The following is a 131,382-nucleotide window of genomic DNA, read 5'->3' as shown; positions in this document are numbered from 1 at the left end:
AAGGTCTTCTCCGTTCCTCCGAAACCCCCACTGGGAGGAGCAGTCCTAGGAGGGTAGAATTTCATCTCCCGAGGACCATACTGATAATTTTGAAGCGCAGGAGGAGCCTGAGGCAATTGAGGCGCCAGAGGTGGAAGAAACTGTTGATACTAGCCACTCAGACTATGATGATGCTCCGGAGAATGACCACGAGAGCTCTGAGGAGGATGAGGATGAACCGGAGGATGAACCTCAAGCCCCCCCCCATCTTACACCCAGAAGTCTCAGACTGTCGGAAAGAGACCTCATACAGTTCAGCCGACTACTGCCAGAGCACTGGGCAATGCTCGGAGGAAACCAACTGGGGCGGTAGCGGAGGTCATTGCTTCTTCCAACGTGTTGGTGGACGTGGTACAGGTTCGACTCCATCTCGCTCATTGATGCTTTTTAACATGTAAGTATTAGTGGCTAACGATTCAGAGGGGAACTCGACCGGGCGCGAAAGTAATACGTAAACAAGGTCAAGGGAGAGCAGCACCCACTTCAGCACCCAGCCAGAATGCATCCCAGAGAGCACTCCCGGCATCCCAGAGAGCACCCCCAACACCCTCACAGTCTAGGCCCTCTGCACCTGTTTATGCTCATGAGTATACCTTTTCTACGCGCCATATCGATTTTTCCTCGATGCGCTCTCGATACGGGGAGTCGTCCCCCACTTACCGGACATATCGTTCTTCACCGCCTAGCGAGGTAATTGGCGAGAACTCTGTGAGCAGTCGTCAGATTCCTTCAAGCCAACTTCACGGTCAAGGTAGATCGCGAAGAGTCTACGAAATCGAGTACCTTCCCTCATCTAGGGAGGAGGACGAGAGTACTCCGATGCCGGAAAGCGAGGGTATTTTGATTCCGGGAAGCGAGGTTAGTATTCCGGAGGACACTCACGACGTCTTTGAGAACACTGGCGACATTCCCTTCGAGCCAATTGACTCAGAGGTCTGTGGTCCCTAACTCTAGGAGTGCAAATGTGCTGTCAGTGCAGGCTCAGAGGATTGAGAAGGAGTGTAGCGTGTTAATCGGGGAGCATACTCTTCTACATGAGCCCTTTCCACCTGCAGCAAGACTTTCGGTACTGGTAGTGAGCATGTGGGCAACTGCTAGTCGCCGAGTGGGGTGTAGAGTAGACTTTGATGAGTTCGTTATTAAACAGGTGAGTGCCCCCAAAAGGATTACGAGTGCTCTGGAAGCATAATTGAGAATGATAGGTCAGAAGTCTGCACTCCCGTGTCCGTTCCACTTGATGCACGAGGTGAAAGGGCGCCTGGCGGACTCTACGATATACGGGCTTGGAAATTTTGTGGGGCCTGAGGCGAGGGCGGCTCAAGTGGAATACCTTTTGAAGAATGATCGTTTCTTGAGCCCCCAACAGCATTACGAGGTATGATGCCAGTGGATGCCCAGAGAGCACTCGGGATAGCCGGTAACAGATTCTAGACCTACCGACTGCGCTTCCTGGCTCCGGAAATTATCGATATATTGTATTTTAAATACTTCGATGGGGTAAGAATGCGAGGGGTTAGGGATCCCGAATTTCTAGAGCGGATAACCCCTACCCTTATTTGCCTGATATCGACGGCGATCTGGCACGGCATTCGGGCGTGGTCAACAGGGAGTTACGTGAAGCCTGATAATTTTCAGTCGCAGAATGAGAGTGTTGTGAGTAAGTATGGCCCGATGCCCTCATTGATATGGCGAGTGCCTTGGGAGCAATGACGGATGCTCCTAGGGCTATACGGGATTGCCAAGCTGACATCCAAACACGAGTAGAAACGTTCAACAGGATGAGCAACACTTGGAAGGGGAGAAGTAAACAGAACCAGGAGGCAACCTTGGAGGTAATCAAAGATAACCTTCGAGAAAAGGTATGATACTTCTAGATGCCGGTAATGCGAGTGGTATTCTAAATGCTAACCCTAATAGATACGAGATAAAAAAGGGGTAACGATTGAGATTATACCGGAGGAGGGTTTTAGCGAGGACGATGAAGCTCTGGCTGCGGATCTTGCCGCATTCCGAGATGCTCGGAGAACACCCACGAGTGCTCCAGGAGGTCGGGTTGATTCCGACAGCGCCCAGGACGAAGTGATTAATGCCCGACTTCGCGGCATTGACACCGAAGAGGAGGGGGAGGAGGAAGAAGAAGAGCCGGAATTACCTGTAGCGGGGGATTACGAAGGGGGGGGGGAGGAGGATGTGTAGAACAATCACGAGTGCTAAGGGAGATAGTGGGGGATTTCTTCTGATTCGTATATTGTATTAGGGTTAGTTAGGGTGTTAAATGGCGTATTGTATTTAGTATTAGGCGGAGGATCACGGTGTTGAATACACCAATTCTCAAAGTGCAGTCGCGAGTGCTCTGGAGACAGTAGAGATCGTCGTGCGAGTGATGTTTTTGTAATCTCATGGGGGAATTGTGAATACCAGAGGCCGGAACGGCGGAGAGGTGTATGCCTAGAGAGAACGGGGCGCCGACATGTAGGAATCGGTACGTCGGGCATGAGCCAGATTTCAAAGCACCCCATCCGGCAACGTCAGGGGGAGTCAGGGCAATCATTCTATCCCCAGAGCCCGCTGGAGCAGTGAAGAGTGCTCCAGGAGCAGTCAGGATATCCAACCGTGCAACTGGCGTTCTCTAGCGGGTAGAGTGACGTCCTAGTTACACCGGGCGCTATTATTTAGTGTCGGGGCCCGTTGTGCGGACTAGTGTGCGCTGGGGCGGAATAATGTGCGCCAGACCTCGCCAGGAGCACTGGCGGTATTTCTGGAGAGGTAGTTTACCTACCGAGCGCCCTGAGCGCCCTGAGCGCCCCGGGCGTCTGGCGAAGGCTACAGGTTTGCTGATGTGTCTACCTCAAAAACAGGCTACCTCACAGTACGCTAAAGGGAAAGACCCCCTTCGAAGCCCTGAAAGGTTCAAAGCCGAGTATCCAACACCTTCAACCATTCGGAAAGAAATGCTATGTCCACATCCCAGAAAACTCTAGGCCAGCAGGAAGCAAACTAGCACCCCGAGCACATGAAGGAATAATCATAGGATACTCAGACAGTACCAAACACTACCGCACCTGGCTAGGATCACAAAATAGGCTAGTTGTAAGTCGAGATGTCACATTTCCCCCTCCTGAATCAGGGGAAGTCTCCGTGGAACTCGACTACACCCCTATCCTGAAACCAGAATCGGCACCTGCACCGACGGACGACGGATATGAATCAGAAGACAGGCCTGATCAAGAACCCGAATCGTCAGCAATCGAAGAAGACTTTGAAACAGACGCAAGTAGACTGGGAGCCAGGCTTACGAGGCCCACTCCTGGACGTCACCTCGAACAAAGTAATAAACAGGAAGCTAATCAGGAAAACACAGAAACACCTCCCCCGGAACCACCAAGGAAATCGAAACCTTGGAAACCAACAACCAAAAAGGAGAAAGAATCTGAAGTTCCGCATCCTGTTACAACAAGAAGATCGAATCGCATCCGTGAAAGAACGGAGAAACAAGCAGCACTTGATATCGAGGGGGAGAGGAAAGAAATCCGACAGAAAATATCGGAATTAGGAACCACTTATGACAAAGAGGTATCAGAGATACTAGCTGATGAAGATATGGAGGAACAAACCAAGCAACTAGCAATGGAAGAAGCCAGTCTAGACCACAAAAAGGACAAAGCAAAACTCCAAAGCCAGTACGACAACCTTGATCCCACCATACATCGGGTACACCTAGTAACTGAACCTACCACCTTCAATCAAGCAATGAAAAGCGATGATCAACACCTATGGAAAAAGGCAATACAGACTGAAAAAGACGCCCTTGACAAGGCCCACACCTGGGACATTGTCGACAGACCAACCAACCGAGCAGTAGTCAAAGGAAAATGGGTATTCAAGGTAAAGCACAACGCGGACGGAACAATCGAAAGATACAAAGCAAGATATGTCGCCAAAGGCTTCACCCAAGTACAGTATCAAGATTATGATGAGACCTTCGCCCCCGTTGCCCGATACGATTCCCTACGACTCCTACTTGCACTAGCTGCACACAACGGTTGGACACCACAACAAATGGACATCAAGTCAGCCTTCCTATACGGTATACTAAAAGAGGAAATCTACATGGAACTACCTGAAGGCTACAGGCAGGACCATAAGGTTTGTAAACTTCGCAAATGCATATATGGACTAAAACAATCACCCCGTGAATGGTATGCTTGCCTAGCAGACTCCCTTCAACGGAAAGGATTTGTCCCAGCCAAATTCGACCCATGTGTCTTCATACATAAGAAACACCAACTATACATATCGGTGTATGTTGACGACATCATGATATTCGGACCTGACTCCCCATTCAGAAACGAAATCAGACAACTACTTAAGGCAGATTTCGAATGTACGGATCTCGGTAATGCGAAATTCCTACTGGGAATAGAAATAACGGTAACAAAGAACGGTATCACGTTGTCACAACTAGCATACATCAACAAAATCCTAGACAAATTTAGAATGAATAACTGCAAACCAGTTGGCACACCACTCGAACCAAATCTGAGTCTTCGTAAAGGAGAACCAGAAGATCAAATCGAGAAACCAACTGAGTATCAATCCATAATTGGATCACTCATGTACGCCAGCATAGCAACCAGACCTGATATCACCCATACCGTTACCGCCCTTTCTCAGTACTCCTCATGCCCAACTGAGGACCACCTACGAGCAGCCAAACGAACTCTCCGATACCTCAACGGAACCAAGGACTGGAACCTGTTCTACCCGAAAGGAAACACTAGAACACTCGATGGTTTCTCAGACAGTTCCTACGCTTCAGACCTAGATGACAGAAAATCGTTCTCAGGTTACGTGTTCAGACTAGGAAAATCAGCCATAAGCTGGAGAAGCCGGAAGCAGAAATCAGTCGCAGTCTCAACAACAGAAGCCGAATATATGGCTCTGTCCCTAACAGCTCGACAACTGGTATGGATTCGCAACGCCTTATGCGAACTCCAACAACAATACCAATACAACATCCTCGCCGACAACACAGGGTCTATCGAACTCTGTCGGAACCCACGTATCCACCACCGGTCCAAACACATCGACGTTCACTATCACTACACACGTGAACAACTCGAAGCCGAAACCTTCAAACTCTTCTATGTCCCAACCGAAGACAATGTTGCAGACATAATGACCAAAGGACTACCAAAACCAGCTCACCAAAAATTGTCAGAATTGATACGATATGGCAAGTGAGGGGAAGTGTAGAAATAGGGCATTGCGACATCGGTTATGTATGGAATTACTCATGTATAAGGGATGACTCATAGAAGGAACGAGGATTCAGACAAGGCTTAGTGTCAGGGATTATGTAATCAGGGGATCACGTGGTATTAGAATATCTGTATATATAGAGCGCTCAAACGCCCACATTGTTGCTGGAACTTCAGCGGCGCAATAGTATCTTCTTCGCACTACAAACCTCATCCTCCCTCAAGGTCACGTGTTCAAACCACACTCAAGTCATTTTCTCACACACTCCGAACTTCAGGAAGCCATCCCGTGGATATTTTTGAAGGTTTGTAGACGTTCAGATGTGGTCTGTAGATCCCCCCAGGTGGTGTCTACAGAGTTGTTGTGGGTCGTTTCGATGCAAGATCTGTAATTTATCTTCAAGGCTTCAAGTTTGAACACCTTCAGAATATCCGGGATGGCTTCCACCGCGAATATTAAAAGATTAAGAGTCTAACTAGATGGATAATGCTAAAGATCTGTATAGGATCAGAGAGGTATATAGATAGCGCATATACAGAGTATAGTACCTTTAAATCGCCGGAAGTATACGTATATCCAGAGAGAAACCAAGTAAATTCGAGCTTAAAGGAGAGAAAGCAATTATGTCGTAGGAATGAATTATAAGTATAGTAGCAATATCACAATTAACCTTGCTAGGTATGATACTGGATCTATCCACTTTTTTGGTATCCAGAAATATAATAGTCGGCTTATTAAAACACCTAGGCACGCTATGTCTAATGATAATCCGATAGGCGGACAAAAAGGCGTTCCATGCAGACATTTCATCGAGGATAATGAGGGCTAATCGCTACAAGATGTAGTTAATATACTATGACTAATTATGTTACCTGTCCTAATTAAGAAAGAGCTAGAGCCGGAATTTACATGTAGTTCCCACGGTTTTAATTTCCTCTACATGTATTTGGGTTTCTTTACCCCACTTTGCATCATATACATGTAGTTATCACAGAACCGTGTTGAAATATGACTTCCGCGCCTAGGACCTTTTCACAATGAATCATCAAATGCAGTCACAATGGTGTCAAGTAGATGATGTCAACGGCTATATAGTCCGGTATATCAAGGTTTTTATGTGTATATAAGGACACCTATTTGCACTGTAGTCGAGTATACAAGCAATACAAATATCTTTCTCTATAATACAAGCATTCAAGAAAGCAGTCAATATCCGCTTATATTTCTAACAGTTTATGAGCCACCATTCAATAAGCATATTTTATTCTTTCCCATATCCTTTCCTTTATTATCTATGGAGTAAAAGACTGATACAATGAATCAACAGTTCGATCATAAACTTCATCATAGCCTCGGATTATCCCAAGCGTATAAAGAAGATGGAGGAACAATCATGATCCAACAGAAAAATAAACCAAAAATTAATCGACCTGAGAACTCCGAAGAGCTTCGGCAGAGACTCAACTTCCCGTTGTGCAATGGGAGTCTTGCGTTCTGGAACTCTGGTAAACCTGAGTAACCAGAGTTCGTCAGTTTAGTGATGCACGCATCAACCACTAAACGGATCAAAAAATTAGCGACCTCAAAGTTCCGAAGAACTTTGGCAGAGGCCACAACTTCCCGCTCGTGCAATGGGAAGTCATAACCACCGGAAATTGGTATGCTTGAGCACCAAAGTTCGTCTGCTCCGCTTGGAGCGGCAGACCTGATCTGATCCTGAAGATTTAGAGGGAGGGAGAGTAGGAGGCATTATATAGTACTTGGTCAAGTGGACAGCTGTCGAGAGGTATTGAGCCACGGCGTCTATATCTAGCTACTTAGTAAACTTGGCCCGCGCCCGATTGTCGCATATGTTGCATTATCAAGTTGTTCTCTTTAGGCGTTGAATGTTGTTGTCCTGAGAGGGGATTACACATATGTGTGCTTAAGTACACATACATGTTTAAATTTTTGTTTATTAGCATGTACGAATACGTCTTCTCTACTTTTAATTGACGTTTCAGAAGACAGTTGAGTTCATATAAAAGCCAAATCTTGCATTGCAATTGTATTGTACACCCACATGTAAACTTTGAGACTTACATGTAATTACATCTGTCTTCAGACAGAAAAATGACCCCTGTTAGTGAGATCGAGATTGAAAGCAGGCTTTCGAATCACCCATAGCTGCACACGGTGTACCAAAACAAAATGACACTCAAACATTAATTCAGCTGAAAGTTACATGTATGTGATTGTTGGATCGAACGGCTGAGCTCTAGTATAATCCAACGAGGTTAATTGCAAACCGTGATATGTTACATGTATAATACAACGAGTGACCTATCATGATCTCAAGCATCCCGGTTGATCGAAATACAACCATCCGTTGATCCTAAGGCCTTGAACGTAGTAACTCGTCTCTGATATGGTTTGATATGTTTGTTATCCGGGACGTTGAGGTTCGCTCCATGACACATAAGAAGTGGAATAACAACGACGCATGTACCAGTAAAACATATATGCGTACATATAAGTTAATCAGGTTCATACGTGTTTACGGTTCCGGGCATTGCAGGTCTTACCTACATGTACTAACGTATGTATGCACAAAGGGCAGTCCTTAAATGCATATTTGTCATAAACATAAACACCGCCGCAGCTCAGGGAGCTCAAGCAAATGTAGATACATGTACATGTACTACTGAGTTTGTGTTCCTTCAGTTTGACCGTTCACACTCATGTTAAGGACCACTCAGTGCTCATGCTAGTGCCCAGTCCCTACGGCTTGACCCGAGATGCCCAGCTTTCAAGATTTTCATAAAAGATAAGCTACGGAAAGCAGCATTAGATGGCTCTCTCCACGCTATTGATCTCCCGTTAAAAACGTAAATGTTGTTAAATACTTTCTAAAACTCTGTAAGATGCAGATATTTACGTAACACGACTGAGGGGTTAAACAACCCAATGTTATATATGTAGATGCCCTTGAGGTTGAAGAGAACTCGGCTCACCAAAGAAACGATGGGTTATCCTTATCACCCAGACATCACTACACCCACATCTAGCTAATGGACAGGTTTCGGAGGTGCAATCATCTGGAACGAGGCAGGTACAGGCTGTTGTTAATTTATGTATATTTGTAAGTACTGTCTGCCAAGAAAGGCTATGCTACATGTAATAACAAACATAACCCATGGGAGGCCGCAGCGCCGGGAAACTGTCGTTGGGCCAAGAATTCTGCGGTATACCGAAACGTCCACGGGACTAGCGGCATTGGAGGCCAAGAGGTATACGCGCGTCCTCGAGATTGTTTTGTCCTCGGCGGGTGAATTTGAATATGTCGAGGATCGAAGATGGAATGTGAATGTGGGGGTGTAAGCGTCCCGAGTAGTTAATGTGTTAATACTCAGAGTTAGTAAATACTATCTGGAGGCTGAAGAAAAAGAGTTGGACCTCTGCTTCTATTCGTCACTGAAACGGACATCTTCGTAATAACGCCACTTCCGAAGGTCAGGCAGGAATCCACAGGAGGCATCAACATCTTCATCGGTTTCATATCCATCCAGTACGTCCCCGAGCTTGCGCTGGACACTCTAGAAGGAAGTGCTCGGCACGATCCTTCCGATGCCTGCCCACAGACCCTTCCTTGTCCCTAACCGTCCAATTGACCCGCAGGAGCCACTCTACTCTATAAAATTCGATTATGTAGGTACGGTTGTGTGCGGATTCTGGTTAACAAAAAAGTCCCGGTCCACCCCTTTTGATTGGGTTCGGAGGCTGTGCATGAGCGCAGTGACTTTTGCATTTGATTCGAGGGTCTTGGCAGAACTTCATCAAGCATCATTTCTGGATTTCTTGACACAGCTTGAAGCTCTGTGGCAAGCATATTCACTGAGTTTGAATCAACTGATGTTATGCTGTAAACCGTGGGCCGACATAGAGTAAATACAGGTAATAATAGAACCCCCCGAGTTGAGCTTTAAAGCAAAACTGATAAATTAAGAACCTGCTATGGGACTAGCTCGGTCTCAGAGTCAAGGATTAACCACGACGCCATGTACTAGAGGAGAATATTACTGAATACTAGTGGTCTTTGGTACCTCGAGGCTCTTGAGCCAAGCGATTTAGCTCTTCCCCAAGTTTCGGGTCGGGGCAGCGCAAGACAGCAAAAAGTTACCCCCCGAAAATGTCTTGATAAACGGCAAGGTGGGTCATTTGGTAATGAGTTTAAGTTCAGGGACAAGTCAGAAGAAGGTACATGTAGGTCAAGTGCTATCCTAACAGTCCCCCTCTTCCCCGTGTCGTGTTCCACATTACTGTGGCCCTTTGTTCTCTACTCTCTTCCAAAGCTGTCTGTGACGAGCGCTCCTATCTTCCTACTTCTGTTACATCCTCCGCCCATAATGAAGCCTCGACATACCAGTGCGACTAATCTGCTATCTCTACTTGCAGCCTTTCTCCCCGCCGTAGTTGGACAGGACGAGAGCAATCCAGGAACGCACAGCACCGCTTTTGACCCGAAATACAATGTACCTGATAGCCTCACAATAAACCCACGAACACACCCAGGTCTCTTCAGCGTAAGTCCGATCCGGCTCCGTGTGAAGATCCGGAGATCCCCAATGTTTCAAGCGCCTGACAAAAGTAAAAAAATCGTGTAGTTCACCGGCCGATGGCTCCTCTCTCCCTCACGCCCTACCCGGCCGCAGAATCCGGTTTACCAGTCCACACTTTGGCCCGGAAACTCCGTGACCGTTCTAGCTCATGGCACTGAAATCTCTGTGAAAATTGTGCCGAAACCGCAGGGCTGGATTGAGGACTACCATTTCTATGTGTCGGTCGATGGTGGGGAAGACGTACGCTACAGCATTCCAGCTTTCAATTCAACCAAGTTGAACAAAGCTGAAATGGCGACTTCTTTCAGTGTTCCGATCAAGGAATTGGTTGGAGGCGCGCAAGACAACCCGGACGACATGCTTGAACCACACTTGATCCGACTTACAAGTGTTCCGGAAACACCATTATCTTTGAGGGCCTGGAGGTACAGAAGACGTTGATAAACGAAGGGAAAGGGTGGATGGAAGAGCAGGACGACAGGCTTTCGATCGAGTTTGTTGGTGAAGGAAGTGATGCGGAAAGGGAAAGCGGATTTTTTGGCGAACACGATATTCAAAATGATGATGAGCCGAAACCCTCGTTCGATATCTGGCGACACAGTGTGCAGTATAGAGTAGGGGAAACATTGGGTGTGAGACACAGCCATATCTCCGCAGGTTCGTATTTTGTTTATTCTCTCCCAGGAAAAAATAAACTAACAAAATTTTCGATTATAGGAACCTGCCTTCTCACATCCTGTCCAGATCAGGCCGGGCTATTTGATCAGTACTTCCAAACCTCTCCCTTCTCCCTCAATTGGGTGGAATCTGACTCAGATCTCGATCCGCACCACAATTCCCACCTCGGGGCACCTTACCGCTTTCCCGAACTATCTACCAAGCCACAAGTACCCATCCCGCCTGTCAATATCGTTGTCGTCGATCTTGGTGTTCTGGATATCCTGACCCACCGCCAAAACCCAGACGACTACTCTCACGCACTTGTCCTCTTTCTCGCGCGTCTCCGATCCCAAGCACACCCTGCGGCGCAAATTCTTGTAGTTGCAAGGAACAGTAACTATGTTGCATCTTCTTCCCCCCCCTATGCTCTCGAATCTACTCCAGAAATCAAACAGCTTCGCGAGAAGTTGTATACCGCTACCGAAAAAGCGGTTGATGTGCTGCGAAAAGAAGCAGCTGATGAGAATATACATCTGGTCTTGCTGCCGTCCACCGCCACATCAGAAGCGAGTGCATATCTTCAAGCCATCTGTCCATTTATAGTGCCATCTACCTCAGTCCTTTCCAAGCTCTCCCTGAACAGATTTGGCAGAGCGGCCACGCCGTCGAAGGCGCAGAAAGTATGCCTGGAGCTCGGTGGCCAAGAATATGGTAGCGGGTTCCGTTATTTAGGATGGAACTTGACTCTGATATCGATTGTGATCTTCGGTCTGTGGATGTCAAAGAGTATCCTCGTTGGGGCTTCCGCGGCATTATTTGGTAGAAAGACGCTGGGGATGGAAGAGGTTGAGGTTGAGAGGGGGCTGCTCAATACTGGCAGCGCAAAAAAGAATGAGAATTATGATAAGTCGGGTTAGTTCCTGGGTTTGGGTATATAGGCGTTTTTGATACGACTGGAACGCTTGTTACGGCGTAATAGTATAGCAGCTAGGGTCGGGTATAGAATATGTAGTTGTAATAGCAGCCGATGTTGGATAGGCATGTCCGCATCTTGGGCTGAGCGTTCATTCTGGGTTTTCCTTTGTTAGCAAATTAGCTCTCTCTCTCTCTCTTCATTTCGTATGTCGTTTCTTTCTCGTAGTTTTATCGAGGTTTGTTCTTAGATAATATATCCGTCAATTGCAATTAAAGAAGTTCGAAAGCTGGCCATCGTGGGTGTCCGCACATCTCTCTTTTGGTATGTAACTGCAGACAGAAAGAAAGGAAAGGAGAGCTTCTGTTGGGTATATAAACATTCCCTAGAAGCACTACGTACCCACCGGGGGTGGTGGACGGCGGGGGAAGCTCCGTCGCAGCGCGCATCACGACGGAGCTGACGCCGCAACGCCGACGGGGATGTTTGGTGACGAAGCTGGTCGACAGAGAAGCTTTTATAGTTTCGTTTTGGAGGGTATATGTAATAATTGCTTTTTCATAAGTATGTGCTATACATAGATCTACATTGAATCAGTGGTAGCGAACGCGCGTGCAGTGTTTAATTGGGGTTTGAGACCTCTGTCTCCTATTGCAATACGTATCTAGTACCGATCTTTCTCGTCTTCCAATGAATAAGGCAGTTATACCAGGCTAGAAGTATTCTTTGCATATATAGCCATGTTTTCTCATAGCTCCGGGAGCTCGCATGTAGCTTTTCTAGCGACGAGGGATAGTTTGGAGTTGTATCTGTGCGTATGCAGGTACACCTAACCCTAGGGCTCTATCTGAATTTTTCTACACCATCAGGTACTTTCGCGTAGGGGTGCATACATGTACATGGTTTCAAGACCAAACACAGGTACATGTATTTACTGAACTTTTCAGAAGCTTTGCTCTAGCTTGAAAATTGCAACCATCCGAATTGAAGTCATCCTTGGCGCCAAGGTATGTTATAATTGGGAAATATCCATGGAGCAAAATTGAATTGAATAGATATAATTGTTTATTGGTTATGTGCGTGTTCTGGCGCATTCGTAGATACCACCAGATTTGTCGTCAATGGGTCAACCCACGAAATTTACAAAAGAATGCTACTCTGTCTCCATAACAATTTACATGTATGTACTACATATAGTATACATGTATCTAAACTTCACACATACTTCCCGTGCATGTATCCCTTCGAAAGCTACATGTACGTCCGGCCGGTGTTGTCGTGAAGGATACATGACTATTACTTATGTATCCTATAACTATAGACTTATGACAAGGGATAGGTGGCGTGGTAACTTGTCCCCAATTATGTTGTATAAGCTAGAAACTCCGGAAGTCCTATTGATATCATTGTCGTCTTCCTCCTCATCCACTATTTCGGTCTCGGTACATCCATTAGAACACGCACTGCCTTGTAGTACACTGGCCACTCCGCATTTCACCCCCACTCTTCTCTAGATTGGAACTGAAACCACACGAATCCGAACCGGCCAATAATCCCATCTCTCCCGAGAACATTTCTACACTTTAGTCCTGGAATATTGAATGAATCAGGATAGTACGTTTACAAATACCGAGTCATATACCCTGCCAATGATGCATGTTAACGGAAAAAAAAGGAAAGGATAGAGCTGATGCGAATGGGTGACTTAGATATCCGGGCGCTGGCAGAGATAGTAGATGCCCGGAGCTTGGTGAAATGATTATGGTGGTATGTACGTAGATTGAATTCTACTGATAGCATAGTTGAAGCATTTGTGGCCATCAATCCACTTGGGACCATCCTTTGACATGTTGATTAACTAGAACGAGCCTATAGTCCATAATATCGGACATGGAGTAAAGTATCACGAAGAGATTTATTGAGAATGGTCTTTGGCATCTTAGGAAAGCGGATAATTTACGCACCAGTAACCTTTCAATCCATAATGCCAAGTTAGGGTCAATGATAGCTTGGCCTTTTCTCTCCATCCATCTATCTCATCGGTCGGGTGAAAGGCTTGCTGATCCCGTTTCACACGGCTAATTGAGAGAGTCCACTACAGACATACTCTCCAATGATATAAATGGTAAAAACTTCTCGTGAGGCCAATCCCCTCCATACTTTTATCTGCCAAGTTATGCAATTAATGACTCGGAATTAAACAAAAAAAAAAATCTGCCAAGTTATCGCTCACGTGATTGAAGACTTGGCATGTTCCAACCCTACCCACACCCGCCCCCGCGTCACTCTAATTCACCCCACCAAGGTGTGACATGAACACTTATCTACCACCCCCCCGACTTCAATTCCCGCTTCATGCTCACCCGCCAATGCCGAAGCCAACTCCTCATCGTTCACCCGCAGCAGCGCCTACTCCTTCGCAGCTTTTCCACCGGTAACGATGAGGACCACACGAGGAGGCTGCTCAGACGACGCATGAGCATTGGGCTCCCTGCCGACACAACAGGTATTGGTGGTAGTAGCGGTAATGGGGGTCTGGGGAGGTGGGATGATGCGCCGCCGACATTCTCGTGGAGTCGGATTCAAGATGGTGGGTTTGGCCTCATCTTTGCTTCTTTTTTTTCACTTTCCTTTTCTCGTGGGGGAGGCGTTTGGTTGACCATATATGCATTGCAGTGTTACCCTCGACACGGCCGAAGGGCGTACATTACCAGCTCACCGACGTTGGAACCACTACCTCCGCATTTCTTTCCGCAATCTTCAAGCCAATTCAGGCTTTCTTCCCAACGCGCACCAACGAGTACTCGCCACCCCCCCCGAAACCGCTCTCCATTGCTACACCAACATCAACACGCGCCCTGCGTGACCTCGAGGAGGGAATTCTATCTACTGAGAAGTCACTGAAATGGATCAGTAATAAGCACAGGGCTCTAAAGTCGCACTCGCCATATCTACAGCTTAGCAGCCGGGCCGTGGTATCGCTATTCCAGAGACTCTTGGAGGCAGGGATGTACAAACGTTTTCTGGAGGTTCTGGAGAGCGAGGATGTGCTAGCTGAGGAAGGTGTGGATCTGGTATGGATGAGCCTGGAGAAGTACGATGCGGTGACGAGGCGGAGGATACTCGAGGGGTTGTGCGAGACATGCAAAACCCAGCATCGGCGGCGGTTTAGAGGGATGTTAATGGGGCTGGATTATAAGGTGGAGAAGGATTTGCACATGGATGTCCTAAACGAGACGGCGCAGATGTTGTCGCAAATCCTTGTTGTGAAGGCGCCGACGGAGGAGGGGTATGCAGCTGAAGTGGCCAAGGCAACAGATGTAGAAGAGCTGTCTGGGGTGTGTGATAGGATCGCTGCTGGGACTGTCAAGATAGGTGTTGAGACGAGTCAAGCGGTGTTCCGTCGGTTCTTGGAATTGGGCGGGATCAATGACGCGGTCAGGTATGCGCTGAAGCCGGCGGTCAATGTCCCCGGAACACATAATATCGCAAGGTTGTGCGATGCACTCTGTGATAAGTTCAGGTATCAGGATGCGTACAGGCTGATCATTGACGCTTTGAAGGTCCAGTCATTCGGATTCATCTCAGATTTAGATGTGCTGGCTGGTGTACGCACTGTTGATAGACTGAGTGGGAGAACTGAGGATGAGCTTGTAGACTTATGGGAGGCCCTCAACACATCGTACGCAATATCAATAAGAGATATTACCAAGGACACTTTTGGCGCGTTTATTGGACGAGCCTGCCGGCTCAAATTTGGGCGACGGTCACAATGGTGGGAGGGAAACGGAGCTACTCCGCTGCTCAAAATGTGTATGGAGATTATCATTCTGCGTCTGCGCGGAGAGGTGAACACCATGCATCTTGCAACCCTCATGGAGGCCTGGATATGGAACTGGCAAGGGGACGAGGACAAGAGGGTTGATACTACGTCACTAGACGAAAGCATCCCATTTCTGCCAAACTTCTTGGATATTCTTTCGCATGAGCAGCTTGACCAGGTCCTCATCATGGTAATAAACAGGATAACTATAAACTGCCAACGAAGAGGTAACGAGATATTCCCAGTGCGAGTATTGTGGCCGTTTGTTTCCTCCGTGGCCAAAAGTCAACTTTGGAGGAACGAGGAGAGCGTGGCACTCTGGGCTATTGAGGGTGCTGTATTAAGGAAAGGCCTAGCATCCAAATACCTCGCCTTCCGCAGCGACCCTGAAATCGCTCGCTTTGTCGTGCGCCAGTACCTCCCCTTCCGCATGGCCGTTGAGGGTGCAGACGGCACCGAGAAAGAGAACGCCAAAGCCGTCTTCATGCAGCTGCGGGGGATGGACAACCCCGGCGGCACCATAATTACCAACCCCGAAGGCAACTCACAGGCCATTGGCCCCTTCGCACATGCCATCCTCGCCTTCAAAGACACCGGCATCCCATGTCGCACCCTTCTCCTTGACATGGTGTACACCCTCTACCGCCTCATGCGGCCCCAAGAAATCGTCGAGCTCCTCCGCGACCTCAACGCCCACGGCATCCGCCCCAGCTCCTCCCAATACTCCCTCCTGATACGCACCCTGACCCCCACGCACCCCTCCAGCGCCCTCTCGCTCCTCAAAATCTACGCAAAATCCCAATACAGCGTCTTCGCCGCCTTCATCGCCTCCACAGCGTCAAAACACCCCCACCTCGCACTCGCCGCATACCGCTTCCTCACCCGCCCCAACGTCTTCCCCTTCACGCCCGACCAGCCGTGCCTCGCGCCCCGCCGCCTCCCAAAACGCCGCCTCCTCCTCGCGATGGCCTGGAAATTCGCAAATTCCCCCGCATTGACGGCAAGGCAGTGTCAGCGCTGGGTGCACATCTGCTACGGGACAATGCTGAAGCTTGGCTACGCCCCCGGACCAACGATGGGGCTGGCAATTGCTGTTGCAGCAGTCCAGAGAACGATTAGGGAGGGTATTCCTGTCAGCATCAACAGCGCGCGGCAGCGATGGGTGATCCAGGCTGTCAAGAGACAGGCGGGGACGAAGAAGGCGGAGGAGGTGGCGATGATCTTGAAGAGGTGTGAGGATCTGCGCAAGGAGCGGAGGCGGCATAGGGATCGGGACAGGTCGGTGGGGTATCGGGATGTGGAGCTGTGGTTGGAGAAGATTAGGGGGCCGGATGCGCAGTGGTAATCTGTTTTCTTTTTTGTGGCTTCTTGTGTATAATGGACCCCGTGTGTATGTATATTGTTTTTCTCCCTCTCTTTTTCTCCCCTTGTAATTTTTTTATTCCTGATTGATCATGAGCGGGGAAAGGTCGGGGGGGGGGGGGTCTAGTTGTTGCTGTTTCTTTTTTGGCTGGTTGGCTTTTTTGTATAAAACTTCTTGGGTTGTTGCTTGCCTATAGGTCTGACGATGTAGACGGGACTTTTGTTGCATTTTGAGCGTACGGGATATCATTTCATTATTTAGGTGTGGTACGGTGGGCGTGGTTGTTGTAAACTTGTATATAGAGCCAAAAAAAAAAATGGGGTGTTGGTGGCGGTTCATCATATAAAATCACTCGGTGGGTATTATTTTCTCTCTCTCCTCTTGTATGCTACTCCTAAGGAATGTTGGGGTTTGGGGCTTTATACGTAGGAAAAAGGGTAGTAGACAGTAGCAGTACTATTGTGAATGGAATCAGAATTCGAATCAGGCACTGCTCCTATTACTTTTCACCCCCCCGGCCCACCGAAAACCATGCTTCTAAGCAATGATCAAACAAAGCACACACAAAGCAAGCTCGATCCAGCAGCACAACCGCCAAAACCAAAATCCAAAGCCAAAGCCAAAGACGAAAAAAAAAAAAAAAAACAGAAAAAACACCAAACAATAAAATTACCTACATACTAAAAAACTACACCCACCACACCACACCGCACCACACCATACACCCCTCACTTACACCTCTTCTCCACAATCCCCGCGCCATGCTCATCATACTCCTTCCTACTAATCCACAACTGATGAAACGCGCCCAAGCTGGCCAAAATACTGCCCCCCAACCAGCCCGCATAGCGCCTCTCCACGCTATTCCCCGCCGCCATAACCCTGACCCTCGGGCCCGGAAACGCAGCCGCAATCTCCGCATTAACGCGGTCCGTGAATCCATATACGAGGGAGCCCGCGCCCGTGATGACCACATTGTTAAGGATGAGCTGCTTCAGCTCGATATCCACGTCCTTCATCGACGCGTGGATGAGCGCGTTGAGGCCCAGGGTGCTGCTTGGGTCCGGGTGGCCAGCGTAGTTCGTCAGCATCGACGGCGGATGAAAGATCCCCTCCGCGACGCGGTGGCGCTCCGAGTTGAAGACGAGGTTGTAGCCGTCTGGGAACTCAAACGGGCGGCCTGTCGTCGAGAGGAGGGACGTCGCAGCGTCGTGTGCGCCCGTAGAGGGCGGGAGGGGCCCCGGGCCGGTCCACACTTGCGCGGTGTACTCCTTGAACTCGGTGAGGACGCGCTCCTCCTGGAAGCGCTTGTAGGAGTCCGTTGGCTCCTGGCCAGGTGCAAAGGTCTTGTAGACTGCGTCGGCGGGCTTCCACGCCTCGACTGCATTCTTCGACAGCACCTGGTAGTGCGCGGTGAGCGGGATGGCGGCGGAGGCAAAGTAGGCGCGGATCTGGTCAGAGAGGAAGGAACCGCCGAGCGGGGAGCGAGTGCAGCCCTTGCGCAGGACGAGGCCGTCGTGGATGGGCGTGATGGAGATGTTGGATGCGCCGACGTCGATGACGAGGCCCGTGGCTTTTCCGGAGGCGAAGCCGGCGCAGACGCCGGATTTGGCGAGGTAGAAGGCGGGAACGTCGAAGTCCTCGAAGGCGATCTCGATGGTCTTTTCGCGGTTCTTGGGCGGGTTCCAGGAGGGCTCGGTCATGAGGAGGGGGTGCTCGGCGAGGGTTGTGGTCAGGCGGGAGGTGATGGCTGCGCGCCAGAGAAGCGGCGCTGTGTCCCAGTCCGAAACTGCGCGCGGGGGGGGGGGGGGGAATTGTCAGTGGGTACGTACTCAATGTCACGGGTAGGGGCCGCACCTATGCCGTCGCTCATGGGATTCCGGATCTCCATGCCAGGCCGTATCGCGTGGACGTCGTTGTCGCCGATGAACAGCTTGCGGGGCTCGTCGCCGACGGCATCGATGACTCCGTAGTCGCTGGGAATGACGCTCTTGGGTGTGTCTTCACCGGCAAAGCCAGCGCGGGTCCACGCTGTGCCTGGGTCTAGCACAATGGCAGAGATCTCATCTGTGGAGTGCGTTTGTTAGTTTCTGAGATGAATCTCTAGTAGTAGCTGTGAGTTTTGCGGGAATGTAATGCAATGTACCTCCTCCATACTCGACCGTTGAGGGCGCCTGGTTCGAGGAGAGTGTCTGGTGAAGATGGGACATGATTTCGTGAATGTTGTGGAGAGATTGGGGGGGTTCAGCGTTGTGGAGAGATTGGGGGGGTTCGGCGCTGTGGATCGTTTCTTCAAGCTCTTGAGGGAACGCGTTGTGTTGTGGGGCCTGGCTGCTGTGGCAGTCAGTGGCTGTGGCACCAGATTGTGGAGCTCACACGCGCGGAGGGCGGAGGAGGGTAACACGGCATCTGATTAGATAAGATAACGCCGATAAGCAGTGGGATACCAAACGACATATATAGAGTCTATCGAATGACAGGAGAGACGGTAATGAAATTAATAGGATCACTAGAAGTTCCATCTTTATACGACGCAATCGAGGTCAGTTTTCACAGCTGAGTAGACGCCGCTGACAGTCATGGCAAATTTTGGTAATACTGAAAGATCTATGGATCGAAGCTAATTACACACTGGCCAGTTTAAATTTCGTAGCCTAGAGGACATTAATATTAAAGACGCAAATTCACAGCGGATCTTAGCCCAGATCAGATAATTGATCTGTAAAATCAAGCAATTTGTCAACACTTCCCAGCGGGTCACAGACGCAGAACCGGGCAATAATTAAACCCTTGCCCTATCTGACCCACACCGAGCAGCTTTCCTGAATGCACTACCGCCAACACGCAACATCTTTTCTCGGGGAGCTGGCCATGCACGCCGGAGACGAAACATCAACCGAATCATGGATGCTTGACCTTTCAAAGGTATAAATAATCGAATTGGCGGGAACCCTTATGGCTCTAAATATATAGTTACTAATTCATAAAGAAATCCCTTTAGCAGTTCACCACCACCCTACCACCCTCCTCTTCGTCGTCATAACTCTCTCTCTTAAAAAATACATAACCAACAATTCTACTACCTACAAACAAAACACATCCCTAACCCACCTCCTCGCCCTCCTCCTCCTCCTCCCCTTAACGGGCCCCGCTGCCGCATCATCACCTATAACCCACCACACCTGCCTCTCCGGCGTCTGTGCCCCGCTCTCGTCACGTACATTTGACGTCCGCGCTTCTGTATACATTATTGGCGCTGGGTATGCACATACCTGCGCCGGTGTGAGGGTTGCCGGTGGTAGGGAGATGTACAGGCGGTGCGTCTCCATTTTTTGGTCTAACGGGAGGGGGTTGGTGGGCGGTGGGGATGCCAGGGAAGGTAGGTGAGTTATGAATTGTAAGTTGGCATATATATGGCTGCTTTCTACGATGTGCTGATTGGGTATCGAAGTATTGAATAGGATAATGCATCATGGTGTATCACTCGGCATAGAATTGCGTGCTGCTGTGTATGGGGTGTGGGGTTTTGACATTTTCTCATAGGGGGATTTGCATTTAGTCTCCTGGTCTTCAATTCTGGGGTCAGATGCTTCGACAGGGTGAGTAGACCCTTCGATGAGTGTCCACCTGCCCGTACCAATATAATGAGAAGTATCCTGCGCTTCTAGATAGGATGGACATCTCCTGGATTACATCTCCAGGATTACATCTCCATTGATTGGCTGTCGCCGCTAACCTGGTCTGTCAGCAGGTACTGATCATTCCCCAATGACCTCGCTCGTTTTACACCCCACCACCCACTGGCTGCAAGTCACCGGCCACCACTCTGTCATGTGCCCAACGCCCCCGTCAAAACATAGCAAACATCTGAATCCCACGGCCCCTAGATATATCCCAGTAACTCACTCTAAAAGGCTTGAAAATAAACACAAGATTCCACCCCCCATGTACCTTTCTGGCTACATGTACGGCGATGTTTCAAATACCCCCCACCCCATGAAGTACGTTTGTACAAAGAGCGACTTAATGTATCGGTACATATCAAATCTGGCACAAGCTCCTATAACGATTAGTAGACAGCAGATAGATGATGCTGTTTGAGTGCCCTGTACAGCAGGCAAGGCTCAATGGTAGGTGAGTATGGAAGAGGGGAGCACAAGAGAGATAACTGGGGAGAAGAATGAGTGGGCTCAGAACTCGGGACAGTTCACCGCTGGGTATATTTGTGTCTAGATTATGTGAAGAGAGGCTTCGAGTGAAGGTGGGGATTTAGCTCAGGCCCGGCTCTTTTGTTCCGCTCTCCATTGAACGGGCTAGAAAATCTCTCCACAGTGGCCATTACTCTCCAACTGGAGGTCTTGAATGAGGATATAGGTTGGTGCGTGTGGGGGGTTCGCAGAACTGGCGCCTATTCTCGAGCAGGATAGAGGGAAGGGAGGGGGGTAAGATGAAGAGAGAGTGAACGAAATCTTGTAGAGAGTGTGTATCGATTCCTACACCTTGGGGCCATCCTTGGCACGAGTGATACTACATGATTCAGCCTAAGCCTGGTGTTTGAGGGCTGGGTAACCAGACCACGACTCTCACACGCAAACCTACGTACAGACACCCAAGAAGCACGTTTAATAGGCTGCCTCTTCTTTCTTTCCCCTTCCAACAATCATCAACAGCTTCACCATTGGCCATCAACCATCCGATCTCACCAGCATTAACAAACATTTCTCCATCAGATTTAGCACTTATAGAATCGGTATCATACTTGTTTCTTGTCCTCGACTTATGCTTAGTTTTGGCTATGGGATCCTGGGGTACGGGGTGGGGGGGGGGGGGGGGGCGGGGTAGCAAGGCTCAGTGTTGAATTATCCATTATTGGTTCTCGCTACATTACGATTCCAGGTCCTAGTTAGGGTCTCTGTTTGCCGCACGGTATGGCGGATCCAGGTTCCCAGAAGGTATTTTCGGACTCATTTACGACACAATACTATATGCTGTTCAGAACCAGTTTCCGCTTGCATGTGGCTCGATATGCGCAAGAAGGTTTAGCGAGCCAGTACTCATTCACACGAATCAGCACTACGGATACCATTCGACGGTAAAACACATCGCAAAACATCAAAGCCGACGGTTTTGTATGGCTTATTGTCAACAAAATCAAGCCATTAATAATGGCTCCAGCTCCTTAGGCTCGAATGATTGAGCATAGCCTTATCTAGTCTCGGAAATCTGCCAGCTACATATTGTCTTTGTCAATATACGAGGCCTCGATAAAGTCTCGGGTCTTTAAGTTCGAAGTATAAAACGATACTCTTAATACAAACTGCACCTCCTACCAGTCACGCCGGCATCTCTCGCAGTCAGCGATCATTCTACAACATGAAACTAAGACCATTACCTTGGGGTGCTTCTTAGCTTGTCTTGGCCTATTTTTCGAGACAAATTCTCGGCATATTTGTTCCGAAGAACTGCGGTCTTAACAACTGCATGTCCTACCAACACAAGGCTCTCATAGATAAGAGAAACATGTTTTTCTGCTATTTACCCATAAGTCCACTGGTTGGGTTGGGCAGCCTGATTTGAGCGCCCATGGTGCCGAGTGATATCCAGTGACTCCGCACCGAAATTGATTCATGCACACGATAAGGAATGCGGGTTCGATCAGGGAGCAGGTGTTTGGATAGATATAATTGACAAAGCCTCTCGGTCCTCTTGCCACCAGAGAATATTCCATTAGCCATGCTGAGACAAAGAACTGCCCCCGAGACCGGAACACAACTGGAGTTAAAAAGGTGTCGCCATAGCCATACATGGCTCTGACAATAGACACTGCCAGAACTACATACAGCTACAGTTTTATATATCAATTTTGGATTACCCAAATATGTAGATCTTCAGGAAAGGATAACTACTTAGCCCTTCAGAAAGCAGAATATAACTAAACCGAATCACAACCCCTCATGTATACCAAGTAACAATAGGTAACAGCAATACTAATATAATACTAATACTAATACCCCCGCTGCCGCCACTGCCGGCCTCTATATAAGTTAAGCATACATATAACACAATCATGATGAATCCACGTTTACGTCTAAAGAAAAAACCCACGGCCACCCCACCCCACCCCACCCCACCCCACCCCGCATCACACAACCCCACACCATACTACACCAGGACATAACCTACATTTCCGGAGAGAATAGAAGAGCGAAAGACAGAGAGAAGAGAAAGAGGAAGTGAAAGAGGAATAGTTAGGACATACATAGTCAATTATAAAAAAAAGGTATTCACAAACGCCAGCCAACCTCAACAAACAGACCCGTCCTTTCCCATACAAAACCCAGAGCCATGTAATACTATAATAATAACAAAAAAAAGACACGATAAAACACCAACACAGAGAAAAGGCAGCATAGAGAAGAAGCGTAAAGAAAAAAAAAGGTTAAAAAAAGTACACCCTAGCTCTCCTACGACATCTGTCTAATCCTCGAAGCCCCGTCGCCGCCGCCGCCACCAAAGGCGCCTCCACCTCCACCCCAACCCCCACTTCCACCCCTACTACTCCCCCCACCACTCCCCCCGCTCCTCCCACCCCTACTCCCACCCCTACTCGCACCCCTACTCCCACCCGCCTGGGACGCTCCACCAGAGCTCTTCTTCGCCGCACCCGCCTGCTTCCTCTGCGGGCCACCACTCCTCCTCCTCCCGCCCCTCCCCCCAAACCCCTTCTTCCTCGGCCTCGCCCCGCCCCCGCACTACTCGCACTCCCGCTCCCGCCCCCACCACCACCAGTACGCGCCGCATTCGCAACCTGCTCCATCATCGCCTGCTGCGCCTGCGACATCTTCGGCGGATTAAAGTACTCGCTCTGCGCCGCAAAGTATCCCGACCTATCGCCCGTCTCCGCGCCGATCTCATCTCCGCCGCCGCCGCCGCCATCGCCGTCGCCGTCGTCTTCGTCTTCGTCGTACTCGCTGCCGTTGTCGTCGTCGGTGGTGACATGCGCGGGCGCGGGCACTTGCGATAGGTCTGCGCCCTGCATATTTGTTTCGCGTTCCTCGCGCAGCGGCGCGGTGATCTTGAGGAAGGAGGCGCCGAAGCGGTCGGCTTTGTCGGTTGCGATGTTTGGGATTGCGCGGAGCTCGTCGAGTGCTGTGGGGGGAAGGCTTTGTTAGTTATCGATTTTTTGGGATCATGATATGCACAGGAAAAGGGGGGGGGGGGGGTAGTTACTTCGTGGGAGGCGCAGGCCAATGGTTCGTAGGACCTTGTCCGTAAAGACGCTCTCAATCCTCTCGAGCTGTTTCCGCTCCATGATCTTCTGCCGCAGCTTCTTTGCGTCCGCCACAAAGCGCTCCATGATGTCCAGCGCATACGAATCATACCCCTCGAGCTCCGGATCCCCCGTGATCGGCTTTCCCATCTTCTTCTTCTTCTGCCCCGAGAAGCGCTTCTTGCTCCCCCCCTGGCGCACAGGCATGAATCCGAGGCTGTCAGGCTGCTCATCGTCCTCCTCTTCTTCGTCGTCGTCATTGATCACAAACCCGTCAAGCTCATATTCGCTACCGCCGGCGCCAAATTCCTCCTCTTCCTCTTCGGCTTCGGCTTCGTAGTGGCGGGTGCGCTGCACTTTCGTCACGTTCTCCTTGAACTGGTAGCGGCTGCGGATGCTCTGGACCTCGAGCGCCGAGGCCGTCGTGTGGCTTGATGCTGTCCGCTTTGCTGCCGCGGCGGCGGCCTTCTTGGGGAAGGCCATCGAGATTGCACGGCGGCCCTGGAGGATCGGGTTTGCTTTTGCGTTGTTCAACTATCGAGGGAGCGAGCGACCCGTCAGTATGGTGATCTCCCTTTAGCACAGAAAAAAAGTTGAGACGAAAAATAGATACTCACGTAGACATGGCTGACATAGAACCCGGCCTTATTCTGCACATGCTCCTCCGTGACGGCTCCAATCTGGACCAGATAATGAAACAGCCTCTCACAATCACTTCTATCCCACTTCTTCCCCGCGCCATATCCCGCTAGCTCATGGCTCCCACTATCCTTATGCGCCCTACTCGCGCTGCCGCGGAACACATCAATACAGTACAGCAGCGTCTTCTCGTTCAGCTGCGACACCACACTCAGCGCAGCGACCGCCATGTCCGTGACATCCACATCCTCATACTCGATGCCCGAGCAGCAATTGTCGCAGCCGCGGTCACACTGGTCCTCCGGGAAGTTCTCGCCAAAGTAGCGCAGCACCTGCACGCGGCGGCACTCGGCCTTATTCTCGCAGTACTGCACCACCATCTGCAGCATCTCAATCTGGCGCCGCTTCTGGTCCGCATTGCCGTCGCCGTCCTTGATCATGCGGTACAGCGTCCCCGTGTCGCCGTAGTTGTAGAAGAGGAAGCAGCCGCTGGGGAGGCCGTCTCTGCCTGCGCGGCCCGTCTCCTGGTAGTACCCCTCGAGGCTCTTGGGGACAGTGTAGTGGATCACGAAGCGCACGTCGGGCTTATCAATACCCATACCAAAGGCGATAGTCGCCACAATGACATTAAACTGCCTTGCCTGCCACCCCTTCTGCAGCCTCACCTTCTCCTCCGCCGCCAGGCCCGCATGGAAATGCTGCGCCTTTATGCCACGGGCGCGCAGCTTCTCCGCGGTCTGCTCGCAGTTGGCGCGCGAGAGGCAATACACGATTCCCGTCTTATTCGCATACTTGGGCTGCCTACAGATGTCGACAATCCTGTCCAGTATGTCCTTCCCCTTCTGCAGCACCTGGTAGTGGAGGTTGGGGCGGTTGAAGCTCTGCTGAAACGCCTCGCAGCGCGGCATGCGCAGGTTCGCCGTGACGTCCATCTGCACCTTCTTCGTCGCCGTCGCCGTCAGCGCGATCCACGGCACATCCGGAAACTTGTCCCTCAGCTGTCCGAGCGACTTGTAGTCGGGCCTAAAGTCGTGCCCCCACTGCGAGACACAGTGCGCCTCATCAATGACCACGCGCGCCAGCTTCCCGCGGCGGTGCAGGTGCACCAGCGTATTCACCATCTTGTCGCTCTTCGCGATCATCTCCGGGGTGATATAGAGCAGCTGTATCATCTCCTCCACATCCTGGTGGTAGAGCGAATCATACAGCACGCCCCTCTGCATCTCACTGATCTCGCCATTGATGTAGAACGCCATGACATTGAGCCTCTGCAGATGGTCGACCTGGTCCTGCATGAGCGACAGCAGCGGCGACACCACGACCGTGACGCCGCGCGTCTTGCCGGAGCTGATGACGGCGGGCAGCTGGTATATGAGCGACTTTCCGCCGCCCGTGGGCATGAGCACGAACACGTCCTTGCCCGAGAGCGTGGCGTTGATGGCCTCCAGCTGGTTGTTGCGGAAGCCCTTGAGGTTGAATCTGCGGCGGAGCTGGTCCGCGACGTCGCGCGACCACGGGTGCCGCATGGCCGGGCTGCTCATGTCGATTGTGGCGGCGCGCTGGACATGCAGGCGGGCGTGGGGGCCTGCGGGGGCGATCTGGGACTTTTGCGGTGTCTGGTTGCTGCTGCAGGGCTGCTGCTGCTGCTGCTGCTGCTGGGTGGTGGTGGAGCGGCCGAGGACGTTGTTGATTGTGCGGGGCTCGGGCGGGGAGTTGCCGGATGTTCTTGTGAGCGGTGCTCGTGGCTTTGCGGCGGTTTTTGATGATGTGCTCTTCTGGGCCTGGACGAGCTGGATTTCATCATCATCATCGTCGTCGCTGATGACAATCTCGCTGAGCCTGTGTGAGGGCGTCTTTTTGGCCGGCTTCATATAACTACTGACCGTGTTCCCAAAACTCTGCTGCTGCTGGTGATGGTGATGTTCCTGTCTGCTACTCGTCGAGGTACTGAATCCCGCCGCCATCTTCCCCTTAAAACCCGTCACCGTCCTTTCCTGGCGACTAAACGTTGCCAACACCTGCTGCTGCTCCTCCTCCACCATCTCCTCCACATCAAAGTCCTCGCCATAATCGCTCCCATCGCTCTGCAGCGCCGGCTCCGGCGGCACATCAGAGTCCTCATACCCGCCCCTCTTCACCGGCGACCTCCTACTCCTCTTCGGCGACTCCCACGCCGACGGGCTCGGCGGCGGCGGCGGCGACCCCATCCCAATAATAAACGCATCCCTCTTCGCCGCCCTCTGCAGCCTCCTCGGCGACGCCCACGCCTCCATCAGCGACATATCGCGGTCGTCGTCGTCCTCGACCCCTTCTTCCTCCTCCTGCCGTCTGATAGTAGGGCTACTGGGCACATACTGCGTCTGCCTGACAACCTGCGACGCCGCGCGCCTCCTCGTCGGCGTCTCTGGCACCACCGGCTGCGTCGCCTCAACACACACACTCGTCCCCCTTTCTCCCCCTGCCGCCTCCAGCGCCTTAATGCGCGCCTCAAGCGCCTTCACCCTCCTCCTGAGCGCCGCCGACTCCTGCACGAGCGCCATCGGCGGCATCGCGCCGTCGGCGTTATAGTCCGACACCTCCTCCATCTTGGCATAACTCAGCCGCGTAGCCTCCGGGAGCATCTTCTTTAGCTTGTCCAGGTCGTAGCCGGCGAGGCCGTCGTCGTTGTCGGTACTGTCGGTGCCGGTTGCGGTGCCCGTGCGGGCCTTCTTCTTGGTTCGGTCTGAGCGCGGGGTTGGCGGGATTGCTGTGCGTTTTGGGACGCCGGAGAGCTTTGTGGGGCTGTCGCGCTGGAGCGGTGATGCTTCGTCGCGCGGAGGATGGGGCCGGCGGCGGTCTTGTGTGTGCGGGGGGATTGGGGGGGGGATTGAGGATGCGGGGCCGCGGCTGGATGAGTCGGCTTGTGCGATGGCTTCCGTGAGGTCCAGGTCTGAGGCGCCATAGTCTTCATCGTCATCTGCTTCCGGCTCAAACGGCGGCGAGGGCTGTTCGTCCCCGCCTCCCTCGACCTCGAGAAGCGCAATCTCGTCGAGTCTAGTATCCATATTCCGTCCCATTCCATGATCATCCTCGTCGGGCTCCTCGATCGACAGTGCTCCGTCCGAGTCCTCTTGATCCGAGCTGGGGACCACCCGTCTCATTCTCCTCTTTGACGGGGACTTTGTGTTATCAGCGCGAGTCTTTTTCAGCCGCTCGCTCTCGGAGATGGTCGGTTTTGGCGGCCATGTCTCGCCCTGTGTCAGGTCCCTTGTGATCTTGACGGTTCTTCTCTTCTTACGGACCACCTCCTCCTCCTGCTCCTCTGTGATCTCGATAGTCCCATTGCGCGCACCACAAGATTTTGACTTCCGCAGCTTCCCCACCCTCGTCGTTACCTGCTGCTCCTCCACGCCTGCCCCCCTCCTCCTACTCGAGGTGGTAGCAGCGGGCACAGACGCAGTCACGGGCTTCAACACCGGCTGCATCACCTGCGACAAGTCCGGATAGTCCAGCTCGCCACCACCCATCTCCACACTCCTCTCATACGGCGGCGGCGGGTCCGACGGCACCTCCATCACCTCCACCGCACCCTGCCTCCTCTCCGGCGTCGAGCGCCTCTGCGTGCGCGGCGATTTCGACGGGACCCCGTGCTGGGGGTTTCCGTCCTCAAACTCCAGTGAGCTGCGTTTATTCGTTGTGCGGCGGACGGGGGAGGGCTGTCTGCTGGAGCTGCTGCCGCCGTCCATGGCTTCGTCGTATCTGAACAGCGGCGTCGATGTCGACGTCAGTGGTGGTACTGTCCGCTGCGTGCCTGGTAGTGGTGTGGGGGCAGGTATTTTCTGTGGTGCGGCGGCGCTGGCGGTGGTGGTGGGCTTGACGGTGGTGGGGGTGCGGCCGATGTAGACGGGCTCGTTGTCGTCGAGTGTGAGGTCGATGGTGTCGATGTCCATTAGTACGTGTTTTGGCTGTGGCGGCGGGCGTGCTGTCGACGGTGGGCGGGAGGAGGAGGAGGAGGATGGTGCGTTATCTGTAGTACACACAGCCTCTCAGTAACAGTTCACTCCATATCCATCACAGGAGAAGAGTTAGTGGGGGGTAATTACTCGCACTCAACCCCGGAGTTCTCGCCGCCGTTGCTGCCGCCGTCCTAGGCACCTGCGTCCCCGTCGGCGTCGACGTCCCAGCCTTCCTCCCCGCCGTGAGCCTCTTCCTCCTCACCTGCTCCATCTGCAGCCTCGCCATCTCCTCCTGCTCTTCCAGTTGCTCCTGCTCTTCCAGTTGCTCCTGCTCTTCCAGTTGCTCCTGTGCGTCTCTGTCCAGCTCCTCCTCCTGCTGCTTCTTCCTTCTCTGCAGGCCCTTCTTCTCCTCAGCGGTCAGCACCGGGGGCAGTAGCGCTATGGGTGCGGCGGCAGCGGTGGTGGTGCGCGGCGGCGGAATCTGCGGACGTTCCCGTCGGAGCCAGGTTAGGTGCGGTCCGAGGTTGTGTTTTGTGTTCATAGAGGCGGCGGAGGGTGGTGGTGCATTAGGCGGTGGTGGTTGTTGTTTGTGGGAAGAAGGAGGAGGAGGGGCGATATGATATGTAGACGCGGTGAAGAGTTTCGTGTTTGGGTGGGGGCACGTGATCTGAGGCTTGGCGGTTGTGGTGTAAAGTGGAATTGGGATGACAGAATTATATACGCGTTTATTGAAGGATCTTCATTCCACAGAATTATATACACGTTTATTGAAGGAAAGGAAGAATCTTCATTCCACAGAATTATATACGCGTTTATTGCTGAAGGAAATCACTGTTATCAGCTGTAAACTCCCCGCCCTTTTCAAACTAAACCTACAGCACAACCTTGAATACTTATACACATATCTGGTCAACAGACCTATCTCTTGAAGTATATGTTCATTCATAGTGTACCTCCCTGAAATGTTCGTGGTCTTGAATAAAGAATTGAAGGGTGGGGAGGCCCCTACATGTATGTACCTAGAATCAGAAATGAAATGACTTTACACACACACACACATACCCTGTCTCGGATTCCAGCACTGTGTGTCTGACCAACCAACACAACAAACCTCCAAACCCTCCCATAAAAGTCCTCTCACCCACCTCCCACCGTCCAATCCCCCGCACCCTCCCAGAGCCGCACCTCCCCCGAGTCCCCCACCACCGCACACCGCACGCCGCAATGCCACCAAAACGCCCCCGCCCCGCCCCCGCCAACTTCGCCGCCCTGCGCCACTACTCCCTCGCCCCGCTCCCCTCCAGCACCACCACCACCACCACCACCACCCCCTCCACCGCCCTCACCACCGAGATCCAATCCCTCCGCCGCCTCATCATGGACCAAGAACTCTCCATCTCCACCCTACGCCAGCAGCTCCCCTCCCCCACCACCACCCCCTCCCCCAACACCCCCCCATCCCCCAAAACCCACCTCCGCACCCTCCGCGCGCGCAAAACCGCCCACGACACCACCTTCGCCACAATCGACCACCTCCCGCCCGCCGCCTCCCCACTCAACCTCCTCCTCGCCTACCGGTCCGTGCTGCTCGTCACCTCGCGCACCGCCGAGTCGCTCGTCACCGTAAAAGCCGCAATCAGCGCCGCCGCCGCAACACTGGACCGTGAAGCCGCCGAGCTGGGACAGCAGCGGGCTATTACCGAGGCGCTGGTGCGGAGGTTGGAGCGTGAGGAGGGGGAGGGGGAGGGGGAGGGGGGTGGGAGGGGGGTGGCGGAGATGGTGAAGCGGCGGAAGGAGGTGGGGAGGAGGACGGCGGGGGTGTTGAGGGAGGTGAGGGGGTTTGTGGGCGGGGTTCTGGCGGGGATGTTGCTTGCTGAGGAGGTGGGGGGAGGGGTGGTGGGGGATGTAGTTGTGGAGGAGGGCGGTGCGGAGGGGGGGGGGAGAAGGGCAAGGGGAACGAGAAAGGGGAGAGGAGGATTGACGAGATGTGGGGGCAGGAGGGGGAGGCGGGGGAGGAGCCAGAGAAGAGGATGGCGAGGGACTTTATGGAGGTGCTTGAGGTAAGCTTTTATTCTCCCCCTACCACCATGAGTGAGTGTGCTAATGTGTGCCGTGTGGGCAGTCACTAATGAACGCCTCCCTCGAGAACGACCCCTACATCCCCATGAAGCAAGACACAGCAATCGTGCGCTTCCTCGTCAGGGCCAAGGTTGCGGCGTTCCATCCCAAGGACGCCCGCAGGCTGCGGCTGGTGGACTTTGGGAGCAGCGTGGAGGATGGGTAGTCTGCATGCAGGAGAAAGGGTATTGGCTGGCGCTATGGGTGTTTCTTTTTGTTGTTACTGTTTTTTTTAGATATGGGGTGGTGTAATCAATCAATTGGCTTTGTTTTGTTGGGCGGTGGTTAGCTGTAGGTAGTCCTTAGCTAGCATGTGGGTGGATGTAGACCCGCGAGAGGTCTTAGTTATGAACTTTGCCATCATTTGGATGCAGAAACCAGCCAACCAATGCGCTAGGCTGCAGGCCCCCAACGCTGTTTCTGTGAGACTACAATTTAATCGCATCCCCGGCCCAAGTATTCACAGGCTCCACTTACAGCCCACTGGGTAGTGAGCTCATTATTATTATAATGGGATACCTACGCCAAATGGTATTTATATACGCCCAGTACACACACACCCCTCGCGCTCGCAATCCCCAGACGCACGAATAGACGCAGCCGACAGTGACTGTACTAATGTAGCCATATACAGGCGAGTGATACACAATGAATGACCCAACCAACCAGCCAACGCCAAGACACAACCTAATCCATCCCGTGACTAGATGTATGTAGAGCTCCCATACGTTGAATGCTGCTCTCCAGAAGCAGACAGGGAGACTGTGGGGTCCGGTGTGGGTACATACCTACACCCCTACACAGAGGGCGGCTCCTAGTGGCACAAATGAGATTTTATGGAGGTTGTGGTACTGCTCTGTGGTAACACTGTCGCGTATAGATGGTTTATACTGGGACGAACCGTCTTCACCTGGCCGCTGGCTCTACTTGGGCGCTCGGTGCTGGACAAAAATGCGTGTCGAACGTTGTGCCAAGACACAGACGAGTGATATGCCATGAGTGCAACTACCTCCCTCCTCTAGTCCACCTCGACTCCCAACCCCCCAACTCTAGGTCCCCAACACCACAACTACCAGCTACCAATATAGTTCACCCCCATCACAACAGATCCATATACGGCTATACCCTCCACACATCCACACAGACCAGACAGACCAGACAGACCAAAGCAGACGAGAAAGCAATATATTCTCATTACTCCCCCCCCCCTCCATTATTCCATAACCTATACCCCCCCCCCCCAATCCCCACACACCACAGATCCCCGCGCCAAACCCTACGTGACACAGAGACCAAAGGATACCGCACGCTATAAACGCACCAGACAAGGCCGCTATCTAACATCCAGCGTTCGTATGCTAGTATAATATAACCGCATTCAAAACCACGAAGAAAGAAGAATAAAAGAATACTAAAAAAAATATAAACAACTAAAAAGCACCAAGCTAAAAGAACGCCCTTTCTACCTACCTACCAACCAATTTCAACTACTAACCACCAACCACTAACTACATAATTACCTACCTTTCGTCCCCGCCACACTAACACTTCAAATTAACCCCCATCCTCGCCTCCTCCTCCCTCACCTCCAGCATGACCTGCACCCCCACAAACAAGCACCCTCCCACAACCATCATAAACACGCCGCCCTCCCACGCCCCCAACACACCCCTCATCAAATCCCTCAACCCATCCACGCCAATCGCAAACCCCACCAAGTTCGCCGCCATCATCATGAGACAATTCGCGACGCCCCCCAGCGCACACAAATTGCGATACAACCTCTCCCTCCCCGCAAACCTCCTCTTCGTCACAATGCGCCGCGCCACCAGCTCCGGCAGTATAAACAGCACCACCATCCACCCCCACATCAGAAGCTTAAAGCTCAAATCATGCCACAGCGCCACAAACGTAAACACCACGACCATCCCCAGCACGGGCCGCGTCGCGCCGCCGAGGGGGATATAGATATACCTGACGGTCCAGCGATTATACGATCTATGCCATGCGCGCCAGAAGGTGACTGCCGAATAGTTGTTGCTCATGCAGCGCAGCATATTCTCCGGCGGGTCTACGGCGTCGAGGAGACTCCACAGCCGGAAGAAGCGCCATGGGATGAGGAGCTTGAGCCAGATGATGTGCAGGTTGAAGTAGCCGATCATTGACAGCTGCGCGGGGGTGTCGCCGGCCCAGGAGCCACGACTGGCGGTCTTGGAGATGGCGACGACGTAGGTGTAGTGCAGGATGACCTCCATGGTGAGAATTGTGAAAAGGAGACGGAGGCCGTATTTTAGGACGTGGCGGGTGAAGCCAATGGTGGAGGAGGGGTAGCGTTGCTGTACGATAGTTAGTAGGGGTTCGCCGGGGAAGAGAAGAAAAAAAGGGGGGGGTTACCTGGTAGACAAAGTCGTTGAACGTCAATATAGGGCCGGCAAGGTACAGCGGCGAGTACAGCGCATACGCAAGGTAGCTCAAAAAGCCATAGTCCTCATACCTCGCCGGATGGTCGATGCGCTCCCGCTCCGTGAGCTTCCCGGGCTCTAGCGTCTTCTTCTGCACGTCCGCCATCAGCCGCTGGTTATCGCCGTCATCGTCACCACCGGCGCTGGCGCGGTCCGTCGACACACGGCGCGACTCTTCGTCGCTCCGCCGGCGGTGATGTTGGTGCCCCGGTGGTGGGGGGGTGGTGCTGGTGGTGGCGGCTGTGAATGTACGTACCTCGATAGCGGCGCCACCGGCGGCGCCCTCCTCGCGGCGCTTGGCGGCCCAGTAGTGGTCGAGGTTGTAGGAGATGAGGCGCATCACCGTGATGTTGAAGCTGAGACTCCAGCGCGGAAGCAGGCCACCACCAAAGGCCTTGTCCATTGCTTCGCCGACGCCCGCGCCCTCGCCGGCAATGAGCCAGGGGAGAATCGTGGCGAAGCGGTAGCCGTCACAGTACTCGTTGGCGAAGAGGACGGCCATGTTGAAGATCCATGTAAGAATTGGGTTGGCAATGGAGGTGGGGTGGAAGAATGAGATAAGGTAGTTCCCTGTCAGGATCACCAGGATCTTGATGATACTGAAGGCGTGCAGGGCCGTCAGGAAGATGAGCGCAAAAAGGACGTCGAAAATATTGCGGCGCGTGATGTTGTGCGAGGCGCGGTGGGAGCTGGTGACGGGCGGGGGCGGGAAGGCCGTGTTGAAGGCGTAGTCAAAGATTCGGCGGAGAACAGAGTGCAGGGCGAGCACACAGAATAGAATCGGCATGTTGGAGCGGAAGGACCGGAACTGGTGATCCGAGTTGTCGACCTGGCGGCCAGGGATCCATCCCGGCGACAGCAGGTGTTTGTATTTGGGGTAGTTTGGGTGCGATTCTGCGGGGGGGGGCGGTCAATGCAGTCCTCCTCTCGATGATGGGGGGGGTATACGCACCTTGGGAGAGGTCAATTGCAACCTTGAACATACTAGGCACGGCAATGGCAAAGACAACATAGTAGAGAAAGAACTCGGGGGTCTTCCACCGCGCGGGGCCAGCCTCCTCGCGCACCTTTTTGCTCTCACGGCTCTCGTGAGCGGTCTTTAAAGTGCCATCGGTGAAGCGGGAGTCAAGTGTCTCCAGCGAGAAGATGTCGCGGAGAGTAGATATCAGCCGCATTGTGAATGCAGTGACAGGGCGGAGAATATGGGGAAGAGACGTGCCAAAAGAAGTTGTTAATTACTAGAAGCCCAAAAACCAAAGGAGTGAGTGTTGTTGGATGGTTGGTTGTGATGTGGTGGTTGTTGTTGAGTAGTTGTGGTTGAGTGGTTGTGAGAAATGCACCTAGTACTGACAACTATTAATTACTAAACGGACCTCTCTGGCTGGGCTGGACTGGTCAGGGGGACGGAGTGACAGCGATGAGAGTGACTCTGGGCCACGAGCACAAGGGTCTGTCTGTCTGTCTGAGTGCAGGTGTTGTCTGAGTGCAAGAATGAGTGCAAGAATGAGTGCAAGAATGAGTGCAAGAGTGCAAGCTGAGTGAGTGCAAGCAGGATCGAGTAAAATGCAAGTGTCTAAGTGTCTAAAGCAGCAACTGCACAGATCGGACTGCGGCTCTTCCGCCGCCAAGAATTCAGGGGTCTTTTCCTATCCGTTCAATCCCAATGCGTCGAGAGATGTCTAGAACTCTGCTCTCCAGCTGCCAGTAGAAATCGTAGAATAAAAACTACATACATACAATACATACATGTAGAGCAAAAACTGAGAGGAGCCCCCCCTCATCCATCTGAAATCCCCTCGGAACACACCCGATTGTCGCTTCGGAGCCCGGAGCACCCTACTCTACACGCGACCGTGCTGTCCAATCCCGGGGGATACAATATGCTTAAACCGCGCAACGATAAGCATTCCAGCCCTAGGTAACAGTACCCCTGGCCCTGCCAACCGGTAGTGCGGCATCATTCAACATGCACAACAATGCAGAGAGAGTATCACCGAGCCGAGGTACCCGAAATAGGCACATACCCCCTCGGGGCCGAGAGTCGTAGTTCGGACCCGACACATCCGGGGGTGCGAGTGATGGAGTGTGATGGAAACCCTAGCCCTTAGGTGTTTGTCTGTAGGAATCGATGTCCCCAAGCTGGGTCAACCTCCAGGCACCTTTTGTTCTGGCCCTTCAAAGATCTATCCCTGAGCAGTTTTCAGTGTGTTTCTCTCTTGTTTTCTGCTTTAATTGGAACGTGCTCACTCCCTAAAAGAAAGGAACGGAATTGGGACTATTTTTTTTAGTAGAATGCACCCAAAGCTTTTTTTATACAAGTCAATGCAGTCCGCAAAAACCAACCGAAAGAGCAGCCACCAGACTCAAACAGGTACTCTCAATACTCAACACCGGCCAGGTGTTTTGTATAGAGGGTATCTATCAAAGCCTCGTCCTGCTCGTTTTGTTTGGATTAAGAGGGTTGAGATTGCAGCTTAGTGTAAATTAGGGAGGCCGAGGGGAGGGACAGTAAACAAGGAGGGAAAGGTTTATAAAGGGTGAGACGAGGAGGTCTTGGTGCTAAGCTTGGTGATTCATGTGACATCGGCGACATCAGTGATTTTCAGTGGTCATGGTGACATGATGATGTATAATGGTAGAGGAGAGGAGGAGGGCATACGGGCGGCATTAAATAGCTGATTCTTGGCCCTGGTTGCAGAGAAAGTGCAAGAGACCTCATGGGCGGTGGACATCCAAATCACCGCAAAATGCCAAGAGCCTACTCCCCCAAGAAAAAGGGATGCCAAATTTTTTTGTTTGGATTTATGTTTCCTACATTTTTCACTTACGGAACACTCGACCCTGAAAATTGCCATACAGTTTGAATCCTCGACTCATTGATTATGTGGACATGTATTTCCGGACCCATAGAACCAGCACGTGCAAAGCAGAACCTCACGCCCACTCCGGCTCCTCAAACGCTCACCATGCACCTCTGAAGGCCTTCGCCCGCCAGTGGTTAATAAACACACCCCCAATGGACGTAAGAAGCATTACTATGTACCTCCAGACCCCCCAAAGCCACATTTTGCCGACAGGTCCATACTTGCTAATGTGGGAGCGGGAGCTGGGTCAACATGTTTACACAATTCCCCCAACTAAATTTACACTTAGGGCCCGCGCGGCCGTTCGGCATTAATAGGCAAAGACGGCGTCCACAGGGGTGCACTGAAAACCCAGCCCCAGCCTTGGGGGCTCCATTTTGTCTTGTTGCCGAATGGGCGTTAGTCACGAACGATCACTCGTGCCAAGACCCAGCACGGAATACGCCCACACGCCTTAGCACGAGATTAGAGATCCTTAAATAAGACACCAGGTCTTATACGCCGATAGCTGTAATGGAGTATGCAAAGGATTGTCAGTGGAATAGCTGTTATATCTGTTCTATTTCATCTTAACCTGGCTCGACTCCTTGTATGCTGTTGTCTGGTCTGAATGAGCAGCAAGCTCGAGCGCGGTGCAATATTCTCCAAACTGTTCTAGTTTATAAACAGATACGTATAAGAGTAATTATAATAGCAAGAGAGTGAAGGAAGAGCCAAAGTTCCCAAGCTTTGATCTTGGCCATGGTTTATAATTACAGAGGATGTACTGGAACACTATCAATAGCTATGACTGCTAGACCAGATAACAGAAACTGGATCCCAAAAGGATTCTCGGAAAATCCGTCGATAAAAATTCCTACACATCTCCCTTACTCATGATAAGAGGATATTCCTATTAAAGTATCTTCGAAACAAAGACTAAGTTGTCGGGACATACAACTCCTCGCTATAACCCTGGTGTATTTTATTTTCTCCTATGCCTACGAGCAAGTGTTCGGAGAGCTGGCAGGCCCGTTTCATTATGCTCATTCGGCCTTTTATACCCAGGCGGTCTCGGAACTCCGAACACAGAATACACGACAGGCGGTATTCCATTTCTGGCCCATTCTACAAATAAATGATCTGAAGTTTTTATAGCCGCCGTGACGAATTTAATGATAGTTCTTATCCAATTAAGAATATAGGACTCATCATCTGTTCCTATAGCTTCCCGAAACTCGATTGTTCCGTATGTATTGAGGGTGGTAAAGTTGTATTTGAAGTATCTCGAAGGAATATTTTCACAGGGTTTTTCGCCATCGGCCATAGCTAAAGCTGCAACGATTCCGTTGACGTTGTAAATAATCTCCTCAAGATTCGTTCCCTTGTCAATTAAAGAAAGCGCCTCTTCGTCTGATAAACCTACTAGTGGTCGAGAGTCGTGACATAACTTCATCCTGAAAGGCCCTAGTTCAGTACACCTTCGACTTTTGGGATGAAAATGGGACATATGTCTCTCAAAAATAAATAATGCTTTTGATATACGCCTTAGCTCTGCAAGTGTGAACGACCTATCCGCAACTGCTATATGAACGTGGAGCCCCGTTGTCGCGTTGAAAGAAAGTTGGGTTCCAGCAAATTGAGCGGCACACCTCATACTATCGCACACCCGGGGAACCACCCAGTCCCAAGCCTTATTTCTAAGTATTGGTGTTGCGATCTCTATTCGCCCATCTGAACTGTGTTCAGATTCGATACTATCGTCGGTTTTTACTTGAAATAGGTTAAAGGCTTCGCGGCGCGTGACCAGTTCATTGATGTCAATTCCTGTTTTCATATCATCGGCCAGTGTCCTTAAAGCCTGAGAAACAAACTCAAAGCGATCCCCACGAAAGTGCCTCTGCCTTACTAAATAAGGTATAATCATTTCTATCTCGATACCGATCGTGAACTGATTCGAATTTATACTAGGAAAATCTATAGGAGCCATGGTTTTGGGCAGTTGTACGAGGGAGCGGTGGTGTTGTATAAGAGATGCGTGGTCCCTCGTATGGTATGTAAGCTCTTAGCTTCCGCTATCAATGCATATTATGTTTAGCCTTCATACCCCCTTCACAACTTCATAGATGTAAAGTACTCAAGTAGTTACATGTAGTTATATCTATACCCCACCAGTGGAATTAGGGGTGCAACTATCGAAAAATGGCGGGACCCCTCAATTGATCAAAGGTGCTATTCCTGATATTGGTGAGAAACAGCATCGTAACCCGATATGTCCGAGAAAAATTCAGCTCCATGACGCTTCACGTGTCCTAACACGTTTTGAGGAAAGTTCACCGTAGATCTTTCAGGCGTGGCTGTATGTACTTGCTTAATAATAGTCAGTCAATGTGGCCTCCTAATTCCGAGTGATCGATTATGATCAAATCATGTGTCGTCTGAAACATTATTTTGCGAATTGAGGTTTTAAAGAGCACATCAAATTGTCCCAGTACGAAGCGAAAGGTCCACAATATTTGATCGTTCCGTATAAATTGAAAGGCGAGAGCCGGGCAAGGCCGACCAAGATCGAAAAGAGTCACCTGAATTCATGAACGACGTCATGCATAGTATGCACCTGCTGAGATCTTAGATTGCCTATGTACGTATATTGACAATTTCAGTATGGCAATGTATGTACAGCGCGATGCCATAAATCATCGGAAGGTGTGAGGTCGCAACGCTGCAACGCCTGACTGCAATGCCTGACCACAAATTTTTTCCACAACCACCGATGGCGCCCAGAGACAGTGTACCCCATGCTCCTACAACTATTAAGTTTGTAAAGGTATACACCACAACCCTTACAACTCAGCGGTTGGAGGAGTGTGGGGTAGATGTTCTGGAGGACTAGCTTACCTATTCCCCTGACTTAAATCCCATTGAACATGTTTGAGTACATCTCAAGAAGCTTTACCATCAACACTACCCCAATTTGGGATATGATACTAGATCACCTTAAGTATTGAAGCCCCTCGTGGAGGAAGGTCTAATTCATTGCTGGGAACTGTTACCTGATGATTTATTCTCTAGAGATTTGGTAGCTAGTTGAGAGCATGCCTAGGAGAATAGAGCTGTTATAAAGGCAAGGGGTTGGTATACAAGATATTAAATGTCCAATTATCTTTATTTAGCTACTATTGAACAACTATACAAAAAAACAGCTCTCCAAAGGGTCAATTGTGGTTGCTGGGTGAGTAGTCATGATGGGGCGGGAGGTGCCGAAACCCGTTGCTACGCCGCTCCATACGATGATTTTTTTTTTTTTTAAATCATGTAGTTTTATTGATTCTAGGTACAAAACTCTGCATGCAGTCATAGACTATGGCATCCCATACGATGATTTATGTCCTAGAACTATACATGCACTTAGATTTAGTATCAATATCCCAGGCTTATTATCGTCCTTTGACTACATGTATGTAAGTACATACCTGATTTGTAGTAATGATTTACATACCACACCAACATTGATGTACGGCTACAAGTAGCTGTTCAGGAATTCACTCTCGATAGAAAGACAGGCCGAACAAATTTAACGAAATGAACTGAATTTTAGCAAAGACAATCAATGTGCTCCCTATTCGCCGGTCCAGATGCCCCCACCATACCCTCCATACTACATCTTCTCATGGTCATTCATTATTGCGTAACAAAAAAAGAGAAAGAATGCGCAATCGGTTCATTTGTCCAAGACCGCAACAAAAAACTGGTGCGCAAAATATTAGGAGAAAACGAAGAAAAACAGAAAGAAAAATACTTAAAACGCGACGACACGAATTCGTATAAAAAGCTCCTATCTCCTCTCGTTAAAATTTCAAAGTAGCACGATAAAAACACACTTGAACCTGTACCCCAGCATCGAACAGTCCTCAGTTCACCCCCCAAACTTTACAGCTTCCCACTTCTAGCCCTAAACACCGCTACCTTATCGTCGTAAAACAGTATTTCCCTCAGCCTCACCCTTACTCCCCTTTCCGACTTCTCTTTGACCCATTCCTCATCCTCGCTAGAGTCTTTCTCACCCGCACCTCCATCGGCGTCTGTATCTGTTTCATCCCCATCATCCGCATCGTCATAGTCATCCTCATCCTCATCAACATCGTCCTCATCGTCAACACCATCAGAATCATCTTCTTCACTGTTGGCTCCAGGTGGTACACCCGTAGTGCCAGGTGCCGTGCTACTGTGTGTTACCCCAGGAGAAATTGCCGTGTCAACATCAGAAAGATCATCGATTCCATCTGAGGATCCGCCATCTTCAAGAAGCTCAAAACATTTGCTCATTACACCCACGTAACAAAGCTCGATCTCAGGCCGAAGAATGACGGTATTGACGATTTGTTGGGCCATCTCTTTTGCCTCAAACTCAGTTATGTGAGGGCCGCCACGGACGTAGTGAATATATAGAGAACGTAATTGCTGCATCAAGGGGAGGCGTGTGAGGAAGTAGTGCTTCGAAATGTTAGCTAACTTTTATCGGCTCTGATATTACGAGAGAAAATACCCAGTTCTTCCAATCAATGGCCATTCCTAACTCCCTTAATTGTGGCATTTTTCCACTGCCTACAAATGCCAAAACCTCCTTCTCGAAAATCCATTTTGCAGCATGATCTCCGCCATTTCCCACATTGCTGTCTATCAACAGCTTCTTCAAACTTCCTTTATGCCTTCGTATCGCTGCTCTATATATAAATTCAGCTGGGACAGCGCTTAAGAAATTTGGCGTTTCTTGTAGAAACAAGACTTCGAGGCTGTTTGGGGGTAAGGTGTCCCTGATAAAATATAGGAGTTGAGGTGTCACAGTATCTGTATGGAGTTTCTTTAGGCGAATTCTGTAGTCACTGGGTCCTTGATACGATAGACCCCGTGATCGATGGCCAGGAGATGTATGATGGAGCTGGTATGTCGATTTGTTAGGGTTTTGGTGTGGAGAGAACTTCTGGCGCAAAGCTTTCCAGAGTCGATCATGATCGTAACAGTTCAGAATCGTGAGATTGGATAAACATGTCCAGTCTATGCCTTTTATTAGAACACGAACTGAAATTGGAACTCGTTCAAGCTCTAGAGTCTCGAGCTTGAGTTGCCGGGTTGGCTTCTCTTCTGGCTCGGGCGTCTTTAATTTAGCTGTTCGTGGGGCCACCGTGGGAGGTACTGGCGCTGCCTCCATGGCAAACAATGGCGTTGGTGCCGGAGTAATCGTAGCTGCCGATGAACCAACGCTGGGTACGGTTTCTTGTAATGCAGCCGGGCTAGCAACATTGTGAGGTGGGCCAGGATTGTTCGGATTCGGATCAGCGATGTTGAAAGGCAGCGCAGGGACCTCAGTACTTGTCAATCCATCAGGGCTTACAATAACCATATTTGTGTCTGTTGATAGAGTTACTAGAGGCTCACTCGACAACGACAATAGGTCTGTCGATGGCGTAGACCCCTGGGCTGATATGACTGGAGCTAATGGTGCCGCAGGTTCAACATTAGTATCTGCGTTCAGGTACACAGACGCCAGAGCCGCTGGAGGCATTACTACCGTCTCCGAAACATCAATCAAATTTGCTGCAACACTCGGAGTACTTATATTCGCTCCCTCTACAGTTCGGGTAGATTTCCTCCTGCGTCTCCCTTCTTCCAGATCAATGATCCTACTCACAATGACCCCTAATACACCACCGACAGCGGGCAAAGCAGCTGGTAAAGGCCCGCCAATACCTGTATTAATACTGCTCGGAATCTCGTCTAGATCCCTAATCCATCCGCCAGATGGAGGAACATGTCCCGCTAATCCCAGTCTCAGCTCCCTGAGAGAGTCAACGGAGTTTTCAATCGCATAGCTAATCTCCTCCAGGTACTGCCTCTCATCAATATCCAATACACTCAAGCTCCGTAGTCCCTTGAATCCCTTGAAAGTCGGCGTTTCCACTCTTCTCCGGGGATCTTGAGATGTCGGTGTAGTGGTGTCGGTATTATCGTGGAACCTGACATGGACATTCTTTAATCTCCCATTAAGATCATGGAGGGCTTTGAATACATCCCGCAGTACCCCAGTCGGCATGTCCCAAGAAAAGGTTTCCAGAGAAATCATTCTCGTGATCGCAAGGCAAACTAGTGTCCCAAGCATCTTGCCCCCTTCTTTGTTGATGTTATAGTCGCTCACCCATTCTGCTGGCCCATTACCAAGGGAGAATTTCTTCACCCATCGTGCGTAGTCATTACCCCGTACTCCTGATGCAACAAGGGTTGCGAGACCATAGGTCAACGCATCAACCCCGGTACGGTCACCTGGAGTGAGAGCATCTGGCCAAACAATATCGAATCGGGAGTAGATGTGTGGGATAGCAAGAGCATGCAGACAGTGACATGTAAGGGATAGATTCGTTAGGTCATTCGTGTGGTTCACCTACAACCTGTCAGCCCCCAATAAAAGATCAAACTGAATACGAATGGGATGAACGCAATGGTAAAAATAAGTTGAGCTATTGTTGATTGCGCATAAATCAGACATACCTCCTTAACGATTTCCTTCAACACATCCACTGGTAGCTCGATGAGTGTTAATGGCTTCTTCTTCTTCTTTTTTGGTTTACTTTGCGTGAAGGGTGGTTTGAGGTCTGTGGCTAATATTGCCTTCTTGGTACACGGAGGTATTATCGGTGCACCCTCCCCTTCCTTCTTGATTATCTCTTTCCCCTTAGCCCTCGATGAAGCTGGTACCCCTCCAGCGGGGGCGAGTTCTACCAACAACTGCTCCTCCTCCTCCTCACCCTCTACTTGGTCCTCTCCCTCTGATTCCGCATCCGTATCCTGTCGGAATAGCTCGTTATCATCATCGAAGCTCATGCTCTCAAAATCCTGTGATTTATTTCCCGACACGCCGGCCATTTTTACCCCGACTTATAGCTCTGTTTCCGTCCGTGCGAGGTTATTTGCGATATAGGCGAGGTTGGAGATGGGAGAATCGGAAGGTTTGTTGCAGAGAGGTAAGCGAACAAGAGCGGGAACGATTTTGAGGCTCAGCGAGGGATGCTGCCGGAATTGTACGGGCGGGATGCCTAGATGGGCAAATGGTTGTGCGAATTGTGCACCTGTAAAAGGCTCAATACCTTCTACAATAAAGATAAAGAAACTAACGATAAATAAAGCACTGGTAATTAGATGCCGGGAAGGAGAAAGAGTTCGATAAATAGTGCGTGGTTTGAACTGCTTTGCTTTGGCTTCTGCAAAAGAGGGGTCACGCAATGAGCTTCGCAGAGGTAATGTATCTTGATAGCTGATTTGATTACTGCAGGCGAAAGGCAAAGCAAGAGGAGATGATGCCAGATGTGATGCGATGTATGTTCTATTTATGTATGTAATGTCGTGAATGAGAGGAGCTGGAGGAGGCGTTCGGTTCGAGTGAGAGCAAGCAAAACAAGCAACGGGCTACCTATCCCCAGAGGCTGGGTCAAGATTGGTGGGTTAGGGTTTCTGGATGTAGCCAATGGGGAGAGTAAAGCTTCGGTTCGACTGGGATGCTGATTTCCTCGGCGCGGGTTATCTTTAACGAGGTCGTTACAGGCCTATATCATGGAGCTTGGTAGCCCACTTGTAACAGTCTACAAAGCGTGCCTTGCGAAGCCATCTTCCTTGTCTACGTGTAGTCATGTTTCATTTACCATGCACCGAGCTGTACCGTATGGGTAGAAGAACATAATTAATGCATTGATATATCTAAATCTTGAATAAGCGTATCCCGTAGAAAATAGAACCCAACTCCAGAGGTATACTTTTAAAAACCCTTCCCAAATACGCAATAGTAAAACTCCTTTATACTAGGCATAAAACTTATTACACCTCGTGTCTGTATGCACAGCACCACATTCCAACCCGCAATACCTTGCCGCACACCTTTGGCATCGATATTTCCCCCAATACCCACAAATCTCACAGAATACCCTCTTGGGTTTCGTAGGGGGCGCCGAAGCCGCGGCCATGTATCCCAAAGGCTGACCTGCGTCCTCCTCATCCTGTAACACTTGTGCATCTAATAATCCGGATGTTGGGTGAGAAGGGGTCGCTGCCGCGGAACCGGTAACGCTAGGGTGCAAAGCTTCTTCATCTGCTAAATGGTTTGCGAACGTCTTTTGGGAAGCAAGAATACGGCGGACATTTTGTGTGCTGCTTGCTTTCGTCCTATTAGAAGCTATCCGTCTTGGTTAGTTGTAATCAGCTTTTTACAATCGCTGCAACTATGAGCACTCACATCGTCCCCCCTTCCCTTTGACTGGAATCGGTATATTCACATCCCTATAGTTGTCATTTTCCAGCTCTAATATCCTGGTATTAATTTGCCGTTGCCTTGCTGCGCTATTTTCAAAATTATTGTTTCGAGTTGCCCGAACACGGGTCGCCACCGGTAGCGTATTCCTATGAGCGAGGGCTGGAGGAAGATTTGAGTAGGTCCAGTTTGGGCCACTGGTAGTTGAAGACGAAGGGAGGACTTCAATTGTCGGCATTGTGGTTATGTGAGGTTTGGAAATAATGGGAAAGCCCAAGTCAACAGCTTGCTGTGGCTCCATAAAAACGTCGCCTTAGGGCTGAGGGTTGTCTGATAACCCTGCTGACTCCTCCGCCAAGCCTCGATAGCAACGTCACTTAGGTGGAGCTCTAACACCACGATACCCCACTATACGATCACGACCTTGAACTATCATTCTTCCCTTGCCCGTCCGCGCTTAGTACAGCTATGTCGGGCAATACTTACCTTCTAGTTGCCCTTCCTTCCTCTATTTCTCGCTCGAACGACCCGGAAGATGCGTTCACTGCAATCCAGTCCACAGTTCCCTCTGATGCAGGGACAATCTTGCGTTTCCCAATTCCAGAATTCAAAATTGGGACGCTAGACGCGCTCGTGCTTCAAGCAGATGAGCTTACAAAGCTAGACGCAAATGTGGAAGGTGCGGTAGGGAAGGTTGTGGAGGTTCTAAGAAGTATAGTTAGCAGCCCACAAGAGACAGAAAGACACAAGACAGTTAGTGATAGTATGTTGATCCCTTCGCGGGATATAGTGAGAGAGGTTGGAGTTATCTAATATTGAAGCTAATCTGAGTTTGTGCGCATTTGTAGAGCCAGTGGAACATTATCTGAGGAGCTTCTCCTGGAATAAGGTCAAATACCGTAGCGACAAGTCAATCGCGGAGCTTCTAGATGCTCTACAGAGGGTAGCTTAGCTTTCCACTGCATAAAAGACCTCCAAAAGCTTATATGTATATTGTTACAGGAAGTATCTTCGCTCGATAACGATATCAAGACCAAATACACCGCCTACCAACAAGTCAAAAGCAATCTGGTCTCGGTCCAGCGAAAACAAACGTAGCTGCCTATGTTCTCCTAATAAGCTTATCTTGCTAATAACATGCTCACAGTGGTAACCTTTCTACTCGCTCCTTAGCCTCTATTGTTAAGAAGTCAGACTTCGTACAATCTTCCGAGTATCTCGAAACACTGCTCATCGCCGTCCCTAAATCCTTATCCAAAGATTGGCTCCGCACCTACGAAACATTAACCCCTATGGTCGTTCCACGCTCCTCCAAAAAGATTGCAGAAGACAACGACTACGCTCTCTTTTCGGTAACGCTGTTCAAGAAGCATTCTGCCGAATTCATCATCAAAGCCCGCGCTGCCCGATATACCCCTCGTGAATTCCAGTGGAGGGAAGGAGCAGAGGAGGAAGACAAAAGAGAGGCGATGGATGTCCAGGCCAATGAGCGAAGATTATATGGTGATACCCTAAGGCTTGCGAGAACGGGATATAGTGATCTATTCATGGCCTGGACCCATGTTAAGGCGCTCAGAGTCTTTGTGGAGAGCGTATTGAGATATGGGCTACCTTTGGATTTCGTTAGTGTTATTATTCAGGTTGATTTCTCTCCCTCCTTGTTCGCACACGGGTTTCTCAATTAACCAAATTAGACCAACCCAAAAAACGCAAAAAATGTCAAGAAGCCCCTCGACAAAGCCTACAACTACCTTGGCGGCAACGCCTTCGGCCGAGACAAAAAGGGGAACATCAAAGACGATGTTGGTGATCTTGCCACCGGTATCATGGGAGATGCGGAGTATCCTGCTTATTGTTATTTTGAATTCGAGGTAGCGTAAGTTGAAGTTGCGAGAACAAGAAGCTGGCTATGATATGATAGATACCTACATGTAATTGAATGGTGTGAGACTAAACGAGATGGGAAGAAAAATATTTTATGAGCATGTTGTATATAGCATTTTTATCGCTATTGATAAGGTTTACATTTTGCTTCAACTACTGAACCTATGTGTAAACATCTACTGGGCTCGCTTCAAAGCGTCATTTTCCATGGGCGACAAAGATCCACCGCATGTGATCCTACAGGGATGGGTTCGAAGTCGGGCCCAAGGACAAAGTGGGAATTCATTTGATTTTATCCCAATATGAAAATCCTATTCCCCGTATTGCCTTCACGATCCACAAAAAAAAAACCCACAATAAAAGAAAAGAAATCCCCACCATTCCGTTGCCACTATATAAGGATCAAAACGATCGCCCTTTTCCATCCCTCTACACCGAAAAAAGGAAAGAAAAAAATAGTTGAAGTAAAACATGGTAAAATAAGACTTGAATTTTGAATATCGACTGTACCCTAAGCTTGTTGTCTTCGCCTCTTTCCAACGGTGGCCTGGAAACCAGTCTTGATGGCACTGTGATTTAGAAATATTAGTACTGCACGCAAGATAACAATGGAGCAGGATAAAAACATACGCAACGGAACGTCTGGAACCACAGCTGTTGCAAGTAACGAAGAACAACCTGTTTTCTCCCTTCTTGAGGTCGGTGTCAGGGGACTTGCAAGTCCTGCAGGTAACGTATTCCACTGTTCTTCTGTTAGTTCCTGATAGCGTGGTAGACGGATAACTAGAGGGAAACTCACGGATATAGCGTCTGAGAACGTTCTCCAGCTGTTTTTGCTGGAATTTACCCCTAATGACCAGACGCTTGCTTCCGTCGACGCTACCACTGGTTCCCAATTCTGCAAATAAGAACTGCGTAACGTGTTCATCCTGTCTCTTCATACGCTTGCAAATATCCGAGATATTTGCAAAGATGGTCTTCTTGTTTCCTTCTCTGAGAACCTGAGGCGGCGGGATTTTGTAGCTTCTTCGTCCATCGCCAGTAAGGTCTGGGTGCTGTGTCCTCAGAAGAGTAAAGAATCGGGTGAGTAAGAGAGGATATGTCAAGTCCACAGTGCTCTTGGAATTCCAGACACCTGTTCCAAGCAGAAGGTCGCCAGCATCTTCAGGAGCAATCTCTTCGGCGGGCTCGGCGGCCTCATCCTCCCCTTCAGCGCGGGGAACAACACCAGCCTCAGCAAGTTGAGCCTCGAATTCGCCGGCTTCGGCGGACTTCTCCTTGGTTGACTTCTTCTTTTTCTTCTTCTTGAGAAGAGCTGTAGGGTCAAACTCCCCCTCCGCTGCAGGTGCTTCTTCGCCTTCTTCCTCTACCTTTTTGCTACTCTTCTTTTTCTTTTTGAGGCCCTTGAAGAGCTCCGTTACCTCGGCAACAGGGTCTTCTTCGTCAGCTCCGGCAGTGGAAACTGGACCTATGGTATTGATAGTATTAGTTTGGTGCTTAACTTTTGTTGAGGGCTAGAAGAAACGGAGAGGAATAAACTAGCATAAATACAGAAAGAGATAGTACAGGATTGAATTTAAAAAAACGTTCAAAACATACTCAAGCTGTGGCTCTGAGCGGTAGTCTTCTCACCATTAGTATCGTCTTCGCCGTTCTGACCATCCTCAAAAGTAACACTCCTTCTTGGTTTCTTCCTCTTCAACGACGGGTCGAATGCAGGAGCTTCCTGAATCAATTATTAATATCTACTCCCCATGAATTGATATGGCGAAATCATGAAGATACAGTCGATGGCGATAAACGCCGTCCTTCAAGTCCCCAAAACGAGTGGGGCGGAACCTACTTCATTATCAGACATGATTGCAATCTGTGTCTTGTTTTTTCCGAGATGAGACTAGTTCGTATCGCGGAAATTATTGATGTGTTTGTGTGAATAGATGGAAAGATATGTGAAGTTGAGTTGCAGTGGCGGGGTTGTTGAAATGACTCCCACAAAAAAGTTAAGACCAACTGGATTGGGTTTGACAACGAAGATGAGGTGATGTGGGGAGAGAGGGCTTAGGGCTTGCTGTCGCTTATGTAATCTATCGAAGTCTCACTCGAACAAAATATTGCTTGCAGGACTAGCACTATTTACGTTCCCTTTAAACATGCTAATTTGTAAAAGCAATCTCGTTAAATAGAAGACAATAGTGACCCTTTCTTTCAAGTCAAGATTTTAAGCACCTTGTAGAAACCGGTAAGGGCCTGTTCGGTCAACAGCAAATACTATGGTATTAGGCCACAATGTACATCATATAGCTGTGGTATTCCCGATACAATTGTATCTGGGTGTTCAATCGGCCATAAGCTTTTGCATGATTCCCAACACCCAAATGTGGTGCGCAATCCCAACCTCAACCCCAACTCTCCGTCTAACTTCAATCATAACTACATGTATGTATTTATCATCTAAAACACTTTTTATCAATTGTAACTAGATGTACCGACGGTGGATATATATAGAAATTGAATAAATGAGCTGGTAACGGAGTTTACGGGGCAGGTGTGTACTCGCAATCAACGGATACATGTAGTTATAGTCGTTGGTGGGGTAAATGCAAGTATATTTATCCATGCGTTAGCAATGGCTACTCACATGAATTGTTGACTCAACCAAGCACTTCAATACTGGGGCAATACACAGTTTTGCTATGGGGACGAAATATCACGAAACCGTTCACACCATAGTGTTGAATACCACGCGCGCGCGACTGAACAGGTCCAAAGGCTTGTTTATGAGAGAATAGAAAGGGGAGATAAATACGGGTATCTCTTGATCCTGGCACTCATGATATAATACCAGTAACCGCTATATATTTTCCAATTAAGTTTAATACAAGCACTACATATAGCACTTCCGGACTTGAGTAGGTTACAGATATTATTACAACAGTTGAAATATACAAGCAATGATCGATTTACTAGTTAGTAGCAAACTCATCTACTAAGCCTGTTTTATGTATAGGAATATATATGTAGCTATGAACATATTAGGGGTTTATTTACTAAGTCTGCATGTGGTCGAGACAACGAAATGTGGTTTGACACTTCACTGAGGATCAAAGTCTCGTTTTGTTGAACCTCCGTTGGTGGATTATAGGTAGGGAAATGCTACAAAGTTTGCAGATGGGGTGAGAAGAACTGAATTGGGTTGCTTATACAAAAGCACCATCTCCAATAGATTAATGTTGTTTTATGAATATGAAATAACATGCTGAACACAATTCATTTCCTTAGGCGGAGTTTTAGCCACCCCCACAGATCCTGAATTATCTCCTAGAAAGGTTCCCGAAAAAACAATATCGTTAGACCATCTCTCCATGAACTACCCTTAGGTTAGTTTATAAGTATGTATATGGAGCTGATATTTGGCCCCATACACGCGAATCGGTAACCCAGGGCCCGGGTAAGTGTTGATTTGTTTTCGTAAAATGGCAGGTGAGCCGAGAACCATTGAAGAAATATTTGGCGTGTAAATACCCCGCGGGAGAAAATTAAAACATCTAGGTAGATGATATTAGTTACTTATATGAACAATGCATTAGTGTTGTGAGAATAAGGGAATATACCGCCCCCCCAATGACAAATAATCTCTCCTCCTCCCTTTTAACCCAGTTAACAATTGACGTCGCTCCTTTGGCAAGCGCATTTCTATTTGCTCCGGCACCGGCCACGCAATAAAGTTCAAAGGTAGGCGTAATCCAAGATAAAGACACAGAAGAGCTGCGGATGCAGTGATGGACCTTCAAATGAGCGTTCTTTGCATGGACGGCAGAGTGAAGTCGTTGGTACAGGTTCATCAACCTTCTTCGGGTGATAACGGTATAGAAATGTGGCTCGAATGAAGGCATAGTGAACTGGACGTTGGCACGAGATTTGTACAAGAAGTGTCTTATAACGGTACCGGGAAGCACGTCGGTTGTTGTATAACGCCCGCGTGAGACAGCCTCTTCCACAATTTCTACGCACCCAGTTTTCTCCAGTTGCTACACCATGGGATCAGGTTAAAATTTCCTCAATGATCAAAGATTGGAATAGGATAAGCCCGCAGGAAAAGGAAATGAAATTTGTACCTCAACCACAACCTCCTTGACCTCCCTCATTTCGAAGAATGCATCCTTATCTGCGGATATCAATACCAGGGCAAGTTCTTTCCTAAAGAAGCAAATATACGCATGCAAAAATCCTTTACTGTTAAACTTCGGCAGACAAATAGGAGTCCAGTGTTCCCCTCCATCTCTAAAAGTGCTCGCGTTGAAAAGCATCGAGAAAAGTAGTTGAAGATCCGGGGGGTGAAGGCTATGCCGCTTTGGTCTTATCACACTTACAAGGCGCTCGTCCGCAATCACCAACCCATAAAGTAGTGAAGATGATCGAGACTTGAGGAGGATATTATTGATTTTCTCGCGATGATGTTTGCGCATCTTAACGCATTCCAGGGCAGAGAGAAGGATTTGAGGAGATCCCCTTGTCATAGCATCAGAGAGGCCGTCAAGGAAAACCTCAGTACCCCCAAGGAGGCGTCTAAGGTCAAAGTTTTCACGGGTGGCAAATATTTTCGACAGCTGACTGAGAGTGAGGGTAGAAAGGACTTGGGTATACAGAGCGTCGAGTTGGGCTCGCAGCTAGTCAGAGAAGTTAGTAACGACCCTCTGTTTGAAACTTGAAATATATTCCCCTCAAAAGATATCTAGTTACAGTGCAAGAGCTTGGGTAATGTTGAAGACCGATCCCTTTGTGTTTGTGTTGGTGCTCTGGGGGTAATATTTTGAAATTCTTCTAGACTCTTGATGTGAAACGGAGGCCTCAAACTAGGGAGTGTATATTTTCCTGGGAAGGTATGATCTAGACTGATAGAAGAACGAAATTTGTATACCTGTGAATCTGACTCCCCCATTGAAGAGATTGCAACCAGGTATAGCGGTCCTTCAGCAACTACCGCAAATCTATGTTTCCCAGCACTAAAACATTTCAGAGTGTCGTCTCCATCTTGGAAGAAAGATATGATAGCCTGTATGACGCCCATATATCCGGAAACGACGGTTTCATCTCCATATCTGCTGTAAATCGGTTTCCCGGCTGAGGAGAGGATGAAAAAGTGTTTCTTACGCGCTCTCCACCTCGCAATTAATGCTTCTATTTCTTATTAGCATCATTCGTATATACAAGTTGGCTCTGGGTGGATTTACCTTCTTCCAACCCCTCCTCGTCACTACTCTCATCCCACCCTTCATCCTCAATATTTCCATCTGAAAACCCAATTCCTCCCAGACCTTTACTTCTCATTCCTAAGAACCTTCCTTCACTCTCACTGAGTATCTCACCCAACATGCTCTCAACGTCATTGTCCCCTGTATTTAATGTCGGCACAAGGCTAACAATACTATTTGTGTCACTAAATGACGGAGCACCTGTAACAATTCCACTACCAGTACCGGAGCCAGCTCCATCGGTTTGATGAGCATGAACACCCTCGGGGAGGGAGATAGCAGTTGTAGCTTTGGCCTGGAGGCCGGGAGTAGAGGAACCGCTTGAAGTAGCAGAATGTATATTCTGTAATGAGAGAATATTAGAGGTTGCAGAGTCCAGTATTGGACGTGGAGGTAGTGGCGGTGGAAAGTAATCTTCTTCCAGAGCTATACGATTGAGTGCATCTGCATCCAAAGCCGTAACAGGCTGGTAAGTTGACGCACGAGGGGTTGCGATATCATCCTGATCGTCGGAGCTTGAAGAGGATAGAGGAGGTTCGACATTTGATTCTTCTATTAATTTCGGGTTTTGTGCCGAGTCTGGCTCGTGTGAAGGTGCTGGCGAATCCATGTTGTGTATGACGCAGGGTGCACTGAGGTCTACTTATGAAGCTTACAGCATATTCTTAGTAATCATTGAGTCATCACGATAATCAACTGCATGTAACTATTGAGATATAGGTACATGTTGTAAATACCTACTCCATGCGCATATGTACTGTACTAATGTTATTACATACGTCGAACGGCAGGATATCTGGCTCGGTGGCTTCGGGAATAATAAGGAATCAGGCATAAGCACATATCATGATCATTGTGGTAGTTAATCGATGCTGGCTGAGGCATCCGAATTAAACTAAATTTTAGCGAATGAATGCTACAATCCAGATACATATATACTGTCCTTCATTTTAGCAGTTCTCTATGTGCTTGTATGTCAACAAAGTCCCATTTCAAATTCCCTTTAAACTTCATAAAATCACTATGTTCGAGTGATAGAGTATGATTGTGATTAATATTTAGTGATGGTATTAGAGCGTAGTTATAATTTGCCAACCGTCAATTTCAAAATTGTGGGGCTCCGAAATGGCAACCGGCGTTGTTAATTTTGGATTTCGGCGGGGCGGCGTGCTGTGAGATATACCAGGAGGATCACAAGTACCCAGTTTTGTTACTACCGAAGCTAGTATCGGGTATGAATTTTCAGTTCCAAGTACAGCGTACTTCACAGGTAGCGTGGTGAGTTGTCTGATTTTCGGGGTTATTCTGTCATACCGTTAACTAGATTGATTTTTGTTACTGAGGGGAACTGTTAATTTTGCTTTTTGAAGTTGTTAAGTTTGAAGTGTTAATAGTTGAAATTGACGGTTGGCAAATACGCTCTATTGTTTACTCATTAATCATTTAATATTCAGTGAGAAGACGGTTATCTGATAGTAATAGTTCATGATTTTAGATAGTATATATATTTTTACTTAAAAAATTTCTCGAAATTGTCTTAGGTTCATTTAATTTCATACTTCTTTCTTCCCTCTTTGTATCCTGGTGTCAGGCCTTCGCTCTCAACAGGTCCGTAGCCACTCTTAAAAATATCCAGCGGCCCAAGGTAAAGCTCCTGGAACTTGACCGGAACATCATGTTGTCCCCATAATGCAATACTTAGACACCATATACGTTAGTTTATTTTCATCTATAAGCCTGATATACCGGGATCCACGGAAAGACTTACGCGATTGTGTTCTTCCCTTGAGGATGAATTATACCTGGGAAGACAGGGAACATTGTTTGTGGCCCAATATCGCTGACGTATTTCCCAAATTGCCATCCATTAACGAAAAGCTCAGCTCTGGCAGATGTTCCATTTTCAATCTTCATAAAGAACCCCAAGGGCACGTCCCAGCCGTCTGGAAGATCAAGCTTAACAGTGGTTCTATAAAACTTCACTCCAGGCCCTTCAAATCCGTCCATAGGCGATCCTTCTTCCCATTTAGAGTCGTCAAAGCCCGAGAAATGGGCACCAATACGCTCAGCATAAAGCCCGTCCTCGTTGTATGGCGCGCGGACCGCATCATCGAATTCCTCTTGGCCAACATTCCCTTGGAGAGTCCAAGATGTAAAACTGCTGCCACCGGTAAGAATTGCGGACCGGATACCACGAGGTTTCTTTGTGGAGTGTGGGTCTCCGAAGGCACCATCGTCGCGCTCGTAACCCATACGATCTGCAAGAACAACAAGTACATTCTCTTCCTCGTTGACGGTAACGTTGGTGAAAGGGTGAGATTTTTCAATATAACCAGCTGGGTCAGGGGTGCCTGCGTGATAACCAAGAAATTCACCATTGAGCCAGGCGCTGTACCCGAATGCAGCTCCACCCCAAACTTCCAATGCGACGCCTGTAGCAGTAGTCCCATTGGCGGTTTTACCAATAAAACGACCGCGGTAAATTGTATTCCCTGTGTGATAGCCGTATTCACCCGCATATAAGACAGGAAGGGTCTTTGGAGGGAAATATTGGTTTGTTGAGTTCATCTTGTCCGCCTTGACCCATGCGGAGTCATCAAAGTCTGGATCAATCTCAGGTAGCGAATCAATGGTTTTCCATTTTGTACCATTTAATGATGGAATTCTCAGGTTTTTCAGGTTTGGCCCGCTGAGGTTCACTATGCGACTTCCATATTTTGTTTTCTTTGTGTTGAGCCTTTCACCGTTCCATGTGATTGAAGAGAAAGTTGAATTCGCGAAGACCTCGAGCTGAATGTCCTTGTTGATGTCTCCGATCAAGTCAAGGGTTTTTCCATGTGCAGTGGCGTTTCGTACCAGGTACGGTCCTGATACTAAAACGTGGGATTCTGGTGGTTCGTAGTATGCAGTCTTGATTCCTGGTGCCCAGAATTGATAGGCCGTTGACTTATCAGTAAGCAAGAAGGTTGCACCAGGAAGCTGAACAACTGAAAGACCCGCTGTTTGAACAAAATCGATGATCAAAGTACCGTTGGTGGATTTGTGAGTTATCTTTGCTGACCCAGTTGTTGTGACCTCTCCGCTATCAACACCAGAAACAGCGATCTCTGCGGCTTGACCTTCCTTGAGATAGAATAATACAAAATCTTTCCCATCTATCACAGTCCAGGTAGCAATCTCAGCAGTTGAGTATAGAATATTTGTTTTCCCTGCTTTGTAATCGGTGGGTATGATCTTTGTTTGACGACCTTCTAAGAGCAATGTTGAACTTCCGCTTGGAATAGTGATGGGCCCAAGACTGGTCTCAAGGTTAATAGAAAATGATTTGGTATCGGTAGAGTTTGTCACTGCGCTTCGAACAACATAGAAGCCCGCATCAACTGCAGCGTTGCGAAGTTCTGTGACGAAAACAGCGGCATTGGTAGTGTAGTTTTGGGCTGTGCTATTGCCAACTTGGGGCGCATGCAAGAGGGAGGTGGTGGCACGAGTGAGGAGACCAAGGAGTTTAGACTCGTTGGCACGATCGCGGAGGAGGCGGCCTTCAGTGATACCACTGCCATAATCATAGGAAGTGTAGACGACAGGCGTTGCAACATGACCCCTATCGGATGTTAATAGGCCATTATCGATCATTTAGAATTGAATATTACCAGTTGGTGCCTCCGAAGGTCATGTAGTAAGATTGCATCGTGAAGCCTTGGGCAACATTATTTTTGTAGTAAACATCGACAAATTCCGGTCTATTTAGACATGTTAGCACGGATTTATGCATATAATAGATACGTGGTTCAATGTAATACGGGTAGCTCACCCAACCATCTCGGCACATTTTTCATAACCAGGACCTGCCCAAGGGTCGAACGCGCCTCCCTGGAACTCAGGAGTGAACGAAGGGCCCCCGTAATTGACTTGGGCAAAATGGTTGTAGTATCCAGTATCGATATTAAAATTCCTTTGTGGATTGGCACAGTCAAATCCTCTAGGGTAACTATCAAGCCCATAAATGTCCAAGACACCGGGGTAATTACGAGGATTCCATGAACCGCCTCGAACGTTCTTATTGAAATCGTTATGGAATATAGGCACGACTATTCCTACTTCTTTGTAGGTTGCAGAAAGATCTTCCATGTATTCGTCGGCACCTTCGAAAGCACTAAAAAAAAACAATGATATTAGTTTAGATTTCAAGGGAAAACCATAATAGCATGCCATCGAATCACTCACTATGACCCACTACCACTCCTGTACTCATTTTCGATCTGCGCCAGTATTACGGGGCCACCTTCGGTGACTTGGTTCTTGGCGATAATCGGGCCAATTTTTGCGATATATTCTTTCCAAGCCGTTGTATAGAGTGGATCGTTTGTGCGAACTTCCAAAGGCTGATTAATAAGCCAGCTGTAGGATTATTAGAACATCTTATATTTGTAGCGTCAACGCGAGTCATACTTACCCAGGGAACCCGCCTGCAGTTGTTTCTGCATGAAGATATGGGCCAGGGCGAGCAATCACCCACAACCCAGCTTTCTTTGCCGCGTCAAACACGGGCTGTAGATCATGAGTCCCGGTCTCAAAGTCAAAGACACCATCTTTTGGACAGTGAAACCCCTATTTATAGTTTATTAATTCTAATCCTTTCCAAAAGAGAGCGATATCTTGATCCATACCCAATGAAAGTAAATAGAGATCGCATTATAACCAGTTGCCCGTATTTTTTGAAATATATCCAGGTATAGGGAAGGATTTGGGATTCTCCAGTAGTGAAACTCTCCTGAGAAAATAAATACCGGCTGTCCATCAATATAGAGAGAAGTAGCGTCCCTGAAGTTCAAGTAAGTAATTGGCACCACTCAATTAAGGAGTTGGTGTGGCTTGAGCGGTGGAGAAACTAACCATTGAATGGCCTCTGTCAAGTTGTTTGATTTCAATAAAGTGCTCTGGCTTATCGCTTGCCCTGATAGCAGGGTAAATATCAGAGTCTTCAACCAAAACATTGAACTCAGGATTCCAATGATCATTAAGAATTCCCAGGAAAACCTGTAGTCTCTGTCTGTTGCATTTCAGTCAGAGGGAAATCGATATGGACGAGAACTATCCATAGCTTTATACGTAAAGCAATACCTCTTTCAAATTCAAAGTACCTTCCATATTTCTTTCCCCTCATCCCCATCCTGCATCGAATTCGGTCAGGGCCATCTTCCGGAACGCGTTTGCATGGTTTTTTTTAGGCAGAAAGTACCTGGATACTCATTAAAAACGTGTAATTCGGTGTCAAAAACTTGGAATCGGTAACAATTCGCTCTTGAGAGTCAATTGCAAAGACTTTCGCTGGCGGGGAGACGGGCGGTAATACACCGAGGGACCCAGCTATAGAACTGATTAAGAGTGATTGTGGGGTAAATGCTGCCTTGATCGACAGACGTCACATCAAGGACGGTTTTACTCTCGAAAGAAGCCACACCCGCCGTGCTAAGTTAAGAGAGACCGGGGTTTAGCGATAGGCTAAATTAAAATGATCGTACTCTCATACCCGGAAATATCACTAGCTGATACTATTGTCCGGGAATTCCCCGGGCAGATGCCTGTTACATGCACTTGATTATGCTATTCGGATAGCCAGGTGTCCGATATACCTCCTACTACATTCTTAAGTACATGTGCTGTATAGGTGACAGGTCTTTGAAGCATTAACCTGCACATAGAATGCAGGGAATCTTGTGCTAGTCAGAATTGAAATGGATATCAACTATGGCCTGACTACAACGTTTCAAAGCTGGCATGCTGGTACCTACATTATCTCGTTCTACTTGTACTCTCCGTTGAACCATTACACCCTAAGCGTATTTGATCTACCTCTTCTAGACCCCAATATGGGCAATTGTACATGTACATGATCGAGTTTAGTTACACATGTAATGTACGCGTATAATTGTGTTTGATTATAAACTTTAGTTGAAGTTAAGAAGTGCAGGGGATAAGGGTATTTTGTGTTTGTGCTTCGTACGCACATGTGCCTACATTTACTTATGTACCTAGCCGCAGCCGGGAATATCAGTTGTAGTACTAGGATTATTTAGGTAATATACCATACTGGTACGTGCATACATCTACACAGGTATGTACATACATGTGCCTTTCGTAAAGAGAAGCTCGCTACATCTTGTTGTACCTGGTTAGCCTATGTAGGTACATTGAGTATCTTTTGGCTAGTTGAGTAATTTAATAGCTTCATTTATAGATGTTTGGCACGCAAATTTAGAATTAGCGTGTTCATGACCATGTGATTCCTTTGCAAGTTAGGCCGTACGCCGACTACATATAGTCTTTAGGCCATAGATACATCGATAACTTATGTATATGCATAAAGACGTACAGCTACAAGTACAAATAACTAAGATGATAAAGTGAGAGCTATGCTAGTGTAGGATGTCACCATGGACGTCAACTCATACTCTATAGTAAAATACATTACATGTAACCATATGTGCAAAGTACATGTAGTCTCAATTACTACATGTATCTTAGCACTTTATCATGAGTTCTAGTTGGCTCTCTTAATTCCGTACATGGTATTGTTTAGATAAGTAAACTCTGACTCTTCGTCTATCTGCCACAATGTGCCCAGCCTGCCCGTCAAAATATATCAATCAAAAGGCCGACTACTAGCTGCATACATGCCACTAATTGGTATGATGTTTTAAACCCAAACGGAGAATATGCCCTCACGCTGGGGTTACGCTAGATCTGAGGTATCCTTAGTTCGCGGCGAGCAGTATCAAAAAGCTTCACCCTGGATAGAGTTCACTGTATCATACCTGCTGAGTACGGCCAGTAGTCGGCCTTGTGATATATCGGGCCTGGCCGCGGAAGGAATTAAAGAGTTTGGTCTATATATGAGCGACGTACTCGCATATCAAGTATGTATTTGCGCAACCAGCAAAACACACAGAGAATCCAGAGAGCTTTCCCATCTCTCCTGAAATTATGTGTCTTCTATCTAGACACCTGAAAGACTCTACAGGCCACTTTTAGGCTATATCTACAAAGAACAAGCCCTGAAGGTGAAATGTGTCTAAAAGGGTCCTTCTATGGCACCGTTACCAGTATCTCAATTGGGCCAAGAATTTGAAGCATGAACCTCCTTTATTAAAATTATACTATACTTGGCCGTTGATATTTTGGTTTAAGTGTGGGACTTTTTATGAGTTGTTGAAAACCTCGATTTTTGGTGTGTTTTGCTGGTTGGGCAAATACATAATTGACGTGCGAGTATATATTAGGTTTAGCCCTTTATCATGTGCTTATAGTTGCTTTATAAATATTTTTTGCAAAAATGGAGGTCGGTCGAGAGGATATATAGGATATTACAAATTGCCTTCAAGTTGCATGTACTTATTTTGCCAGCGATTATTTGGCAAAATTTTCATCATGCCAAGATTTTGTACCGGATTTCTCCGTGTGATTGTCAAATTCCAATGAGGCTCAACTCCTGCAGTTATTTGGGTGCGATGATGTCCCGCCTTTTTTTTAGGCTCTCCACTTTTGGTTACCGTCGCTACTGTAGTTTCTGGATCAATGGCGAACCTGGGACAATAGTGAATGACCAAAGCAGCCGGGTAAGTGCTATCTTATCCATTTTGAATTAGTCATTTCCGCTTCTTCATTCAAAACGGCTAGAGACTTCCCTTATTTGCTATATTCCTTCGTCTACATGTACTTCGGTATCAAGGGTAAGTGAGTAGAACGTGGCAGCATGGCTAAAGCTGTAGTTTTCCTGTTTTGCCCGCGAATATGAACCGTTGCGTTCTACTCACTTACCCCTGATACCGAAGTACTTTAGCTGTACATATAGTTGAGGTGGCCTAATTGCAAGGACAAATCACATAAATTACATGTACACATAACCCCACCATTGAAAACAAACTTTTTCTGATAATTATTTTGAAAATGTGAAGTCCTTCTGCAGACCTAGTTTTGACCGACGGCCAATAAGTGCACTAAATTATAAATTTTTTTTTTTTTAGTGGTCGCAGAAGAGGCGATGTCGGTGGTTGGAGATGAGGCTCATGGAACGGGCTGATTAGAGCTGAAGCTGGCGGCCCATCTCCACACTGCATCCCCTCTCTTCCTCCACTAATTCTGCCGTTTTGTCTACTACTACCAACCAAACCCCCACCTCTGTTTGACTATTACCTGCTTTGATTCGCGTAATCCTTCAGTTGATACCAAACCCGAGTCGATCGCGCGAAACATGGCTCATAATATTCCTTATTTCAATAGTGGTCCTTCACTAGCCAGTCTTCCTACCGAGATCTCGTATGTCTATAGCTAGCACGAAGCCCCTCTTAATTTCGCTTGCTAATACAAATGGCGGGACAGTGAGCAGATTTACGCCTACCTCACGCCTACAATCCTAACACGGCTTGCCAGAGTGAGTAAAGCTGTTTATGCTTCTGTTCAATCACCTCTGTACCGGCATACAACCATCAGCTCCTATGAGAAACTCCAGCTTTTCGTTGGGACCTTACACAGCGCTGCTACATTTGATACCTGGGGCGAGGGTATAAGTAAGAATATTGTGAGTTTATGTATTTCAGTAGATCCAAATGCGGGGACGAGGCCAACAGCCGTCATACTCAGTAGAATGATTAGCGTTATCGGAAGGTATACTCCCCATCCTACATTCATAACAAATATTGGGCTTCAACCCTCTACGATTTTACGTAAACATGCTTTTGATTTTTCCACCAGATACATGTACCTTCGTTCATAATATAATCATAGTTCAATATATAATTTTACTAACCTATCAATTGGCTCAGATATTGCCCTACTGTCAAGATTACTCTTGATATAAAGAACGGGTCTTGTGATGCTCAACCAATTTGTTCATTCGAGGGAGCCACTTTCAGTAGAGTTAGTCGTCTAATCCTTCATGTGGGTATTGTCGCAGTGGGCGCTGGGAGTACAAGTTCTGGTGGTCCATCAGCTTCATCTCGTTCCCAAGTTATCCCCGCTCGTCGCTTCCCTATGAACGACTATAGAGCCGTAGGCCGGGGTGTTTGCAGACCAAACAAAAAGTTTTGGTCCGGCATCTTCAACGGGCAGAGTTTTCCAGATTTAAGAGAAGTAGAGATTAGGCATGATGCTGGGATAGGAGGGGCGGGAAGTACATGGAACCCAACACCAGTGGTCTTCGATAATGGGGATTTGAAGGGTCTTGATAAAATTACGAATCTAATCGTCGAGTCCGCCCCCGAACTCAATGATTCAGTTCTTATGAGCGCCTTGAACTTCGCGCATAAGCTGAAGGTATTGGAGCTGTGTAATGTCGGTGGCTTAAGCTACGAAGGTGCCACACTCCCTCCAGTGCAGATTGTTCTCGTTGACTAAATCATCGTGCCTTTCAATTTCTAGCATTGTCACAGCTTCTTCCACATGCCCTACCCAACTTGACCCATTTTACCCTTAAGATAACCGCCAACCATGGCGCCTCAACCATAGCTAGACGTCAATTAGAAAACTACCAACTATCATCTCCATCTAACGGCGGCATCAACCCCTTACCCCCCCATCTCTGTCCCCTCTTTAGACAGTTTGCTAGGAATCTTCAATATTTGAATCTCAAGGCGCCCTACCTTTGTCGTGACCTGTTCTTGGACGATGTGGAAAAGTCTAAACTTGAGGAGGTTGGCGTCAGAGCGGATATTGGCGGTGCAGCTGGTGCACCTCTCCTCTCGAGTAGTGGAGAGGAAGTAAGGGTAGATACAATAGCAATCAACGAAATAATCAAAACGTTTAGAAGGAAAAGGGAGGAAAGGAGATTTAGGGCGGCAGTAAACGAGGCTCTGAAGGAAAAAGGTATCAAGAAAGGTGACAGAAAATACGAAGTCGCAATTACCGGAGTTGAGTATGAAGAAGAGCAAAAGCGAGTAAAGAGAGCGAGGAAGATCAACGAACAGAAGTGGACCAGAAAGATCAGGGTCTCACAGGGAATGTGTCGAGGGGGTGAAAGTTGGGCTGAGATGGGAGTTCTTGCATCACTTGAGGAGGAAGGTGTAAATTGGCTTCTTGGAAGTACGAATCCGAATCCTACTTATCTCAAATTACCCTTTACTATTTTATATCCGGAATTGAAGGGCCAAAAGGCTAACAAACAAACACAGATGAGGTCCTCGGACTCGTGGCTAGGTGCGCCCACGGTCATGTTGACACCGACCAAAACTACGAAGATGTATTCCCAGGTGATCTTGTAACCACTGATCATGAGGAGACACCGAGATACAACAGAAATTACGGCCATGATTTCAATGATGACTTGTAAAAGCAAAAATGCAGGGCCCTTTCTTGTGAGGATATTCTTTAGGATCTCGGGAGAGATGAAGCTTACGTTTGTGTATTTTTTTATGTTATTGCTTTTTTCCTCTTTTTTTTCCTGGAAGAAACTCTTCCCGAGCAGATCGTGTAGGCAGATTACGAAAAAAAAAAAAAAAAAAAAATTCTATATAATTGCTCTTGATAGACCCCAACACGTAGCTACATCTAAATATGCGTATGGACGAACGTACAGTACCCAAATATATCTTGTAGGTACGTGTAAGTACCATACATATGAGACTTTTGCTTCTCTTGGACAACACTCTGTTAATGTGTGCTAGTTATCGGCATCTGGAGCAGAGAGATATTACATGCACCGTAATGTTCAACCATGACTCTCCATGAGCTGTCAACCATTTCTCTAAGCGCCCTTCTAGGATAACCACCAACCATATCGGGATGGCGCCACGCTATGTTAAGCATCCGACACCTCGCTTAATGTGATGCAGGGTGTGCAGGAGCCACCCAGCTCCAATTATTTCTGGAAGATCCTGGAAATGACGTCGAGACCTCAACCAACTTCTTCAAACCATTCGCGCTACTATTTCCGCATCTTTTTTTGCTCATACCCGATCAAGCGCCTCCCGCTGTTTCATCAGGTTTTCACTACTTCTGAGTTTACAATAGTTTCCCTTACCGCTAGAGGTACCTGCATTGCTACTATTACGGTTCACAAAGACTGGATATCCTTGCTTCGTTACACTGGTAACGAGTCTTATAAGAAGAAACTCTTCAGCCATCTCCTTTTGAAAATGTAAGCGGGTCTTCAACTCTAATTTTCTACACTACGATCACCAAAAGAATCCATCCTTTCATCTCTTCTAATTACCCCCAATCTATACCTTTATAATTTCCCAAATAAGTCACGAAAATGGCCATCCCTCCACCCCTTACACCATTCGAAAGTCCCCCACAATCCCCGCTGACCCAGCGCTTTCAAGGCACCGCACTCTCTCCACACGGTCTAAACAACCCCCAGCCCGTAGCTCCCCTTCTCCTGCTCCTCCTCTACGTCGCAAGGTATCCCTCTTTGCCTCTCTGCGTGCTTCAACTCGCCCCGATCTATCTCGCCGTCTGTTCCGCCTTATAAAATCAGAAAACCATGTCATCACAGCGTACAACACCGCTGCACATGAGCGCCAATGCATTGCAACCCAGCTATCTGAATGGGGCGAGTCAACGGGCGACGATGCTGTGTCTGAGCTCTCTGACAAACTCGGCGTTATTCTCGCTGAGATTGGCGGTCTGGAGGAAGGTTTTGCAACAAATCTAGAGGGCTGCAGAACAGTGTTAAAGACGATCAGGAATACCGAGAGTAGTGTCGGGCCGAGTAGGGAGAATAGAGCCAGGATACTAGAGGATATTAGAAGATTGGAGTACAAGGAACCGAACTCGCCAAGACTAGCTATACTAGAGCAGGAGCTCGTCCGAGCAGAGGCCGAGAATCTGGTCGCAGAAGCGCAGCTCACAAATATCACGAGAGCAAAATTAAAGGAAGCTTATGTAAAGCACTTCGCGGCAGTAGTAGAACGGGCCGAGAAACAGGCAATACTAGCACGGCATGGGAGGAGGATGCTTGAGCTTCTCAACGATGAACCTGTTGTCCCAGGAGATATGCACGAACCCTTTGAACGCGAGGGAGAAGCTCGACAGATCCTGAACGATGCAGAAGAAGAGCTTCGACAGTGGACATCGGATATTGAAGAATCGTCTCTAGCACAGCAGGTCACGACTACCGCACCATCATCTGCCCTTATACCACAAGCAACACCCCAGGTTACAGAGGTTCACCCGGCGCATCGAGAGGTACATCCTGCTTTAAGAAACGGAAGCTCAACGGTTGAAAGCTTTGCGCCGAGTACATACGGGAGCGCATATAATGAGCCACCTTACCCTATTAGTGAAGAGGAGAGGGCGGCAAGAACAATGATTGCAGCCTAGGAGCGGATTAGGGATTTCATTGGGTTTCATTGGGTTTATATATGCTGTTCCTTTTTATTACTTAGGTCTAGATTAGATACAATGGTTGGTGGAATGGTTGGTAGGATACCTGGGTGGGGCATTGTTTCCTTCCTTTTGGCTGTGCTTTAGCAAAAATGATAGAAAGTGAATTGCATTGTGCTAAATTTTGTCACTCGTTTTCTATAATGGTAACGACACTTGAGCGAGTTTATTTGAAAAAGTTGCACCTCTGTGTTCTGATACCAAAACAACAGAGATGCGGTGTTATTAGCTGTTATATATCCGGCGTCGTGAGGATCCAAATGTCCAATTCTAGCTTTTTGGCAGGATCTGCTGCGATCAGTTCTCCACCAAATAAGTGAGTTCACCAACATAACCCCGTTTCTAAATGATACCACGTCTCCTTAAGGGGTATGCATTGTTTAGAGATTGTTTGGGTATGAATTTCGTAACACAGTGGTAAGAGGGCGCTCGGTAGGCCAAATTGCAAACTCAAGTGATATTAAGCACACATGTAGTCAATTAACCGTCGACACAAAACAGAAAGGGTTAGAATAGCTTCTGATAGGTCACAAAAAAAATCAAGACTTTCACTCATGATCTTATATAACTAACAAATACCTCCGGGAGTATTTAATGTAGCTAGTTGTAGTGCATCTCAACTCCATACCGAAACCTTATTAACCGTACCGCAACCATATCCAAAAACCAAGAACGCTATAATCCTAACGGGGCTTTATAAGTTACAAGCATCCTCACGTTCACCTCATATCCATAGGTTATCACTCGGGCCGGGACTTGTATCTTACACGATCAGGCTTTGTTATTATATATCATGGTCAGTTGTGTGCAACGAAAGCATCTGCACATATAAATGAAGAGTATTTAGTACTCAGTACAAATATATATATGTGTAAATTATGTACGTATCTACATGTTATGAGGTTATAGACAAAGTTACTAGTACTGTGCGGGGAGGCGAACGAGATAGATTTAAAATGCATGCACCATGGCCACATGCGTGCCTCTTTTCGGATATTATTACATGTATGGTCCTAATATCAATACAGGTACTCATTTAGATACTTGTAGCCGGTATATGATGTACTACATGTAGTATACTCATCGAGCTTTATAAAGTTCTACTACAGCGTGAGGTAGAATTGTCGTAGAAAAATGAGAGGTCTGAGATTATGGAGGCGCGGTAAATGTGTCAAAAGTAATTTTACCAATGGTAGTAAGTTATTTACCACCGGTGGTATAAGCACTGAATTTCAGTCATTGTGTCACGCTATCCTACATTAGTACATTTTCCACCGGTATAAACACTGGGTTTCGGTCTCTATGCTGCGCTATACTAAATAAGTAAATGTTCAATCATTAATGACAAAACTTATAACTATGAAAATTTCTCACCGGTGGACAATTTTCGTATATATTAGCATTATATGGCCCCTTTTGGCCAAAATAGGAATTAGCATTATAAGGTATAAATATTGGTATTATTTCCACCACTGGTGTAAAATAATTTACTATTTTTTTGTTTTGTTTAATTCATTAATTACATGCAACCTTACAGTCATGGCAATAGCCCCTGAACTACCCGATCTCTTCCACCTCCTCTCGCGTGTATCTAACATAGGAAATAAAAACACTAGTAAATCATCTCTTATCCTATTCCTCGTTTCCAGCGTCTCTCAGCATTCCCCATCCGTACCCTAGTTCTCTCCTCTCTTCTTCCGCACTTTCATCTTGTCCGCTTCTCTCGTATCTCCATCTCGTGAACTGTTTCCATATTTTTGTAGCTGCTTCGATACCACTGGCCTTCCAGAGGAGCTTGCTGACCGTATTGTGATCTTTATAGGTTGCTCAAATCGCAGCCGCCGCATCGCATTCGGTAAGTAAAATAATTTACTACCGTTGGCCGGTAAAATTACTTTTGGCACATTTACCGCCCCATACTGAGATTACTCGTCCAATAGGGCGCTTCAATACTTCTACAATAAATCAATCTCATTATGTAGAGATGGGTACCTAAGTGTAGCTTAATACATGTAGTAACGTTATTGATGGGCTATGTAGCTCTAGATCTAACTAATTTAGGAAATGGCATGGTTTAATCGTAATGTAATTACAGATACACATCTAATATCATATGGCCACGTATTAATGTACATGTATGTTGTTAAATAAATTCTATTTACTCGATAGTCTTCTGGTTCTGTGACTTAGCCCCCATTTTAAATTTACTTCGTCCAAAACTGAGAGACGTACCTAGTGCTCCATGGATATAGATATGGATTTGGATCTGGGAACTATAGTTCCCTTGTTGGTAGACTCAGATACCCCAACTGACCACCAAGTGGCCAGAGGTATTCCCCATCATCACCATTATGCTTCACCACCTTTAGGGGCACCGATAGTACTTCCACCCCCACCTCAGTTGAGGCATCCCAGAACGAGGATGAGAATGAGAACGAGGACGAGAGCGAAAACGAAAACGACGAGGATGAGGATGAGAACGAGGATGAGGATGAGGATGAGGGCGGGGACGAAATGGATATCAGCACCACTAGTTCGATACAGTCTGACATTGAAACCCTCCACCTACGAGTCCGCCCCGATCCCCAAAACCCTTTGAAGCGAATCATAACTTCAGTTCTCTCCAACGGTGAAGAAGATCCTCATCTCCCTGCTCAAAGACTCTGGGATATGGAGCAGCAGCTACAATGTGAGCTAGGCCCAGAGAGATTCCTTACGTATACGTTCATAATGCCGCCCCTAGAAACCAACAACACAGATACATTGCTCATTGTGGAGTTTATGGACTCATGCCGGAGGTTCAAATACGAGAAGTGCTGCGGGGTATCTCAATGGAACTTTCAGCCCCTATTGGGTGGGGTAGATCATTCGCGAGGTGAGGAGTGGGACATGGGAAATCTTTATGGCTTTAAACCGAGGAGGCATGATTTCTTTCGGGAGATGTTAGTGCCTGTGACACTGAGGACATATCGGAATCTGACGGCACTGCTAGAGCTGAGGGATCCATATATGATCTGTGACGAAGCAGCGGAAATTCATGAACATTATTCTGTCAAGATCGTCTTGAACCAGGATATAAAAGCTAAACTCGAGTTCACAAAGCATTTGATATGCGGGAATATAGAGATTGCTATACTGTTCGAAGTCCTGGCTAATGCATACGAAGACCAAAGGGGACTTATGCTTGGCAGAATTGGCGCAGATCGCAAGGTTACTGGAGAGGCGATTTCGTATTTGCAGGCAGTTCAAAGCGGATGGAAATTAGCAGAAATTGGGTTTCCAACAGGGTTTACTCTGTATCTTTTAGCATTTTTCTGGAAAGAGTCAGACCGAATGAATCCCATGCCTGTTGATAGACGCCGGCTGTTCTGATGGCATGTCAAATACTTGATGGACGTCGATAACACATGTATAACTCGCTTAGTAAGGATTCAAAGCTATTTGACTGATAGAACGTGGTAAACAGGTAAAGTGGAGTTCGAGAGAAGCTTTAAATTTGTGCAAGCCTTTTAATTATAGGTGAATCAAGAATTCTAGGGATGCATTAGCCTAGCTAGATACCAAGCTTCATCAAATAAAAGGCTTATTCATCAAATATCCCTCACAACTCTCAATTTCATCTAATTTAAACTAGCAGCCCTCTTATATCTTCAAAAATTTGATTAGAGGTCCTTTAAAACCAGGCTTATCAAGCATAAAATGACACAAATACATGGGATCTCAATCTTAAAGTTGTCTACGATCCGAAAGAAGTTAAATAAGTCATCACATATAGAAAGAGCCACACAAGGAATAGAAGACTCATCAAGCTCTTGCTCCAAAATTATATCCTATGCATATGAAGGGTCTCAGAACATACAAGATCGCTCGTATTTTGGGACAAAGTTCCGTGCCCATACTACTATGTGGGTGGTCAGGAGGCTCTTCTCCTGTTTACATGTATACGTGTACCGTCTTCCGGCTTGTGTTGCTGGACCAGAGATAGGTATAGGACGTATCTTCTCTGGCCTGTTTTATAATAGATATAACGGAAAAGGTCTAAAATGACACAGTTTTCGGTAGACGTGCTCTACAATAACACATGAATGCAAGATGACACAGTTCGGTATAATCCAAAACGAATACACCAATTAGTATACGTATTGGCTGAGCAATGATAATATCGAAGGGTCAGGGTTCAAGTTCGATCTTCATCTTGGCACACTCAAGCATCACCTCGGGCACAGCATCTACTATGGGCGGGTGGTCTAGTGGATAGGCTGCTCGTCGACACCGAGAGTACCCAGGATACAACCAATCATACATAAGGTCCTGGGTTCAAACCAGGGGTGGGGGTAGCAGTCGCAAATGTCTTAATAAGTCGCTGCAGTACCTTTTGTAATTTTGTACCTTTTGTAGTTTTATAGAATGCTTTGTTCTTTTTTTCCTTCTCCTTTTTTACTTGTAGTGACAGCGAACTGTGTCTTTTTTCATCATGTGTTATTTCGAAGCACACATACCGAAAACTGTGTCATTTTAGGCCTTTTCCGTAGTTATAATCATCTGTCATTCGGGACAGCGTGGTGTGTACCACACCGTCCTTGTAGTGGATACACATCATTCTACTGCTGTGTCTCTACGTTATCTTTATTCCTCGAGGTTTTGTGTATTCTGAGTTGCATACACCTTCCACATGTGCTGTGGGGATGTATCACGACTAGCTCTATTAACCGAGTGATTTTTCATGATTTAAAATACGCCAGGTACTACCATAACCACTGAAGATGCCTTGAATCGGCCATTGATGCAAATATCTCCATAGAGAGAAACCAACGAATATAATAAAGGTTAGATAGAATTCGCGTCCATACCCCAGGCTCCTCAGGGCGATTCTGAACGTTATCATCCTCAGAACGATCACTAATTATCACTCGGCCGTAAACTCCGACAGAGCCTCTCTCTCTCTCTCTCTCTTTGTTTGTTTAATTCATTAATTGCATGCAACCTTATGGTCATGGCAATGTCAGAGTCTCTCTTTGAACATTATCCTAGGTGATAGAAATATATCGATGTACGTAAGCCATACTTATGGCCCCCTTGGAAGATACATCTTTTCTCCACTTAGTCTACGGTAGGGGTTTAAAAGGTCCCTAATCATTTATAGGACTATCAGGTAAGAATTTGCCCAGCTACATGTACTTCGGGTGGTAATACACGGGTTGTGGGCTTACATGTGTTCTTTCTTTCTCATAGTATGAGCCCAGATCAATGTAATGTGGTGAGTTGATATTGGTCCGCAGTATAGAATTTATACGGAGCATTCTAAACAATATAATTAATACCGACACTAAAAACACTGATAGATTCGACAGGTCAACAGAAGACCCAGTCACAGGATACGAGTTATTTGATGCTTCGAATACCGATACTGGCAGGAAATAAAAGAAGGGCGTTATATATATTGCTTATTTTACTGCCCGAAACATAATATTAACCTTAGCATGTACGCCTATTGAACCAAAGTCTGTAGTTCTGTTCTATTAACCAGCACGCATCGCAGAACAATCAAGCGTCCTACCTGCAAGATGGCTAAGAGATCAGGGCGTGGCTATCTTAGCGTATCTAATACTGACTACTAGAGTCCTGAAACAGCGAGCCTAATGAACGGGTAACATAGACCTCTGGGTTCGGTCCGATGGTTAATTACAAACTACGAGTTTGTGAGCTAAAAATCAAGCACACCTAGTGTATAGTTAGGGATTGGTTCATAAAGAACTTGTTAATAGAGTGAGTTGGGTGCAAACCTTTGAACTGGTCGGACCGTTATGATTTCGTATGGACGTGGTCAAACAGACACAGACGCCTCATTAACTGATTAGATGAGTAGGAAGCTGCACTCCGCTAGGCAGCGGGTGGCTTTGTTATCGGAGCAAAATGGCACTCCACCAAGTAGACGTATCATCGGGGTGTGGTCCTCCCTAACGCTGCATCCGAGGGTATACCCAACAGTCGCGCACCTAGACAACTCCTGTACGTCTGTATATACGTACAAGCGGAGTGCGGCCTTCGGCCGCCCAAATGTACTGAGGAAATGAGGTGCGGGCGGTACTGCGATAGTAATTTCTTAGATTATTGCTGTCATTCTGGATTATTGGGTCATCAAAACGTACAGGCATGCACTAAACCTTATCTCCATCTCTCCTTATATGTAATCTGTGATATATTAGCCCTAGTATGCACTCTAAGTCATTCAATGAGTAGCGTTAGTATGTACATGTAGTTCATGATAAAATGGTATCAGGAAAATTCGACCTTCATATATAAAAATATAGCTGTAGTTCTGTCAGTGTTTGTTCTTTTATATCCATCAATTGCAATAGCTATATGCCTTTTAATGCCAGTTCCCTTCCGTCTCGGGAGTAGTTCTTTGTCGAATCATGATATGCAATCAATATTAGAAATACATGTAGTGCGCTGTAACCAATAGGAGACGTTCCTAGTGACGATGAGGAAGACTATATAGTTTAGATATATGTTCTTAAAATTACGGGATAAATATATATCATATCTTACCAAGACTTCCAATGATCATGGTGAGAATGTTCTCCAGTTTCCATTGCGCGGCGGCTCGTTGAGACTAGTCGAAGCCGTTATCGCATTGTTGCCATTCTGTGTGATCTTGCTATAGTTGATCCAGTAAGCTCTCCATACCTCAAGCACATTGAATTTCTAGCAGAGAAGGCATATGGCATGGACGGCGCTAGTTTGATGTAGTCTCCGCCACGAAATTCTGTGATGAATGATACAAAGACGATTTTCTAAGAGCATTCAGTAAATAAAATCGACGCTGAGGGTATAGGCATGTGGTTGGGACGTTGAGGTTGGTAATTGATTGCTTAGCTCTGCGGGCACAAATATTGCAACTACTATACAGCGACAGGTAATAAGTGATGGAACGCCCTGAGAGTACAAACACCAAATGTTGGTGGCGTTTTACCAAAACAGGTATTGCTTTGTTCCATCACTTATTACCTACCGCTGTACATGAGCATGGTGGAAGTACGTTTCGTGCATGGGAGACCTCAAACTGAGCCCTTATTATAAAGATATAGGATAACTTGCAGGTGATACACGATATATTTGTGTAGACTGCTCCGAGGATTTCCGGTTCCGGGCCGTATTGCCAACCAAACTAGGCTAGGGCTGAAGTTATCCAAAGCTGTCAAAATAACCGCCGCGAGCATTAGATTTGGTTCAGCCCACATTACCATTACTGGTAATCTAGGGTAAAATGTGCCGGTCTAAAACTCCACCGTATGTAGGGCCGTTCAAAAGTTAGAAACATTCTTTCTTTTCTTCATAAACATCGAAAGACCGATATATTAGAGAACAGGGCGAAAATGATATACAAATATATTTCCAGCCGCTTACAAGCTGGACTGCCACTTACAAACTGATAAGTTGAGATAATCGATCCGAATACCAGTCGAATATATACATGTAGTAGCACTGTATTTCCCCTACTCATCCGTACCAGTCTATCCAGAGCATCGACGTCCCCTTTTTCAAATTCATCAATTGATCAAGCGGGGCAAAGCGCATTTAAGGCGTCTCGAGCTTGCGGTAAGTTGACTTTCCCCAACCCAGCCCAACCCACCTCACAAGAGTAGTAAAGGATTACAGGATGAGAACCTAATATGAATTCATGAGTGTACAGTTCGATTACAGACTTATTCTCCAAAAGAAAATATTCCGAAGCTCCAAGAAAACCTGCTGATTACCATGTTTTACAGAACAGACTCCATTCCTTGCAGCCAACGCCTCAAAACTTCCTCTCTGTACCATGTCCTCCCATCTCCACCCATCTCCACGACTAACGAGGTGCTTTCTTCCATCCGGGCGCTCCGATAGAGAAACCAAAGCTCTCTTTAGTGAACGTAGACCGAAAAGTACCAGAGTCGTCATCACTTTCCAACCCTCCCGGAGCATAATAACCCTCCTCATCCTCGGACTTGATTTTACGCGGCTCGAGGGCTGGATCGGATGCTGGATCAGAGCCTGACTCGGAGTGTTGCTCTTCAGATGGATCATCTTGAATAACGATAGGCTTACCACCGCCAACTCTGACTACGGTGTAGGTGTGACCGCGTTGAGGGAAACGACTTGTGTTGGAAGATTTGTCTTGGAGGACAGACGAGGTGTGAGTCTGATAACTTTCTGCTTCAACTTCGATTCCCCTTTTGCCTTTGCTGTTGTCGCTCTGCTGGACATCGGAGGAATGAATCTCTTTTTGGCCTTGGTCGATTGGGCTTTCGACCTGGCGCTCAGTGTCAGACTGGCTGGTCTCGGACTTGGGACTTGGGGGATCCATAATTGTGTTTGCGGATGATAGGCGGAAAGGTAGGTCTGAAGAGGGGTTGTAGGTTCGGTCAACACTTTTACGTGGGGGGATCGTTGGTGGTTTCGCCGAGAGAGTCTTTTATCCAGTGCACATACAAGTTGAAGGGGGCTTGGTGCCATACTAAACAATCAATGCTAATATCATTATCTTTTTTTTCTTTTTGGGCGGGAGCCTCCCTAGTCAGGGCAACGAGATTTTTAACTATTTAGATCCAGATAATTAAAAAAATATATGCCTTACGGTGAGAGCATCATCTGATTTCTTTTGTAGCAGCAGTGTAAGGTTGCTTTGTTCTCATACGATACATTTTTTGCCTGAGTATGGGGTCCGGTTCGTAGTTTCCATTGAACTGGTGTTTTGGCTTTTATCACAGAATCATTGACTGTTGCACACACCCGATCTCTAGAGACTGCTACCAAACTCTGCGAATCACTGTGATGAAAGCTGCTCCGCGCATCTTGAGGGAAGGCAACAGGCCAAAACGTTTCAAAGCAATGAATCTACCGAATATTCGACTCTGTAACTTTCCCCAAGAAGTACTAAACCGTAATATGCTCTGAAGATCACAAAGTACTTAAACCGGCAATTATACCACAATTATCAAGCAGGACGGAAGTAACCAAAGGGAGAAGCATGTCGATCATGAGGTATCACTCGACACTTTATTTTAGGGGGTGCTGGAGAGGGAGGGGATTAGGGAGTGGAGAGAGTGAAAGAGTTATCATTGACTATAAAAAATATACTTTACTGCATAACCCATCAACGTACTTTACATAAACTTTGGATCATAGCCTTTACCTACTAATAGAGTTGAGGACCATCAAAATACATCTTGTTCTACAGACCGGTTCAACCTTAGAATTTATAAAGCAGAATGAGGTAAATCACACTTGGTAAAGGTTTCGATTTTTCGTTCCGATCACGATGTTAAGATAGAGAATCACAAATACTGTTTATAATATGAAGAGTATAAATTATTCCATTAACACTCGTATCTAAGGACTCTGTTAAAAAGCCCAGTTACTGGCTATTGCACGCCACAATTATGAAATACGCAGACAAAACTGCAAATACCGAAACATAAAAATCCCCAGACCTAAACCTCAAAACCAAAAGAAGAATTATAATTTGGGAAATGGAATCCCCAACCCAAAGCGCTAGAGGTGCAAGCACTCACTACAAGAAAACAGAAATAAATCTGTCCGACCCAGAAACCGAAGATTTACCATAACATCTCCCTCTACACTGCCTATGGCAAAAGGAGGGGATTATCACTAACAAACTTCCACAAAGCACTACTTCCTGGTGGTACGAATGTTGATGTTGACTTCCACTGTCTCCCCAGGCTTTCCCTCAGGTGTGGAAATCGTACCTCTGAAACCATTGTGAACAGGGGCCTGACCCAATGGCGATGGGACCACGGAACGATGACCGGCCCTCCCTCCGTGCTGGGTCATACTCATATTCTGGGAGCCCGGTGATGCGGACTGGCGGCTAGACGAAGAAACCTGGGACCCATGTCCGCTCATGCCCGACGCTTGGGACATTTGTCTTGAGGCACCGGAGGTTCCACACATTTGGGGCTCTGGCTGGCGACTGCCAGAAGAACTGTAGCCCTGCCCGCTCATGTTGGAGCTCATAGATATTGGTGCGGCGCTGCGGTGGCTCCCGGAGGGGCCAGCCGCACCCGACGTGTACGAGGGTGTCGCTGTGTGGCGGCTGGGGGCATGCATACCACTCTGGCCCCGCGAGGCATTGGAGGCTGAGCTCCCGGCCTGGCTATGGGTCATCTGTTGATAAGCGCTGCGGGCCTTCTCGTCAGAGAACCAAGCTGAGCTCGAATTCTTTGATGACTGGGGGGAGTTGTCGAGTACGGGAGCGTGTCTGCTGTGCCTTGAAGAGGCTTGGGGGGTTGATCCGCCCGATGCGTGGGACATGGGGGACCAAGACACATGGCTGCTGTCGAGTACGGGAGCGTATCTACTGTGCTTTGAGGAGGCTTGGGGGGTTGATCCGCCCGATGCGTGGGACATGGGGGCCCAAGACAGATTGCTGTTGCTCGAAGAGCTGATGGTGGACACCTCAGGTACCGCTGAGAGGTGTCTTGATGCCCCGCGCCGAGAGTGGCCGCTCATACCAGAGGCGTGAGACTTGGGTGCCCTCGAAGAGTGACTAGGATCAACGTGAGAGCTCTTCCGGCTCATCTGGCTCAGGCTATCGCCAGGCCCGAGGGTGGGAGCGTTGCGGATCTTGTCACTCATATAGGAGGACTTTACAGTGGCAGTACTTGGAGCTGGCATTGCGTGACGAGAAGGACGGTTGGGGTTATGTGAAGACATTGTGAGTGTATTTGAAAAATGAAGATTTGTTATGGTAGTCTGGTTTTACCTGGAGTGCAAGGAAGGAAGTTAGTGTGGTGTGAGAATGTGTGAGTAGTGGATAAAGATCTGGAAGGAAGAGGGGGGGGCCGTGGGTATTTAAGAATCATGGAGGTGGCCTACGCAAATAGAAGCTATCTTCTATCGGTGATTTTTCATCGACCACATGATGCTAAAGCAGTGATATGTTTGGTTCGGTCTCATATATACATATCTTGTCCAGCGGGACATGAAGTAGAGACAGAACGTAGAAGGCTTAGTAGGCTCTATGTGTGACTAGTAGTGGGTTGTGGTGGTCCAATAGTATGACTGGTAAACTCGTTGCTAGAGCTGTCTGTAGACGATTGGTAAGTGATAACTACATGTAGTGACTTGGACCGTTGGATGATGTTGCGAGGCGAGGGTGGCCAGTATTGGTGGAACGGGAATCACTCGGTATTGACTTCTATGGTTGTAGGATAGTGGGCGTAGTAGAGGAGAAACTGTGATAGTGTGAACAGGTACTTTGCAATTTGGCGTAGACAAAAGTCGGAACATCAGATCATAGGCCTAGGATGACACCGTGCTCTCGTACAGTCAATGACCATGATACCAAAGAGTGCTACTACGATTTTGAGTAACCGCATCTGCAGTAGTATTGAGAGTGCCGACTAACTAATAACACTAGCTTTATTTGTGGATTCATGAATGATAGATATATTAGGTAATAACCTGGAATCATTTCCTCTGAATCTATTGTGGGGTGGCAAAAGTTCTCGTGATTTTGTACGTGATGTATCATGAAACGACTATAACTCCACGACTATAAAAGATATTCAGGAGACAGCTCCGTGATTCTAAAGCTTAAGATTGATAGGGACATACCTCTTAGGTATAAATTCCAATTACCGACTTTGTGGATTGGTCTTTTGGCTAGTTGCTATGCGAAAATCACGAGAACTTTTGTCACCCCACAATAGCAATATAAACGACTAAAATTCCACTGACTCACCGCGTTATTCGAATAAGTGTGCAATCTTTAGTGATATATGCCCCAACTACAGAAATAAATCTTCACATTACTACAAATGATATGGGCCGAGTCCTCTCACACTGATCCACGAAGAAAGACGCGATCGGAAGTTGAAACCGCTGGAGTATATATACGACGTAACACAAAGAAACGAAAACGAGTGACCGCTCATGTCCCAGCCCCCAGCAACACTGTCAGCTACCGACCCATACTTCAACCACCGAATCCATCGGGATGGTCGAGGAACTACGTATCCAATAGGGAAACGGAAGACTAGGGCGCAGCCATAAATGGTTCAAATAGTATTGACACCATGGTTCCTTAGCACAGCTAGCGGTAAGCCACTAATAAAATTACAACACAATACAATGCACTGCTTAGCTAGCCGATATATCCTCGTTTACAAGAACAGTGGAGAATTCTATATAGGTGGTGCTTGCAATTGCACTCTGGTTTATTTGTTAGCGTTATTTTCTATGGTCTGTAAGCCTACATAGCTGATTTGGTCTGGCTGGTCACAGTCGAACACTCGGAATTTGATGCTCACTGTCCTTGACAATAGAGTACTCTAGGTATGGCGGACCTACTTATTAACCTGGTTAAGCATTCAGTAAGAGGTCTCGAAAGCAACACCCTGTTTTTACGACCTTTTGGCTGAACGCCTAATACATAATTCATAGACAGGATCTAATTGAGTACCTACTTGGGAGATTTTATTGGTGGGAGACCTACTAAACCGTAGATCTGTCCTTATCTAAAGTCCTACCAGTACGTACTTTCTTGGTTTCAACTTTAAATCTTCACCTTAAGAATTTGCTGTACATACTGTATTAGAGCTGTACTTTACACCCGCACTCTGAGTATCTCCATAATACATCAATATTACCTTCCCTGCCGTGGTCGGGTCTCTGTCTCGGGTCTCCAACACCCCTGTTCTCTTCTGATTGATAATTAATAATGCACTCCTCTCGGAGGTTTCAGACATCACCACAGATCAGACCCCTGCACTGCGCTACCAATAATGCACAACCCTGTAGATCCCGATGACGTCAATTGCCGCACCGATTACGGATCCGATCATTACCCCACATTAGTTACCACTCCGCACATAAAGCAGAATATGCAGAGGAGTAGTTAAATATTGCGGGTTTCCCTTCAAAGAATTCAACCTACAAGATATATATTAGCATCCAAACCTAAACCTAAGATATCTATACTCTACCACCACACCACATAGCCCAAAATGGTCCAAGTTCTTCTTCTCGGAGGTACCCATAACCCATCCCACCCCACCCCTCCGGTCAATGTCCACAGCTTCTAACCTCGTATACTTCTTATGAAGGCCACGGCAAGGTCGCTCTGCACATGACCAAGCTGCTCACAAAAGCCGGCCACATCGTAACCTCCATCATCCGCAGCGCCGACCACATCCCCGACATCAACGCGCACGCCGTCTCCCCAGGCCTCGTCAAGCCAACCGTCAGCTCAATTGAAGACGCCACGCCCGAATCCATCGCAGTACAGCTCGAGGGGATTGATTGGGTTATCTGGTCGGCCGGTAAGCCTCCCCGCTCCAGCCCCAAGCAGTAGTATATAGCCCGGGCTCTAATCAGAGGACTAACTTGACATTCCACAGGCGCCGGCGGCAAAGGCGGCCCCGAACGTACCATCGCCGTCGATCAAGAAGCCGCAAAGAAGTACATCAGCGCCTCTCTCGCCGCCCCTTCCGTGTCCAAGTTCCTGATGGTCTCCGCGCTGATCTCGCGGCGCGAGCCAGCGCCGTACTGGGGCGAGGAGGACGTTGCGTCGTTCCGCACGGGGTGGAAGGCGATTCCGACGTACTGCGAGGCGAAGCTGCAGGCGGATATTTGGCTGTATGATGAGAGCCGGAAGTTGGAGAAGGCCGGGGGGAAGAGCGTGGGGTGGGAGGATATACATTTGAGGCCCGGGTCGCTCTCGGATAAGGAGGCGACGGGGAAGGTCGATTTGGGCAGGGCTAGGGCGAAAGGGGAAGTGAGTAGGGCGGATGTGGCAGCGGTCGGGGTGGCGCTGTTGGAGAGGGGGGATGTGGCAGGGTTGTGGGTGGATTTGGTGGAGGGCGAGGAGGAGATTGGAGAGGCGGTGGAGAGGGTGGTGAAGGGGAAGATTACGGCGAGGACGGACGCGGAGTAGAGCCACCGCTAAGATAGTACTAGAATCTCGAGTTTCAGCCAAATTCAGAGTTATCATCACCTTTTGTCGCTGAGAATAATGTAGTTATTCATCCTTGGATAGGTGAAGGCTTACGAAACGCCAATTCAGTAATAGAATACTTTCTTTGAGCTACCATATTCCCTGACACAAAGGCGAACCAAACACTCCAAGAAATACGAATGCAAAACCCACGAAATGTAGGTGCATAAGGTTGTACGGAAAGGGTCTAAAATGAAAGAACTTTCGTAAGCGTGCTTCAGAAGATCGAAAATGGTACGGTTCGCTATGTCCCAAAATGAAAGATATGATCAAGCTGTTGAATGAGCTACATGCATTGATTATATACACTAGTAGAATAGGTAAAAGTCAGCATCGACAGCACAAGAGAAGATACTAGGTAAAGCAAGCGAGAAAAGAGAATTACCTAAAGCGAAATAAGACAGCTAAGAAGGACCCTTTCTGAAGCCGGTCTATCCAGGATATGCCTTCTCGCTGAAGTCCTAATTATAGACCACAGAGTTCGGTTTTTCCATACAAATTCTGAGAGCACGTCTGGTGAAAACTGTGTGTGTGAGTAGGGCATTCAACACTTTTACATGTAGCTACGTTTGCCCTTTGTCTTTGTTGTACCAAGCTAACGGCCATGCAATACAGAGAATTTGATCTATCCTTAATCGACAGCTTTTTATCTCACACTGATCTTACGTTGCGACTGCTTACCAAAGTTACCATTCTATCCGGAGTTCACAGCCACAACAAAAAGTAGGGTTGGGGGAAACATTCCAAGGTCCAAGGCCCGAGGCTCTGACTTCACCATCCGTATACATTTCAGAGGTTGGTTACTCGTCCACATACATGTATGATCATGAATCGTCTAACAATAAGTGAGCGGGGATGCCTTATAATACCTTCTTTTTGAATGGCCCATACGTAACGTACGGGAGACAGACACCCAAGCTGTGCATCCCGGCCTCTGCCAAGAACGCCACCACAGAATCTCACTCGGTCCTACTGCATCTCTACAGGGCGCACTACCCATCACGCCAAGCTACCGCGCCAAATCCTGATGGCCGGCTATCCTTGAACCTCAACCTCAAATTCCATCATCGATCCGAACGGCATCACCGACAACGACCACACAGCCAGCAATGTCCTTCCGCCTGCTCACCACCTCGCGGGTAACTCTTCAATTCCCCCTTCACCAAATTGTTGATATTCTGCTAACTAATTGTAGCCCGCCGCCTTTGCGGGCGCTGCACTCACCACGGCGTTCTTCACCACCTCAACCGTATATGCCGACGAGGCCATCACCCGCCCCGTACCTCCCCCGCACCCCCTTCCGCAGGCCAATTGCCGCCGCTGACACACCCACCAGGTTAAAAAATCACTCTACGACCCCCCAGCCCCCGAGCCGTCGGTCTCCACCCCCGAGTCCCACACCCGCACCCCAACCCCCACCGACCGCCTCGCCGTGCACATCGGCACCGCCCGCCGCTTCGTCACTGCCCACGCCGCCCTCGCACAGCGCGAGATCGACTCCGCCTTCAGCAAGTACCTCTCAGTCGAGTCCACCGTCACCTCCACCATCGCCTCGCTCGCGCCCCCGCGCTCCTCAGAGGAGAAGGTCGTGCCGGGGCTCCTCTATGTTGCGGTGAGCACCATGGCGGGGTCGATCCTCGTAAGGAGGAGGATGCTGCCCATTAGGGTGGTGACACCGCTGGTGGTCGCCGTGGGCGCCGGATGGTATTTCATGCCCGAGACGAGCAGGAATGTGGGTGATTTGGTGTGGGAGTGGGAGAAGAAGGTGCCGCAGGTGGCGGAGACGCACTTGGCGGTCAGGGAGGGTGTGGAGAAGAGTATTAGGGAGAGTGCGAGGGTGTTGGTGGAGAGTAGGAAGGCGGTGGATGGGGTTGTGACGGATGCGAGGAGGACAGTGGAGGGGTGGGTGAAGAAGAGTGGCGGGGATAACTAGAGGGAGAGGGAGGGAGTGGAAAACTTCTTACTGCCCCCCTCCTGCCCGTTGGTGGGTGGTGTATAGATGTGCTTTTTTTCTTTCGTTCCTGGCTTTCTTTGCGTTGGTTTGTTTGTTCCTGTTTTCTCGTGACAGATAAAATTATATACGGAATAGGATCCAATACCACTAGACTTTTAGACTGTTGGTTTCTTTTTTTAATTGTGATTGTGATTAATTGTTGTAGTTGGCTAAAGGAAATCGACCATTTCTGACAAGAGGGTGGGTGGCCAGTGGGTCGGGTCACGACGAGCCATTGAACAATGGGTTAGGTTCAAGTAGAATCTCTTGATTCTTGTAAGTACAGACCGCCACGGTTCGCGGACCGAGGTGGACCACGGTATAGTGATTAACAAGAGATACATTTATGTTTTAAGGGGGCTATACATACAGGTCTGGGATTGGAATAATTTTTATCGATTTCAACTGTGGTACAATCGGTCAGAACGAGATCACTTATTGTCGGACAGATTCCGAGGTGGACACAAGGAAGGGTCGGGGTACAGAAGTTTTGGTAACTTTTGGTTGCCGTTGCAACACAAAACTTGTATGGTAACACCATACAAAATCAGACTCAAAAACTTCTGTCCTAATACTATGAACTACTTGTGTTCCTGTGGTAGTAGAGAGACCATACGGGTTTACACAGCGCCAGATTCACACGCGGCTGGATGATATATTCCTTGTGGCCGAGGCGTTTGGTATATACATAACTCCGTCACCATAAGTGATTAGATTTCAAGCAGTAGCTACCGATATATATCACAGACTCGTAAATATGTAATGAAATTGAACCCGTTTATCTGACTACCTCAAACATCTTAAATATCTACCAGCCCCATGCCGGGAGCCTAATAATCACGTCCCTTGGACTGAATTTCTCAATGTTAACAAGTAGAGAGGGGAAGCTCGGATTCAGACTTCGGTGGTTCCACGAATACATATAACTATCTTCTTCAAGTTGTCTGGAGGTGATAAGCTATGCCTTGGGCGGATGAAACGCTCAAATTCGCAGCCTAGACCGCGCACGCGCTTAGTCAAGTAAACCTCTTGCCTTTTATGTGCAGTAATAGTAATGCAGTCAATCGAAAATCAGCACGAGTTACTAGTATCAGGTGAAAGAGGAAAGCCCCGAATTTAAGAGCTTCATCCGTCCAAGGGATAGTGATGTATGGAGCTCTAATATAGGGCTCTAGACTAGACGGTATTACCAAAACTGGCCTATCCAAAAAACCGCTCTCCCGCCATGTCACCCACAGATGGGCCATAAAGATTCGAGTAATGCGGGATATACCATGAGACGGGAAAGCGGATATGGTATGTACGTAGTATGAAGGTTATCACTCCGAGGTTCTTGACGAATTGAAGTCTAGCGACACCTTTGGTTAGCTGGGGATCGTCAGGTGAGTAAAAATGCCAGGGAAGGGATATACATGTAGGATATCTGGCGGAGCCCCGCTTGTTAACTCGGCGGTGCAGGATCAAGATCTGGAATCAAGGCCTTTGAGATTGTTGGCATTGAGAATTCGCTCATGAAGCTAGCTGTACTGACTCAAAGCATAATGTTGGAAATACATGTAAGTATTTCCGCAGTAGCTCCCCTAGTGAAGGCGGCTGTGGGGGATTGACATGGAGCTTTCCGTTGCGGCCAGTCCTAACCGATCCTAGTGTAGTGTAGTCACCCAAAACCACCACCAAAGTGCCGAAGCACAACAACGTCGTTGCTTTGCTTTTTGGTTGTATGCGGGTGCGAGCTTATCTGGATAAGTGCCACGGGAAGAATGGTATTCGGGGTACGTGCATGTTTCGTTTTGGGAGGGGCACATAGAGGCCGAATTCTAGAACATTTGGACATTCCTATCTTGGTGAGAAGGGGGATCGTTTTCTGTAACACCAAGTAAACACTGGACGAATCGGAGCACAGACCAGAAACCGTCCTTGGCGCCGCGTACTCCACGTGAATCACGGTATATCACTCGTGTGTATGTTAACGAGGAAGGATCAGCTTTCCTCAGCATATCATGCACTAGTGTACGTACCTCCCCCCCCCCCCCCCAACTCTCGTAGCTCTCTTCCAAAGTTAAACAAAGTACTTCCATGATCATGAGCTCCATGTGACTGAACATGTGCCGTGTCGAGCATTTGGTGTAGTCTAGACATCTCTAGCATAAAGAAATGTGGTCAATAAGGCGGTATTTCCACCTATTTCGCCTTGGGACACGCAACGCAAGACAGTAGATCTATAGCAACGAGGCCTTTGGGGTTGGAAGAGCTCCTCCATGGACGTCGAGGTTCAAGATACCTCAAAAAACTCACGATACTAGGGGACATACCTTCATCCACCAAAAGAATGCTTTAATCATTTGGAGAGAAGGGTTGCTCTCAAAGTGTACTCTCTTTGAGTGAGCTGCTGGGCTAGACCACAATGCCGAATTTATTTTCGGGTCACTACATCGACGGATTGTTTGAATTCAGATATCCTTGGGAATTCAGATATCCTTGGGAATGGAGTAGTGTTGTGCACCTTGCCGCCCTTGTGGCTTAGGCGGGTTAATCAATATGCTTATTTAGCCTTGATATACACGGAACTTAATCAATTCGAGCCATGAAACGTATCTACGTATACGAGAATGGAATATCTTCCGGTACCAATTCGAACTTTGGGCCGAGGTAACTACCTTACAATGGATTTGATTTACTCTATGAAACTGTTCCTATTATTCGTTGCTAGTTATAATTAGATATTGGATTAAGGAAACTCATCTTTGAATACCCAGGTGAAGTTGGGGGACGGCGGTATATTGAGCAGATTCTGCATGGCTCAGCAGTTGGTTTCTGAAATCGGCGGTAATTCACCTATTCATCAGCTCAGCTGATGTAAGTGGGGAACATTTCACCTTGAATGTATCTAATTACCTCGAGCTGCATTTGAAAATCGACGATCCCCCATCACATATATGAAGCCAATTTAATTAATTAGAGGTCCGTGCACATAGATCTACAGTCGCAACTCGATATGCCGGATTGCCAAGATTCGAAGGATTTCATACGGGATAGCAAGGGATCCGGCGTATTGAGATCCGGCATATCGAGTTGCGACTGTAATTCTACCGTTGGGTTTCTATCTATGTTAACAGAATACCTGCATACCTCAGATGTTATTTCTAATTTCTTTCTTTCTTTCTTTCTTTCTTTCTTTTTGTAATACCGCTCGATCACGATCACCAATGACAACTCACGAGTTACCTACCTAAAGATCTTCAATTGACTCAAGCCAACTGTTTAGGTATTTCCTTGTTGACAATACCTAACTCTAAAAAATCCCACCCAGTTCGCGGATCGGAACACAGCTCGCATCCCAGATTTATTGAACAGGTAAAGCGAACCGGCAAAATCAAACAAGAATTAGAAACACTTTAGTACCATATTCCTTGAGATCTTATATCCCGTGGGAACTTTTGTGGTTAGAATGCCTTGAATCTCACCAAACCCGACGCTATAGGTGTTACTTTAATATGGGGTTATCCTTAAAAGCGATCCTCATGATCTACTCATGCATGCTTGCGTGCTTGGGCGTAGGTTTGTGTTACATATCTAACTGAGAATTTACCTATTCAATATCAATTGATCAAGTTCTCCCCTCTTGGGCTCTAGTTAGTCAACGCAGTTAACTGGGAAATGCACATCCAGATACTACATTAACATGGAATAGGTCAATTTAGAGTTGAAGCACTAAGCAGATTTACGGCCTCTAACATAGAGTGGGGGATATAGTCAAAGCTTAATCGTTTGTCGGCAAAGTACTTACTAGGGTGTATCTGCAAAGGATACTCTAGCCGCTTATGCATGTTTTAGACGTACATTTCAGCTGGTTCTGAAAATCAACTACATCAATTAAGTACACGGCGCATTTCAGCTCGATATTTGTTTCTTTCAGACCTCAGCCTGCAGAAGGATGATCAAGTCATATTAACTCCATGTACTATACAATTGTAGAATCACAGGGATTCACAAGAAAGCAGTATGTACATTCAACTTCAAAGTACATCAAATCTGATCGTCAAGATATCAATTATATGGAATTTTCGTGGTATTTAATAGACCATAGTATCCCTCGTTTCTGGCTAACTCACCCTCTACATCATCTACTTCTCAGTTGACACTCAAGCTTTTCCAATCGCTCTATTCTTCAAAACTTTATTCTAAAATCCAAAATGGTCGCCGAAGGCCAGGTCTATGAAGTTCTCGTCCGCAACAAGCGTGGAAAGACCAAAATTGCCGATGAGGCCATAGCCCTCCAAATCAAAAATGTCACTATCGAAAGCGGTACTCTTATATTCGAGGGAATAAAACTCGTGCCAAACTCAGATACATCCAAGCCACACGACCAAGTCACTTATACCAAAGTCGACCAGCAAATCGAAGCGCTTGACATCCTAGCTGGCACTTTTGGAGCTCTTCGTGCTGTGCCTTCGACTACCAGCCCTGGAACGCAGCCCAAAGGTAGCTTTGGCATCTTTGAGAAGGCCAGTGGTAACCTGATCGGAGAGTTTTCGTACCCATGGGAAGGTAGCCCGACCAAGAAGATTGGGAACTTTGTTGCGCAGGAAGAATCTGATAACACTCTTCTGTATACCTCGGGGAATTTTGACGTGTCTGCGGAAAGATTCATTCAGAAAGCCAAGTATCCGGAAGTTCTTATTGTTGGTTCTGGACCACTTGGTGCTACTTATGCCAGAAAAATCATTGAGGCGGATCATGAGGTTCTCATGGTGGAGATGGGAGCGCAGTAAGTATACGATGTACCCAGGTCTTTTTAGTAGAGATTCTAATCATAAATGTCAACATATAGGGAGAGCAGTGTCGTTGGTAGACACAAGAAGAACGCTGTTGGGTTCCAGAAAGATATTGATAGCTTCGTAAAGTAGGCCTTTCACCAATTTTTGCTCTCTTTGCTCAAGTTCCTCACTGACTATGTCTTTATCTTTGCAGTGTCATTAAGGGAGACCTCAGCACCCTTTCAGTCCCCGTCCGAGAGCGCTACACTGCAACACTCAGTCCCATTTCCTGGAACCACAGCAAGGCATTCACTCGTAACGGTCAGAATCCAGACCAAAAGGAGTTCGACAATCTCGGTGCCGCCGCAGCGACCCGCTGTGTTGGTGGTATGGGAACCCACTGGACCTGTGCAACACCCCGCCAGCACAAGACCCTTGAACGTTCCACGATCTTCACGAACGATGAGTGGGAAACGCTTTATGACGAGGCCGAAAGGTATCTTGGAACTTCCCGTGACCAGTTCCAGCCATACTCGATCCGTGATCAGTTGGTGAAGTCAAAGTTGGAGAAATCCTTTGATGTCTTGTTCCCCAACCCTGATCCGGAGAAAAAGAGAAAAGTGTTGAGTTTACCGTTGGCGTGCAAGAGAAATACAGACACGAACCCTGATTTTGTTACCTGGGCTGCCTCAGACACTATTCTTGGTGAGACGGTAAATAGCGAGAAATTCCACTTGATGAGTGAACACCAGTGCACCAAGGTACTTTATGATGAAAACAGTAAGAACGTTGTTTGTGCGACTATCAAGAACATCGCGGGCAAGGGCCGCTTCTACGTATTTGCGAAGAAGTATGTCATCTGTGGAGGTTCAGTCTTGACACCTCAGATTCTTTTCAACTCTGGATTCAGGCCTGTCGAAGGATCCCTCCCAGCTCTGGTAAGTTATTACCGACTGAATTCATTCTACCAAAGCTAATGAATACCATTGATAGGGTCACTACTTGACAGAGCAAACAATGTCGTTCTGTCAAATTATTCTCAAGGATGAGTTTGTCCAGGAAGTCGAGAACACCACCAACCCAGAATGGAAGAAAAAGGTCGACGCACATAGGCTGAAGCATCCTGAAGACCCTCTTCCTTTCCCATATAACGACCCCGACCCGCAGCTCACGACTCCTGTCACCGACGATCACCCATGGCACACGCAAGTACGTTAATAGATATCGTCTAAAATTGTAGCGAACCATGCTCACAAACCTATACAGATTCATCGTGACGCCTTCTCCTATGGAGAGGTTGCACAGTCTCTAGACTCCCGTCTTGTGGTCGACTTCCGTTTCTTTGGAATGGTGGACATTGTGAAGGACAACCGTGTTGAATTCAGCACCCACATTCGTGACCATTTCCACATGCCGCAGCCAACCTTCCATTTTACTCTCGGAGAGGGAGATTGTGAGCGGTCTCATAGAATGATGCAGGAGTAAGACTACCCACTCACCCCTCAACCCATTAATCAATACTAACTTTGTTGGTACGTACAGTATGTGCACCGTCGCAACCCAGGTCGGAGGCTATCTTCCGGGCTCCGAGCCACAATTCATGGAGCCAGGTTTGGCTCTCCATATCTGCGGTACTACCAGGGCTGGTGCGGATGATAAGGACTCGGTTGTAGACAAGTTCTCGAAGGTCCACAATACCACTAACCTGTACTTGGGTGGTAACAACGTGATTCCCACGAGGAACGCTTGTAACCCAACTTTGACAAGTATGTGTTTCGCCATCAAGGGTGCGGAACAGCTGATCTCAGAGTTGTGAGAAATTGTTGTATATATACATATATTTTGGCCTTGCTTTTTTATTTTTGAATAAGACATAGTTTTTTGGAGCCGCTTTGGCAAGCATTAAGTTGTATCAGTCATGTGTAATGCGTGCTTTCCCAGTTTACCTTTATGCATAGGCATGCGCCTAGTGATGGGCACGAGCCGACTCGAGACGAGCCCGGGGTAGGGCTCGAGCCGGCTCGGATTGTGGGGACAAAGGCTCGAGGTGTTCGAGCCCTGGAGCTAGGCTCGAGCTCTCATGTTTATACCTAAAGATAGACCCTACAGTAAGTCGGCATATAGAGTTCGTATTCAGGATTAACAATGGGGATATATTCTCATATAAATTACTAAGCTCTGGGTTTTTTTGAATAATTACTAATTCCTCGCTAGGCTCGAGCTTTTTTAGATATGGGCTCGAGCTGGCTCGGGCTCGCCACTAAGAGAGCTCGGCTCGTGCCCATCACTACACGCGCCAGAGTGTAAAATATACCGGGAAGATCCTTATATGCGCATATGCTGAACAACTAGCTACAGCGAGGCAACCTTTTCTGGGCCCAGGAGTCTTGACTGCTGTGACAACACGCATGGTCGTACATTCGAGCTCTATAGACGTGAGTTTCACTTTTGGGCAAGCTTCTTCCTATCGAAGGTTCGATGCGCGTATACATGTTTATGTCATTCTCCCCAGATGTGGGGGTGGGCTTGAACCCTTGACGAAATCTCTACCTATGTGTTGAAATTCATGTTCGATATCTCGGGCTTGATCGGAAGTTAATAAGCTATTCAAGATACACATCAATCAGTGCGTAAGGAGAGGTTGATGGGGGGATCACTTAGGGCCTCACTCGGGTACTTGTCCGCATATATCCACCTTGATTAGCTGCATGTACCACCTACATACATGTATGTAGCCACTACCACTACCCTATCACTACATTTAATTACGCCAAGAGCGTAACTATATATATAGGGTACATAGAGGTAGGAATTAATATTGCCCGCTTGCTGCAGTTGGTTCGATGTTGGTAGTTGGTAATAGTCATGTAGCTTTTGGGTTGTTATGATGGATTGGTTGGTGGTTATTATTATAATGGCTACTATACATGTAGCTAACCACAGTAGAGTAAATGTACCGGGGTATGGGATTGGGCTGGGCTGGGCTGGGTTGGGTTATGCCTAAAACAGGATAGGTCTTGATCTTTCTACTAATTGGTATCTACAGGCATTATAACAATGGCCACTACTACAGGTACCTACATGTACCCACCCACCCGTCAATGATCACAGCAGCGCCTTTTCCAACGCTACCCAAAACTAAGCCAAGCACCCCTAAACACCGCCCAACCGCCCCCCCACCACCTCCCCCAACCCCTCCACCACCACCTCCCACCCCTCCCCCACCTCCCCAAGCACCCCCACAAACCTCACCACCTCCTCCACCTCCGCCACCGCCCCCTCCTCCATCATCCCCCTCAACACCCCCGCCAACACACTCCACCCCTCCTCCCCCCTCCCCCCGCCCACAACCCCCCTCGCAAAATCCTTCACCTCCGCCACACTCCCCACCCTCGTCCCATCGTCCAACACCCTCCTCCTCCTCCCCTCCTCCCGCGCCTGCAACCGCAGCGCACCCGCCATGCGTGCCGCCTCTGCGGCCGCACGCCGCGCACGCGTGGCCTCCGCGGCGAGGTGCGCGCGGTGCGTGCGTGCGCCGAGGGCGATGGTGTGGCGCTGCTCGAGTGGTGGGAGCGCGTGGAAGTAGCTGGCGTCGATGCCGCCGGTGGTGAAAAGCCAGTGGGAGACGTCGGTGCCGTGGGCGTCGAGGATGGGGGCGTTGTGGGGGTGGGGGTTGGAGGGGCCTGCGGTTGTTGGAGGCTGGTTTCGGTTTGGTGTGGTGGCGGGGGAGGGGGTGGGGGTGGAGCGCTCCCAGGGGAGGCGCGGGAGGGGGTGGGATTTGCGTGGGGTGTGGGGGTGGTGGGGGTGGTGTTTTTGGCGCTCTTGGGCTTTGGCTTTGGGTTTGTGCGGTGATGTGGCGGCGGAGGAGGCGGCAGAGAGACGGGCCTGCTCGGCGGCATGTTCAGACCGTAGCAGCGCGCGGATGTCCGCGGGCAGCGCGCGCCACACCGTTATGTCGTCCTGGGAGTTCGGCGGCTGGCTCAACGGGTCTTCTTCTCTTTCCGCCTCCTGTTCCTTCTCTACGTTCTTCTTCTCGGGTTCTGCACGGGCTTGTGCTTGGGCGGCGAGACGCTGCTTCTCGCGGATGCGCGCCTGCAGCGCCGCCGGCAGGAACGGGATCACGGACTCGTCGATGTCCTCGGGTATCTCGAACTGCGTCGCGGGCGTCGCCGCCTCGGACTCTGGCTCCACGGGCACAGGCCGGGTGGGCGTCTTTGTCGGCTTCGGCTTCGTGAGGAACGTATCCAGCAGCGACGCCGGTTTCGGGCGGCTGTACGCTTTCGGCAGTGGGCGGTCGCCCCAGGGGGGTACATTCGCCGCCGCCTTAGTCGCCGCTGCCTCACCCTTGGATGACGAGCCTTCGGCGGCTGGCGCCGGCTCTGCTTTGGCGAACTTTAGCAGTCCCTGTCCACCCCCGCCACCCGCACCCGCGCTGACAGCAGCTTGCAGCTTCGTCAGTGTCAGCCCCAGGCCGCGCAGCTCCCACGCGGGCACCTTCATTGCGCGGAGCATTGCGACGGCGGCGTGGGCGATTGTGGCGGGGGAGGCGGTGGGCGCGGGGAGGAGCGTGCTGCGCGTGAGGGTTGTGCATTCGCCGTGGCCGAGGTGCTTGGCGGGCTTGAACGGGGCGTGGGGGGAGCGCTGTTTTATGGTGAGCGTGAGGTGGCGGCCGTGCAGGCGCTCGGAGTGTAGTCGGGTCGAGACCTCGGTGGAGAGTTGGTGCAGGAAGTGTTCTGACTGCGAGGGGGTTTCGAAGCGGACGCCCCAGTTGCTAGAGGGGGGGGTGTTAATACAATGGATGAATTATCAATCAGAGAGGGAGTGTTAGTTGGGGGGTGGGGTGAAGACCGAGTGATGGGCTATGAGTGGGGGAAGTGATAGAACGGCGGGGATAGAAACACCGAGTGAGAGACCATGATCCACTTACACATCCACCGACAAGCTCTTCCTCACCGCCACCTCGCCCACAACACGCGCATCCACAGCCCTGCAATACTCAAACAGCATCGTCCCCGTCTTCTCTCCGAGCACACTCTTCAACCGCTCCCTCGCCACACCCCTAATCTCCGCCACCCGCCCCGTCCCAAACGCCTCCGCCACCCTCCCCACCACACTCGGCCCCACGCCCGGCAGCTCCCCCACCTCCACCCCATCCATAAACCCCGCCACCTCCGCCGCCCGCACAAAAAACACCCCCGCAGGCTTCGCCCGCCGCAGCGCCAGCTTCGCCAGCAGAACGTTCCCCCCAACCCCAACCGACACCTCCAGCCCCCCCGTCGCAGCCCTCACATCGCCCCGCAGCCCCTCCGCAATCCTCATTACCGCCTCCTCCTCCTCCGCAATACTCTGCAGTCCAACGTCACACACAAGATTACTCACGTCCAGCAGCACCTCGTCCACGCTCCCCGCATGTATGCGCTCCGCACCCACGCGCTTCACAACGCCGTAAAACGCACGACTCGCCTCCTCGTACTTGGCGAACTCGTACCCCAGCACGGTGAGCTCGGGGCAGAGGGCCTTGGCGCGCGGCAGCCACATACCCGCTTTGAGCCCGAAGGACCGCGCGGGGTAGTTGCACGCGGCGATCTCGGAGCCGCCGGTGCTGTCGTGGGCGCCGTGCGCGATGGCGACGGGTTTGGTGCGCAGCGTGGGGCGGGTGAGGAGCGTGACGGAGGCGAAGAAGCTGTCGAGGTCGGCGTGCAGGATGTAGTGCCGTGCACGCTGCTTCTGGGGAGTGAGTGTGAGGAGGTGCGGGGCGAGGTCGAGGCGGATTTTGGATTTCCCTGGGAAGTGGTTAGAGGTAGGCTTTTACTTCTTAAGTTTATGTTTGGTAGAGGGAGGGTGCTTACAGGTGCTCAGATGGTGTAGCCGGCTGTGCGAGAAGTAGCTATTTAGAAAATTTGGGTCGAGAACCGTCTGCGAGCGGATCCCAGGCTTGGAGAGGAAGGTGGCCATGAGCTCTTGCGAGGGCTGTTGCTGCTGGGGAGGGGCATCTTTTGTTGTGGCCTGGTCGGGCGGTGGTGGCTCTACATCTACATCTATTTCTTGTTCTTCTTCTTCTTCGGGTTCTAGGATATCTGGTTCTGGGATATCGGGAGAGTGCTGCTCTGGCGATAGGTGCTCTGATAATAACTCCCGCTCAGGGGGAGAGCCTAAAGCTGCTGCGGGAGCCTCGAGGAGGATGTCATCGTCGTATATTCGGGCGTCATACTCCTCGAGCTCCTTGCGGGGCGTTAATAGCTCTGCCTGCGACATCTGGATGTCACCGTCACCGTCCGTAGTAAAAACACCCTCTTCAATCTCACTCGCCACGGCTTCTTCATCCACGACTTGAGAAGAATCTGGGTTCCGGGGAGTACTCCCCCTCTCCTCCTCTTCCTCACTCACCAAATCCACGACCTCCTCAGCAGGTATACTCTCCTTGCCTACCAGCTCCCCAATCTCCCCAGGCACACCTTCCCCACCTACAACTCCCCCATCTACCACATCCTCACCCACCACCACCACGCCCACAGGATCCGCCTGCATAACCACCATCCCAATATCCCCATCCGCAAAATCCACCGGCGTCCCAAAATTAAAACTCGCCGCCCCACCCTCCTCCTCTTTCTCTTCCTCCCCCTCCTCCCCCAACACCTTCCCCCCCAACACCTCCTGCTCACCAACCAGCGCACCAAAGTCGACCGGCGACCCGTAGTCGAAGCTGCGCGACACCTGGACGGACCCGGAGCTCGGGATTGGTGGCGGTGTTTCTGCGGCTTTGGCTTTGTCTACTGCGCCCACCTGAGAGCTAGAGCCGGGGGGGCCCTTGGTCGGTGTCGTTGTTGTCGGTGTCTCTGCGGCTTTCTCGACCGCCGCTGCGGCTGCGGGTGGTGTGGGGTTGAGGTTGATGTCGCTGGATGTGGATATGGATATGGACTGTAGAAGATCCGCAGGGACGGCGGGGGAGCTCGGGACTGGCGCTGGTGCTGGTGCTGTGTCTGAAGCGATCGGGTTCTGCCAGGGCGTTGGAGTGCCGTCTGTGGCCGGGGCGGAGAGATGGCCGTCGCTGAAGATGGAGCCCTGGAGGAGCGCAAGCTCGTCTTCTTCAGTCATGAGGTTCCGCGGCGAGAGACTCTCACGTATCTCACGATACAGGTCTTCTTCCATCACCGCCGCCTTTCCCCCCTCCTCCGCCTCCCCCACCTCCTCCTCGCCCACAAACGCAGCCTCCACCTCCCCCACGCCATAATCCCTCGGAAACCCCTCCCTCGCGGCCGTAAACACCATCAACACCTCCCTCGGCACCTCCCTGAGCACCTCCGCGCGCCCCACGCGCCGCTGCGGCCGCCCGCGCCACTCCTGCACCAGCTCGGCCAGCCCCGCCTTGCCGAGGTCGCGCAGCAGGTGCCGCGAGGACTCCCAGGTGGCTTCGGTGTCCGGGTACCCGGTCCAGCGGATCCAGTATTGTGTGTGGCGGCGGTGGGTGCGGCGGCCGATGATGCGGTCGGCGGACCAGAGGGGGGTGCCGTTGATGGTGGTGATGGGGGCGGGTTTGGCGGCAGTGGGGGTGGGGGTCGTGGGGGCGGCGGCGGTGGTGGGGGGTTGGAGTGCCGCTTCTTCGTCGACGTCGACGTCGATTTCCATGTCCATGTCGGAGTAGAGCTCTTCTTCGCCGTCCGAGGCGGGGATCGTCATACTCCTCGATAACGAACTTGCCGGCCACCCATCCTCCCCCTTCCTACTTGAAGTTCCATCCGTCTTCTGACTCGCCGCCCCACCACCACTTCCACTCGGACTCCCAAATGCCAACTTCCCCTGCCCCGGCGCCTCCCACAGCCGATACTCCGCCCAAGGCCGCACCTTCCCCGCCGCCACACTGTCCACGATCCACTCGGGCCTCACGACACGGTAGCGCGCCAGCTCCTGCCGCTTCTTGGGCGGCAGGTTGGAGGCGACGATGTGTGTGGCCATGGTCTTGCTGTCGAGGTGCGGGATGAAGAGGCCGCCGTGGGTGGTGATTAGGGTGGTGAGTTCGCGTGCGGGGGGGACGGTGTGGCCGGTGATGTGGATGGCGTGGTTGTGGAAGAGGCGTGGGTGGGCGGAGGGGCTGGTGGCGTGCAGGTGCGCGGATTGGGTGTGCAGTTTGCGGCGTTTGCGGGCTTTGTAGCTGGAGGGGGGTTAGTATTGTGGTTTCTGAGGGTTGGGGGGGGGGGGGGGGGGATTTGTAGTTGGGTATCTAGCTGGGGGTTCATGTGGGTATTGGAAATCCGTATATAAGGCTCTTGAAGCTCCATACTGTATCATTCCTTAAAATCCATATACTTCTTGAAACATATGATTCTTAAGGTCCACATAGTTCTTCAAGCTCCATATATTCAGCTCCACACACTTTCCAAAGCTTGTAGCCAAGTTTTTTTTTCAGTTCCTCGAGCTCCTTGTAACTACCGGTTGAGATCTGGTGATGCGGGATGTACCAGTGCCAAAGACCTCACTCAACCGGGAGCACAAAGGAGCTGCACGGAGAGACTCAGAGAACCCAGCTTCAAAACGGACATATATATCGAGGGAAACATAGCGTTGTCGTTCTAGTTGTATACTAGCCAAGGCCAGCGGTGGGGGGGGGGGGAGCACCTACTCTTTCAACCCCCCAAACTCCGACGCACCATACTCGTCGCCATCCTCGTTCGTAAAATCATCTACACCCCACCCCCATCGCCGCGCCCCACTGTTAGCCCCACCACCAACAACCACACCACCACCACCACAGCGCAAGGAATTAAAAACATACGCAACTCCAGCTTCCTCGCCAGCTTCTTCGCCTTCTCGTCTGCCGCTGCGCGGTGGTGGTGGCGATGCGACATTTTTTCTTCTGAAGTGTATGTAGGCACGTTCCTAAGTGGCTTGGGTGGATCGCGAAACACGTGCGGGCGGGAAGGGGAGCGGAGCGGATGACTTGCAGAACGCGCGCGCGCGCGGGACGAACGAGATGAGACGCGTAAAGTGGCTTGCAGGCGGGTGGGTTAGGGTTGTTGAGGTGCAGTGGGCGTTGGTGGATGGGTTGGTGGGCGTCCGGGTAAGGTACCGGGGGTAGAGTTATTGGTGGTGTGGTGCAGTGCAGGGTCACTTGGTGGGGGTTTACGTGGACGAGTCTGTTCTGATACTGTAGTGGGACCCTGTGGGAGTTACATGGACAGCGCACTGTGTCTGGGCTCTAGAGCAGAGTAGAGTAACCTAGCTAGCTAGCTGGATACATGTGTGTAGTGTAGCTATTCTAGATCTACGCGGGTCCGTTCGTTCTTTTGTAACGGTCGCGATACAGGTGGCTTGGGTTTGGCAGTTGGCTAGGTTTATTGGGAACTGGAGTTCTCAGTGTTCTCTAGGTGGGAGGAGGGATGTGTGTAAGATCTTGTCAGAGGGTGCGTGGAGGTAGGCATTGTCAGGATACGGAACGGATCAACTCATTCGTACGAACCGGTTCTTACTCTAGAGTTACGGGTCTGCCCTGGGGAGGGCTGATACATGGTAAGCTTTAGTTCTGGAATGAGGGAATGGTTCTGGCGGAGATGTCGCCGTCTCACTATTGACTGGTGATTTGGATTTTTTGAACTAACTGCTGATTGCTGATTGCTGCGCAGCCCGCGGCTTGGTTGTCAAGGGTCTGATGGTGATGGTGATGACAAATATACATACATCCATATGAAGTCTCCTTCTCCTCTCTCTCTCTCCTCCCAAGACAATGATTTAGGCTAGAGTTCAGTCTTGACAAATTGTTTTCGGGCGGTGCTGTGCTGCTTGCTTTGCTTTGTCTTGGACAGACGGACAAAAAGTCTTGAGACTTGAGGGAATTTGTGTGTGTTCGTATCCGGTGTTGCGGAGGCCGTTCGTTCGTAACTCTGGATCTGGCTGGTATGTACTCTAGAGTACCTATCTGGTACATACATACTCGAGTAAGATGTAGCTGCTGTCTTGTCATGTCTTGTTACCTGCCCAAAAGTACATGCATTTTTACGATCCCGTGATGCCATCAAGTCCCCTCGAATCGGCGGGAATTACTAGCAGCAGTACCTACACACGGGGACCGGCCGGCCCACTGCGTGAAAAAAAAAAAAAAAAAAAGTGGTCCGTGGAATATCTCCGAGACTGCATATTTTTTGAAAGGGCACTTTTTTTGTTTTTTGTTTTGTGAAGAAGCAAAAGAAAAGAAAGGAAGGCCAGTTCGAGCAAATACTCCGTCAGGTCAGGATGGGGACTGAACTGAGGTCCTTTCCGGGAATGACGTTTGGTGGAACAAACAAAAACGAAACCTAAACCCGTATGTTGGTAGTGTGATCGGCGCCCAGGTACCAAGCAGGCCAAGACGGAATGGCTGACGCCGTTTACGCGTCATCGGCACCGCCTCGCTTGTTTGGGAAGGAAGGATGTGGATGTGGGTGTGGGTGGATTGTGGATGGATGGATGGATGGATCATGGATGTGGATGGATTCGATGGATGGATACAGGAAGGAACGAAAACCACTCTCTTGCCTATCCTATCCTATCCCAGTTGCAGAGGCAAGACAGACATGTGTGACGAGCCATTGGCTTGTTCGGGCCACAGCTTCTGCCAACACAAAAGCACCCTCACTTTCCTCCTCCCCCTTCTGTTGAAAACACTTCTTATCACTTGGGATTTCTCTGTTGTTGTTTTTTTTTGCGTTTGCGTTAAACACTTTTTTGAATAGAGAGATAAAGATAGCAATCAGACAGCAGCTGCATCTTATCGATTCCTGATCTTGATCTTCATTGTATTGTTCGTTCATACTCTATCACTCACTCTCTCTCTCCTCACGAACAAGGATGGAGGGCGTGGTCCAACGTCTGAAGAGTCGACAGTCGACGTACGATAACGCTTACGACAACACCTATTAGTACGCTAAATTCCCCACCTCACTTTCATTATCTACATGTACTTCTATATATCAGATAAGACTAACAACCCTTTCAATGTAGCTGTAACGGGCGCTACTACGACAACTACGATGACTGCTACTCCAACTGGTACTCCTGGGGCCGCTGGGTCTTCATCGCTGGCATCATAATCGCCTTCCTCATCCTCTTCTCCCTCTGCGCGTAAGCCCTCCCTCCCCCCCCTCCCAATTGCCCCCCAAACCCCTCGTCTCCACCAAGCCCTATCTCAAAGCTAACCCCAATCCCCTCCTCCACAGCTGCATAACCCGCCGCCGCCGCCGCCGCGGCCTCCAGCCCTACTACGGCACTGCCTGGATGCCCTTCCGCCCACACGACCCCAACAACAACAACGGCACACCATTCACACAGTACGGCCAGCCGCAGCCCTACGACCCCAACAACCCGCAGTACACGCAGTACTACGCGCCCCCGACCGCCCCCGCGCCACCGTACACGCCCAGCCCGAACATGCCGCCCGCTTCGTCCCCGTTTACGCCGCAGCAGCAGCAGCAGCCGTATTATCCCCCGCCGCCCGGGCCGCCGCCGCAGGGTATGGAAGGCGTGGCTCAGCATAGCACCGGTGGGACGAGGGAGAGCGATTATTATAATATGCCGCCGCCGGGGCCGCCGCCGCAGGCGCATGTCGGGAAGATGTAGGGAGGGAGGGAAGGAAGAGGGGTATGTGGGGGTAATGGGAGACTGGGGGGTGGGGAAATGGAAAAACGATTTGGATGTGGAGCTCTCTCTTTTTGGTCGTAGTTTATAATGGCGCTTTGGCTTCTTTGGTTTCGTTTGTTTAAGGGATGGCACGGATGGATTGGTTGGTTGGTTGGTTGGTGGGTGGTAACGAATTGAGATTACTTTTTACATCTGGGAGGCTCCCCTTTACTCTCTTTTCTTTTGGTTTTGGTTTTGTTGGTTTGGTTTGTCCTTTTTTTTTGGAGCCCTGGTTATACGGCCATGCATGCTGTCAGCTTATTGCTACTTAACTTACCTATAGTTTTTAACGTTAGTCAAAGTCAATTCGCAAAAGTAGATATGGATATTGGCAATGTACATGTATATTTTTATTTTTTATCTTTTATTTTTTATTAACCATATCAGCTCTGTTTATTTGTTTTGGTTTTTGTCCTGCTTTGCTTTGTTGGCAAAAAGAACAAGTTGCAAGTAAGGAGGGAGGAAGTCATTTAATGCGCCGGACCGGAGAAGCCTTGCATATTGCGCGCTAGGGGAAAAAAAGAAAAAACGAGTGATGTCGTGTGAAGGACGCCCTCAAGCAAGTTGTGCATGGGGCTGGGTTAACACCTAGAGTACATGTAGCCACACTTGGATTTGCAGAGCTGAGATTGAGCAATTTGGATATGAAAGTACGTGTATGTACATGTATGTGTATGTACCAATAGCCCTTGCGGTGTACTTCAAGATCGCCGTCTTTGTTTACGCCGGTAATGAAGAAAAGTGGGTATTATCGCGGCGCGCGGGTTTAGGGTTATGCAAACACTTGCAATTGCAATTGGTATGAGGATAAACACAATGAAATATAAAAACACCTAGGGGGCAAATTATATGAAACCTCTTCTTAGATCATAAGTAATATTACAATCGCTACATGCAGCCCCTAGATCTAGCTACATGTAAATACCAAGTACGAGTAGGCCCGCGCTGGTGGTCTCTAGATGCTAGGTATGTTACAATACCAAAAAAAAAGGCTATGGATTCGCTACATTATTCCCGTTAATGCGTTAGTAATGCAGTAGGAATACAACATTGCTACGGTGTTCGCTTTGTAATGCCGGTTTGATTACGTACCGATTTCACCCCCGTTTTTTCGTACTGTACATGTAGTTTTGTGGTCTTTGCTACATACTTATTCTTACGGATAATACTTGTGATATGTGGATATTTGTTAGTATTTGACAACGTTTATATTGTGTATGTAAGGCGGTAAGCAACAAGTGATGGAACACAACGACCTGTCGCTATATACATCTGTGGTTATGTACTTGTCGGTATTAAAAGACTGTGTTTCCAACTCTTCTTGACTCATTTGATCGCGCAGTTCACTCTGTTTGGAGTAACGGGATATAGCCGCTATAATGTCAACGTCTTAATTGCTATAGGTACGTTTATGCAGTTGGACTAAGAGGCTAGCTCTTCGCTACGTCTTGAAGGTTGTCCTACTACTATCTATCATCTTGATATGTATAATGCCTGCTTGCCATATTGAATCCTACCGACATACAACTGTTTCAAGATGAAAATCCAAAACACTCAAGACCAAAGATAGGCCCAACAATCACTCATATATATAAAGCATCATCTACGGCAAATCGCAGAAAGAACATCAAGCGCAATTACCCATTTACCCATAAGTAACCCACCAAGCATATTATATCAACCACCAACTTACACCCACTCGCAAACATGAATACCCACCACAACGCCCACGTAACTACCCACCTCGAGCACCATCTCTCCGTACTCGCTTACAAGATCAAGTTCTGCGCCACTCAAAGTAATATCACCCTCCTCGTGTTGCACTTCGACGACGAGCGCAACCCCTACAGCACCTTTATGCACTTGCAGGAGCGGCTATTGGACAATTTCATAGACTACCGTTCTTATGTTGGCCTCCAGGAAAGGCTGCAGTCTGGTTACCTGTCTGCTAGGGAGACTAGTGACCTGCAAGAAATCAAAAGAGAGCAGGAGCAGCTCAGGGAGGAGGAGGGGGAGATACCTAGGTGGATTATAAGGAACTGTAAGTGGTATGTAGGACAGAGGGAAGCGTTGGAGAGGTATAGAGAGGGGCTTCAGAGTGAGTATCTGGCGACTCAGGCTGCGTTGGAGAAAGAGTCGAGATCGAATGCTTAATTAATGAGCACTTCATTTAGAAACCGTTTTCAGAAGGCTTGATGAGATGCCTGTCTCTCAACTAATCAGTTGGTTATTACTGCTGGCGAGTTGATTGGTAGGTAATTGATTGAATTAATTAAAGAACAGTTACCCAAGGGCCGGTAGTGGAAAAAAGAATCTCGGTACATATCAAAGTCCCAGTGACCAAGGCAACGGGTATGTATCCGACCAGCGCAAGCTGCTTCGAGAGAGATTTGGGCCCTTCCATAATATAATCCACGTTTCCGGCTCACCCGCTCTCTATCTTAAACACCGAATAATCCGGCATTGCTATCTTGCGAAAAGCACGCATCAATTCGCGACAATTGAATTGCCTGTTCACATTCCGAGGTACAAGATGTGCTGATGGATAAACTCTCGAGGTTCGTGATACCTGCCTGCAGCTGGCCAATATGATTATCAAGAACAAGCCCATATTACATGACACTAACGTTCAGGCTAAGACTATAACCATCTAATTCCAATTCTCCTGAACCTGCCATTGGGATTGATCCTACCTCTCTTTGGTATAGGACGGTGTAAGTTCCGCCGTTGACCTGTAGCGCCGCTCGGCAATTTTTGATGCGAGTATTGGATCGACAGCCCCGACGTCTAGTTAGCAGTATTCTAGAGAAAAACAAAACTCACCGAAGCCCTAAATAAGAAGGATCTCTCTCAATTAACGGTGCGTGTTGGTGCCTCGCAAAAGGTACATACACACACAAACACCCGAGAAGATAGAGCAACCTCAGGGTCCCCTAGCTAGGAAGGCTAAGCGTTAGAAAACGTCCCCATTAGTACCCACTCGGTACCGCAATATCTCTGCCGGGCACCGGGGGGGGGGGAGGGGTCCAGGGGTTAGTTCGGGACGCATATGAAAGTCAAATTTGGGTACGTAATTGCGAGCCCGTGCTCTTCGTCAATTTTGTTGCGCTAATGGTGTGCATGCCCGCCCCGGGTCAACGGAGAGAAGTACGCGTTATGCACATGTTTACGAAATAAGGCTTTCAACCTTCCGGCGATTGTTACTATCTATCATGAACACACACACACACCTTGAAAGATGCGTAGCTTTTCAAGGGTTTGACTGACGGCTCCTGCTCCGCTGCAGGGTCTGATATATATAAGAGTGCCCTTGCCGGATTATCTCTCCAACTACAAGCTAGCGAGCATATTTAACCACTGACCTCAATTCAGACCAACTAGCAAGCCTAGCTAGCAGAAAGTAATCAAAAACCAAAACCGAAATGGCAAACTCCAACGCCCACATGATTACACATATGAAACAGCAAATCGAATTTCTCGAGTACCAGATCGAGTTCTGTGCGGTGCAGAACCAGCTGCTGTACCACGTCCTCTCCGAGTCTCATTTGTTCGCCCCGTACAGGCTATGGAGGGACAGATTCATGTTTACCCCAAAGTCTCACGATCATGGGTTCGCCGATGGCTTTGTGGAGTGCTACACAATGTATCAGAGGGAGAGATCGGCGCTGATCAGCTATGTCTTTGGGCTGAGGCAGAAACTGGAGCAACTTGCCAGGTTTCTGGTCCGCGAGGAAACAGGTACTCGCGCGAGTAGGTAGAGTAGGTGGGTAGGTAGTAGATAAGTAGGCACTAGGTGATCAAGCTGATCATGTAGAGTGAGAGAGAGCAATTGCAACTCTATATGGAATGGCAATATCTTGATCTCGTTTGGTCGCCGAAGCTCGCTATCCCATCAACCGTAGCAACCGAGTTAAGGACCCGATTGGGCCTCACTTGAAATAAAGTGACCTTTCTTAAATTCACAGCAACACCAGCTTCGTGAGTACTATATTAGGAGCTCTTATTGGGATCGGTTGATAAACTTTCCCGCTTCTTTGTTATTAGTGAACAGGGCTGGATTATATCGTTTTTGTGTTTTTATCGAGGTTAGAGTTGCAAAGTACCCAATTGGAACCTCAGGCTTCTACGGTTCATGGGATAGCTAGCTCCCTGCGCGTGCAACGCAGACAAAGGAAAAGAAGAAGAAGAAGCTCGAGCTTCGCAGGCAGAGATTAAAACACATACAGTTAGGTTGAAATACAAAGATAGATTAAACGGAGAGCTAGAGGCACCATACATGGCACCGGGTTCCTTCCCATTTCCAACCGGCCTCCAGGAAGGTTAAACCGGGTCCCGTCACTTGGGGAGATCGCCCGTCAAAGTTGTACTCTACCTAGGTAGAGGTCAGAAACCGCATCGCCTATCACACACACCCAAATATAATCCTGAACCAGTGCCATACACATGATTGACCTAGATATCTACATCCTATTTACCCGACCGAACGAGCGAAACTGACCGACTGTCTTTCAATTCCATCCATCCCCTAACCAGACTAAAACCAAACCCCCCTAGATTGTCTGCCGTCAAAGGTTTCTCTCTCTTCTAGTAGCTTTCCCTCCGCCTCGATCTTGGCAGGCACCACTCATTTCCCGCACCCGGGATCCGTCCATCGATACTCCTCCTACTCCACCTGCAGACAGTTCACGAAGCGGTTTGTGCATAGCGCTGGGCCCTTGAATTCCAACTCTACACAGGTATCTCTGCTCTACAGTTAAGCTGCGAGTCAATGTAATTTCCACTCACTGAGCTCGCTTGCAGGTTACGTTATCCCCTCGTCACAAAAAAATAAAAACTCAGAGAGAAAAGCAATGGGTGTGGGCGTGCAAGTGATCTTGGTTCATACTGTCGCTGGGACCGTTGGGAAGGGTTTACAGATTCAGGGTTTGGTGTGCATGTGTGTGTGAGGCTTGCGCTTGGCCGGGGTTTGGTGTAGGAGTGGGACTAAGATTGCGGCCTCATTTCATTTCGCTTGCGTGTGGTGGTGGTGGTGGGGATGGAGGGATGTAGGAGGGGAGAAGAGTGGGACTGAGTAGTAGAGGGCACATGTAGGTATGGGTATGGACGAATAGAGTGAATTGCGGGCTATCGAGTTGTAAGTAGAGGAGGAGAGTACCGCAGTAGAGTAAAGTGCCGTACTTCTACTCTATCCAACCCGGTTAGCTAGCAGTACCAGCACTCCACCCTCGTAAGCTCGCAACATCCAGAAACAGCTAGCCTCTATATGCAGGTACCGATTGAACCACAGCACTACTGCAGTGCTCTACCTACATGTAGATGTACTCTGCTACCACGAGCCTACCAGTACCACTACTACTACCACTATCACCTGCTACTGACTACATGACCTACCACATGAGCCAAACCCCCATCCCCCATCCCACTCACATCCCACTCACAGCCTCGCACTCGACCCCCCCCCCCAAAAAAAAAAAAAAAAAAAAAAAAAAAAACCCACTTCCCGGAGAATTCACACCGTCGGGCCCTCCCGAAACCACGTCCCCTCGCCCCTCCTCACTCAAGATCTCCTGCATGATCTACCGGCGAAGAGAATGGGGTGTGTGTGGTGGTGGAGGGGTGGGAGGGAGAGTGTGGGCGGCCGGGTCGAACTAACCTCGTCGGGGACAGGTCCCCGACCAAAGTCAGGGGGGCGCCGAAGGCCCGGGAACCATGGCTATGGCTATGGCTTTGTAGAGTAGTAGAAGCTAGCTAGTGAAATAACGAGTCGAGGGCTTTTTCCCTTTTACTTAGATATCGGTTTCCCTACTTTTACCTACTTATCGATTCTCCTCCTCCTTCGTTCCTTTGCTCTGCACTGCTCGTTACTTTCCTGCCAGTAGTATATCAAGTCAGTCTGTAGTAGCTATCTGTCTAGTATAAGCCCGTCTGTCAGTCATTACAGCTCTCTCACAGGCACCCTCAGCACCAGCAGTACTCTCACTACCCACCACCCACCTCACCTCCCACACCCCCACCAGCAACAATGACAGTCACCGACTCCAAAACACCCCCACCGGCCCCCGAAATCCCCATCGCAAACTTCACCAGCACAAATAGCGTCGTCCTGCCTTACTCCCTCACCACTGTCTTCCCCGTCCTCACCTCCGGCAGCAACCTCGAGACCGTCGCCCGCCTCTCGGACCTCTGCACAACCTTCACCACGGGCGAAACGCGCAGCATCTCCATCTCCCCCGGCCTCCTCTCCACCGCGCGCGGCACATCCTCGCTCCCCGCCTCGGCCGCCGCCGCACAGAGCGGCCTCGAGCGCACGACTTTCGTGCTCGAGGAGAAGGTGCCGTTCATGAAGGGCCTGTTCAAGAACAAGGTCACCATCCGCGGCTCGCAGACGGCAGACTGGGAGGGGAGGTGCTGCCTCTATGAGAGTGTGGCGGAGAAGCAGGGCGTGTTTATATGGAAGCTGAGGACGTTTGAGGAGGTGGAGGGCGGGAAGACGAAGGTGACGGAGCTGATTGAGGGGAGTTGTCAGGGGTGGATGAGATATTTTGTGGAGAAGGAGTGCAAGCGCGCGAACTTGTGAGTTGCCCTTTTTAACTTCTTTGGGAATTTGCTATTATTTGTTGGAAAAGCAATTGTACCCTATTGTTTGTTTGTACAACGCTAATCATCATTGTTTGGTTCAGGGCACAAATGGAGAAATACCACATGCTATTCAATTAGCAGGCCAAGCCTTTCCCCCCCGACCTTTGCAACGAATACCCCTACCGGATAAAAAAGCGAGCGAGAACAAAAAAATCTTCCCCGGGAAGGCTTGAACTTCCAACCTCCCGATACCGAAGAACAACTCTGGAGGAGTATATTCTAACAGTCGGACGCGCTAACCAATTGCGCCACGGAGAATTTGATGTCTCTGAGTCTCCATTTGTATAATTTATCATTTTTCTTTTTTCTTTCCTTTGGTGTTGGGGAGTTTTTGCTTTTCCTTTTTGTTTTTGTGTGTGCACGACAAAACCTGCGCGTTTTTTTCTTTCTTTTGTGTCTTTCTAAAGCCTCTTTTTTTGCAACTGCCATCTTCCAACTGGCGGTATTGCGACCTATCCTTAAAAAGTCTTTCATTGTAGATATTTTTTTTCTTTCTTTTCTTCCGTTTTTACCGTCGGCGGTCAATTGGATCTGATCAACTGAATCGGCTACCATAACCGATATCATTATCATTATCATCATCAAAAAAATAACTGGGGGCCTCAAAATTCCGCTACATACACAACTCACCTGTGTACTTTTTTTTTCTTCTTCTTCCCATAGAATTTAGGCAAAGGGCCCCACGGCCCGATTCAAGGATTATCACCCAGTCTCAGGAGCAGTAAAGTCGTAATAGTGCCTATCCGCCCATCACATACGGGGGGCGGCGCCAGGATGATGCATGAACTTCTCCCGCACCGTTAGAATACGGAGCAGGGCAGGAGTTGTGAAAAAAGGTCTCCCCAGGTATTGCTATAATTATCCGTTCTTGAGGAGTCGGTCGTCGTAGCAAGAGACCAACGGGAGGAAAACAGAATTAAGGTTAGCGTTAGCGTGCTGCATGCCACGGCCGGGGACAACGGCTCATGAAACATCACTCGGGAAATGGTGCCGGGTGGTTCCCGCATAAGCGATATCACAAGTATCACAACCCTTGATTATGGCCGAGCGGGAGAGGGGGTGGCTGCATGGAGTCCTGGATTGAGAGGGTGTTCCGAGTGGGCGGCGGATTGTGGTGGTCGGCTCGGATGTGGAGAGTGGTAAGTTGGTTTGGTTGGTGATGGTTGAGGGTGTTAAGGCGATGCATAACCTCAATGAGACAGCATTCGTTATGCATACGTTTCGGTAACACATGAAGATTTGGCCTGAACGTCGAAAGGATACGGATGGTCGTGAAACCAATTCATCACTGAGCTGACCAAACCACGATATATTGGCTTAATATCTTTGGTGTGTACCGCTTCGAGTTTAGATCAGCCTCGCGTTAAGTCTAACTACGCAGTTTTTTGTGTCGAGTTCTGTTTTATCGTTACATGTGTTTACTGTCAAAAGTGTATAATTATAAGCCCGACAGCAATTTCCACGAGGGCTCAGTCTCCACCTCTTTCCATGGCACCTCATCCCATTTTGCTCCCTTCAAACCCTCGATATCCTTATCAACCAAAAGTTGCTTCTTCTCAACCTTGCGGACAAATCTAGCTATTTCCTTTCTCATATTAGAAGTAGAGGCCATGGCCTTTCTATACCTATGCGCAGAATGTAACATGTACAAGGTGTATACGCCAATCGCGGTGAAGATAGTGCAAATCTTTCTAATCTCTGACCTATAGCTCATCAAATAATGGTCGTATGATGATGATTTCAAGATGAGCGGTTTGAACCAATGAGCACTCATACCCACAAGCCCAAGACCTAGTCCACAATGTATCCTGCTGGCTCTAAATGATGCGCGCGCGTGGGTTAGTATAATTGCGCGTTCTGTTTCAGTCAACAACCCGTAGGAAATAAGGTCATACATCTGATATCGTTCTTTCCTTCCTAGAAGCTTATTTTCTAGCTCCTGGATCTTGTCAAGCAGGCTTGTGAGGTCGGCCAGCAATAGATCCCGAAATATTGTTAAACTGCGAAGACGCTCCGCCTCCATCTCTTTGTAGGATTCAACAAGAACTATAGAGCCGCTAACTATCTGTTTGTTAACAATGTTCTTTTTCGCTCGCAACATTCATCGAGAAGTGTGGGGTAGTGGGTAACAACCGGAGCTCTCGCTACCACTGCCAGTATCAGGGTTTTTTGGTGACTGCAATTCTTTGATGCACCCGTAATGGTAAACAGCATCTTGTCTTATTGAATCGGCAAGAAACGGTAGCCGGACGCTGTCAATACAAACACTACCGTAGTCGTGGACTTCCTGGGACAGGAGAGAGGTATTCGAATGACCCCTAGCGCCTCTATTACGGTCCCCAAAGCGCTCTAGCTCAAGGGCCAAATCATCGTCACGGTGGAGCTCAACGGTCGAATTCGAATCGCTGTCAGCGTCGGCCATGGTGGAGGTCAAGTCGGAGTTGTTCAGGTAAGCACGGGTTTCTTTGGTGTGAGAAGGGGTGCATGCAGCCAAGGATTTGTGCCTCTCTCCTATTGACTCGCAGTCTGAATCAGCAGAGTACGTACACCAGCCTATCGAGGGTAACAGTGTCCCATTACATAAAACTCTACTTTGGTCGACCAAACCTATGATAGAACTGGTACGGTACTCTAGATAAGTGGAATCTATTCTGTCCGTCCTATAGCCTGGATTGGCGGTTGAAACTGGCGCTATCCGCCACTATAGTGATTTTACACGAGTATCCAATGGTTTATAAGTTATAAAAACATGTTACGGTGGTATAACCGCTTTAACTTCATGTACCTTTGCCTGAGTCGTTAATTCCCAGGCGCATAAACCAACTCCAAAAAGAAAGCAAAACGAGGCTCAGCACTTTAACTTTACCTGGCTTCTATGTCGATTCGTCAATGACCCAGAAGTGGCTATAACTCAGTCAGTTCATTGGTTGTAATAACATGTATTGTGGTGGGATGCCTAAACTGCCCTTTTGCGCCCTCCCGAAGGGTAAAAATGATCAATACTGCCTTGTCATAGTACACCTTGAAAACCCGGGAGTTCACCGCGCCTTAAGGGAGGGATCGGTCCTACTCTTCTTACTCCACAAGTTGGACGACTGAACCCAAACTTGGAGTAGATACGCGTACGTACGAGAGGGTATGTATGTAGCTCTAGCTCCCCGGTTCCAGCTTATTGACACTTACACTTTATTGCAACAACAGGAAACTCCAGCTTCAGCTCAATAACCAAGTTATTTCTCTCTCCAACAACAGCCAAGCAACCTCTAGCATCTGTTATATAAACTCGACTTGAGTATAAAAACAATGGAGCCTACAGCACCGAAAACAAATGATCAAAATCAAAAACCAGAAGAATCAAAAGATCTAAAGAAGGAACTACAAGAAATACGAGAACTACAAATAAAAAAGTTTGAGCCTGAACCTTCTCGTCCCTCTACACCTCCGCCCCCATACGATCCTATGGGCGAAGTACTTGACGGCGTTTTATATGATATCGAAGTCAACCCCGCCAATGGAAACTACAATGACATTGACGAATATCGTCAAGAGGTCGACAGCTTCCTCCGCCTACTTTTCCGCATAGATAGGGCCAGTAACGCATACTCAAAGCTGAAGTATGATTCTCACATCGCAATACCTGACGATAGAGGAGAAGCTATTGTAAGGGTGAGTTCGTTAGTCCCCTCCTGATCTTTCACTCCGTAGCCTACCTAATCAGTGTTTGAATCTCGATAGATAAAATTCGTCTTATCTCCTCACGGGAGCACATTCCACAGCGCCGCCGAAGATTTTTGTAATCTTATGTTTCACCAGAGGTCGGGGCCTATCACTAGACCCCTGACGTCTTTAGAGAGATTGGGCTTTTCTCCACTATCACCAATTTTCCGCCAATATTGGACAAGGGCGTTATACCACAGCTGTGCCCAACTAGGTCCGGGGTTCTTCACAACATTCCCTGAAGCCAACACCAATCATAGGCGATGGCCTAGATGGTATGTATAAAGCGAATAGTGCTATATCCACCAATAGGTCAAAATCGGACCCAAGTTATATAAACCCGTGGTGGTTTTAAAACTGAGTATAGGTTTGATCGATTGGTAGCTGTATATATGCTATAGGCATCAGTGGATATATAACCTGACGATTTCGGTTCTTACTCGATAGGGCAATGACGGTGCATTTTCTCTTTCTGGAATTGGGGGGTGTATTGTGTTTTGATTTAGTCTTGAAATCGATGGCGAGGGCCGGTGTACAGTCTCTAAGCTCTTGGGAACAGAGTGATTCCAATCAGTTGACAGTCGCTTCTAATGCTGCGGCGCGTTATTTCAAGAGATACATAGTATGTGGATCAGTACAACTTTGCATTGGAGGAGATTGGATCTACATGTAGGTTATATATACTGAGGCGATTGCTGATGACAATAGTCCGACATGTTATCTTCTCCGGTGAACAGGCAAAATCAACTTTTTGAAACAGAGGCTAGGCATTATCAAGCACAGATTCATTCTGTATTCACGGAATTAGAGAGATTAGGAAGTAAGTGAAACCTATATTTTTATAGACAGTATCGTATATACACTAAATACAGTTGATTCAAAAGATTACGACTTTATGGCGAGAGATACAGTCACCATTTGTAACGAACTATACGGGGCTATTGAATCTTCCTGCATCATATTTACCGCAAATCAAGAGATGTACGATATGCTCTTCAGCGCGCAGATAACAGGTGGGTCGGCGAAGCGGGATATACGGCGGTAGGGGTTGGGATAGGAGCGAGGAAAATTTACACTTCGGTCAAAGTTACTCAGGCTGTAGGGGGGCGCGCGATGCCTCTAATTCGTGTTGCCAGTTGGCCTACTCTGGCGATTGGTGCCCTTTGGGTGGGGTATTCTGCTTTTGGCTATTTTAATTCTAGGGGAGACAGATTGAAAGCAACTGCGGCCAAAAAAACCCACAAAGCAGGTAAGTTGAAGCTATATTGTGTCGATCTAAACAAAGGCTCCTACTAAACCTGTGACATTATAGTCAATCTCAAGGTCAGAAGTTCGTTGAATATATCCTATGACGTTCTTAGGGCAATTCAAATCCTGCAAAACAGGGAGCAAATTCTGAACGACTTGGAGACTGGGACTCGTCCTTTTACCGAAGATCAAGCCTGGTGGATCAGTACGGTCAATACTGGCCAAGAGATCGGTTTCGATATGGCTATGGTGAGGAGCTATCTACTTATACAGAGGCGTCACTTAATGAACAACTATGAAGAGATTGAGCGTTTGGTACCTGGGCAGCCACTGGTTACTGTATGAATGAGCAAAGTTTATTTATGATTTATACTCTATTTGAGCGAATAAATGGTTATATATCTACAGGGTCAGTATGTGCTATATCATCCTTATTAGGAACACTCTAGAGTATGATGTATGAACAAATATTACATCAAAGAAACGTGTGCTTAAATGCATGTAAGGGATGTTGTGGGGCAAGTGCTACTGGCATTCAGCGCGCTTCAACACGTAAGTAGCAGTGCACGCCCTGAAGCTATTTCAGCGCTAAGCGCCAGGCACTGGTCTCACATTAGATCGATCGCCATAGAATAATTCAATATTGTTTAATATATTAGTACACATGGCTAGGGTGTCTGGGAATGATGCGTACTCGGTTTCAAGGTCAATATCAGTGTTCAAATATATGCTTTCACAATATTGGAGGAATCAAAAGACGTCTCATTTAATACATACATATTTTTTACTGCCTCATAAGCGTGGCTCATTGCCAGGTAAGTAAATAGATATTTCATATCTAAGTACCGAACTTGGGGAGTGTGTTGTGTTGTGATGGAATACTCTAGGTATTTGGGCGTTAATTTTTTCAAAATGTGCATCACTTGCCAACACCCTTTAAATACACGGTGTAGGTTGCTAAATTAATATGGAGAATCTGATCGAGTGTTAGGCGTCTGGGGAAAGTCTCATGGAAATTTTAGAGATTTATAGGTATCTACACTGATCTTAAGCTTAGGTACATGTATCTATCTACACACTTAAGCTCATGGAGCGAGACAAGGAATATCGATAAGGGTTAATAAACAATAGGCAGGGTTAATTGATGCTGGCAATGTCATTGCCCATGACAACAAAGTTTCATCTAGCTACCCAGCTTGCGCTCATCACTGGAATTTAATGCCATATCATATTACAGAATTCTTCGACTTCTAGTATTGGTATATGTAGTTATCATAAGTTTAAGGCATTGCCATGGGTGGAGCACAGCTCCAGCTGCAACCTGAGAGAGAGCAGTTGGTAGCACTCACCCCGGGTGAGGGATAGCCGGATAATATCCTGACTTATGACGTGTGCTCTCGGCTCTAATAATAATACACAACACAGTGCCAGTCAATCAACCTGCTCAGGGCTCAGGGCTATGTAAACGATCCGCTCGGTATATCCCGTAGTCCTACGGATGACTAAGGTTTGATTGGGCAAGGGTCCTGTCCAAGTGTTGAGCTCTTTTGGTCCCCCTCCTCCTCTCCCCTTCTCTCGTCCATCCCTCACTATGCGCGCCCAGGCAGCCGCCCCCCATTACCGGGCACTATTAGATCCAGATCCCGAAGATGCTGACGACGAGCGCTCCTTCTCCGACATCGGGGAAGACGAGTACCGTTCACGTTCACACCGAGCTCAAATGCCCCAGTTTCCCGGCCAAGATGTGCGATCCACGTCCAGAAAGGAGCTGATGGGCTGGTACTCGTACGCATGGGCTGCAGAGGTATTTGTAGTCTGTGGCGTAGGCTCCTTTATACCTGTCACCCTTGAACAGCTTGCTAGAGACAATGGACATTTGCTCTCCGACAAGTCCTTACGGTGCGGAGATTCAACAGGGCCTGATATTGGCCTCGGTCCTGGCACAGATATCTTCTCAGATGGTTCGCCTTCAGATCAGTGCGTGATAGACATCTTGGGCTGGCAGATGAATTCTGCTTCTTTTGCAATGTTAGTTATTGTTATCCGCGACTGGACGTGAGACGTGACTTGGAATACTAACAAACTCGGTTTCAGGTATACATTTTCTTTATCTGTCCTACTTCAATCCCTCATAATAGTTTCCATGTCTGGAGCCGCAGATCACGGTAAATACGTCCCGGGTTTCAACTCCCTCTTGCGATTATTGACGGCCCCGAAGGAGCATACAGGAAGCGTCTACTACTGGTCTTTGCCTTTTTTGGTAGTGCGTCTACCATGATGTTCATCACGGTGACGCAGAAGTTTTATCTTTTCGCGGCTGTGTGGGCAATCTTTGGTAACATTGGCTTTGGAGCCTCATTTGTGTTGTTGAATGCCTTTCTTCCCGTGCTTGTACGGCAGCACCCGAAGTTGCTCTATGCAGAGACCCCCATCACCGCTTCGCCGGTCATCAGAACACCAGATAGCGAGGAGGATTATTTATTACGTGGAAACTCACCGCAACCAAACCTAGATATTCCCGGCATAATAGTTGAGGACACGAGAGGGAAGAGTAGCCCATCTTTAATACTAAGCAGCCAAATCAGCAGCTATGGGATAGCAATTGGCTACACTGCTGCAGTTATACTTCAAATATTTGCAATTATCCTTGTTCTCTTGACGGGGTCCACAACCTGGTCCTTGAAGCTCGTGCTGTTTTTCGTAGGGTTTTGGTGGTTTATGTTCACCATTCCTACAGCTATGTGGATAAGACCTCGGCCTGGCCCTCCACTACCAGAATTACCCATGGAAGACATGAATGGAAGCGCGTTGACAGGGCTGCTAGAAGGCAATCGTAGCTGGTGGGGCTACATCAAGTACGCCTGGAAGGGACTGTACAAGACAATTAGAAGAGCGCGGAGATTGAAAGACATCATGCTTTTCCTGGCGGCGTGGTTCTTAGTCAGTGACGGTGTAGCTACAGTTAGCGGCACGGCGGTTTTGTTCGCGAAGACTGTATGCCCTCTCTCCCTCCCAAACACAAATTGTGAAAATATTAGAAAAATATACAGTCCTAACTTTTAACCAATCCTTCTTTGGGCTTCCAGAATCTCAAAATGAAACCTGCTGCGCTGGCCTTTATATCAGTTATCTCTACTGTCTCCGGTGTTGGCGGTGCTTTCGCATGGCCTCGTATCGCTGAGGTCTTCAAGAGGACCCCAAGTCAGACTATCCTCATCTGCTGCATGGTATTCGAGTTGATCCCGCTATATGGTCTCTTGGGTTTCATTCCTGCGGTTCAAGAGTCTGGGTTTGGCGGGTTGACGAGCCCATGGGAGATGTATCTCCTCGGTGCCGTGTACGGTTTTGTCCTCGGCGGAGTGAGCGGATACTGCCGGAGTGTTTATGGCGAACTAAGTAACAGCTTCTCGTCCCTTGAAAATGAATGGCCCTTGTGTACTGACTTAGGGAACAGTACCACCAGGATTCGAGGCCGCTTTCTATGCCTTGTATGCTGTCACAGACAAGGGCTCCAGCATCTTCGGTCCTACTATCGTAGGCGCGCTTACAGATAAATATGGCGATATCAGATATGCGTTCTGGTTTCTTGCTGTGCTACTTGCATTGCCGATACCGTTGATTGCGGCGGTGAATGTTGACCGGGGCAAAGAGGAGGGGAGGCTGCTGGCGGAGGAAGAACTTATGCTTAGCGCTCCGCATGTGGTGGAGGATTTGTCGTATGGCATATGATCTGTGGGTAATGTTTTTGGCTTTATGTTTTGGTTGCTGGTACCGGTTTGCGTTTTGATTCTGACTAAGCGGGTTCGGATTGGCTGGCTACGTGGAATTTTATTGTGGCTTGGATTTTTTTTATGCGCTTTTGGCTGGCTTGGATTGTTAATACCCCCATCTGGACGTTGTTGCTTTTCTACTTACACTTGGGCGTGGTATGTTTGTTTGGTTATGACATTCTTCTTCCCTTATCCTCTCCTACCTCCGCCCTTTCCTCTTTTTCTATATCCCCTCAATCTTCTGCTCTTACGAACCATGGACATTAATAAGTACGCTACCAGGTCTCCTTTACACTACATATTCCCCACCCCCTCCAACCCCCTTGCCCCTTCATTTCCTGGATTGTACATGGGTGTTTTGTGTTTTGTGGTTTGTTTTTTTTTTTTTGCCGTTCTTTTCTTCCTCTTTCTCTTACCGCTGGCGGTGGATTTATGTCGTGTGAATAGGTGGTTGTTTCCTCCTCTTCTCAAAAATTATTCTTTTCCTCTACTGGTTTGGATCTTTGTCGTTATTTTAGAATTGAAAAATGAATGCAAATGGAAAATGGAAAGTGCATATGGGTTGGATGTTGGCTAATTGATAACGCGAGTGATCAACTGTGATGGGAGTGATGGACGTGAAAAGGTTATATCATAAGGTATCACTCATGAGCTGTCTGCAGTGAGCCTTGCCGATTCCTTGGGCTTATTAGCGTGGAAATCGCTAGATATACATAGTAGATGTGGATCTCAGGTTAATGATGGGCTCTCGATTTATAAAAACCGTCCGCGTTTGAAACGAAGATATCGGTTAATAAAAAGCTTATAGAGCACCCTATATAGTTAGTTATTCGTTATTGCCTTGCTAACTACGGGGAAAATAGCTTTATAAAAGAGCTATATAATACCCATATATAAATATATAGGCGGTCCTTCGGGAGAGAATATATATATTCCCTGGCGGTAATAACTTGATTCCTTTATCAGCATTATATTATTACCATTTTTTCAACGGAGTGCGTTCCTCGTGCCCATATTAGCATACTATCCTCAGAATAAATACATACAGCACAAGTTAGTTTCTCCTTCATATATTTTTGTTTTTTTTGATGGTTACACATTCTGCCACTTTGATGTCGGCCATAGTTGTGTGTGGCTTCGCGTGCTTCTTCCAATGAAGTTATGTCATGGTGTATCACTCGGTAGTTAGTGTCACGCTAAAAGTTTGGGGGATCAAATATGTGTAGCTTTTTGGTAATTTCAGAAAAATACGAAGGATATGTGCGTCGCCTTATTTATTATTTCTTTTATGTGATTGTTGATCACCCCAGAACATTCTCATAGCACTAGAAAAAATACAGTAAAAACTGCCAGATTTTATTCAAAGCTACAAAGTATGTATGATTAAAAATTACCAACCAACCAACCAACTTTTCTTCAGTATCCTCGGGGACCTTTTTTTTGTTTATCTGTCAATCTACCAAATAGATAGATCAATCAGACGTTTTTCAACAAAGTGACAAATCCCGTCGATTAAATCCTCCGCAAACCCCCGCGCCCCAAAGCCGCTCTAGCACCCCGTGTGGTGCGGCCGCCATGGTGGTGTCTGTGGCTGTGATGCTTGTGCTTCAAACCACGTGGAATGACAACGTTGGTCTTATCAACTGGCTCGATGGCTTCGTCGGAGGGACGGTTGCGCTGGTCGATGATCTCGTCTTCTGCTAGGATCGGGGGGCGATTGCGCTGGTCAGGGGCAATGTCCCACGCAGCGATGAGGGGGCTGAATAGGAGGAGAATGAGCAGAAAGGGGACGATTGAGATGATAGGCTTCATCACGGATATTTAGATGGTGGTTTGGATGTTTTGTGAAGCTGTTTCGTGGATGTTTTTTGTGGATGTTTTGTGGGGAGGGCCGAGGAGGGGAGAGGAAAGGGAGATCTAGGTGCAACTTATAGAGATTTTTCTAGCTGTGAGGTAGACATGACTGTGCGGGGTTTCGAGGCATTACGTGGCTAGAGATTATATTTGAGATGGACGAATACGTTCATATAGCTAGTAAGGTTTCCATCATATATTATCACTCGGGTTGTTGGCGATTACGTTTTTTTGCGGGTTTTGGCGTCTTTGTTGGGTTCATCGAAAGCCATACCTTTTAAATCTATGAACACCGTAGATAGGCGGCAAATAAGTGGTATGATCGGAATCCCAGGACACACAAACACACAAAGGCTCTACCTAGCTAAACATACATGGAGGAATTCTAATCCTTGGCCCTCCGTTCAATGGAATTGACGATAGGTTTTGTAACTACAGCGAATACCAAACACCTTCATAAACGGCATCACACACAAGTTCCACACAGCGACACATAATTCAATCCTAAAGTCAGCTCTAGTTATGAAAATGGCCGTTTTTCAGATTAGGCTGCGTTCTGTTGCGGCGGAATATCATGATATTCAACCAGCTTGGCGCAATGTGATATTTTTTCTGTTGGGACTGTTTGAGCAACCACGTTATGTGATCTTTTCATCATATTAGAGCCCAAATATCACAACTAAAAAGGAACAACAGATCCTGCAAAACTACAGGTACTGGGGGGGGGGGGGGTAATAACCACCTACGTACACGTGGTTCCCGCCCCAAACTACTAGGATGATATACACATACTCCCGTCAACCAAGACCAAAACGCATATATATATGCCACAGTGATAGATATCATGATCAGACACCAAATATAACATGCTCTAAGCTTGCCGTTCCGGGTCCCGATACTCTAAGAAAAAAGGGCCTCCTCTCTATCTATATTCAACCAGATCGAATTAACAATACTATAGCCACATTATGTCGACCCAAGTACTACCAATCCCCTTAGTTTTCTAGTTATAGTGGAATCACTTTACCTGCTAGATCAACAGATCTAGACAACCCGATATTGTCAGAATCTTCATATAGCTATGACTGTAAGTTACTACTGAGGTAAATCGATCCATGTCACTCTTATGAGATATATACACTACGCACGAGAGTACATACATATAACTTCCATTCCTGATCCAATCTCAAATGCCTGCTATAGCACAATCTCCTTGTAAGGGTACATCGGGACCGAAATTTGGCACCCTGATAAAGCGGTTACCCTTATAGGAGGAGCAAATCTGTACTTACGAGGCCACCAATGAAGACCCCCAATACCCCTACCCTTATAACCCGAACCCTTATAACCCGAACCCTTATAAGGAGATTGTACTTGCTGGCCTTTGCAATTATTATCATGACCTATCACTCGACGCCGAGCCTTAGTAGTTCAAGATAAGCTTTTAGCTAAACTTGTTTAGATTAGTTTTTGTGTTCCAAGAAATAAAATCAGAAAGCATGTGCGCCAGGTAGCTAGCCCGCACAAACCGTGGCCAGGGGGTAGATCGATCTCGCTAGGAGCTTATTTTGCGCCCCTTGAATGCTGTCCTTGCCTACCTTTACATAATTATAAGCTAGTCGGTCGCTCGGTCCTACATGACAAGAGCTTTCGATTTCTAACTTTGTGGGGATTAGTATTGAAGTTTCTGCCAGCCAGATATCACGAAGCGCGCGGGTCCAGAGATCCGCCGGAAGAAGGAGGACTTATGCAAGTATGTGATACATAGGCGCTTAAACCAGAATACCAATTCTGATTCCCCCGATTAAAGATATTTACCTTCCCGAACATTAACTAATAGTTATTACGTTTCTATTGCTAAAAGCATTCAGAAATCACCAAGCCAAAATCCGCATTACGCATAAGCAGAGATTCATCCCTTCCCACAATCCTCCAGCTGGATAGAGCCCTTCCCCCAGATCTCCCCACCAGGCCACCAGATAAAAATACAAAAGTCCTCCCTCCCCCTAAAAATAAAACAAGAATAACATCCCACATCGTGATTTACCTGCCCAGTTATCTCTGCGGCGCAGATTCACCCGGCAGCTCCAGCGGCGGAAATGTCGATATGCCACCAGACATTTCCGCCAGCGGTACGTTACCCTCACGGAACGCTGCGTCACCCTGCAGCTCGTGGTTTACCTTTAGTGTTCCGTCCTTCTCGTATAGCGATGAGCTTCCTGCCTCAACTGTAGGGTCTCCGGCTGTGTATGCCGGCGCAGGCTGCTGATGGCGGCGGCGACGGAGGAAGAAGATACCTGCGCCGATCAAAGCGATGCCTGCAAGGCCGCCAATAACGCCGCCGGCGATGGCTCCAGTGTTCGACGACGACGGCGAAGACGGTGGTGATGATGGGTCAACAGGTGCGCCAGTTGCGGTGCCGGTGGCAGTTGTTTGCCCGTCGGAGGAGTTTGGGAAGAGGGAGTAGAGCGCGGCATCCTGGAAGCCGGAGGTTGGGGCTATTAGTGTTGCGCTGCCATTTACGCTGTGTAGTTTGTTAGTGTAGTCCTTGTTATGTACAGGCGTTTGGGTATGTAGGAAGCAACTCACTTTCCGCCGATAACGTCGACGATGCGTCTTGGAACCTGATAAGGCGCGGCGTCTGCGAAGAAGGTAGGGCCCCATTCGGTTGTTGACATGTCATAGAACCCACGCTTCTATATTCCCAATCACAGTTGTCTGTCCAGCTTCCTTCTTGGGAACCACCAACCGTGATCATTTGGCGGTTTCCTGCGAGATGACACTTCATCCCGTAACGATAAGCAGTGCCGGAGTATATTCTTGTCCAAGTAAAAGATGGTATACTAAGTACATGAACTATGATGAGGGGGTTGTCAGCTACTTGAAATGGATAGTTCTAAATTTAATAGACTTACTATCATCATAGTAATCGCCACTGGTACCGCGTCCGCCGTGCATGTAAATGTTATGGCTGGATCCGTCTGGTGCAGAGGCAACTACGAGGCAGAAATCAACCCTCGCATCCGGAACATCACCAGTTGCCCTCTGTGAATACCATGTCCCGTCCGGTGTGCTCTGATTATATAGTGATGCAACATCAAATATCTCAACTTGTGCCAATGAAACCTGGAGATTACCACCTACTATAAGCCTTGCCCTTATTTAAAGATATGGTCGGCCTAAAGAGTCGTATAGAGTAGACAAAAAAACTTACCAAAGTACCATACTCCTGAGAATCCTCATATTCCGCCCCCTTCTCTCCTCCACCCATCAGAACCAGTATCCCCCTCTCGCCAACCCTGGAATATAAACCATCTCCCCTCTAACCCTCGCCAAGTCGCTAACTGCAGATGTTGAAAGATTCCTGGCCTCGCCAGTATTGAAATCCAGTACTATCATCCCCTTCAAAAACTTTACTGTATTGTACAAGTTGACCGACTCGGACGACGTCCCACTATCCTGCTCTCCATTGAACCAAAATCCGAGCCCAAGCTCAGTGGCTTCTGCGCTCGCGCCGGATGCTGGTCTAATCAAAGCAGTATCACTAATCGTGTCGTGCGCCCATAAACTGGTAGAAAGGTCATATGACCATAATGAATCCTGGTTTGAAGTAGGGTGCTGGAAGCCATCCCATGAACTATTGACTGACGAATCCACTGTTCCGCCGTAGGCATAAAGCTTTGTATCGTTCGAAGCGCCGGCATATAATGCGCCACGGGAGAGGTTGGGAGGCGTTTCGTTGCCGTTACCCTTTGGGAGTAGTTTGATGGGAGAACTAGAGTTTCGCCAGTTCCAAGTTTGTGTCAAGTCCATCTTGATAACGTATTGATCTATTCGCGTCAGAAGATGTGATTAGTAATGTATAGGGGGACATTTGACTTACTGATGCCATATGATAGATTCCCGTACTTCTCCCCAGTAGTGCTATTGACATTGCTGTACGATTGGAGTCCGCCATTAATATACAAGACTTCATCCCTAATAACCGCTACGCAAGTCAATAACGAGCAAAGCAACCAAGATCCGGCGTAAACACTTACAAGAATGCCATATCCTCCTGCAAAAATTCACAATTGGATCAGTTTGAGCTACTTGGGCATCAACTACTAAAGCCAAAAACCCGAGCAGAAGAATCCCACGATACATCTTTTCACGTCCAAGTCCAAAAGTGTGGTAGCGAAATCAGAGGGAAAGAAGCGAAAATCTGAAAAGGCCCGGGGCACTACCAAGTAGAAGTAGGAGCAGCGGGGTGGCAGGTAATAATAGTAGTGGAACGCTATATTGATTATTTATCAATATAGACACACCCCCTTGGCCGCGGGGGACAGGGACAAGGTTGTGACTTGTCTTGAAGTCTAGGCTATTACCGCAGAACATCAGGAATAACGAATCAGACTGGGCTGGAATTATGTCGGATTGGGGCTCAAGAAGCACTTGACAAATCCGAAGCCCAATATTCCAGTCAAGTTCGATTCGTTATTCCTGAGATTTTGCGTGTGTTGATAGTCTGTTTAGACCCTATGCGGTGATTCATTTTCCTCGCTCCCTGCAGTTGCAGTCTTCAAAACACCCCTTATGGGTGCGACGTGACACTCCCAGGACAGTGTGAACCCTGATGGAATAAGCTTAACAATTGATTAACGGGACGTTAGTACAATCGATGTTACTTCGAACAGCCATGTTAGAGGAGCTCAATAACTCAGCCCCAAGTCCTGAACGGATTGGTCCAGTGAAAGCTTGCACTGGATCAAACATTATGTGTGGTGGTCGTCTTCTTCTCGAAGATCAACCTATGCGCGACTCCAAGTGGCCTGCCTGCTGATCGTCAAATCCCCACATCTTACTGTGCTTATGAACGTTTTGCCATTTAGTATTTTCAGCGGGCGCCAGTAAAACCAATCGAAGAATTTAACCGTCTAGAACAGCACTTATGATACACCACCCAACTCTAATATAATCGTTAATTTGACCTTCACATTCCTCATACCGAGACATGAGAGTCATCAATGTGCCGGCATGGTCAAGATGGCAAACCGTAGGCGGTGCTCGAGGTGTAATCGAAAACATCTGTTAATCAGCCGATGTGGGGGCTACATAACAGAGTTCCGGGAAATGATCAACATCACCGATGTTACTCAATATCCATATAGGAACATGTCTGAGCCCTGTCGGTACACAGATGCGGTATAGTATACGTATGTGACGGCTATAACCAATGAGTAATCCTCTGCAGCCGCCCCCAAGTAATCCAAAAGCTTCTTTCAGCCCCATGGCCCACGATTCGTGGATACTGGGCCATGGGCGTTGGGGGACAGCTTGACTACATATATTTTCTCTTTTGGGTGTCAGTGGCAGTCCTCTAGGCGGGCTTGAGCTCATCTCCGCCCTGTGCTACGATCAACAACCGATAGCATGATGCATAGTGTTTAGAGTGCATGATTACTCCTCACTTCTCGACAAGTTCCCACACCAGTAGGCCGAATAGGCAATCCGCCGTCTCATAAAGAATCTACTTAAGAGCGCGCCGATTCATTAAATAGAGCCGTTTATGTGTCAAGTCATCAACCCGTGCAAGCTCGATATCGATCTTAGGTTGCTTGATTCCTATTGACAAGTATTTGGTCCTTCCCCTGGTGCATGTAATCCTGGTAACCGGTTATTTGCAACTTAATAAGATCCTTTTCTTATTAATATATAATTTTACGGAAAAGTTTGGTTCGAAATAGCAGCTTTATGGGTTTGGTTGGTCCTTGAAGCTATTCTAATGGCTACACCTATGTGAGCCAACTAATCACTACTACGGTAGTCAATTCAAACGCATTAGATAGCAGACTCAAATATGAATAGTACAGATGAATAACCTCCCATATGTCAATCTATTCAGTTGTGGGTATAGTTACTTCCTACAACTTGGTAGTTCTAAATAGCTATCTTTCTCGGAGAGGCATTCGATTTCTATCGTTGACTTTAGGCTCACCCGGGGTTCCGGAGCAATGGATTTGGTAGTGTAATGAAGCTTATAATGGCACCAGTGAGACGGGAGGTTTGCTTCATCGCAACACGTCACACTCTTCTGGCGAGCTTGATCGCAAAAGCCGTCACCTTCCTATCTTTTCCGGGCCCAATGGTTGAAGTTTCTCCTTGGGTAAACATTTTCAAAACCAGATGCACACGTTGTGAACTTGATACATGGAATCATGTCGGCCCACGGTCTGAGTCCGGCCATACTCCTGTCATGTAAGGCTATGGTTTTCATTCTGCTATGGCTCGAGAAGCTATGGTGGGTAGGTGTGTAAACTTCGGCGTTTGCAGCCAATCAATCTATAGGAATTGGGAGATCTACCCCCATAATGGTACTAGCGCCTAGCCTGACAGTGGAATTTTCTCTAATTCCCATACAAAAAAAGTTCCTCTGAAGTTGACACACCCACCCCCTATGCCTTCTCGCGCCATACATGTTTTAAATTTCTAGAGGACCCGGGTTAACGTCAGGATTCTCACCGTCGATAGGAACGATATGTTCTAGAGAGGCGATCAGGAACCTATAAAGGTCAAAGAGTCTCTTATGCTAGTTCCATCACTTACGCCAGCTTTCAGAGTTAACTTTTCAAACTAAACCACCTCTAGAACAGTCACGGCTCGCTAGCTTAATTCGATCCACGGTTCATTGTGCCTCTAATATCCCCCCAAAAGAACTTGCGCTCCGACCTCACTGACAGCGCAGGCGACAGATGCATACCCCCCCCCCCCAAAAAAAAAGAAGAGAAAAAAGAAAAAAAAACCACGTTCAACACACTTCTCGGTTGAGGGAGTGGAACACTCTAATAATCATAACGCAGAAGTCAGGGGCTGGTGTTGAATGCCTGTCTTCTGACCGGAAGAAAGTTAACGATAAATTATAGTATTTAAACTTAAGTAGATTATTCAGCCCCGGTCGGATCTCGATACTGTAACTTAAGTTCAGGGACATTAGTCTGCAGAACTTCTCGAGGCCTTTAAATGTATGTACTTGTGACTTGGGTAAATCCTCAGATAACAAGGCAATTATGCATTGTTTATCCATATGAGGTCATCTTGATGCATCCTGTTAAACTCATAGCAGGAGAAATAATGATCACCCCTATGAGGCTGTGCTTTTGTTAAATTTGTGCCACAGCCAGGCTTCTTACACACACCGCCTTCAGAAGAACCAGCTCCGTGGTATGAAGGCATTCGCGCCGTTCCATAAACTTTGGGCGGTTCGGGGCCAGTAAAAGCACTTAACTTGCACGCCAATCTAGCTGAGACACTGCAGCTAAAAGGGTGTAATTCTTTGGCGGAACACTCCGGCCCATGCACTTTATTCTGTTCTGTTACTGCACTTTCTAGGTACCCTCTTATAAAGTGCATCTCTCTGAGATGAGCCCAGTCGAGTCCTGCGCGGGAGCATAACTTAAAATGGCTCAAATGCACTTCAGGTGGAGGTGTATTCTGAAAGTGCACATCAGATATTTTGGTGGATTTAGTTGCATAGCAATGCCCTAATCCAAACGACTCGAAGGAAGGCATGTGATCACCCCCTATTAGGATCGTGAAATAGCGCGATTGACCACGTATGTACATACCTATTAAGCTTTTAACAATAGATCATGGATTAGACCAATCTCTAAAGATGATTCCTTCATGTTCTGTAGCCCTTCAAACGGAGGGAGAGTGGCCGGCGCTAAGAAGTTCATGAAATTGAGACGTGATAGGGTTGTTATTGTCTCTCTCGAGCCCTCAGTACATGTGTGGTCAGCTAGAGTAGGTAATTTTAGCGAAGAGGTTTAATTGCAGGAGCATCTCATAGGACGCCATTGAATCGTGTACCACTCATGAAATCCATCGATGGCATGTACCGAAGAACCTCTTGGTCGTAGTTCTTTGGTAGCGATCTATCGGGAATACGGCCTTTGACTCATCTCCCTGCCAAAAGCTTGTAATTAAGCTTTATAGTCGTCGCTATACAAGTTAACGCCCACGGAACATTCCAAGAAAATAGATAGCCCAAGAACGCGTGTATGCGAGTGACATGCTATGATCCCAAACAGGATATCAAATCAGTCTCTCCAGCCGTTCGCTACCTCTTTATGCATGAGGAATCGCTTTAAAATCCCAGTTTGACTAGTCTCGCTAACAGGTTTATGCCGGTTGTATCCTCTAAGCAGTAGTTGGTTGGTTGGTTTAACCTATTAGCATAATTTGTATCCGCGCATATTATGAAGTGATATAACTCCATGGGTTCTGATTAGTCGTGCAGCTGAGTGCGCCCGTCCTATGAAGCTCAGAAGTAATAGATGTGTATCGAAACAGGGTGGTCAGCCGGTTAAATAAAATCGAAGAGCATATATTTCCATGGAAGGTGTGCGTGGAACTTTTGAGTAACATGAAGGGCTAAGCCTCGAAGAAGATGTAGTCTCTATAAACTCTGTGGGTTCTAAAGCTTAAATGTCCAAGCGGGTACATGAGCACCCCTAGCGGGACAACATGTGGGTACAGGGCGCATGGCCGCGGGGCAATTGCGCAAGTGAAGAACAGCAGCTAGCCATTTATCATATACGCGAAAAAAAATATGTCAATATAGAAAACGAGAGAATTGATCGTATATATAGTCATCCTTCCTAAAACGCTATCTAGGTAAGTAATTAATTATACGCCGTCCGTCCTCTTTGATTGCATCTCTTCTGTAAAGAAGGGTGCACGTACTTTATTCTGTCCTCGACGCTGCGCCAGCTATGAAGAATCTCAACACTGAAAAGTTGGGGTATAAATCAAGACAAGATCTTTTAAAGACTTTGGTACTAGGAATGAAAGCTGGCTACTCTTTAAATTATTACTCCTTTATCCAAATTCGACTGAAACGATATAACCTATATACAGTCTATATCACTCGCACTATCTATTCAAACGCGCATTGATATAATCACTATGTATCATTCTACTAGTCGTGGTAAAAGAAGTAAAGTACATGTACATGTACCTACATGTATTTACAAATAGCCGTCTTCGAAGACCAGAGGCCAGCCATAGACTACTTCAGGCCAACGGTCCTTCTCATCATATCAACACCCTAGCCTCAATCCATTGCATAAGTATTCACACGTACACGTCTACACCACACGCCCTTCTTTGATCTAGAAGCTCCAATCAGTTGAACCGTTCACCTACGCGTACTAAACCTCGTTATATTAGCATCGCGACTCCTTATATAATTATCCAATAAGGAATATTCACAAGTTCTTCTACATGACGCACACATCTCATCCGAAATATACATGGGATTTCCGCACGAGCACTTAGTCTGGTTAGTGTTGGTTTCGGGACTGACATGAGGGCGCGAGGCGGGTGTGGAGGTCGAAGACTGTTTGGGTTTGCTGCCGAAACACATATTGTGGATGTTAGATACTGTCGGTTTGGTGTGAGAGATGTTGTTGTTTTTGTTCTTGTATGGTGATTTGACTGAATGTTTTAAGAGACTTTGAGGTTGAGAAATAGCAGGTTTTTATCTGTATCGGACGGGTAGGCGCTGATAGAATAAATCCTTTGGCTGTACAATAAGTTTTGAGCCGGCCCTGTACTGTGGTGGTCTGCGTTCGGATTGTAAGTCACTTGAAGGTGGATACCATAGTAGCAGGTTGGTTGTCGTGGACTTGAGTGTTGAATATGTTATTAGGGGTTTAAGTGATTCTATGTCCAACTATCATTTTACTAGGAAATCTATCGCGTACCATTAATATTAAAGGTACCAGAAGCCCATTCGCATATCTCCAATTTGTATCTAAAATTAATACAAAGAATCCATCAGAATCTTCACCGGATGAAAGGTCAAAATTGTATATAGCTACATGTACTTTTATTACGGGTTATATCTCAGAGAAGGCATCCTCTTCGTCATAGGATATCACTCGATAAAGAGTCCGTGTAGCCAAACGTTTAAACCCTTATTTTTTTCAATACGAACTGAGAGAAAGCCTGACCTCTGGATCAGATTAGAGGAGAAAGGTTGAGCCTGGGGTTCGCGAATGGACTACTGTTTTCAATATGTAGAGGGCCGGTTTTCTACAATTTTACTATTTTCTTTGTCGGATCAGTTAGTCCCACATATTGTGCCCGAGCATTTTAGAGATCGGTAATCTATGGCTGACACTATACATATGTAGCTTTGAGCCTTATTTACTCCAGACGATCTGCTTAGTTGGGCAAGGTTCGCGGTCGAGTGATTTCTTATGATTACTACCTCCCAGACCACATAGCCGAAATCACTGAGGAGGGGGTTGAACTATTTTAAGGAAGACTTTCATTAGACATACTATGCCAATAAGGACTCTTCTGTAGTCTATAGTGCTGTGAAGCCATAGAAGGGTCGCCGCTGACGCTTCTATGACTGCTATAGCCAGTCTTTAGTTCGAACGCCAGGGACGGTCAAGAAGTTGTAAAGTAACGGTGCCGTGCACATGTGAAGCAAGTAAATTCATGATTAAAAGATTTGCTTAAATAGTCTCTTTAAATGGTCTGGAATTAGAGGGGTTTTTTGCTGCTGCTGATCGGGAACGATGTTTGGTTCAGAGTCCTGACGTGACTGGGTCGGAGCTTATTAAAAAAATAAAAAGTGTTTGTGGGTAGACGATACTCGCTCCATGACGCCCGTTGATTACAGAAGGATTAGGCAATACATACTATGGTGACAGAAATAAGCTACAATACACCTCACCTTCCACCCCACTTCACCATTCTTTGATAAGTTTTATCACACACGGAACTGCAACAATACCACGCGTGTTATTAAACAACGGTCTCAAACCATCCTATATCAACGCTCTAGATCCTCCCAAATACCTCTATTCAACCAAAAAATTTCAACCTCTACACAATGTTCAAAGACGACTTCAACTTCGCCATCCGCCAGGAAAAGTACATGGCCATCATGAAGAAGTACCCAAAGTGTGTTCCGATTGTCTGCGAGTCCGGCTCACGTGGACTTCATCATATGTGCCGTCGCGAATTCTCTGTCGAGCGCACCCAGACACTCGCCGGGGTCATGTGGAGGATTAGGAGGGATGCGAAGGTCTCCGAGACTGAGGCTCTATTCGTCATGGTTGACGGCGTCGTTCAGCCGAGCTCGGTCGAAATGGGCATTATCTACGACTGGGCGAAGGATGAGGACGGTTGGTTGTATATTACGTATGTCAAGGAGAATACGTTTGGGGAAGAGGTGAAGGAAGTGAAGGAAGCGTAAGCTTCCCCCGGCGTGATTAGCTCTAACAGCGGTGGCTTGGTACTTTGGTGTATGGAGTTACTAGAGGGTTTGATGGGGCTTGGGCTGCAAGTTTGCTTTCATTTCCTCTTTTTTTCTGTCTATTTTTTTTTTTTTTGTGTGTGTGTGTGTATCGCTAGAGCTAGAGGCTAGAGATGTCAGCTTAATTCTATCTTCTACTCTAGCACCACTAGATACGAATGAGTCTAGCTAAGTTACATATTCAAATTGCTATTTTAAAATCACCTCTCATATGTGCTCAATCCACACTTTACGTAGGTTTGTTGAAATACATATAGCCAAAGTAAATTTAGGGCCCGTTTGGCAGTTTCGTGGTTATGAAACTCCGTTATGCAACAACTCCATTAGACGAGTGCAAATGGAGATTTTTGAAAACGGAGCTTGGGCTTCCCAAACAGCAGTGTAGTTTGGTTATCAAGGTGGATATATTTGGTGGGTTTTGAGCGTTGCAGCGGAGACGGGGCTGAAAAAGTAGGTAATATCTACTTTTCAAAAACTCCGTTTCAAAGCCCTAACGGAGGCATGCCAAACACAAATATTTCTTGCAAAACGGAGTTATGAAATAAATGAAACGGAGTTTTCCCGTTGCCATACAAATTTGCCAACAAAACTCCGCTTGGACCTGCTCCCAAACGGGCCCTTAACAATCCTCGATCGGATCGAACTTTCAACTTACATGTAATTGGCACCATACCTGCCGAGCATCGAGTGATATCTCAGAGGGTTACATCATCCCAGAAGTCGGATCCCTGTCCGTTACCCTCTCTTTTTCTGCCACAACGCGCCTTCAACCTGACCCTCCAGCGCCACACCCGTGATATCACGTATCACTTCTCTAAAACCTCCCCAAAACAAACCTGTAAACCATGGCAACTACCGCCGGCGCCGCGCCCTCAACCCCCAGTATTGCAGACCGTATTCTCAACCCCCAGCAGCAGTTCGCCGGCCGCTTCGCGTTCAACGACTTCCTCCGCAAAGAGTACCGCTTCGGCCTCGACCCAAACCGCCGGACATGCCCGCTATTCGTCCAGGGACATTGTCCCATGGGTAATTCGTGCCCCGATAAGCATGCCGTGAGCTCGAGCTTCAACAAGTGAGTTTTCTTCCAGGACGGCGATTTGTTACATAGTAGAGTAGAGATGCTAATATGATCCCGTGATCCAGTCTGGTGTGCAAGCATTGGCTCCGCTCGTTGTGCAAGAAGGGCGAAGCCTGTGAGTTTCTACACGAGTACAATCTGTAGGTTTTCCCCATAGCGATATAAAACCTCCCATGCTAACAGCTGAACTATTATAGTCGTAAAATGCCGGAATGCAACTTCTTTGTTCGCAACGGGTACTGCAGCAACGGCGAGGAATGTCTATACCTACATGTCGACCCCGACTCTAAGATCCCGCTGTGCCCGCACTACGAGAACGGTTTCTGCCCGCTCGGACCGACTTGTTCAAAAAAGCATGTGAGGAAGCCGATCTGCAAATTCTATCTTGCGGGCTTCTGTCCCGATGGGAGGCAGGCGTGTAAGGAGGGTGCGCACCCGAGGTGGACGACAGGGTTGGCACCACCAACAGTGAGGAAGCCAAGAGAAGAGAGAGAGGAGGGCGGTGACATGGGGATGGAGGGCGGTAGGGACCGCGGGAGAGGGGATGGCGGTGATAGAGGAGACAGAGGCTTTGGAGGAAGAGGCGGTTTTGAGGGGAGGAGAAGGTATTATGGTGGGAGAGGTGGTGGGAGGAGAGATAGGGACCGGTAGAGGTGGGGTAGGAATTAGCTGTACTATGGTCTTAGTCGGTTGGTTATGGGCGTGGGAATTTTTGGAATTCATTGCTTTGACCAGGTTTTCTGCTCTTTCTTTTTCTTTTTTCTTCTTATTTTTACACGGGTTTTGTATCAGATGTAGGGGCGTTATTGCTTTTAAGCTTGTTTCTTGTTTTTCCCCTCACTTTTTCTCATTTACTCGGGACGAGTAATTATGTAATGATAGATATTATCAAGAAGGAAATATTCGATACAGCTTTCATTAGTGGTTCATAGTGTGTTTATGCACATGTTGTGGTATCAACTGTTTGCAGCACTGCAGATTTCAGGATGGCGAGTGACCACCTATGATAGAAAACTGGCTACTTCTTTTATAAGTCTATATCTACACTCCTAATCCTTTCCAGCTCTCACCGAATCTCTAAACACGCTCGTTCCTATCACGCTCGTTATCTAATACGCTCGTTATTCATATCTAACAAATCCCCCATCCTGTATCATTTAAACCTCCTCGCCCCACGCTCATTGAGAGTTTCTACACATATATCATAAACTACCAGAAGTCCACCTCACATTCCAAATCTGCAAATATGGTCAACGATCCCACCACTGGCCCCCGCTCTAACCATGACCACGACTGTCGTGGTGCTCATCCAGTAGACATGAACTGTAGGACTGCAGCTCAACTCAGGAAGACTTACATCAGTGTACGAGAAATGACAAACTCTCACTCTTCCGGCTCGTTGCCTAGGCTATCGACACTTAATCGGGACCCGGGATCCCAGGCGCCACAGCCATCAACTTCGGCGCCGTCGTCTTTATTTGGGACTTCGAATTTCCGGCGCACCGATAGGTCAAGAGTTGCGGATTCGAGGGAGGGAATTCCGATGCAAAATCTAACTCCGGCTGGAACTTCGGTGAGGCGTGGAGTTTCGCTGGGGCGTGGAGTCGCAAGCCATAGTAATAGCGCCTCCAGGCAAAGACGGAGAAGTTGTGGTATGAGCTGGTTATGCCTTGGCTTCGGCAGCAATAGCGAACCAGGAGAACATCCTGAACCACACCCGGGCGAGCATTTGCACAACACTCGGCAAGATATTGGTGATGAAGATGAGGAGCCAATCTTAGTGCCAGATGAGGGGCCACTTCCTAATCCTGCGCTGGATCCTGCGCAGAACCCTTCGGCGAATATTGCGAGGCAGCTTCTTGTAAAGAGCGGCGAGATTGAGGAGATCTCGGGGCCCCCCACAGATGCGCCAGGGCAAAGCAGTAATGGTGGTAGACTGCCGGAAATTCTTGAAGAAGTACCAGCAGATGATGGGGAACTCATCGCTGGTAATGATCAGGGTGTTTCGGCTTCGGGAATCTCAGCGAATGAAAGAAATGAAGAAACAGAATTATTGCAGTTCGCTCGAAGGCCACTTCCTATCGTACATCCCGCTTCTACCTCGGGAATTACTACTGGCTTACAGGCGCTTCCGCCTTCACAGATGGGTATTGATTTGCGGCCTGGGGGTATTTCCCAGGGAGTTCTGGATTCACGACCGTGCACCGATCGGCCATCGTCTAGATCTACTTATTCGCGGCCACCCACTTCTCCTGATCATGAGCTATGTACCAGTTATCAAAGACGAGCGAGTGTCTAAGTAGTCATATAATGATGAATTTGGAGGCAGCGTGCGCTATCCAGGAGATGAGAAGGCAAACAGCAGGTTGAGGTGTCTGGGGAAATTTTCACATGGAGGATTATATTATCAACTTTGCTTAGTACATGTTAGCCACGGCCTGGAATTGTACCTTTTGTACTTTACCCTGGAATTCACAGATAGAATCTATTGAAGTAGTTCATCTGATGACTGATTCAACTCCTGAAAATTGCTTGTTACTATGCGTGCACACGTAAGCTACATACTTCTGAGTTACGACCTAACCATTGGTAAGATCACTGAGATTGATCATGATCGTGGGTGGATCGATCATAATCACTCACTCGCAAAAAGGTGCTGGCTATCATTACCCTGGGTAAACTTCAATTGAAGACCACATGCAGTATATACATGTAATCGTTAGTTCATTACATGTACTCCAAGACCCTATTTAAGGACCGAGAGTAGAAACCACCTATGGAAATCCTTGGAAATTTATCTTATATACTCGCACGTCAATTATGTATTTGCCCAACCAGCAAAACACACCAAAAATCGAGGTTTTCAGCAACTCATAAAAAGTCCCACACTTAAACCAAAATATCAACGACCAAGTATAGTATAATTTTAATAAAGGAGGTTCATGCTTCAAATTCTTGGCCCAATTGAGATACTGTTAACGGTGCCATAGAAGGACCCTTTTAGACACATTTCACCTTCAGGGCTTGTTCTTTGTAGATATAGCCTAAAAGTGGCCTGTAGAGTCTTTCAGGTGTCTAGATAGAAGACACATAATTTCAGGAGAGATGGGAAAGCTCTCTGGATTCTCTGTGTGTTTTGCTGGTTGCGCAAATACATATTTGATATGCGAGTAAATATTCGAGCATTTAGTATCTCGCGCCCAGCCACATCCTAATTGGTGGAACCCCCCCCCTGCTGTGACCGCGTGGGGTCCAAACCCCCGGTGCCAAGCCTCGCTTACTTTTTTGCAACTTATCAAATTTTTATTTTGGCAGCTGCTGTCACTCTATCTCTTCTTCTGCAACACTATTCGCATCATCATCATCACCACCATCATTCTCATCTTTCCGTTCATCGCGGCTCTGCGGTTTCACGATGGCCCGCCCGGCCGGGCATCTAACGGAAGAGGAGGAGGAGGTTCTGTCTCCCGATTGACCCAGTTACACACAATGTCCATAGGTACTCTAATGAAAATAAAGTAATTGCAATTCCACTTCCCGTCCATCCGTTTCCCTCCCCCACAATCCCAAAACACATGCACATCTTTGAGTTATCCCTCCCCCGTCTGACGGCGGGCCTCAGTGGAGAGATATTCTAGTCTATGTGCAAAGAGCAACAGCCCCTTTTCTTCCTGCCCACCGCATGTCCCCCCCACATTTTGTGGCCCTGTTTCTCTTGCGGCGTTCTGTTGCGAGGGGTGGGGTTGTGGGGATTGGTGGGTAGGCGGGGGGGTTGCCAGCCGTCCTTTTTTGCTCGTGCAGGTTGCCCGCTTTTGCGGGGCTGGTGGGCCTGTGGTGGAGAGTGCTGGAACATTTCGTATCTTTTTTACTTTTGGTTTATGGTTGGAGTAGAGTAGTAATGAGAGAATTAATTGAATTGGTTTATGGATACGTACTCGGGCTGAAGGCCAGGAATAAACTACGCTACATCTTAATCATTACATCTACATCTTCATCTGATCATTAACCGTCCCTCAAAAACAAAGGAGCGTCATAGCTCATCAATCGTGTTCACAACAAGTGCCTAAAGCCTCTCCCCTCTCCCCATCCCACTGCTCCTCTCCGGACTCCCCTTCCTCCCATTACCGCCCCACTCCTTGACCCACTCCGCGATCAGATCACGACTCAGATGCCCCATCTCGGGGTACCACGGGTTCGTCTTCGGCGAGAACATGGACACATGCGCATCCACCTCATCACTCGCCTTCGGGTTGACGCAGCGGTGAAACATGCCGGCATGCTCCGTGCCCTTCGCAGGTAGGATGATGAACGTGCGCTCGCCCTTTTCCTTCCCCTGCTCGCCCAGCGCCGTGTACAGCGTTGCGAAGCCCACGTCCGGCACGCTGCTGGCTCGCTTGGTGCGCTTGCGCAGCTCCTCGTGCTTCATGAGGGCGCCGACGAACTCGAGGTGGGAGGAGACCCAGCCGATGCCGTGCCCGAGCTCTTCGCGCTTGAAGTATGCGATTGCGCCGCCGGCGGCGAGGATGGATGCGGCGCCGGCGTATGCGGCGACCTTGCCCCAGCCGCCCCAGAGGCCGGCTGCGGCGGCTGCTGCTGCTGCGGGCGGGGGAGCTGGGGGTTCTCTGTAGGACTGAGAATGGGAGCGCGAGCGCGAGCCTGATGAGGAGCGGGAGGAGCGGCTCTGGGAGGAGGGGCCGGGTCGGCGCCCCGCGGCGTCGGCCTCTTTGTTTTTTTGCACTACGTTTGCGCCTTCGGAGGCGGCGCGGGATGCGAGGAGGCCGGATGCGAGGGTGGAGATCTGCGAGATTGTAGTTGATGCGGACCGAAGCTTGGTGTCGGTTCCGTACGCAAACATGGCAGGGGAGAGGCCAAGATATGGGGTGTCGAATGCGAGGATGCCTTGGATGCGGGGGAACATGAAACCAACTCCTTTGCGCTGTTTGCGGCCGTTGGGTAGGGTGATAATGTCATCATCGAGGATGGAAAGCAGGGTATCAGCTGCTACAATCCCGCCCATGGAGTGGGCTACGAGGATTGTACGGACGCTGGGCTCGAAAATTGGAGAGGGATTGCCAGCGGCGACCTCGAGGTCGAATACGCGGTTCTGTAACCTATGAGCCTGTCAGAGATATTGTATGCCTGGGGGTGGGGGATAACATGAGGGAGCCGTACCATTCCCGGAAATTTGCGACGCAGCTGGGTAGGTCTCCGCGAGTTTCGTATTGCGGGTAAACGACCGTCTTCACGCTGAGGTTGGGAAATGCGTTACTCACGAGAGCTCTGAGGTCCTATGCATATGAATCGCGCATCAGAATCTTTATACATTCATTCCATCGTAAACTGGTGGGGGAAAGAGAACTTACTCCTGGGAAGCCATCGAACGTATCATCGGTTCCCTATGATATCCACCCAATCGATTAGCCCAGTGCCTCAGACATCGGAAACTTGGGGGGAGAAAGCTTGATCGTAAAATACGCACCTTGAAGCCATGGATGAAACAGAGCAGCAAAGACCTTCTTCTCATGGTTGATTGATAGATAACGTGATATTATTTTTTTTGCTTGGTTGAGGATTCTGCGAGTGTGATCCCGTGAGGAGGCGTCAAAGTACAAAGCAGGTCAAGGTCAGT

General features: G+C 48.3%; 34 protein-coding genes across 34 annotated transcripts; 19 read left to right on the top strand and 15 right to left on the bottom strand.

Moving 5' to 3' along the window:
* Positions 1-8,448: 8,448 nt before the first annotated feature.
* LAJ45_11397 (uncharacterized protein) lies at positions 8,449-11,476 on the top strand (the record flags this gene model as incomplete). Its single annotated transcript, XM_046120905.1, has 8 exons — positions 8,449-8,657; positions 9,224-9,234; positions 9,287-9,308; positions 9,371-9,543; positions 9,736-9,863; positions 9,945-10,226; positions 10,289-10,556; positions 10,617-11,476. The coding sequence occupies 8 exons, from the start codon at positions 8,449-8,451 to the stop codon at positions 11,474-11,476; spliced, it is 1,953 nt and encodes a 650-aa protein (XP_045965933.1).
* A 2,351-nt stretch (positions 11,477-13,827) lies between these two features.
* LAJ45_11396 (uncharacterized protein) lies at positions 13,828-16,640 on the top strand (the record flags this gene model as incomplete). Its single annotated transcript, XM_046120904.1, has 2 exons — positions 13,828-14,062; positions 14,149-16,640. 2 exons carry the CDS (start codon positions 13,828-13,830, stop codon positions 16,638-16,640), a joined length of 2,727 nt encoding a protein of 908 aa, XP_045965932.1.
* Positions 16,641-17,386: 746 nt separating this feature from the next.
* LAJ45_11395 (uncharacterized protein) lies at positions 17,387-18,868 on the bottom strand (the record flags this gene model as incomplete). Its single annotated transcript, XM_046120903.1, has 3 exons — positions 17,387-18,447; positions 18,516-18,725; positions 18,805-18,868. The coding sequence occupies 3 exons, from the start codon at positions 18,866-18,868 to the stop codon at positions 17,387-17,389; spliced, it is 1,335 nt and encodes a 444-aa protein (XP_045965931.1).
* Positions 18,869-23,122: 4,254 nt separating this feature from the next.
* LAJ45_11394 (uncharacterized protein) lies at positions 23,123-29,043 on the bottom strand (the record flags this gene model as incomplete). The annotated part of the gene is made up of 5 exons (XM_046120902.1): positions 23,123-23,410; positions 23,467-23,807; positions 23,889-24,462; positions 24,546-28,573; positions 28,650-29,043. The coding sequence occupies 5 exons, from the start codon at positions 29,041-29,043 to the stop codon at positions 23,123-23,125; spliced, it is 5,625 nt and encodes a 1,874-aa protein (XP_045965930.1).
* A 683-nt stretch (positions 29,044-29,726) lies between these two features.
* LAJ45_11393 (uncharacterized protein) lies at positions 29,727-30,786 on the top strand (the record flags this gene model as incomplete). Its single annotated transcript, XM_046120901.1, has 3 exons — positions 29,727-30,332; positions 30,500-30,562; positions 30,625-30,786. 3 exons carry the CDS (start codon positions 29,727-29,729, stop codon positions 30,784-30,786), a joined length of 831 nt encoding a protein of 276 aa, XP_045965929.1.
* A 1,375-nt stretch (positions 30,787-32,161) lies between these two features.
* Positions 32,162-34,257, bottom strand: LAJ45_11392 (uncharacterized protein; the record flags this gene model as incomplete). The annotated part of the gene is made up of 3 exons (XM_046120900.1): positions 32,162-32,956; positions 33,015-33,976; positions 34,035-34,257. The coding sequence occupies 3 exons, from the start codon at positions 34,255-34,257 to the stop codon at positions 32,162-32,164; spliced, it is 1,980 nt and encodes a 659-aa protein (XP_045965928.1).
* A 5,598-nt stretch (positions 34,258-39,855) lies between these two features.
* On the bottom strand, positions 39,856-42,843 carry LAJ45_11391 (uncharacterized protein; the record flags this gene model as incomplete). The annotated part of the gene is made up of 3 exons (XM_046120899.1): positions 39,856-40,419; positions 40,472-42,361; positions 42,469-42,843. 3 exons carry the CDS (start codon positions 42,841-42,843, stop codon positions 39,856-39,858), a joined length of 2,829 nt encoding a protein of 942 aa, XP_045965927.1.
* Positions 42,844-43,772: 929 nt separating this feature from the next.
* LAJ45_11390 (uncharacterized protein) lies at positions 43,773-44,456 on the bottom strand (the record flags this gene model as incomplete). Its single annotated transcript, XM_046120898.1, has 2 exons — positions 43,773-44,143; positions 44,204-44,456. The coding sequence occupies 2 exons, from the start codon at positions 44,454-44,456 to the stop codon at positions 43,773-43,775; spliced, it is 624 nt and encodes a 207-aa protein (XP_045965926.1).
* Positions 44,457-44,686: 230 nt separating this feature from the next.
* LAJ45_11389 (uncharacterized protein) lies at positions 44,687-46,098 on the top strand (the record flags this gene model as incomplete). The annotated part of the gene is made up of 5 exons (XM_046120897.1): positions 44,687-44,981; positions 45,067-45,161; positions 45,221-45,312; positions 45,366-45,858; positions 45,913-46,098. The coding sequence occupies 5 exons, from the start codon at positions 44,687-44,689 to the stop codon at positions 46,096-46,098; spliced, it is 1,161 nt and encodes a 386-aa protein (XP_045965925.1).
* Positions 46,099-46,613: 515 nt separating this feature from the next.
* Positions 46,614-47,960, bottom strand: LAJ45_11388 (uncharacterized protein; the record flags this gene model as incomplete). The annotated part of the gene is made up of 5 exons (XM_046120896.1): positions 46,614-46,671; positions 46,733-46,844; positions 46,902-47,570; positions 47,735-47,828; positions 47,946-47,960. The coding sequence occupies 5 exons, from the start codon at positions 47,958-47,960 to the stop codon at positions 46,614-46,616; spliced, it is 948 nt and encodes a 315-aa protein (XP_045965924.1).
* A 1,678-nt stretch (positions 47,961-49,638) lies between these two features.
* On the bottom strand, positions 49,639-51,964 carry LAJ45_11387 (uncharacterized protein; the record flags this gene model as incomplete). The annotated part of the gene is made up of 5 exons (XM_046120895.1): positions 49,639-49,647; positions 49,714-50,130; positions 50,218-50,769; positions 51,021-51,280; positions 51,334-51,964. The coding sequence occupies 5 exons, from the start codon at positions 51,962-51,964 to the stop codon at positions 49,639-49,641; spliced, it is 1,869 nt and encodes a 622-aa protein (XP_045965923.1).
* Positions 51,965-52,897: 933 nt separating this feature from the next.
* On the bottom strand, positions 52,898-57,042 carry LAJ45_11386 (uncharacterized protein; the record flags this gene model as incomplete). The annotated part of the gene is made up of 11 exons (XM_046120894.1): positions 52,898-53,051; positions 53,123-54,955; positions 55,005-55,094; positions 55,166-55,507; positions 55,579-55,752; positions 55,808-55,962; positions 56,022-56,175; positions 56,248-56,404; positions 56,476-56,525; positions 56,594-56,600; positions 56,988-57,042. The coding sequence occupies 11 exons, from the start codon at positions 57,040-57,042 to the stop codon at positions 52,898-52,900; spliced, it is 3,171 nt and encodes a 1,056-aa protein (XP_045965922.1).
* Positions 57,043-59,605: 2,563 nt separating this feature from the next.
* LAJ45_11385 (uncharacterized protein) lies at positions 59,606-61,678 on the top strand (the record flags this gene model as incomplete). Its single annotated transcript, XM_046120893.1, has 5 exons — positions 59,606-59,670; positions 59,734-60,018; positions 60,177-60,706; positions 60,772-61,431; positions 61,521-61,678. The coding sequence occupies 5 exons, from the start codon at positions 59,606-59,608 to the stop codon at positions 61,676-61,678; spliced, it is 1,698 nt and encodes a 565-aa protein (XP_045965921.1).
* Positions 61,679-62,174: 496 nt separating this feature from the next.
* Positions 62,175-63,672, top strand: LAJ45_11384 (uncharacterized protein; the record flags this gene model as incomplete). The annotated part of the gene is made up of 2 exons (XM_046120892.1): positions 62,175-62,485; positions 62,673-63,672. The coding sequence occupies 2 exons, from the start codon at positions 62,175-62,177 to the stop codon at positions 63,670-63,672; spliced, it is 1,311 nt and encodes a 436-aa protein (XP_045965920.1).
* Positions 63,673-65,989: 2,317 nt separating this feature from the next.
* Positions 65,990-67,107, top strand: LAJ45_11383 (uncharacterized protein; the record flags this gene model as incomplete). Its single annotated transcript, XM_046120891.1, has 2 exons — positions 65,990-66,065; positions 66,137-67,107. 2 exons carry the CDS (start codon positions 65,990-65,992, stop codon positions 67,105-67,107), a joined length of 1,047 nt encoding a protein of 348 aa, XP_045965919.1.
* A 4,480-nt stretch (positions 67,108-71,587) lies between these two features.
* LAJ45_11382 (uncharacterized protein) lies at positions 71,588-72,085 on the bottom strand (the record flags this gene model as incomplete). The annotated part of the gene is made up of 1 exon (XM_046120890.1): positions 71,588-72,085. The coding sequence occupies one exon, from the start codon at positions 72,083-72,085 to the stop codon at positions 71,588-71,590; it is 498 nt and encodes a 165-aa protein (XP_045965918.1).
* A 1,325-nt stretch (positions 72,086-73,410) lies between these two features.
* Positions 73,411-74,454, bottom strand: LAJ45_11381 (uncharacterized protein; the record flags this gene model as incomplete). The annotated part of the gene is made up of 1 exon (XM_046120889.1): positions 73,411-74,454. The coding sequence occupies one exon, from the start codon at positions 74,452-74,454 to the stop codon at positions 73,411-73,413; it is 1,044 nt and encodes a 347-aa protein (XP_045965917.1).
* A 2,294-nt stretch (positions 74,455-76,748) lies between these two features.
* On the top strand, positions 76,749-77,677 carry LAJ45_11380 (uncharacterized protein; the record flags this gene model as incomplete). The annotated part of the gene is made up of 3 exons (XM_046120888.1): positions 76,749-76,773; positions 76,848-77,063; positions 77,142-77,677. The coding sequence occupies 3 exons, from the start codon at positions 76,749-76,751 to the stop codon at positions 77,675-77,677; spliced, it is 777 nt and encodes a 258-aa protein (XP_045965916.1).
* Positions 77,678-78,846: 1,169 nt separating this feature from the next.
* LAJ45_11379 (uncharacterized protein) lies at positions 78,847-79,670 on the top strand (the record flags this gene model as incomplete). Its single annotated transcript, XM_046120887.1, has 3 exons — positions 78,847-78,876; positions 78,933-79,016; positions 79,074-79,670. The coding sequence occupies 3 exons, from the start codon at positions 78,847-78,849 to the stop codon at positions 79,668-79,670; spliced, it is 711 nt and encodes a 236-aa protein (XP_045965915.1).
* A 4,253-nt stretch (positions 79,671-83,923) lies between these two features.
* Positions 83,924-86,303, top strand: LAJ45_11378 (uncharacterized protein; the record flags this gene model as incomplete). The annotated part of the gene is made up of 6 exons (XM_046120886.1): positions 83,924-84,498; positions 84,562-84,633; positions 84,702-85,425; positions 85,481-85,696; positions 85,754-85,968; positions 86,030-86,303. The coding sequence occupies 6 exons, from the start codon at positions 83,924-83,926 to the stop codon at positions 86,301-86,303; spliced, it is 2,076 nt and encodes a 691-aa protein (XP_045965914.1).
* A 1,337-nt stretch (positions 86,304-87,640) lies between these two features.
* LAJ45_11377 (uncharacterized protein) lies at positions 87,641-93,330 on the bottom strand (the record flags this gene model as incomplete). The annotated part of the gene is made up of 6 exons (XM_046120885.1): positions 88,389-88,462; positions 88,534-89,258; positions 89,415-90,270; positions 90,337-92,636; positions 93,105-93,165; positions 93,258-93,330. The coding sequence occupies 6 exons, from the start codon at positions 93,328-93,330 to the stop codon at positions 88,389-88,391; spliced, it is 4,089 nt and encodes a 1,362-aa protein (XP_045965913.1).
* A 1,975-nt stretch (positions 93,331-95,305) lies between these two features.
* LAJ45_11376 (uncharacterized protein) lies at positions 95,306-96,073 on the top strand (the record flags this gene model as incomplete). The annotated part of the gene is made up of 3 exons (XM_046120884.1): positions 95,306-95,376; positions 95,459-95,578; positions 95,674-96,073. 3 exons carry the CDS (start codon positions 95,306-95,308, stop codon positions 96,071-96,073), a joined length of 591 nt encoding a protein of 196 aa, XP_045965912.1.
* Positions 96,074-97,840: 1,767 nt separating this feature from the next.
* LAJ45_11375 (uncharacterized protein) lies at positions 97,841-98,381 on the top strand (the record flags this gene model as incomplete). Its single annotated transcript, XM_046120883.1, has 3 exons — positions 97,841-97,864; positions 97,916-98,231; positions 98,308-98,381. The coding sequence occupies 3 exons, from the start codon at positions 97,841-97,843 to the stop codon at positions 98,379-98,381; spliced, it is 414 nt and encodes a 137-aa protein (XP_045965911.1).
* A 1,174-nt stretch (positions 98,382-99,555) lies between these two features.
* On the top strand, positions 99,556-101,005 carry LAJ45_11374 (uncharacterized protein; the record flags this gene model as incomplete). The annotated part of the gene is made up of 3 exons (XM_046120882.1): positions 99,556-99,871; positions 100,688-100,869; positions 100,934-101,005. 3 exons carry the CDS (start codon positions 99,556-99,558, stop codon positions 101,003-101,005), a joined length of 570 nt encoding a protein of 189 aa, XP_045965910.1.
* Positions 101,006-102,155: 1,150 nt separating this feature from the next.
* On the top strand, positions 102,156-102,710 carry LAJ45_11373 (uncharacterized protein; the record flags this gene model as incomplete). The annotated part of the gene is made up of 1 exon (XM_046120881.1): positions 102,156-102,710. One exon carries the CDS (start codon positions 102,156-102,158, stop codon positions 102,708-102,710), a length of 555 nt encoding a protein of 184 aa, XP_045965909.1.
* A 1,500-nt stretch (positions 102,711-104,210) lies between these two features.
* Positions 104,211-105,194, bottom strand: LAJ45_11372 (uncharacterized protein; the record flags this gene model as incomplete). Its single annotated transcript, XM_046120880.1, has 4 exons — positions 104,211-104,470; positions 104,549-104,589; positions 104,668-104,833; positions 104,906-105,194. 4 exons carry the CDS (start codon positions 105,192-105,194, stop codon positions 104,211-104,213), a joined length of 756 nt encoding a protein of 251 aa, XP_045965908.1.
* An 881-nt stretch (positions 105,195-106,075) lies between these two features.
* Positions 106,076-108,082, top strand: LAJ45_11371 (uncharacterized protein; the record flags this gene model as incomplete). Its single annotated transcript, XM_046120879.1, has 8 exons — positions 106,076-106,438; positions 106,508-106,764; positions 106,937-107,111; positions 107,198-107,309; positions 107,374-107,502; positions 107,554-107,587; positions 107,692-107,738; positions 107,802-108,082. 8 exons carry the CDS (start codon positions 106,076-106,078, stop codon positions 108,080-108,082), a joined length of 1,398 nt encoding a protein of 465 aa, XP_045965907.1.
* Positions 108,083-109,328: 1,246 nt separating this feature from the next.
* LAJ45_11370 (uncharacterized protein) lies at positions 109,329-111,466 on the top strand (the record flags this gene model as incomplete). Its single annotated transcript, XM_046120878.1, has 5 exons — positions 109,329-109,765; positions 109,832-109,902; positions 109,956-110,731; positions 110,824-111,133; positions 111,192-111,466. The coding sequence occupies 5 exons, from the start codon at positions 109,329-109,331 to the stop codon at positions 111,464-111,466; spliced, it is 1,869 nt and encodes a 622-aa protein (XP_045965906.1).
* A 1,553-nt stretch (positions 111,467-113,019) lies between these two features.
* LAJ45_11369 (uncharacterized protein) lies at positions 113,020-113,319 on the bottom strand (the record flags this gene model as incomplete). Its single annotated transcript, XM_046120877.1, has 1 exon — positions 113,020-113,319. The coding sequence occupies one exon, from the start codon at positions 113,317-113,319 to the stop codon at positions 113,020-113,022; it is 300 nt and encodes a 99-aa protein (XP_045965905.1).
* A 2,097-nt stretch (positions 113,320-115,416) lies between these two features.
* LAJ45_11368 (uncharacterized protein) lies at positions 115,417-117,507 on the bottom strand (the record flags this gene model as incomplete). Its single annotated transcript, XM_046120876.1, has 9 exons — positions 115,417-115,885; positions 115,951-116,057; positions 116,111-116,217; positions 116,277-116,357; positions 116,417-116,487; positions 116,576-116,590; positions 116,660-117,191; positions 117,245-117,349; positions 117,402-117,507. 9 exons carry the CDS (start codon positions 117,505-117,507, stop codon positions 115,417-115,419), a joined length of 1,593 nt encoding a protein of 530 aa, XP_045965904.1.
* Positions 117,508-124,249: 6,742 nt separating this feature from the next.
* On the top strand, positions 124,250-124,615 carry LAJ45_11367 (uncharacterized protein; the record flags this gene model as incomplete). The annotated part of the gene is made up of 1 exon (XM_046120875.1): positions 124,250-124,615. The coding sequence occupies one exon, from the start codon at positions 124,250-124,252 to the stop codon at positions 124,613-124,615; it is 366 nt and encodes a 121-aa protein (XP_045965903.1).
* A 905-nt stretch (positions 124,616-125,520) lies between these two features.
* LAJ45_11366 (uncharacterized protein) lies at positions 125,521-126,404 on the top strand (the record flags this gene model as incomplete). The annotated part of the gene is made up of 3 exons (XM_046120874.1): positions 125,521-125,747; positions 125,819-125,893; positions 125,951-126,404. 3 exons carry the CDS (start codon positions 125,521-125,523, stop codon positions 126,402-126,404), a joined length of 756 nt encoding a protein of 251 aa, XP_045965902.1.
* Positions 126,405-126,999: 595 nt separating this feature from the next.
* LAJ45_11365 (uncharacterized protein) lies at positions 127,000-128,052 on the top strand (the record flags this gene model as incomplete). The annotated part of the gene is made up of 1 exon (XM_046120873.1): positions 127,000-128,052. The coding sequence occupies one exon, from the start codon at positions 127,000-127,002 to the stop codon at positions 128,050-128,052; it is 1,053 nt and encodes a 350-aa protein (XP_045965901.1).
* A 1,764-nt stretch (positions 128,053-129,816) lies between these two features.
* LAJ45_11364 (uncharacterized protein) lies at positions 129,817-131,277 on the bottom strand (the record flags this gene model as incomplete). Its single annotated transcript, XM_046120872.1, has 4 exons — positions 129,817-130,864; positions 130,926-131,041; positions 131,117-131,149; positions 131,233-131,277. 4 exons carry the CDS (start codon positions 131,275-131,277, stop codon positions 129,817-129,819), a joined length of 1,242 nt encoding a protein of 413 aa, XP_045965900.1.
* Positions 131,278-131,382: the final 105 nt, after the last annotated feature.

The sequence above is a fragment of the Morchella importuna genome (genome assembly GCF_003444635.1).
Source record: "Morchella importuna strain M04M26 chromosome Unknown Morimp01GS066, whole genome shotgun sequence".
Lineage (NCBI taxonomy): Eukaryota > Fungi > Ascomycota > Pezizomycetes > Pezizales > Morchellaceae > Morchella > Morchella importuna.
This window is presented reverse-complemented; position numbering and strand designations above follow the sequence as displayed.